The sequence below is a fragment of the Meriones unguiculatus genome, chromosome 20, assembly GCF_030254825.1.
Source record: "Meriones unguiculatus strain TT.TT164.6M chromosome 20, Bangor_MerUng_6.1, whole genome shotgun sequence".
NCBI lineage: Eukaryota > Metazoa > Chordata > Mammalia > Rodentia > Muridae > Meriones > Meriones unguiculatus.
In genome coordinates this window covers 23,262,839-23,387,652 of record NC_083367.1, presented here as the reverse complement: position 1 = coordinate 23,387,652, position 124,814 = coordinate 23,262,839, and the positions used below count along the sequence as shown (strand labels likewise).

Below are 124,814 nucleotides of genomic sequence, written 5' to 3'. Positions count from 1 at the left end.
TGTAATTCTAGGTGCTGATATCTAGTCTTGTTTTTGTTGGATGGATGTTTTGTCCTTTGCTTTCTGTTGCCCTGTCTGGGTCTTTGGACCATGTGGTTGGTGGGTGTTGCCTAATAGGAAATTCTTCTGGGGTCCTGATAGGTGTGGCCTCTGGAAGGGTCCATTAAAATGTGCTTCTAGGATCACTGGAGGAAGGTAGGGTGTTGTTCCACCAGTATCTGCTCAGTCCTCTGGGAATGAGCACAGAGAGTGGTGAGAGGGACAGAAGAAGGTCTGCTGAAGAGCTGGGGATGAAACCGGGGGATCAGACTTGGAGAAGCAGAGGAAGAGGTAGAGATCTGAAGCTAGCCTGCTTGCTTCTCTGATTACAGTAAGTTCCCAGGGCTTGCCTGCTGGAGTAAGGGGCAGGGATAAAGCAGTGAGTTGGGAGACGGGGAGGAGGAGAGGCTCTGTATGATTGGTCAGCTGAAGAGGGGAGCAAGAGGGGAAGGGAGGCCTCAGCAGGGGGTCTACAGAGTTAGGCCTGAGGCTGGAAGGTTGGACTTGGGGGAGAGGAGCAGTAGGAGAAAATCTCCACTTAGTTTCCCTGGCCAGAGTGACTTCCTAAACTTTTCTTTTCCAGTTTTACTTCAGTTTGGATTTTCTTTAATGATTCTATTTTTATAACTTGAACTATTTTCATCGTTTCATTCCACTGTTCGATTTTGTTTTTACAGACTTCGTTAACAGATTCATTCCTATCATCTTTACAGTCCTTGAGCATATTCATAATAGCTATTTTGAAGTCCTTGTGATATAGTTCATCTATATTACATTTCTCAGAGCCTAGTGGTTTAGTGTTGCTGGTCTGTGGTGGAAACACACTGTTTTGGCAGTTTTGGATTACATTTTTACACTGTTGTCTAAGTATCGGGGTTTGGGAAGATTGTAATTCTAGGTGCTGATAACTGGTCTTATCTTTGTTGGGTGAATGTTCTATTCCTTGGTTTAGGGTTTTTGTTTGTTTTGTTTTGTTTTGTTTTGCCCTCTTTGGATCTCAGGGGGCTGGCGTGGCTGTGACTTGCCTGGTAGGAAGTGCTTCTGAGTGTGGCCACTGGGGGATCCCAAGTGGACAGTGTCTGGTTACTAGGGACTGACTGAAGGAAGGGGGATGGGCAGGAAGAGGGAGGCTGAGAGGATCCACGGGAAGAAGAAAGCTAGATCTGCCACCCCATTCAGGGAAGACCTGAGGGAGTAGAGGCAGAGAGGAAAGACAAGCCCCTGCAAGTGGTCTGCTATAGGGCTGGGCATGAGACAGGGGAGTTTGCAGTGGAGGAAAGGAAGGAGAGGGAAGATCGCCTATCTGACTCCCAAGCCAGCCATTTCCCAGGCAAAGTTTCTTGGTGTTGGAGTATTGGTGGCTGACACAAAGAGACAGGGTGAGGGAGGGAGAATGCGTCCCCTACGGATCTGCAGAGTTCCCAGGGAATGAAGGCAGAGAAGGAGGACAGGTCCCTACAGGTGTCTGCTACAGGACTTCCAGCCTCTTTGAATTATTTTCCTCATTGGTTCTCACTGTTTAGTATTTTAATACAGATTGTCTTCTTATTTTTATATAAAAAATATTATATAAAAACTGTTACAGTTTCCTTCCTATATTAACTTCCCCCCCTCCCCCAGTTTTGTTCTAAGATACTGATAGCCATTCTATGAGTTTTGTTTCTGGTACTTTCTTGATTTCTTCCAAGAGCATAAAGAAAATACTAATATAAATTAGTTATACCAGCCTTTCTTTAACCTGTCATTGTGACAGCAGCCCAAAGAATGTGAGCAATTTAAATACATGACAGCAACCCAGAGAGTGTGAACAACTTACATACATGACAGTGACCCAGAGAGTGTGACCTAGCAAAGAGGTGCACAGGTCGATGAAAAAGAACATAGACCCCAAAGTAAACTCACAGGAATATCAGTTACTAGTTTCTATCCGTACATAAAATCTCAAATACAATCTAGCGAAGGAGGAAACATGGTTTTGTCTTCTTTCTTTCTTTCATTGGAGAGTGCTTTTATACAAAAATAAGTTCAACATGAATGATGGACTTACCTACAAGATGTAAGACTTTTTAGAAGACAAAACATAGGAAAAAGCCTGTGAGCCCTCATTTTGCACAAAGAATTCTTAGACTTGATATTTTCTATATGCCAAATATTTCTGGCCCTCGAAAGCTGGATGTTGGAACCAATCCCCACTGTGGCAGTGTTTGCAGGTATAGATTGGGGGAAACAAGGAGGTCACAGGGCTGAGTCCCCCTTGGGTGGGATTAGTGTCCACTCTAGTTTGCTTCCTGTTGCTTTGATAAACATGACCAAACACAACTTGGGAAGTAAAGGGTTTATTTCAGCCTCTGATTGAGGGGAGCCAGGGCAGGAGCTCAAGGTCAGACCTGGAGGCGAGAACTGAAGCAGAAACTGTGAAGGAATGCCGATTTCCCCCAGGCTTATGCTCATCTGCTGTTCCAGTCCACCTGCCCAGGAATGGCATCACGCAGAGCGGACTAGACCCTCAGGTTAGCTCTGGGTGGTCAAGATGACAACTAAAGTTAACTGAGGCACTTTCAGAGAGCAGACTGCCATCTGCAAACCAGAAAGTGTCCCCTCACCAGATGCCAGCCCTGCCAGTGTCTTGATGGCTGGTGGAATCTAGATCTGTGAGAAATAGATTTCTGTTTTACACACACACACACACACCACATGAACAAATACACGTGTGTACACATGTGTGCACACAGCTAGACAGTAAATAATGTAATGAACGTGCATGAGGAGACATTTAACCAAAGAAATGGCAAATAATCACACAGAGGGAAGTTAAACATTGCTAGCCACTTGGATTATGCATAGTATTAACCACAATGACCTATCACTACATATTTCTCAGAAGAACTAAAGCAAAATGAATGACTGAATATCAAATTCTGTTAGCATACAGACAGGTGGGATCATTTATACTTTCTGAAAGAAATGTAAAATGGTCCAGCTACTCTGAGAAACAGCTTGATCATTATTTAAGACTAAAACATACAACTACTACATATTTTCAGGCTTTTGAGGGGGAAAAAGCCCTTGTATTTATACACAAACACATACTTGCACACTGTAGACACACCATGTGCAGACACACACCACACACAGAGGGACACACACATACCACACCTGAATGTCTGCAGCAACTTATCCACTCTAACCTCAAAGTAGAAACAACTTGCACATCTTTTAACTAATGAGTAATGGTGGAGCAGGCTCTGCCAGGTCCATATATTTTACAGTGTTACTTAGTGGCAAAAATGGAGATTGGATTACTAACACATGTAACGACTGTGAAGAGTCTGTGATGAAGTAGGTTATGTGTAAAAGAACAAAGAATGCAGAGTGCACCATTCCAATTTCCGATTACATAGCATTAACAGGCAAGGTGGGGAGGGGTCCTTGTGTTAGCAGAAGGGCTTTGTCCAGATTCCCAAAGAAAACTGGATTGCTATCAAGCATGAACGCAAAGAGAGAGATGCTCCATGGTATGGCTAGTGCAGCCCGTTCTTTTGTGATTATGTTCTCTAATGGAGCTGCGAAGACTGCATTTGCAAATATTGAACCAATGCTTCTAAGTGGAACTGTATAATACCTCAGCAAAAAATACATCCGAAATAAATTTCAATTTTAAATCTGGAAAACAAGTCATCCCAATAAGCTACTTTCTTTGGTTTATAAAAGTGAAAGTGAGCCAGGCAGCAATGGCACACACTAAAGATCCCAGCACTCAGGAGGCAGAGGCAGGCGGATCTCTGATGGGAGTCCAGCCTGGTCTACAGAGTGAGTTCTAGGACAGCCAGAGCTACACAGAGAAACCCTGTCTCAAACAAGCAAACAACAGTAATGATGTTGACGTGCTCGTTAATCCCAGAACCGTAGAGGTGAACATAGCAAGAGGAGGAGTGCAGAGTCATCCTCAGCTACCTAACAAGTTCAGAGTTCGAGGCCTACATGAGACCCTCTCAAGAAAAGAAGGGAGGAAAGAAGGGGAAGGAAGAAAGAAAGGAAGAGATGGAGACAAAAAAAAAGAGTGTTACATGTCTTACCTGATGACCCATCCACTGCCAGAACTGGGGTTCAGACCCTATTCCTGGGCTCCACAGTTGGAGCGCTAGCTTGCCCTTTAGTGCCCTGCCCGCTACTGCCTCCATCCTCCAGCCATGCCTGTGTGAGGACCAGGCTGAGAGAACCAGGTGCAGGCAACCTCAGTTGCAAATCTACCCAATGGCAACTCACATTGTCCTCCTCCCTGTGTCTGTCCTCAGGTGGCCATGGGAGCTGACAATGCTTCATGTTCTTCTCACACTTCCTGACAGCCATGTCAGCCACTTTTCCAGAACAAATCTCTCCATGCATGTCTCCTATTGGTTTTGCATCTCTGGTTGACCCTGGAGTAATATATGCAATGAAAGAGAATTAAGCCTACTCATCAGCTATAACTAACTTTAAAATATCCAGGTGAAACCAATGAAGTAGTAAAGGTCCTTCCTTGCAGAAGAGGGCAGATAGGAGCCTTTCAAAATGACTATGAAAATGACTCACACAACCAGCCACTGAAAGGTACAAAAGAAGTTCCATGGAGGAATACAGACAGAACACTCAGACCGATGCTGGCAGCCTTCAGCTTCAGAAGATGAAATAAGCCCTTCCCTAGAGCTGCCAGAAGGAGGGTTGCCCCTGAGACGATTAGTACAGCCTCTGGAACTGCAGAGAACAGGCTTATATCCATCTAAGCAGCTAAGTTTGTTTTAGTAGCAGTAGGAAATCAATATAGCAAATCTCTGATGAAGGCTGTTTTAACATCTTAGAATTGGCCAGGTATTGTGGTGTGTGCCTTTACTCTGAACACACAGGAGGCAAAGGCAGGTGGATCTCCGAAATCCAAGCCAACCTGGTCTACAGAGTGAGTTCTAGGACAGCTAAGGCTACATAGAGAAACTCCATCTCAAAAAACAAAACAAAACAAAAATTTTAGAATAAAAACACACATAGTTCATAACTTTATGTAGTTCAAAGTATGTAAACATATAACCTTACACAATCTGTACATTTACACATGTAAGTTTAATTAAGCGTCTATAGCATTGACTTCTTTGTGCTTTATCAAAGAATTCTGTAAGTTTATCACTGAAAGTTGTCTTTGTGTTGGAGAATGTTCTCACTGAGGTTTCTGCTGGGACAGTGATGACAGATGCCAGACTCAAAGCAGAGCCCCTTAAGAACTATTACAAAGAAGACATCCACAAACTGGTTGAACCCTTTCAGACCTCTCAAATCCAGAATATAAAAAGATAGGGAAGTGTGGGCGATGTGAGGTGTCTGCCACCTTGGAGGTAGATGGCATGTCACCACTGTGGACTCATTCGAAGGACTAAAGTGGCCTCCCAATGGGACGGCTGAATCTGTCTGGGACATAACAGTACTTCACTGAGATAAAATGCCTCTGGGTGTCTCCAGATCCATCGATCACACTCTTGCTCCACAGGTCTGGGTCCCTCCCTTCCGAGTTAAACTGGTAAGCATAAAAGGAAGAGGAAAATGGGAGAGAAAGACAAGGAAGCCAGTTACGGTCCACTTCCAGGAGGTCTGGGCTGGGAGCGGAGGTTTAGCACACAGGGTGGTACCCAGTCTTATCCACCACTACCGAGGCTTTCTCAGGACCAAGTTACTACTCCATGGCTCAGAGAGCTACCTGCTGTCTCAGGCTTAGCATGAAACTCAGAGGTCCTGCAAGCACTCACTTAGGGGATTAAGGATAGACTCCCCCTCTGAACCCTTCTGAAGCAGGCAACAGGAAGTAAAGACTGCTTGGATTACATTCGTAGTCACTGTAAATTATTCTCTATTTTAGATCCTTCCCCACTTACCTTTTCATCCCAAGGTGTCTGTGTATGTGTGTACCCACACAGCTTTCAGAATCTGTCCTCTCCTCCCATCGTATGGTTCTGGGGTCAAACACAGGTCATCGGGCTTGTTGGCAAGCACCTTTACCTGCCGAGCCATCTTGCCAGTCCAGAACTTTGTATTCTTCGTAGTACATTCCACCCAGACTGGACAGTCAACACTCTACTTTCGCCCATGGCCTCCACACGTAAGTGGCATACTCCGCTCTATCAGGACCCCCTCTCATAGCTGCCCATTTGGGATCTAACCCAATCTTTCTTTAAGTTGTTTTTATGTACCTATCTTCTCTTTCCACTTCCCCTTCCCGTGTTTCAGTTGCAGGTTTAGATTTCCTCCAATGCTGGCTACTGTAATAACTTTCTTACAAGTGACTTTGCTTAGGTCACAATTTATTCAACACTAAAGCCAAAATGTCATAAAATCATGCCTCCCCCATGCTTATATGCCTGGCATTCAAACCCTTCTGTGCTATAACTCTGTCTCCTTTTAAACACATTCCTGCTTTTTCTTCATCCAAGGCATTTGTTCCAGACAAACGGGGGGTATCTTTTCTTCTGCCTGGATGTTTGTCTGGATGTTCCAGACAAACGTCTGTATCTTTTCTTCTGCCTGGATGTTTCCCGTGATTGTTGTTATACTACAGTTCTGCAAAGTTCCATTCTTCTTTTCAGGATCCAACTGAAGTGCTGTTTCCTCCAAGAAGTCTTTCCCTCTCAGCTGGAAGTGGAGGTTCTAGTGAGTGAGCTAAACCCTCATGAGTACAAACCAGCCCAGTTAATCAACTAATAGCAGGCAATAGCGATTCCACTGTTCAGTGGAACATTTACACTTAGCCCAGCAATGGGTTGGTAGCAAGGATGTGATTCATATAAAGGAGCAAGCATCTTCAGTAAGCACTCAGAACATCTCAGGATAATGCAGGGAGCGGAGGAAATATAGTCATGGGAAGAATTCTTCAGGAGAATAGAATGGGTTTTCATGGTCTCATGTCCCACTAGAGAACAGTGTGAACAAGAAAATTGCATTTAAAAAAGCTTAACTAACAGTCGAGGGAGAACTGAAAAGAGAGCATTGTAGGGCTGGGAGGCTGGTAGGTCTGGCGGGAGCAACCCTGGAAGGGAGTCTGTCTCCGCAAAGCCTCGGGTCCAGCTTCTCCGGAGCTCATTTGGACAGAGAGGAAGGTCCGTGTATGGTGAGAGTTGACCCAGGTAGAAAATGGTACCCTAGGGATTTCAGCCAGAATTGGTACACAGGAAAAGCCTCTCCTGGTGTGAGCAGAAGCCGGCAAACTAGGAAAGCCAGGTGCTGCAAAGTATGAAAAGCCACTTGCACGGCGGCGCTTCTTGGGGAGGTGGCTGGCTGCCGTGTTCTAGCTGCTAACTGCTACTATGACCAGCCCCATCTTCTGCAGTGGTTGGCAAGCAAGCAAGCGAACATGCACACTGGTTACTAAGCAGCTCCCTCCTGCAGTGTCTCTCTGGCGCCCTCTACTGACAAAGTGCAGCACGGAGCTGCGGGACCCTACTGTGCCCTTAGGGCATTTGCAGCTGAGCAGTCAAGAAAGGTTTGGAGTTGAGAAGTATCAAACTGAACCACTGCCACACCTATTTCAGAAGACTAAGTGGCCTCATAAATCCACTATCAGCGTCCTAAATCTCAGGATTTCTCTGAACATTTTCATTGCCATCACCACCATCTTCAAAGGATTTCAAGAGAACAGACAGTATCGCTTGATGTTTTCTCTAACATAGGTATTTATGTATATCACATCCTCGGTATCATTATTGATGTGACATATTTGTAAGCAGTGTATGAGAAGTAGCTATTATTCTTGTGTAGGGAAACTGAGGTTCAAAGACATCCCGCTTGGGAAGTGATGCGTCTGAGAGCGACTCTTGAATCCACGTGACCAGAAAACCGGCGGGCACACTATTGGCTGGGTTTCTCATCCTGGGGGTTAGGTTTTGCGGAGTTCTAAGTCCCAGATGCCTGCACTAAGAAACTGTCTTTAGGGTGCGAGTATGTGTTAGATAGCGAATCTCCTGAAAATGCCTCTAAAATGCAGGGGAGCTCTTTTTTCATCGTGAATTTGATAGTGGGCACACCAAGGCTAGGTGTAAACACGTCTCTACTGCTCCTGGGTGACTCTGTCAGCCTAATAATTAAGGATCTCTGAGCAAGAGCTAGGCAAGTGCTGACTACCGTGTGTGTCCTTTGATAAAACCCTTGCCACTACCTAGGAATTGCAATTTCATGTTCAGGGTTAGAAACTGAATGCTGGAGCCGTTAAATAACACGACCAAGGTGATTATGTAAGTGGTAGCAATAGGTTATGAATCCAAATAGGTCAGAGGCCAAGCGCTTATGTAATTTCTTGGTCGTGCCAGAAAGCCAGTGATCCACCAGTTACCCTTTCTTCCTTATTTGTGGTATCAATTTTCTAATTTTTAACTATTCTACATTTTGTATTTTAAACCTAAAATGAGGAGCATCTATTTTCTAGCTGCGATTTGTTGTTGTTGTTGTTCTTTACCGAGGTGATTGGGATCCTATGAGAACACTAAACTGTGTAACAGGGAAGCTTACCTGTAACCTTTCACTTACCAGAGAGCGGCCACTGGTATGACGACCCCTACCCATCCTCACAAATTCCCATAGAGGTAGACAGGTGTGTGTGTGTGTGTGTGTGTGTGTGTGTGTGTTTATTACCCTGAGTCAATTTGCTAGACCCATTACATGTTCAGGACGGATCCTCATGAAATTGACTTTTTCTTGCCTCCACTTTGTGCTTAACTAAAAAATAAGCCCAACATGACAATGCACATTTGTAATTCTGGTTCTCAGGAGGCCTAGGCAGCTCCTAAGTCTATGACCAACCCGAGCCACATAGTGGGACTATGTCTCAAAACATAAAGGCAAACAAAAGTAGACATCAGCGCACAGTTCTGCTAACTGAAACTCCAGCAGAACCCACACAGCTACTGAAAGCAAGGTCTGTGTGGGGACCTAATACTTTCATATTGCTTCACTCGGCAGTGACTGTATACTATGCTATTTTTGAAAAAGAAACAAAAACACGAATTTCAAGAATTATACATCCTGTAACATTGTTTTACATAGCAAAACAAAACTATGTGTGTCTATGCCTGTGTTTAGGTAAGACCACGTGGGGAAGGGGTTTCTGTAAAACACCTGTCCATGATAATCTCTTCCTGGGACGTAAGGCTACCTACCCCATGGTTACACCTCATAGGTGTGGCCTGAGTTCCTGGTGTCAAATGGATAGAATTTTTGTTTTGCGTTTTTTGAGAATTATTATGGCCTGGTACCAATTACAAATAACCTCAAAGTTACCATTATAGTTAATGGAAGCTCACCTTTTACAATTTTCCTATTTCTCACACTTCTCTTTGTAAATCCCTCCTCTGTTCATATCTCACACCACACGGGGGCAGCCTTGTTCCTTGAGTCCAGCTCGTCTGCTGTGTGTGTGTGGGGGGGGGGGGGGTCTAGGGTTACTCTGCTTGGGGCTTAGAAGAAAAAGGCCAACATTCTAATTTTCAGTTACGAAACTGAGATAACACTGAACGGAGCCTCCGGATGCCCCAACTCACCCAGCACACTCCAGAGTAATGAGATAGGACAGGGAGAGGTGGGCCTGAGAGAGGGAGGCTGTTCCCAGTAAGTTCAGCAAACATCTATGATAGGACGAGGGTCTCCAAGACAAAAAAACTCAGAAGTTAAAAATGAACCAGAACACACTAGAATTCAGTGTCCACACCCTGAGAGATGGCTCAAAATTCCTATGAATTTAACTTAACCACCAGCTGAGAAGAACAGAGACAGAAGCAGTACCTAACAGCTTCTTGGAAGTGGTGTGAAAGAAAATGGACCAGATAAACTTACAGGGAGTGGCACTAGTAGGAGGTGTGGCCTTCCTGGATGGGTGTGGCCTTGCTAGAAGTGTGTCTTGTTGGGGCAGGCTCTGAGGTCTTCTGCCTTCAAGCTAGGCCTATAGAGGCACACAGTCTCCCGCTGTCTGTGGATCAAGATGTAGAACTCTCAGCTACTCTCCGGCACCACGCGGCCTGCACACGGCCGAGCAGTTGTGGAAAACAGACAGAACCTCTGTACTGTAAGGCAGCCCCAATTAAATGTTTTCCTTTATAAGAGCTGCTGTGGTCATGCTGTCTCTTCACGGCAATAGAACCCTAACTAAAGACAATACCCATCTAATCAAGGCAGAGTTTCAATTATTAATTACAATTATACTGTAACTGAATAATATTGACAGGAAGATCTAAATGTATTTAAAAAGAAAGATGCATTTTTAAAGCTAGTAAAAAAAAAAAAAAAGATTTACTTTTGTGTGCATGGGGTTTCCGCCTGCTGAGTGCAGCGCCCGTGGAGGTGAGAAGGTGCTGGGTCCCCCAAAACTGGAGTTAGAGTTGTGAGCAGCAGTCGGCGTGCTTCACCACCGGGCCACTTCCCCAGCCCCAGAGATGCCTGCCTTTTGTCTTCTGAAGACGTGTGCAATGCAGACTCCGATTGACGGTGCTAGGACAAATTTGATCCATCTGAAGTACCTGTAAGTATAAGGCAGGTGATGGATGCCCACCGAAGGAAGCCGCTGTTTTCCCTGGACAACTTCCCAGGTCACTGATTAGCTTTGTTTTGGAGAAAATGTAAGTCAGTGTTTGTCTGGAGACATGGTAACAGTGTTTATGGGCATGAGCTGTGAGTCAGACAAAACGAGTTGCAACCCTGGTCCTGCCGGTTTAGAGTGATCCTTGGCATGAGGCACAGAGTTCTAGGGCTTAACGGAGATTTAAAGTGCTGGGCAGAGTTTCCGGCACAAAGCCGATAACAAGTGGAAGACAGTACTACCAAGAATTCATTCTTTCACTCGTGTTTTTATCGGTTTTGCGGGTTTTTAAAAATTGGTATTGTTTGTGGGGGTGCTTGGCCAGCACGGTTTTGTTCTATGTTCAAGTAGTCGCTGCAGGAGCCGGAAGAGGGCAACAGGTCCCCTGGAACCGGACTTGGAGGTGGGACTAGAACCCCGGTCCTGCATAAAGAGCAGCCAGGGGCCCTCAGCCCGGGGTAGTCTCTCCAGCCCTTTCATGGGTATTTTTAATTTTAAAGTTTTTTGAAATTGTAAATATTTTCTAAAAAATTTTATTGGGTTTTCCAGATAATACCCTCATGTGCAAATCAAAACAAAACAAAAGAAAATAAAACAAAAGAAAAAACAAAACAAAACAAAAAAAAACCTTGCTTCAGTCTGGCTTTATGTTTTTTTTTTTTCCTTGTCGCTCTGTATCCGCTGAAACTTCTAAAGCAACGTGAGAGAATAGTGGACTCTTCAGGTAAGAGTCCACATACATGCCACACATAGCATACTTTTCTCTAAATGTTAGGGACTGAAGCCAAAGTCAGGTGTCTTTATGGATCACTCTCCTCCATTTTTTTCTTTCTTTCTATCTTTTTTTTAAGATTTTTAAAATTTTTTTATTAATTACAGTTTATTCACTTTATATCCCAGCTAAAGCCCCCTCCTTCAACCCCTCCCAACCCCACCCTCCCTCTCTCAACTCCTCCCATGCCCCTCCCCAAGTCCACTGATGGGGTGGTCCTCCTCCCCCCCTTCCATCTGACCCTAGCCTATCAGGTCTCATCAGGACTGGCTACATTGTCTTCCTCTGGGGTCTGGTAAGGCTGCTCCCCCCTCAGGGGGAAGTGATCAAAGAGCCAGCCACTGAGTTAATGTCAGAGTCAATCCCTGTTCTCCTTACTAGGGCACCCACTTGGACACTGATCTGCCATGGCCTACATGGCCTAAATCTGTGCAGAGGTTCTAGGTTATCCCTATGCATAGTCCTTGGTTGGAGAATCAGTCTCAGAAAAGACCTCTGGGCCCAGATTTTTTTTTTTTTTTTTTTTTTGTTTCTGTTGCTCTCCTTTTGGAGCTCCAATCCCCTCCAGGTCTTTCTATCTCCCCCATCTTTCATAAGATTCCCTGCACTCTGCCCAAAGTTTGGCTATGAGCCTCAGCATATGCTCTGATACACTGCTGGGTAGAGTCTTTCAGAGGCCCTCTGTGTAGGCTCCTGTCCTGTTCCCTGTTTTCTCCCTCTTCCGATGTCCGTCCCGTTTACCTTTCGGGATGAGGATTGATCATGTTACCCAGAGTCCCCCTTCTTGCTTAGCTTCTTTAGGTGTTCAGAGTTTTAGTATGTTTATTCTATACTATGTGTCTAATAGCCACTTGTAACTGAGCATAAACCATGTGTGTCTTTCTGCTTCTGGGATACCTCACTCAGGATGATCTTTTCTAGTTCCCACCATTTGCCTGTAAATTTCATGATTTCCTTGTTTTTAATTGCTGAGTAATATTCCATTGTGTAAATGTACCACAATTTCTGTATCCATTCCTCAACTGAGGGACATCTGAGTTGTTTCCAGATTCTGGCTATTACAAATAAAGCTGCTACAAACATGGTTGAGTAAATGTCCTTGTTGTATACTTGAGCACCTTTTGAATATATGCCTAGGAGTGGTATAGACGGATCTTGAGGTAGGACTATTCCTAATTTTCTGAGAAAGCACCAAATTCATTTCCAAAGTGGTTGTACAAGTTTACATTCCCACCAGCAGTGGAGGAGGGTTCCCCTTTCTCCATGTCCTCCCCAGCGTGTGTTGTCACTTGAGTTTTTTATTTTAGCCATTCTGATGGGTATAAGGTGAAATCTCAGGGTCATTTTGATTTGCGTTTCCCTGATGACTAAGGACGTTGATCATTTCCTTGTTTCTCTGCTATTCGATATTCCTCTATTGAGAATTCTGTTTATCTCATTTTAAAATTGGATTACTTGATTTATTGTTTTTTAACTTCTTGAGTTCTTTATATATTCTGGATATTAGCCCTCTGTCAGATATAGGGTTGGTGAGGATCCTTTCCCAATTTGTAGGCTGTTGTTTTCTTCTGATGACAGTGTCCTTTGCTTTACAGAAGCTTTTCTCTTTCATGAGGTCCCATTTATTCATTGTTTGATCTTAGAGCCTGTGCTTTTGGTGTTCTGTTCAGGAAGTTGTCTCCTGTGCCAATAAGTTCTAGGCTCTTCCCCACTTTCTTCTAATAGGTTTAGTGTATGTGGTTTTATGTTGAGGTCTTTGATTCACTTGGATTTTAGTTTTGTGCAGGGTGATAAATATGGATCTATTTGCATTTTTCTACATGTAGCCATCCAGTTAGACCAGCACCATTTGTTGAAGATGCTGTCTTTTTTCCATTATATGGTTTTGGCTTCTTTGTCAAAAATCAAGTATTCATAGGTGTATGGTTTTATTTCTGGGTCTTCTATTTGATTCCATTGATCCACCATTCTGTTTCTATGTGAGTACCATGCAGTTCTTGTTACTATTGCTCTGTCATACAGCTTGAGATCAGGGATGGAGATACCTCGAAACAATCTGTTGTTGTACAGGATCATCTTGGCAATCCTGGGTTTTTTGTTTTTCCATATGAAGTTGAGAATTGTTCTCTTAAGGTCTATAAAGAATTATGTTGGTATTTTGATGGGTATTTCATTGAATCTGTAGATTGCTTTTGGCAAGATGGCAATTTTCACTGTGTTAATTCTACCAATCTATGAGCTTGGAGAAATCTTTCCATCTTCTGATATCTTCTTCAATTTCTTTCTTCAGAGACATGAATTTTTTTTCAAACAGGTTTTTCACTTGCTTGGTTTGAGTCACACCAAGGTACTTTATGTTTTTAGTGGCTATTGTGAATGGTATTGTTTCCCTAATTTCTTTCTTAGCTCTTTTGTCTTTAGTATACAGAAGGGCTTCTGATTTTTTTTTTCAAGTTAATTTTGTGTTCAGCCACCTTGCTGAAGGTATTTATCTGCTGAAGGAGTTCTCTGGTTGAATTTTTGAGTTCACTCATGCATACTATCATATCATCTGAAAATAGTGATGCTTTGACTTCTTCCTTTCTGATTTGTATCCCCTTGATCTCTAATTGTATTATTGCTCTAGCTAGGACTTCAAATACTACATTAAAGAGATACAGAGAGAGTGGGCAGCCTTGCCTTGTCCCTGATTTCAGTGGAATTGACTGAAGTTTTTCTCTGTTTAGTTTGATGTTAGCTATAAGCTTGCTGTATATAGCTTTTACTATGTTTAAGTATGTGCCTTGTATCTCTGAGCTCTCCAAGACTTTAAACATGAATGAGTGTTGGATTTTGTCAAATGCTTTTTAGCACCTAAGGAGATGATCATGTGGTTTTTCTCCTTCACTTTGTTTATATGTCGGATTACATTGATGGATTTCTGTATATTGAACCACCCCTGCATGCCTGGGATGAAGCCTGCTTTGTCAAGGTGGATGATATCTTTTATGTGTTCTTGGATTTGGTTCATAAGTATGTTATTGAGTATTTTTGCAGCAATGTTCCTAAGAGAGATAGGTCTGAAGTTCTCTCTTTTTGTTGGGTCTTTGTGTGGTTTAGGTATCAGGTTGACTGTGGCTTCATAGAATGAGTTTGGAAATGTTCCTTCTGTTTCTATTTTGTGGAATAGGTTGAAGGGAATTAGAGTTAACTAATTATACCAGAAGGTCTGGTATAATTCTATGCTGAAACCATCTGGCCTTGGGCTTTTTTTGGAAGGGAGACTTTTGATGACTGTTTCTATTTCATTGGGGGATATAGGACTATTCAATCTATTTACCTGATCTTGATTTAATTTTGGTAAATTAAATCTATCAAGAAAATTGTGCATTTCATTTAGATTTTCAAATTTTGTGGCTTCTGTAGTAAGACCTAATGATTGTTTGGATTTCCTCAATGTCTGTCATTATGCCCCCTTTTTCATTACTGATTTTGCTGATTTGGATAGTTTCTCTTTGCCTTTTAGTTAGTTTGGTTAAGGGTTGTCTATCTAGTTGTCTTTCTCAAAGAACCAGCTCTTGGTCTCATTGATTCTTTGAATTGTTTTTTTCTAATTAATTGATTTTAGCTCTGAGTTTGATTATTTCCAATCATCTACTCATTTTGGATGCCTCTGCTTTTTTTTTTTTTTTAGGGCTTTTAGGTATACCATTAAGTTGCTTGTAGAGATGTCTCAAACTTCTTTCTGGAGGCACTTAGTGCTATGAACATTTTCCTCTCAGCACTGCTTTCATTGTGTCCCATAAGTTTCGATAAATTGTGCTTTCATTTTCATTGAATTTTAGGAAGTCTCTAATTTCTTTTTTCATTTCTTCCCTGACCAAGCTGTCATTGAGTAGAGAGTTGTTTAGTTTTCATGTGTATGTGGGCTTTCTGTTCTTTCTGTTATTATTGAGGTCTAGTTTTAGGCCATGGTGGTCTGATAGGTTAAAAGGGATTATTTCGATCTTCTTGTATCTGTTGAGGCTTGCTTTGTGACCAAGAATATGGTCAATTTTTGAGAAGACCCCATGACATGCTGAAAAGAAAGTAAACTCTTTTGAGTTTCAGTGAAAAGTTCTCTAGACATCTATTAGGACCATTTGATTTAGGACCTCTTTAAGTGTCATTATTTCCTATTTTAGCTTCAGTCGAGATGATCTGTCCCTTAGTGAGAGTGGAGGGTTGACGTCTCCCACTTTTAAGGTGTTGGGATCGATGTGTGATTTCAGCTTTAATAATGATTTATTTACAAGTGCAGGCGCTCTTGTATTCGGGGCATCGATGTTCAGGATTATCATGTGCTCCTGGTGGATTTTTCCTTTGATGAGAATGAAGTGCCCCTCCTCATCTTTTTTGATTAATTTTGGTTGAAAGTCTATTAGGATAGCTACCTCAGCTTGTTTTCTGGGTCTGTTTGATTGAAAAACATTTTTCCAGCCCTTACTCTGAGGCAGTGTTATCTTTGTTGCAGAGGTGTGTTTCTTGGCTGCGGCAGAATGTTGGATCCTGCTTCCTCAACCATTCTGCTAATTTGTGTCTTTTTTTTTGGAGAGTTGAGTCCGTTGAGGTTGATAGATAATAGTGACCAATAAATGTTAGTTCCTTTTATTGTGAAATTAGTGGTGTTACTGTGTTTTGTTTTGTTTTGTTTTTTTTAATTTTTTTTGTTGTGAAGTTATCTATATGCTGTGTTTTCTTGGGTGTTGTTGTTTTCATTGGATTGCAGTTTTCCTTCTAGTATCTTCTTTAGGGTTAGGTTGCTGTGTAGATATTGTTTAAAGTTTAGTTTTGTCTTGAAAATTTTTCTTTTCTCTATCTATGTTGATTGAAAGCTTTGCTGGGTGTAGTAATATGGGGTTGGCATTTGTGGTCCCTTAGCATTTGCATAAAATAACATCTGCCCAGGCCCTTCTGGCTTCCACAGTTTCTGTTGAGAAGTTTGGTATGATTCTGATAGGTCTACCTTTATATTACTTGGCCTTTTCCCTTGCTGCTTTTAATATTTCTTTGTTCTGTAGATTTAGTGTTTTGACTATTATATGACATGTGGAGTTTCTTTTCTGGTCTAATCTATTTGGTGTTCTATAGGCCTCTTGTATGTTAATGAACATCTCTTTCTTTAAGTTGGAAAAATTTTCTTGAAATATTTTCTGGCTCCTGGAATCTTCTTTTTTGTCTATTCCTATTATTCTTAGACTTTGTCTTTTCATGGCGTCCTTGATTTCTTGGATGTTTTGTTTTTTTTTCTTTGAGAGATGTATCAATTTCTGCAATTGTATCTTCAGTGCCTGAGATTCTCTCTTCCATCTCTTGTATTCTGTTGGTGATACTTACCTTTCTGGTTCCTGACCTTTTCTCTAAGTTCTCCAGCTCCAGGGTTTTCTCTGTTTGTGTTTTCTTTATTGATTCTAAATCTGTTCTCATGTCTTGCACCATTTCCTTCATCAGTTTGAATGTGGATTCCTGTCTTTCCATGATGGTGTCTATTTTTTTGTTCATTTCTTCTCTATATGCCACTAATTGTGCCTCTACTTGTGCTTCTATTTGTTTGGCTGTGTTTGCCTGTATTTCTTTGAGAGCTTTGTTTGTTTCCTCTTTATGTGCCTCTAATAATTGCATAAGCATAGATATGAGATAATTTTCCTGTGTTTCTGATGAATTAGAATATCTATTGATTTTGGGGGTGGCTGGTGAAGCCATGATATCCTGATTTTTATTGGATGTGTTCTTTCACTGACCACTAGCCATCTGTTTATCTGTAACCTTCGCTGTTTGTTCCTGGAGTCTGTACTTCAGAGTGGGTCCGCCTGTGTCTGGTGCCTGGAGTATTCTTCAGGAAGATGAGAGAGGTCTACCGGTTTGAGAGTGGATGTTGGTGTTTCAGCTGTGGCTAAGGAAGGAAGGTCGCAGGTGCATGTGTGCAGGTGTCTGTGGGCAAGCACAGGCGTATGCATGGAAGTGTACTTTGAAGGACAGGGTGCTAGTGCATGTAGATGCCTGGAAAGATGGAGCTTAAGCACAAGAGGGGGTGCTGGCACTGTTTGTGGGCACAATGCACATGTGCAGGTGCCCTGAATACCTCAGTGGCTTACAGGCCTATCGTACTGTCCCCCTGGTATTCTGATGTCTGGGCTCCAGGAATTGTTTGCCTGGACTCCACTGTTAGACCCACAGAATAGGGGCTTCAATATTGAAAATGCTGTCCCAAGGAAACCTATGTTTCCCACAGTGGGGATGTGGGTGGGAGGGATCTGATGTCTGGCTGCTAGCACAGAGGTATCCTGGAGATGGGGCTCTGCAAGCACTCACTTGAAGGTCACTCACTCACTTGCAGGCCTTAATCAGAAAGCATGGGGGTTCCCCTGTTCTCTACTCTCAGATTTGGGCCTGCAGGGGCAAATATGACTGTAGAAGATCCATCAGCTCTGTGGTGTCCACTGTTTGTCCGCCAGGCAGGGAAACCTGCACTTGGGGCAGCCATCTCTTTGTCTCAGCCACCGAGCACAGAGGCTCATGCTTGGAGCAACCACTGCCTCTTCCACCGAGCAGGGATATCCATGCTTGGGGCAAGGGAAAGTGCAGGGGAGTCTAATATTCTCCACTCTCAAGCTCAGGAGATGTCCACAGGTGACCTGGATCCAAACTGTCCCATCTCACAGGTTGTCCCCCTCTTGCCCAGGAAACCTCACTGTCAATGTTCTGGCTTCAGCTGCCCCTCCATTCACCAATTTCGGAGTTTCGGATCCTGTGCCCCTCAGATATGGTGTGCTTTGGTGGCCGCCATCTTGGACTCCTTCCGCCATTCTTGTTCAATTACATTCTAGCTAGTTATTTGTGTGCAGCTGAGCGTGTGGTACAGCATGGCATGGCAGTCACAGGACCACTGGCTGGAATCGGCTCTCTCCTTCTCCCATATGGGTGGGCCCTAAGGGGCTCCTGACATTCAATAATAAACTCAAAATTAACCCATGTGTTTCTGTTTAAACTTTGGTTTATTTGGTTTTCACTATTGTATAACATCTTTTTATTAACACTATATTTTTCCTTATACTTTGAAGAAACTTTGGGGTTGTTGTTTTTGCTATTAACAATGTAGCTATGAGCATTTTTTTGCATATTACATCTCTATGCAAGAGTTACTCCATAGTTCCTAAAGAGATTTAAGATGTTTTCACTTATTTTAGTCATATTATCACGCTGCTACTCCTTGAGCCATTTCTCTCTACTCCTGCCTCTCCCTCCTTTTTCTCTCCCTCCATTTCCTCCTCCTTTCTTTTCCTTTCTGAAATAGGGCCCCTTGTAGCCCAGGCTAGCATGAATGTCTTAGCCGAGGCTGTCCTTGAACCTCTAATGCCTCTGTGTCTCTTTCTGCCTCCTTGTGGCACCATACTCAGCTCTATCATGTTTCTTCAGTATAATGCTTCCAAATCTCTTTTTCCTTTTTTTTTTTTCCTGCTAGGTCTGTTTGGTTGGGTGTTTTTTTGTTTTGTTGCCTTTTTTGTTGATTTGTACAAGTTTATACAAACTAGGAAACTAGATAAACCCTTTGACATTAATGTAATTCAATACTCTGAATTTTACAAATGGGCCTATCCTGTAGATCCAGTCAAGTGTGCGGTTGGTTTACCCACAGTTTGTGTCCCACACTCCCTACTGTCACTGCCTGCATTGCCATGCCCTTTCCCCATCATTTCTCGCAGCAGCTGCAAGGCTGAATTCCGAATCTTGTACATTCCCCTGAAGCAGCTTTAGTTTTGAAAACTGTTTCTACCGCATAATGTGGAAAGCAGGGTTGTAGCAAGGCAAGGTTGTGAGGTATGAAATGTATTTGCCCCGTGTTTGAGAACCTGGCTGTATTTCACAGACTGCAGGAAGCAGTTAAAGATGCGTGCCTGCTTTCGAGTCCCAAACTACAACTTTGCTGAAAACTGTGACATGCATGTTCCTTTGTGCTCCTCAGACCCAACCACTACCACCCAGGGACATACTGAAATCTAACCACCAGGTGATGCTGGTAGGAGGCAGCATTTTGGGGAAAGGAGTTGGTCAGGTCACAAGGTTAGAACCCTCATGTGACAGTACCATAGTGCCAGCCCTGGGGGTTCGGAGACAAGCTCATTCTGAGAGCTTGCCCAGCTGGCTGGCCAGCCCAGCCAAGTGACAATCTCTAGGTTCCAAGAGAAACTGTCAAAAAATGTCCATAAATTCAAAGGCACACTACTTCATTAGATAGGTAAGTTCAGTTGCCTAAGAGAGGTCATTTTTACCCACTGCCTAGACTGATATATAGATTTAATGATTAGATCCCAATGAGACTTTAAGAGAAACTCAAGCACTCCTGCAGAGCTAGGCTGGGCACTGAGCAGGGCTTCTTACAAAGCTGCATGATCAGACACATGGGCTAGAAAACTGAGTCAGGAGCCAATGTCAGAGCAACAGAGGGAGATGCCCACTCAAAGCTGACCTCTGACCTCCACATGTACACATATGGATGAGCGTGCACACACGCACATTAAGAGAGAGCTGCCTTGTTCCTTTCCATAAATAGCAAAATGGGGGAGAGGGCTGTGTGAACTGGCTAGTAGGCCCTTCCCAGGCACCAACTCTGCCAGAGCCTGAATTTTGGACTTCCCAGACATTAAAACTCTGAGAAACACGTTTTTATGGTTACAAGAAGGATGTTGCATTTTGTTACAGCAACGCTGATGGGCTGAAAAGGATATTTTTATATTGACTCATTTCCTTGCTTATCGAGGTAGGCCTGGCTATTCTGCTCAGGCTACCCCTGACCTCTCGATTCTCAGTGTTTGGAATGCTAAGATTATATGTGTGTACACACCACACTGCACAAATAACACTCGATATTCTTGAATGAAAATGACAGGTTCCTGTTTCTCCAGCTTCTTCTGTGAGGGTTTCTGGAGTCACTGTTTTTCTCAAGAATTTCACACTAAGAAACCCAACTCATCCGATGATTTGATGAGCACTGAGCCTCCTCTATTAAATGTCCCTCTTTAAAAGAGCTAATGTGGTTTTTCTCTCCTTGAAATTAGTTAATATGTGTAAAGGTAACTTATTTTGAATGTTCTATATATATGACCATGTCTTCTGTCATTATTTTTAAGTCCTTCTATCTTTGATCAGTTTTCATTCCATCCCTGGGCATGAATACTCTCATAAAGACCTGGTTGGAAGAAAATCCAAATTTAACTGCAAGTCTCCTTTCTTAATGAATTTCAATGTTTGTATATACCAATGACCCTTCACTAAAATTAAGATAATCAGTTGCCGGGTGTTGGTGAAGCACACAATTGATCCCAGCACTTGGGAGGCAGAGGCAGGTGGATCTCTTGAGTTTGAGGCCAGTCTGGTCTACATAGTGAGTTCCAGGACAGCCAGAGCTAGACAGACCCTGTCCCCAAGGAATTCCTAGTCTATTTTCTGTCACTATAAATTATTTTAATTTCTTGAAACTCTATGTACATGCTATCTTGTACTGGGTTCTGAGTTTTGCCTGATATTTTTCTCTTGCAGTAATCACAATTGTCTTGAGATTTGCCACTGTTGTTTTTATCAACAGCCTAGTCCTTTTAGCTCCTGAAGAGTTCATTTATGGGGACAGCCATTTTCGAATACCCACTCACCTGGTGGTAACCATTTTGACTGTTTCTTAAATTTGAGCTGTTACAAACTAAAGCTGCACACATCCGAGGTACAATGCTCTCCTGTGTAAGAATAGAACAACACAGTCACATTTGTTCAACTACACGGACAGCCACTTTCTAGCCCTTTACATTCCCTCCACACATTGTAAGAGACTCAGCCTTTCCCATCAATGTTGACGCTTGATATGATGCATTTTCAACACATTGGAAGGATACAGTAGTTCTCCTTCAGTCGTATTTGCATTTCCTTACTCACTAATGACTGATTACCTTTTCCGGTGACACTTTTCCTTTATGTGTCTTTAGTAAAGTGTCCATCACAACTTTCCTTAATTTTTTATTGAGGTACCTCCTTATAGTTCTTAGAAGTCCCCATTAGATATAGGAATTGCAAATATTTTCTACAAATCTGTGCCTTATCTCATTGTTTATTCAAACAGCAGACATGCCTAACTTTTATGACATGTCATGCTTTAGTCTAGAAAATTAATATTTTGATATAAGAATTGGCCTATTTGATAATAAAAGTCTTCTAGAAGTTTCTAGAATCAATCCTGATTTAATTTTATGTATAACTTAAGGCATAGATTAAAATTCTGTGTGTTTTGTTGTTGTTTGAGTTTTGGTGGGTTTTTTTGTTTTGGCTTTGGCTACGAATTGATTCGAGAGCCTGTTCATAAAACAATTACAACTTCACTATTTACTTCAAGAATCATATTAATGACAACTGACTGGTAATTTTCATGTCTCTCACTCCCTTTGGTGTATGTTGGCAGTAAATAGTTCTAGATTTATAAAAAGAATCTGTATTATTTTTCTACTCTTTAGAACATAAAATAGAGGTTGCAAATATTTTTCTTTGAGTAACTGATAAAACTGCTCACAAGTGCCATCTGAACCTGGAATTTTCTTTGTAGAAAAAGTTTTGAGCAGTGAACTTATCTTAATTATGAGGAGACATTTCCTAGGAATTTGTCCTTATCTGCTATATTTTCAAGAGGTTGGTATATAGGAATGTTTATGACATTTTTATTTGTAATGACTGCATTATTGTGATAGTAATCATTTGTGTATTCTTAAGTCTTTTGGTCAATTAATCTCAGTTGATTTATAAGTATAATAGTTATATTAAAAATGTTTAAACTGAAACATAACTATATACCTCTCCCTCTTCCCTTTTCTCCCTCCAGGCCCTCCATGTCCTCTCCACTCCCTCTCAAATTATGGCCTCTTTTGCACTTATTTCTATTATATATATTGTATATGCATAAATATATAAACCCAAGCTTCTAAGTATGTTTAGCTTGAGTATGTATTACTTCAGGGCTGAACGCTTTGCATTAGATAACCAAATTAGGGGGTTTGTCCTTGGGAGAGACTTGTCATCAGTTGCAGTGGTTCTCTCTAGGAGTGGGTCCTGTGAGATTCCCCCTTCTGTGTTAGCATGTCTGTTGGTACCTCTGTTCAGGTCATGCTTACCCACCTGTGCTGTTGAGGTATCATTTTCAGGACACTTGGCCTTACAGCAGACTTCCCAGATCTCTGGCTCTTGCAGTCTTTCTGCCCTCTCTTCCACGACATTCCCCAAACTCTGAGATTGTGTGGTTGATATATCTTTGCATTATGATAGTTGTGGTTTTCTTCAATGATCTGTGCTTATAAATTTAATAGTTATTTTATTAAAGCAACTTTGGGCCCTATTAATTTCTCTGTGGTGAACTGGCAAACTGCTAATTCACTGTTCTGAAGCGACTTTCATGATTCTGGTATCACTCTTTGCCCTAGGAACTGTCTCACTTAACTATGCTAATTTGGTAATTCTGAGTGCCCTAGTATTTCATGCTTCTACTTTCCATGTTTGTGTCTTTATGCTTTATATATGTCTTGTAATCTGCAGATAGTTGGACTTTCTTGTTTTGATTTTCTTAATCTTAATTTAATCCACTTCACTTTTAACCACAGCATTACATTCATAAACTTTTCTTGCTTTGGGGTATGCTTTTACCTGTCCATTAAACACTTCTGTTGTCTGTTGGTGTGTTTGTGCATGTGTGTGTGTGCCCACCCATGCACATGCATACGAGTGAGGTGTTCTGTGCCTGTGTGTATGTACAAGTGTACTCGTCTTTGCAAGTATATGTGGAGGCCGGAGTTTGATGTCAGATGTTTCCTTTATCACTCTCCAGCTTCTTTGAGACAAAGTCTCTCACGGAAACCAGACCTTGCTGTCTCTACTAGACTCTATGGGCAGCAAGTCTCAGGGACCCATCTATCTTGAGCCTGTAAGAGCTGCAATTGTGTCATTGCTCTCAGTCTTTCAAGGTAAATGCTGCAGACCCAAACACAGGTCTTCATTCTTATGTGGCAAGCACTTTGCTCACAAAGCCATCTTCCTGGCCCTTATTTGGCATTTCTACTGGTTTTGCCTCAAATCGCTGTGTATCCTCAACTATCTGTTGAAAATCTGATTATACATCAACAGTAAAGCTTGAAAATGCCTTCATAGGAGACATCTGAAGCCTAATAGAAACTTACCTTCCTTTAGAGATCTGAGACCTCCTTACTCTAAGTTGAAAGAGATTCCCTGCCCTCTAGAGTTCTAGAAGCAAGCACCAGGAGTGTGCTCACTTCCAGTTATCTTAGCTCAGGACACAGCCCTTTTATGTCGCAGCTCATCAGGAAGCCCTTCAGTTCAGCTTCCTGCTTTGTGCAATCTCTGGACAATTGCATTTAAGGTTTAAGGAGGAAATAAAAATGATGGTTTGAAATCTCCAGGCTAGCCGATACTGGCAGAGTATGAATGCTTTCCAGTCCTCATTCCTTTTCATGGTTCTTTTCTCTTCTTAGTTTACCTTATAATTCCCTATTCTCTCTTCAGTATTTGTTTTTACAAAAAGATTCTATCTCCTGCCCTCAGCATTTTAGAAGTTGTCAATAGTGCACTTAGTGGTCAGCTATAAGAATCCAGAGTTCTGTTCCTTCCTTTCACAGCCACATTTGCTATCTTATTCTTTATTATTTCCTCAAAATGTTCACATTTATTGGCATGAAGTTGTTCACAGTGTTCCTTTTTATCTGTTTAGTCCTTGTCATATCTGAAGTTAGCAGGGCCTCCTTTTTCATCCTTAATTGGCCTTACTTGGGTTTTATCTCGTTTTTCTTGGTCAGCCTCTCTCAGGCATTGACTGTTTTATTGCTTTTTATAAAAAAAAATCAACAAAATCTTCATTCTGTTTTACTATTTCATGAATTTATATTTGGTTCATATTTTTCTTCTTTTTAAGGTTTTTTTCTTTCTTTCCTAGTGGGATTAATTCAGAAAATCTCAGACTTTGCTTTTGCTTTTTTTAAATAAATAAATTAACTTTTTCACTAGATTTTTTTCAGAGAAGACTACTGGTCTATCTACTCTGATATTCATTTTTCAATTTCTCATTTTTAATATTAATCTTTTTATGATTTTGTCTGAAGTTAATAGAGGTAGGGCTAATAATTAATATTTTAATTTATTTGTAAAAATATTCAACTGCATTTTTTGGCTTAGCAACAAGTATTTACCCCCTTCTCCTTCTGAAATCCAATCAAATTAACATAATCAATGAAAACAAAGATTAAAAGTCAGGTATGACCCCAGCACTAGGAGGCAGAGGTAGGAGGGTTTGGAATTCTAGGTTATTCTGATTTACATAGTAAGTGTGAGGTCAGCCTGGGCTACATAAGACTGTGTCCCAGAAAACATAAAAAAGCTAATTGTAGCAATGTTTACATTCATTTCTGAACAAACCCACACCCAACCATGATTAAGTCAAATATGAATGATGCCTCAATAAACAAATAAAACTTTTAAACAAATACATTGACATCTTAACCCAGAGAACCTTATTTAGAAACAGGAACTCTGAGACTGGAATGAAATCTTGAGGTGAGATGACCCTGGAGTAATAGGCTGGTCCTTGAGCGAATGACTGCTATCTTTTTAAGAAAGCATTCTGGGGGGAGGGGAATGAGGAAAAAAAAGGCAGAGATGGGGGGAGGATGAGTTAAGAATGGTATATCACAAACCAAGAAATGCCAAGGATTGCCAGGTGGCCCACAGAATATAGAAGAAAGGCATGTAACATATTCTCTCCAGAGCCTTCTGAAAGGAGCCAACTCTGCTGGCACCTTGATTTCAGATTCTGGCTTCCAGAATTAGGAGAGAGAACATTTTTTTTTCTAAGCCACTGACTGTGTGGCACATTATTATTGCAACTTTAGCAAAATTAGTACAATGAGCAACTTGAACATAGAGGTGAAATAATGCAGACAGACACAGAGAAAACCAATAGCAGATTAACATAGACACCGAGGCCTTTGTTTCTACAGCTATTATCGTGGGAGGCAATTGATATTCATGCTTTTTCTTCTAATCAGTCTGTATTTCCCTGCCCTCCACCAGAACTTCAGCTGCTGAGCATCCTTTTGATGCTCAGCACATTCTGGTGATGTGGCCCAAATCAGTTGTGAAAGGGCGAGGTCCTCAGATTTTCACCTTACGGTTGTTGCCATTTTTCACTGACTAACACTGGTGGCAGTAATGTGACGTCCTGGATACAGACTGTCTTTTAAATCCTCTATGCCTTCATCACAAAGAACCGAGAAAACTTCCTCTTTGAAATTGGGATAAACCACATCATCTGGTACGTTAGTTCCTGATTTTTCTTTTACGTTCATTGTGTAAAGAACCTAAAATAGCCAGGTGGCAGTCTTGCTGCCTTCACGTAATCAGTGTTGCATCACCTGATAGAAGCCTTCTCCCCTGGGCTTGTTTTCTGAACCCACAGCAGTCAAGGTTCCCAAGCAAAGAAGAAAATTAAGAGCTTATTAGATGACACTATAAGAAAAGCCAGTCACTGCCACATCTTGACTCAAACATTCATTGCTTTTTTTTTTTTTTTTTTTTTTTTATGAGATAGTGTGATATGTCTTGAAACCAGAAACCCATTTTTCCAAGGTCTCCAGCTGGGACCATGCTAAGTTTCTCATAAGTCATTTCACCATCCATTTAAGCCAGCTGCTTCCCAGTGGTGTGTGTAGCCAACCCAATTAATTCCCTTGCTATGAAATGAGTTCTCTGATCAGAGGTGATGTTGACTAGAACATGCTGATGGTAGATAAGTCATTTTGTGAGTTCACAGTTAGTGGAGCTGGCAGAGACCTCATGAGCAGTAAAAGCTAAACCGTTTCCAGAATATGTGATCATTGCAATCGCGGTGAATCTTTGTTCCTTCCATGATGGAAGAGATCCAGTATAATCAACCTGCCACCAGATGGCTAGCTTGTCGCCCCTGGGAATGGTGCCATGGTAGAGACTCAATGCTGTTCTCTGCTCTTGACAGATTAAGCCCTTGGCAGTGCTGTTGCCAAGGTGACCCCTGCTAAGGGAAAGTCCACGTTGCTGAGCACATGTATAGCCTCCTTCCTGACTCCCATGGCTGTTTGGCTTAAAGGTCCATTGATTCAGCAGGGAGATGCTGGACAAAGACACCGAGCATCATCTGTCCAGTGTGCTTTGGTGTGTGTCTGCCTAATAATTAACAGTCCCCTCTGCAGTGGGTATTGTGTGTATTCAGCTAGAAAACATTTTTGCAGTGTGTACCCATTCAGAAAACTCCCATATACCTCTTTCACAGGCTTCCTCATCACGTTTTCCAACCCTGCCTCATTCCTTCCAAAGTGTTGGCCCTTTAGACAAACCATTAGCAACCGGTTTTAGCTCATTCCAGTTATATGTCAAGTCATATTTTTTGTTTGTTCGCTTTTCTAGACAAGGTCTTGCTATGTTACCCAGTGTAGCCCTGACTTCTGGATTCAGGTGATTCTCCTATTTTGGATGATGACAGATGCATGTCCTCATGTCAGCTTTATCTCCACTTCTTGCATGCTGCACCAAACAAATAGTGTTTCAGTTTGGTTAACTTGGAGACTTCACTACTGTGCACCAGACTCCTGCAGTGGGCTGGAAAAGCCACCTGTGCTACAGAAGGTGGTAATTCTAACAAGGCCTTCTTGTTTATGGGGGAACATACTGTAAGAAGAACACTTTATTTCAGCATATTCGATGTTCTGAACTAACAGAAATCTAACCTTGTGATAATTGTCTATATCCATCTTCAACAAGCATATTAAAATAAATTTAGAATTGAGAGGGTGGGCAGTGATAGTACACACCTTTAATCCCACCGCTCCAGAGGTAGAGGCAGGTAGATCTCTGAGTTTGAGGCCAGCATGGTCTACAGTGTTAAGTTCCAGGACAGCCAGGTCTACATAGTGAGTTTCAGGACAGTCGGGACTACACAGCTTCTATCTAATTGAGCAGCTCAAGTCAAAACCCCACTTCTCTGTCAGTTAGAGGAGTTCTTGTTTGATTGTTTGTTAGATTGGGGACCAGAAGTGAGAAAGGAGTTCCTCAAAAGTGAGAAGAGCTCTCTCCCAGTACAAGAGTTCTATAAAACAAAAAATAAAGTTCTAATAAAAACATCTTCCTGTGCTAGTTGGATGCTCTTGTGGGCAAAGGCACTTATTGCCAAACCTAACAACCTAAATTCAATCCCGAGGACCCACATGGTAGAAGGAAAGACCTGACGCAAGATGTCCTCGCACTGTATGCTGTGACAAGAAGTGTGTGTGTGTGAGCATACTCGGTTGTGTGTGCATGTGTGAGGGTGTGCACTCACTCACCAGTGTAGTACTTCTTAATGTCAACATGCTATCTCACTTGCCACCACAAACATATAATCCATTGTCAGCAGTAGAAAAATCATTCACTTACTAAACTTAACCTCAAATTCAGCAATCTTTGAATAGGTCCATTTTGATCAGCTACGGTTGTAGCCAAATGATGACTGACAATGCTCAGTCTCTAACAGTATGATAAAGAACAGAAAACAAGGGCAGCAGCAGAAGATGGTGGTGAGCACCCACCACGTTGGGTCAACAAGAGGAAGAGAGTAAAGGCTGCATTTCCTCAGCAAGAAGCAAGATCTCTGGACATTCAAGTTTTCCCTTGGACCAGATTCTTCCTCAAAAGTACAGTAAGAAAGTAATCTAACTCATCTTTGTTTCAGGATTGAAACTTTCCTTGGCTGTCAGACACGGATTTTGAGTATGAACCCTTCCCCTTTCAGTTTCAATCACTTGGAAACCAGCCTAGCTATTCGTGTCAGTCCCGAGGTCTCAGTTCAGTGGCTCTTGTCATGGACTCTGGAATAAGGGAGGGGACAGGCTGGTATGGTGAAGCTGGGATACAGCATCCTAAGCTGGGGTTGTGGGAAGACTGTCTTTATAATAAGGGGACATATTAGAACACTTCGAGGAGGACTCCTGAGGAGTGAGGCAGCTCTGATCCCAGGGGCTCCCTGATCTCTATGTGCATACTGCTTCCAGTAACTTGGTGTGAGACGAAAGCCTGATTGCTCTACATGACACAGTAGATCCTCACCAGTACAAGATAACTAGCCACTGGCATTAGGAACTATACCTAATGACGCAATGTAATGATACTCTTGCCTGTCTCTTGCAAGACTACAGGGGGCTAGAGGAGCCAGCACATTCCAGTAGCCTCATTTTATGATCTGATGTCTTAAAGTCAGACTGACTGAACATGACAGCCAACTGTTGTCTTGAATAGTCTGTGTAGTAAAGGATACTTTTTTTCTAGTTTTAGTTACTAAAACACTGTCGATAAGTGCTTTTATACATAAAATTGTGACATTAAATTATTAAACACTTCAACATGTCCCTTTATACTTCGGTCCTTATTTCATTGCTCACTGGAACAGCTTGTAGTGATTTCCCCATGTACTAATTACTCTTAAGGCTGCAACAAAATACCTGAGGCAGCCAGTCACATTAAATCCATAGTCGGGAACAGAGAAAGATGGACACTGGAACCCAGCCAGTTTTCTCCCTTTTGTTCAGCTTGGGTTCCCAGCGTGTAGACTGGAGTCAACCCACATTTACTTCCCCACCTCAGCTAACCCAGTCTAGACACTCTCTCACAGGCATGCAGACGTCTCACTCCTAGGTGACTCTGAACCTTACCAAGCTGACAGGCAATACTACTAGCAATGGCTGTATGGGACATTCGCAGTTGCAGTGATCTTACCAGTAGAGCTCCGTAGTTTCTCTGCTCTGGGATGAGAATGGTGTCACTGTCTGTCAGTCCTTAACTTTACAGCAGCAGTGTTCTCAACCTGAAGGCTATGCCCCCTTTGGAAAACCTGTCTCCAAAAATATTTACACTAGGATTCATAACAGTAGCAAAATTAGTTATGAGGTAGCAATGGAAATAATTCTATGGTTGGAGGTCAGCACATCATGAGGAACTATGTTAAAGGAATTAGGGAGATTGAGAATCACTGCTTTTAACTTAAACCAACTGTAACTCCGCCTTCTTTGGTGTCAGTACCAGTGTTAATAAGATGCTTAGTTTACAGCCGACTGCAGATTGCAGTGTCACAAGTCTTCTGGGCACATCAGGTAATGGCACATTGTAAGTGCAGCGATTGTACTGTCTTACTTCTGTCACCAGATGAGAAGGACAAAATCTGTGGGGTAGTATGATACCACAGGAGTATTCTGGTTACTAATGGGAAGTGGCCAAATCAGTCACTTTTGTCTGGGAGTAAAACCAAAGGGGAAGAAAGGTGGTTTCATAGGTGTCAGTCAGTCATGACCAGAAGTGTACTGTGAAAGAGTTCCCAACAACCTTCCAGGAAGAAAAGGGATGGGGGGGGGGGGGGGAGGCAGGGCAAGAGCTATCACCTGAAGGCACCCCCATGGGCAGCTTGCTCCCAGCAGGCCTCACCTCCCTTTCATGACCATCGAATAATGCAGTCAATCCTGTAATGAATCTATGGAGAGAGCAATCCATTTGTTTCGGGAGGCACCACCACGGACACACTCAGAAGTGTGCTTTACCAATCATGCAGGGTGAAGAATAGTCTAATAGGGCCAGCAATCAAAATCAGCACCACAGCTAAGGGAACCTGCAGGGAGCCGATGTACAGTTCTACAAAGAGGAGTCCCTTCGGCTATAACAAAAGGCACTCCAAAGTAACAGGTATCCTGCTGGGCTCCTTGAAGGAAGGTATCTCATAAAGACCTTACAATCAGTCACCATTGTTGTGAAATTGCCTCCTAAGCAGGGACAGTAGCCCTTGGAAATAGAGCAATTTTCTGGTACCACTTTCCTGGTAAATCATACCCTATTGCTCGCCAGCACTAAACCTCACTTTCCCTAACATTTGGAAGAAAATGCAAAATCCTGTCTGCAAGGCACAGACCGTTTTCAATTCCCCTCCAACTTTCTCTCGTCACTTTTTCCTAGCTGTGTTCACAGTGCCCTATTCCTGTTAACCGCCCGCCCGCGTTGCCAGACCTGAGCAACCCCTTTCTCTTTCCTGTCAGGGCCATCCCTTTCAGATCTGTCGGAATCGTTCAGCACAGGCATGGCTTTCTCACCCAGTGGTCGTTCTATCCCACAGAAGGTACACCTCATGTCGCTCAAAAACAGACTCGAGAACTGACGCAAATCTGTCCTACAGAGCTTTAAAACGTTCAAGGGCTGTGTGTGTGTGTTTTCACACTTAAGGGGTAGGCAAAAGAGATAAACACACATCCTTGGCTACTTCTCAAATAGGTAAATTCCCAAGTGGTTATGTACCTCCCAGACCTTCAGAAGTCGGCCCTGGTCACTATCAAAAGGCCAAGTGACCCCAGTCAGCGGCCAGACCACCTGAGGAAGCCGGTTCAGGCTGCCCGGGGAGACCTCCTCCGCCGTCAGAGGCTCGCCGGCGGGGGAGAGGGCCGGGCCGCGCGGGGGCGGCGCCGCTGCGGGGCCGTTACGAGGCTCCTCCGCGCGGAGCTCGCCTCACGCCGCCCCGAGGGGCCCCGAGGTAGCACTCGGCCCGGCGCGGCCGTTCAAACCGGCGAGGGTGCGTCGCTAGCGTCCTGCCAGCCCCGCTGCTCCCGCCCGCCGGGCCCTCGCTGAGTAAGGCCGGGGATGCCCGCCCCTCCCCCCGGGTCGGGACTGGGGCCCAGTGACTGTTAGCCAGGAGCGGACGGGTCCCAGGCGAAGTTCCGGCTTAAAACACCACATTAAAGCCCATTTGTGCTACGCTGTTGTCCAGCAATCAGCTGTAAACTAGCAAAGGGTTTCAAGACTAGCAAAGGGTTTCAAGGCGACGCCAGGCGCAGCCCCGGCTCCCTGCACCCTCCGGCTACTTCCGCCTCCCCCTACCCACCAGCGGGGGGGCCTTCCCAACAACTTCAGGAAACAGGAAACAGAGCCGGAGCTTGGGGCGGGGGCTGCGACAGCGGGAGCAGCGAGAGCCGGAAGTGGGTGGCTAGCGCGGCTCCTTGGAGCGTCGGGGTTCGGCGGCGCTCTGGCCGCCGAGTGCCGTCTCTATGCTCCCCCGCGCCTAGTCTATTTATTGTCGCGGGGGAAGCGGCGGCCGCCCTGTACCCGGAACAACAAAGCGAGAAACGGAGCCCGAGCCTCGGGGGCTCCTAGCAACGGGCCGGGGCGGGAGTTCCATGGAGACTGGGGAGCGGACCCGCCTCATCTTCATCCTTGTCCTCCAGCTCTTCCTCCGTGTCCGACGCAACCGGCAGCAGCGCTGCCGCCGCGTCCTCTGCGACCGCCCCGTCTTCCCACGGTAACCCCGTCGGGCGGTCCCGGGAGGGGGAGGCGGGCCCGGGGCGAGCGGCGGCGGGGCATCTGCTCACCGGCCCCGGGCTGCGGTGTGCGTTGCGGGGCGGGGACCCGATTGGAGAGTGGGGGAGTGCCGCGGGCCACTGGCTGGTGCCGGGGACGGACGGACGACTTGGGCATCCCGATAGGGATAACGGGGTGGGGGTGGGGCGCTCCTGCCTCCCTCGCCGCGGGAGACCGGCAGGGTTGGTCCTAGCCAGAGAGCAAAGAGGGACGGTGCCACTAAGCGAGGGGTCCGCGGCTTGTCGGAAAACTTGCGGCGACCCCTCCCCCCCTTTCCCAGTGCATCTGTGGGAAGGCTCACCCTATATAGCGCGCCTCTTGCTTCTGGCACTTGTCGGGAGCCCCGCTTTATAATAATAGTAGTAGCCGAATTAGGCTTCGGGGAAGAAGGATCTGGAACGCGGGAAGAGATGAATAGGGCTGAGCAAGGGATGAGAGTGGAGGGGGCCTGGATAATCGCTTCGCAGTGGCCCGGAGGACGGGTCCTAGAAGTAAATGAAATAGGAAGCGACTGAAATAGAGAACGCTCCTTTTTCTTTCTTTTTCTTTTTCTTTTTTTTTTTCTTGCGGAGCTGTGCATCTTCAGGCTTTGCCAGTGTGCACATTGCACGGAAGAGTCAAGCTGCAGCCAGTCCACATCTGTGAGATCTGTGACTGCATCTGTCACCTGCAGAGCAACACTGACAGTGACTAGTATGAACTTGTGTGTTTTAACCTTAGAATTGTGACTTGTGCAAAGCGTTAACAGATTACCTGAGGTACTTGAAAAAGGAGAGGGTAAGGAGGAAATTCAGTCTTCTGGCCATAATTTGCAGTCTCTTTCCAATTTTGAGAAAATAGCAGCCCATTCAGATGAAAAAGTGATTTTTAGCACTGTCTGGTGGAAAGAGTTATTTAGGGTTTGGATATGCCCAATTAAATATTCATCAGTTTGTATTCTTCAGCCTTGCATCACAAACTGCTTGTTTTATACTTTACTCAACCATATTAGGTTGTATGCTGTGATCCCAACATTTGGAAGGCTGAGGCAAGAGGATCTGAGTCTAAGGCTCACTTGGAGTACATGATAATAAGTTCCAGGTCTTCCTGAGATATATATGTGTATGTGTGTATCAGAAAACAAAACTGAATTTCCCATCAATAAATGGTGTTTCTGTGTGGTTCAGGAAAAGTGAGAGTCTACAGTAATAACATTTCTATGGTCAGTAGAAACAAGGCTCTTTATACAACGTTGAAGATTAATGATGAAAATAGCATTGATAATTATCAAGGCAACTTGTGAACCACAGATTCAGTTGCTAAGCCTGGCTGCCCCTAAGCAAAAGGATGCCATCATTACTCCCAACCCTCTTGGATGCTCTGTGCTCCCAAAAATGAGTACCAGAACCTGTAATGATCTTCTGTGTGCTCTCTGGAACAGGAGCCAGGCAGGGTATACTTTTTTCAGTTGTAGGCTTCATTTTAAGGGACTTTTGGCTACAGTGCTATTAGTTGAAGAATTTCCAGATTTACAAGGAGATGAGCAGCTTCCCTTAAAAAGGACTGGAAATCTGAACAGTGGAAAACAGATTAGGCTCTAAAACCTTGGGATGAAAAAGTCAGTGTTTTAGAGGCCGGGGTGAGACGCTGCTGCCTGTGTTCATGTGGCTGTTGTTTGGAGGCCGTTTGGGGATCATCCCACTGGAGGTTGTGGGGCTGAGTGCTGGATTTCTCCAGTCCATCACAAGGAACTCCCTGCACCTCAGAGCTGCTCTCTGCCCTCTATTTACCTGGACTGTTTGCTGAGACCTCCATCTCCTGTGGTCCCTGAACACAAGTCAAGTCTAGCTTTTAATCCAGTTTCAGCTTTCCACCAGTGTTGGCCCCAGCATTCCATGGTCTTCCTCTCTCTACTTGTATCCTGATCAAAGGTGCTTTTTTATACTTTCTGTATTTTTTTCTGCTTCACGGGGAGTTTTTGGCACATGCCCTGGGCTTGTGTATGTTTTTCATTAATGGCACTTTGTTGCATTTTCATAAGAATCCTTTTATTTGGAGAATTGGAGTGGGCATTTCAGATGTTCTGTATTCTTTCAGAATAACTGCTATGCAAATGCATTCTGACTCAAAAGATTGTATTGAAATAAAGTGTGTGAAAATATTTGAGCTCCTCATCATAAAGGTGCTTGAGAACAAGAAGCCCATGTGGTGCTGCTGTTCCAAGACAGTCACTTTTTCTCAGGATAAAAAGGTATTACACACCCTTGTGCGTTATAAATTGAACCTAAGACTTTTGAAGTTCCTAATCTAAACTATTTTCAGCACCTATCTTTCCATTTTGCATCTGAATATTTGACCAAAATTACATTTTGCAATTTTGAGGGAAGCACAGAAGTTGTTTCCACGCATTGTTTTTTCTTCAGGTGGACTATTTCCCAACTGAAGATTTTCATGGTTAATCTATGAGTAGAATGTGCAGAATTTGCTATAATGTACAACAGATCGTGGAACATAGCTGAACATTTGGAACTGTGTCATTTCTCATCAGAAATGTGACATTATTTAAGAGCCAGCAAATTCTCTATGATGTAGTTGAGTGGGCATGAGGACATCTTAAACAAAGGAGGCCACTTAGTAACTAGGTAATTGATTTCTTTCTGTTGCGTCATCAGCCATGTGATGAAATTATTACTATGAAAAATAAAGTTTAAATTGATTTGGAAGAGTTTAGAGTAGAACGATTTCATCATGTTTCCAAATGAAAACCTTTAGTGTCTTGAGATTTTTAGTTGACGTTTGAACTATAAAATTTTCCTGAAATTTCTGTTCATTTTATTTCACCTCTTTTGTGATTGCTGCTTGCAGTGTGCTTCTGTAGTGTGTTCATGTAGATGCCAGAGAAGTAACAAACATGGGTACCATGACACGACTGATGTGAACTTGAATTTTAGATGTTGTACTGCTTACTGACACTGTGATTGTCAGTGTGTGGACAATCCTGCCTGATACTCCTGAAGCTTCTAGGGAGGTCAGCACTCTGAGGCGTTGTCACAGTGTGTGTTTATACCCTTTATGTGTATTTTGAAGATTAATTTGTTTACTAGATGGAGCTAACATGTTTATTTTTATTGCACTTTGGGGCTTCTGTAGTGCACGAAGGGGAGCCTATTTTTGTTTGGTTGGTTTTTGGTTTTTGTTTGTTTGGTATAGTGCTGGGGCCAGGAACCCAGAAAACTTCTTGAAAAGTTAGTTTTTTCCTGTGTGACATTCCTACTTCTTATTCTCTATGCAAGTTATAAGCACCCAAAATCCCAGACACGACTGGGGCTTTGTTTTAATGACTCTCAGCAGTATAGTGGACAGCCTACTGCCTCGGCTGGATTGTGTCGTAGGGGTATCGCTGTGGGAGAGGCCTAGAAGTTGAGACAGACCTGGGATCTTTCAGGACATCTAGGCAGGTGTCATTTTTGTATTATGATGTAGTCCGTCTTCAGAAGGGATGTGGAGTGTGTGTTGTGTTATTTTTATGGTTGTGAAAAAGCAAGATTCCAGAAGTGTGTCATTAGTGGTAAACAGTAAGGTCGCTGTGGAAATTTTGCTCACCTGGCCTTACTTGTGACTAAATGTGACACGGAAGATGATTTGTCTTGAGTGACTGGGTTTGTGCAGGGAGACACATTACTAGAAATCTTACTAATGTTTAAACCTATATCATAGTGTGTTCCTGGGCAATGTAGACACATGGGGTCACCAAAACTTTAAAATTTCACCCCCCATGCACAACAAAAGTTTGGTTGTAGCTTATTTTAACCAGATAGTTCACTCACTGGACAGAATGCTGAGGCCTAGGGAGATGGCTCAGTGGGTACAGCTCCTGGCATGCAAGTGTGAGGGCCTGGCTTCAGATCCCCAGAACCCACAAAGTCAGTTGGTGTAGTGTGGCTGGAATCCTTGTGATCTTGTGGCTAGAAGGGCTGCAGAGACTGAAGACTTCCCCCAAAGGCTGGGCTAGCTAGCCTGGCATAAGCAGCAGTGGACCAGAAGAGATTCTGTCTTCAGTAAGGTCAAAGGTGTCCTGATGTCTGTGCTGTAGCACACACACAGAAGCATGAACCTGTTTGTGTACACACATAAGATTAGAAAAAGAGAACTAGAAATGAGTGTGCGAAGGACAGCATTTTGTCATGACTTGTTAGTACTAACAGTGCCTAGGAAGAAAGACAGCTTTGTGTGTAGATGGACATGGGTGGGGGTTTAGTTTACTCATTAAGTGAACCATTGCTTCCAGTGGTGTCAACCTGCCTTCTACTCCTAAGTTTGAAGCTCTTAAGGCAGTAGCTGGATCAGGATTGGCTACACTTTCTTGGTGTTAGAGTTGGTATATTAAAAGCATCGTCTGTGCCAGCCCAGCAGCCGCCTGTGTTCAGCATCATGGCTCTGCTTTTGGTTAATGGTGTGACATCACTGTCTACAGTATGGAGTGCATATCTGTACTACTCAAAGAGTTGCTGTGAAGAGGAAGAGAGCTAAGAATGCCTGGAGCGTGCTGTGAGCAGCAGTGCCACAAGTGTGCTGAAGGAGCCATCAGATCACTGATTCCTTTCTTTTGTTCCCAGACTTTCTGTTACATTGTTGACGCTCCTTTTGATCCCAGGCTATTGAGCTCATCTCTGCTGTTAGGTTTTAGTGCTGGGGAGTACTTTTTTAGATTTTCTAATTGTCACAGGAGCATCTGGTTATCACTTACAGCAGATGGGCTAAGTAAAGCCAGACATCTATGTTTCTTAGAAAAGGAAAACCAACAAAGCCTGCTCGGGCTCCCAGTTACAGCTATTGAAAGGCTGTTTCCCTGTGGACTCCACTGCTTGGCTGTGTATACTTGTGAATAAATAGGCCCCGATGATCCCTCTGGCAGAGCTGGTCTGTCTGAGGAGTCAGTCTTTGTTACTTGTTACTTTAACTGATGATAAACTTGAAATTTGTTAATGCCCATATCAGTCATTTGATTTGAGTTTTCCATGTCACTGTGGTTGTTGTAAAACACATAGTAGCTTTCTTAGAATTTTAGAAGTAGCTAAAGCTGTTGCCCTGTGCCACTGATTACAAAAGGACTTTAGGGCTGAAAAAAACAAAAAAACTTTTTTATTGTGGTAAGGCTCAATACAAATATTGAGACTACCTAATTAGGGAAATAACTTGATAATTATAGTTAATGATCAAGCTAGCTAACTTAAATTTAAATCTAAATCTTTTAATTGAATGTTTGAAATACTTGAAAAAAAAGTTTGCTATAATCTCAGTACCCAGAAAGCTTGAGACAGGAGGATCCCTGTGATTGCTAGACCAGCCAGAGATCAGTCAGAGTAAGACCCTGTATCAAAAAGAAAGTTTTTGCTTAAACAAGAGGGATTTCAAACTATTTTCGTCTATTTTGTCTAATATCTAAGTCCTGTTTTCATGTTTGAATAATATTTTTATAAAATATGCACTATGTCATCTTTTAAAGTGTATTAGCTGAGGATTCGACTCAGACAAGTAACAAAAAGCAAGGTGTATGATGTAGAGATAAAGTTCTGTAATTTCTTTTTCCAAGTTTCTTTTGCATTTCACACATGAGATTAGCAAGTATGTTTGTATTCAGAGGTAAGACTTTCTTTTCCTGATTAAAGAAATTGACGTCTGGTTGATCCTTATTGATTTAGTTGAACAGCTAGATCAGTCCTAATCTGGCCTGTATTGATTAAATTGCATTAACCCTTTTTCATAGCCCCATGGATCCCAGATCTTAAAAAACAACGAAAGAGAAAGATGGGAGAAGAATTGGTTGTAGCTTTTCTGCTCTCTTCTCAAACCATGTATGTTTATAGGTCCTTTAAGTTGAGATACTCTTACGGTATTGGAATAGTTTCAGGAAAGCAGGGCCTGAGCCTGTCGTGGAGGCTCACGGCTTTAATCTCAGTGTGGTAGAGATAGAGGCCAGCCTCTTCTGCATATTAAGTTCCAGGCTGTCTAGGGCTACATATCGAGACCTTGTGTCAAAAAGAAAGGAGTGCTGAGTGGAGTGAGAGACCAGCTCTGAGTGACCCACCCCAATATGTCAGTACTGCTCTTTTCAGTAGAGTTCCTGTGTGGAGACACGTCTCCTGCATGGTCAGGTGTCTCCCTGCTGTGTTTCCACCGTGCTGTTTACGGGCATATGTTGCCGTACAGATACAAAGATCTGAAGCTAATCTATAGCCCAGGGTGGAGATAGGAAGATGGCTTGTGGTGTTCTCAACCTCAGATAGCTCACGGTGGACCTGAAGCTTTTGTGGCACAAGACTCACTCCATTCTGTTTGACTTGCCAGACACTTCTGTGCAGCCACAGCGGTTTCCCTCATTGCTTATGACTGTTGTATCTCCTCACCTGTCTGTTCAGACAGCTAAGTGAAGGAGTCGTAAGCAGCCTTGAATTGATCACGGCTTGGCCACATCCCAGGATCCTTGCTGGTCATGCTTAGGGAGGTCATGGAAGCTTAGCCATGTTGAAAGTGGACACTAGCTTATAGTTATTCAACAGATGTGCTGTGCTGCTCTGAAAGGTATCGTCTGTTCTGTGGTCTTATGGTGGTTCAAGGAAAATTATCTGACATGGCATAGCAGATTAGAAAATATTGGATGAGCCAGGCATGACCATTCATACCTGCCTGTAATCATGGCACTTGGGAGGTGGAGGCAGGAGGATTAGGAGTATAAGGTCATCTTTAGCAGCATAGTGAGTTAGAGGGCCATGGTGAGTTACATCAGAACATATGTTCAAAACAAACACAGAAAATCCGTATGAGTAATTCTCTCACCTTCTTAAGCACATATTCTAGCATGAGTTATGACAGATTAAATAAAGCTTGACAGTAATTTCAAATCCACTGCAGTGCAGACCTACTTGGGCAGTCTTCTATGTTATCTATGGAGGTTTGGTCACTGGACCACATTGGTGATGGTGATATTAGTATGATGGAACTGAAGACTTCCTGTCGCCTGCGTTTTTACTGTACCTTTTCTAGGTTTAGGTACGTGTAGACGTACAGACAGCCACTATTGTGTTGCCATTCCTCTAAAATGCAAGGCGGGAATCACACTGCCCACATTTGTAGGCCTAGGAGCGGCAGGCTGTACCACACAGCCGGGGTGTGTCTCAGAACATAAGAAGCAGCCAGTGAGGAGAAGCAGCAGGTGAGTGCTTAGTTGTTTTTGTTTCGAAAATGCGCATCCCTACTTTGGATTTTGGAGGTTTTGCTTGTTAATGTAGAAGAGTTTCAGATTGTGAAACCGATGTTTGTTTGTCTGCCTGCCTGCCCTGAGGTGAGGTGAGGTGGGATCTTGCTTTGTATTCCTGTCTTTGAACTGGTGATCCTCTGGCTCCCCAGTTCCTGAGATCATACCCAAGTGCTACCTTGCCTACCTGTGCAGCTGTATTCTTTGTCTTGTGTTGGTTTTTTGCCTTCCTTTGTGAAGAGAGGAATAAGAACATTCTGCGAACTGAAGAGTACACTGAAGTAGACTGGAAGGTTAGCCATTCAGTGCTGACCGTTATCATGGAATTGTTTGAAGAGTTGCTTGACTTAGGATCCTCGGGTGACATAAAGACAGGGTAATTTGGGGGGAAAGGAAAGTGATGTAAACAGTGCTACATATAGATTAGGATACATGCCTTATGGTTTGCTATTTGTTTTAAATAAGTCTAAATCTCCATTTCTATGGTACTTATTGCCACCTTGAATAAAATCCATTCTTTCCGCTTGCCTCAGTCCTGCAGTTTCTTGATTTGTTCCAAAAGTATTCATTTAACTCAGCAACTAAGTTGCTGATGCAGGATCTGAAAACATTTAAGTGGAACTGTTTCTCCAGAGATCTTGGTGTGTGCCATCTAGTAAACAGAACACAGACAGATCCCTTCCTTTGCTGAGTACTCTGCTAGGCTGTCCTGTTCCGAGGATGCACTCCTCACACGATCTCTTTTTAAGACTGGCATCTCATTTCTAAAGGTAGTTGAAATTACGTCCCTGGATCATCCTCCTAAAATGTCTCAGCATCTGCTTTATTTCCTAGGTCACAGTCTCTTAGCATTTCATCGCTGGCCTATTTGTCTTCTGCTTTTACCATTAGACTGTAACTGCCGAGAGGTTCCTTCCCTGTCGACCCACAGGGCTGGGCTGACCCCAGTTTCATACTGAGGGGCAGCTGCAGCTAGAGGAAGAGCTTGTTAGTTGAAGGACTGGGCACAGGCAAAAGGGGATCGGCCATTGCAAGCAGCATGCTCAGTAGAGGGTGTGAGGGTGTGTTTTAAGTAGATTCAGCTATAAAAGGAAAATTGGAGGTGGGAAGCACAGAGGATTCTAAGACTAGCACATTAGATCCTATTTTGTTTGCCTGAGAGAGTCAAGAGGTTGGGCTTTTGTTTGTTTGAAGTAGGGATGCGGTACAATTAGGAAGATTATTCTAGTAGTTGTATGGTAGATGGCTAAACGTTAGAAACTACAGACAGAAAAGTTCTAGTAGGAGTCTCTTGCCATAATGATGTGCAAGAAAGACTAAAATAAAATTGTTGCTTCGAATGCAGATTTGAAGTTAACTGGGCATAAGAGAAAAATGATAGACCGAGGAGGGTTCTGAAGTTTTGTCGTCGGGGTTTTGGGTTTCAGCCAGCATCTCTCTTGAGTCCAGGCTAACCTGGACCCTGTATGTAGCTCAGGCTAGCCTTAAACCAATGCCAGTTCCTCTGCCTCAGCCTCCAGAATGCTAGGATAATACATGTGAGTGAACGTGTCTGTCTAAGACTTAGACATTTTTAGCTAAGATGGGTGGATGGTGATTCCACTCCTACACTAACACTCGAGTGTTCCTGGGAGATTGATGAGTTCTGCTTGGCTGAGTTGGATTCGTTCAGTAGATAATACCTAGTAGGTAGTTGGGAATGTGAGAGTAGGTCTCTCACATGTCAAGGAGCCAGCCATAACATTCACAGATCGCACCTGAAGCCCAGAGAGCTCCAGGAGGACTAAGGTTTTGACATGTTTTCTTAAAGTATGAAGAAAACAGCAGCCTCCTTAAGCACAGAGAGGTTTGTCACTGCAGTTTTCCGACATCTGTAACTGCTGAAACTATTAACTTCTCACTGATGCCTTAGACTTCATTCAGTAAGGATGTCTGATTTAAGGAGGAGACAGGCCTATGAAAAGACGGGGTCTCGCTCTAACCCAGGATGACTTGGAACTCACCTTGTAGCCCAGGCTAGCTTCAACTCCAAGCAACCCTCCGGTTTCAGCCTCCTGGTTACTGGATGAGCCACATGTCCCTTCTCAGGGTTTCAAACAGTAGCCTTTTGAAATATGGACAGTAGTCAGTGAGGACAGGGACACAGGAAGACCTGCCTAAGACAGTCGGTACCTTAAAATAGAGGGAGCATTTTCAGCTTAATTTTCAAATTGAATGTCTAAACCTGTAGTTTATATAGTTTTGTGGCTTCTGTAGGGACCTAAATACAATTCAGCAAAATAATTCTTTTGTGATACGTGGTACCTGGTCAGTCTTTGACGGTCCTACCCAGCTTCCCCACACCTGCTCCTCAACCAACCATTTGATATTCAGTCCAGACCCAGACCTGTCCCAAAGTCAGTGGCCACCATGTGTTTTTGATTTGAAATAGTTCTATTTAAGGCTGGAGTTATTTTTAAATTCGTGGCTAAATCTAGATTCCTGCCATACTAATTTTATCGATCAGATACGTCAGATTGTATGCTTTATTTTTCTTCTTGCTTTTAAAGTTGAAGACACATGAAGTATTCTTATTCCAAAGCTTGAGGGCTATAATGAATCACCAGAAACCCTTTCCATTTTTGAACATTTCTCCGCTCATAGAAGAGGAAGAAAGGAGATAATAATAGTAGCAGTAAGAATAGCTGAATTTGAATGCTTACCGTGTGCAAGTGCGGTGCCAGGCGGTTCACGTGGAAGTTCATGCCGTGTCCTAGCACCCCAGTAGGCTGTGTACTGTGTTTACACATGAGGGCACTTCGGCACTGTTCGGTCCCTTCCTTGTCCTACGGCTCAGAGGAGATTGCTTTAGCTGAGCGGTCCGCTGAGCCCTTAGGCGGCTGTGTGTGCCTGAGAGAATCATGTGTATAGTGCCCTGGGAACTGTGCCAAGGCCAGGGTACAGAAAAAAGATGGTGTTTCTGAGCAGCCTCCTGTCTACCAAGAAGACTCAGACAGGACAGCCTTGACAGCATGGCAGTGTCTGTGATTGAGGTATGCCCAGGGACACTGTAACGGAACACACAATAAAGACACTGTACTTTTGGCTTGTGTGGCCGACTTCTTAGTTCCAGTTTTTGTTTTCAATTAGCATTTCCAGATTTTCATTTTTAACCCAGACCAAGACCTGCCAGAAAGATAGGCACTTTGCTGATTATGTATTCTGTATCTCCTCTTGTATGCCTCACATTTTGGAGTTAGCCATTTCCCTGTCCTGCGCAAAGTGGCCTTCTTTCAGGGTCAGCAGGGCCAGCTTAGCCATAGACCGACAGTCTCCCTCCATTTCCCCCATTTCTCACCCTGTATGTGGCACAAAGGCCTCTTTATCCTTCTCTCAAGCTTTTCCTTTTCACCCAGTGCTGCTCTGGTCCACACCTACCTGGACTAATGGCTTCTTTACCAAGCTCAGCTTCTGGTCCTCCCGTTGCTGAGTGGATGACTTATATCCTAAGTGTAAGTGATGTCTTCCCCACCCCCACTCTTCTAGCCCACCACTGCAACTGTCGCAAATACGAAAACCCTTGATATGGCAAGGATGACACAATTTGACACACCCTGTCTTTCCCAGTTTTCTCCCTGTAATTCTTCCACTGTACATGCTGGCCTGCCTTTCAGAATTAAAAACACTCTGTGTCCCCTTCTACCAAGTCACTGCTGAATTTCTGGATCCTACTTAGCATGGAGCTCAGGCTTAGGTTTCTAGCTTTTTGTTACAGAATTGGTTGAATAAAAGTGATGCTGAGCTATAGAACAAGGAGGCATAAGCCACATATTTCAAGTGCAGTGAACTCATTTCAGCGGAAGGAATGGATTAAGCTGGGTAATATACATATGTGTGTGTGTGTGTGTGTGTGTGTGTGTGTGTATGAGGTTTATGAGTAGTATTCCATCGTGTAAATGTACCACAATTTCTGTATCTATTCCTCTGTTGACGGACATCTGGGTTGTTTCCAGATTCTGCCTATTATGAATAAAGCTGCTACGAACATGGTTGAGCAAATGTCCTTGTTGTGTACTTGAGCATATTTTGGATATATGCCTAGGAGTGTATGTATAGCTGGATCATGAGGGAGCACTATTCCTAATTGTCTGAGAGAGCGCCAGATTGATTTCCAAAGTGGTTGTACAAGTTTACATTCCTACCAGCAATGGACAAGGGGATCCCCTTTCTCCACAACCTCTCCAACTTGAATTATCACTTGAGTCTTTGATCTTAGCCATTCTGATGGGTGTAAGGTGAAATCTCAGGGTTGTTTTGATTTGCATTTCCCTGATGACTAAGGATGTTGAGCATTTCTTTAAGTATTTCTCTGCCATTTGATATTCCTCTATTGAGAATTCTCTGTTTAGCTCTGTACCCCATTTTTTAATTGGATTACTTTATTTGTTGCTTGGAATACTACTCATCAATTAAAAACAGGGAAATCATGAAAATTTCAGGCTCATAGTAGGAACTAGAAAAGATTATCCTGAGTGAGGTATCCCAGCAGAAAGACACACATGGTATATACTTACTTATAAGTGGATATTAGACATATGATATAGGATAAACGCACTAAAATCTGTATACCTGAAGAAGTGAAGCAAGAAGGAGGACCCTGGGTAAGATGCTCAATCCTCATTCAGAAAGGCAAACAGGATAGATATTGGAAGAGAGAGAAAACAAGGAACAGGACAGGAACCTACCACAGAGAGCCTCTGAAAACTCTACACAGCAGGGCATCAAGCAGATGTTGAGACTCATAGCCAAACTTTGGGCAGAGTGCAGGAACACTTATAAAAGAAGGGAGAGATAGAAAGACCTGGAGAGGACAGGAGTTCCACAAAGAGAACAACGTAGCCAAAAATATCTAAGCATAGGGGTCTTTTCTGAGACTCCAAACAAGGACGATTCATGCAGATAATCTAGAACCTCTGCACTCATGTAGCCCATGGCAGCTTAGTCTCCAAGAGGGTACCCTAGTAAGGGGAACAGAGACTGTCTCTGACATGAACTCAATGGCTGTCTCTTAGATCACCTCCTCCTGAGCAGGGAGCAGTCTTACTAGGGCCACAAAGGAAGACAATGCAGACAGTCCTTATGAGACCTGATAGGCTAGGGTCAGATGGAAGGGGACGAGGACCTCGCCTATCAGTGGACTCGGGGAGGGTCATGGATGGAGAAGAGGGAGGGAGGTGAAGGTGGGACTGGGAGGGGACGAGGGAGGGGGTACAGCTGAGATACAAAGTGAATAAATTGTAATTAAAAAATATAAAAAAGAGCTTTATGAATCAGGAAAATGAACTAGTATTATAAAACAGTTAACTTCAAAGAAGTGTAACTGGTTAGCATTTATTAAAGTGTTGACCATCATGGCTACTCTGGAAAATCAAGTAGTTTGGAGTTGCTGTTTTTGTATCTCAAGTGGTCAGAAGTTTATCATTTTCATTACTTTATTTTATATGGATGGATATCTTGCCTGCATGTATGTCTGTGCATCATACATGTTGCCTGTAGCGCATGGAGGTCAGAAGATGGCGTCAGATCTCCTGGAACTATAGTTAAAGACAGCTGTGATGCCATAGTAGTTAGTGCACACCTGTAATCCCAGCACTCAGGGGACGGGTGGATTTCTGTGAGTTCAAGGCCAGCCTGGTCTACAAATCAAGTCCAGGACAGCCAGGGCTACACAGAGAAATCCTGTCTCAGAGAGAGAGAAAGAGAGAGAGAGAGAGAGAGAGAGCAAGTGAGCACTGTGACCCACCATGTGAGTGTGGGAGTTGAGTGTGGTTCCTCTGTGCTCTTAACCACAGAGCTGTCCCTCCTAAGATATCACTTGTTTATCATCAGTGTTTAATATGCTCAGATAAATGTATGAGTTGAACAGCCTCGGAAAGCTTAACAGTGATTATGAATAGTTCCTATGCAACCAGAAATGTCATGCTTTTTTAAAAATCACATACTGCAGTGTGTAGTGGCACTGGCTTTTAATCCCAGCACTTGGGAGCCAGGTGAAGGTGGATCTCTATGAGTTTGAGGCCAGCCTGGGCTACAAAGTGAGTACCAGGCCAGCCAGGGCTACATAGTGAGGTTCAGTCTCAAAAGGAAGTTAAATACATATCTGCATAGAGTGACATTTAGGGCCAGACACACAGTGTCTCAGTTTCCTGTGGCTGTGACAGAATACCCTGAAAGCAACTTATTTTGGTTCACAATTGATGATTATAGTCCATCTGTCAGATGACAGTCCGTCTGTCATGGAGAAGACACAGGTGCGGGAGCTTAGGCAGCTGGTCACATCCCAGCCATTGTCAAAAAACAGGGAATGATGAAGCTCATACTCAGCTTCCTTTCCTGTGCAAGGAGTCCCAAGTCCAGCCCAGGAATGTTGCCTCCCATAGTGGTGGCTGTTCTTCCCACCTTGGTTAACCTGATCAAGGTAACCCTCACAAGCATTGCCTAGAAGATGACAGTTGAGAGTAACTATGGCAGAGCTTACCTGAAATAGTAAGAAATGTATCTCAAATAAATGTCATCTGTGCAAAATAAGGAGCTGGTATATCTTTAGGATTGAAACCCCAAATTTAAATTTGTATTTAGTGAAATGTGTGTGGCTCCTGGTCTACTGTGGTTCACCTGATGAAAGTATAAAAACTGTATTCTGTAGAAAACATACTCAAAGTTTGAATTTCTTTCCCTGTCTAGCAATGGTTATAGCACTCCTGAGGTGCTAGGCAGAAGCCACCACACCAGTCAGTCATGCAACCCAAAGGGGAGTCTACTGGTAGGGATCACATTCAGAAAGTGAACAGCATTTAAATTAGGTATCATTTCCTAAAGATATCATTGACTGAAGCATTAAGTACACTTATTTCTATGTTGTTTTGTGTGTATCTTCAATATAGTTGCCAAAATCCAGAGAATTATTTACTTATTTATTACAATTTTTCACTTTGTATCCTGGCTGTGTCCCCCTTTCCCGTCTCCTCCCAGTTCCACCCTCCTCCCTCTTTTCCTCCTATGCCCCTTCCCTAGTCCACTGCTAGGGGAGGTTCTCCTCCCCTTCCATCTGACCCTAGCCTATCAGGTCTCAACAGGGCTGGCTGCATCATCTTCCTCTGTGGCCTGGCAAGGCTGCACCCTTCCCCCCCAAAAGTGGGAAGTGATCAAAGAGCCAGCCACTGAGTTCATGTCAAAGACAGCCCCTGTTCCCCTTACGAGGGAGCCCATTTGGAAAATGTGCTGCCATGGGCTACATCTGAGCAGGGGTTCTAGGTTATCTCCTTGCATGGTCCTTGGTGGGATTATCAGTCTCAGAAAAGACCCCTGGGCCCAGATTTTTTTGGTTCTGTTGGTCTCTTTTTTTTTGGAACTCCTGGCCCCTCCAGGTCTTTCTATCACACCTTCTTTGTAAAATTCCCTGTACTCCAACCAGTGTCCCTCCTGAAGCTGCACACCAGGATGACTTTCCCTGAACGGAGGGAGACTGGTCTTAGGCCAAGGGTGTGCGAATAGCTGCACTCCTGCTAGAACCTCCAAACAAGCTCAAGGTCCAGAGAATTATTTTTTTTAAGGAATGGTCTTTGTAGCTCTCTATAGAGCTTTTACTACATTTTATTTGTTTTCATTTAAATTTCTCTCTCTGTGCATGTTCACATGGCTACATCACGTGTGTGGACGTCAAAGAGAAGACAATCTGTTGGAGTTCTTTTCTTCCACCCATGTGAGTCCCAGGAATGGAACTCAGGTTGTCAGGCTTGATGGAAGCAAAAACCTTTACCCACTGACTCCTCTCTGGCCTTCTATGTAGAGTAGATTTAAAAATACATATATCAGGATAGTCTTGTATGTTTGTTTTTCTGAGACAGGGTTTCTCTGTGTAGCCATGGCAGTCCGGGAATCACTTTGTAGATCAGTCTGATCTCACAGAGATCTACCTGCCTCTACCTCCCTGAGTGCTGGAATTACACATGATAGTAATTTTAATGCAAGTCTTCGGGCTGTTTTGTTTTCATTATGAAGAAGATCTTACTTTGTGTAGCCCAGGTTGGCCTTGAACCTGCCAAGAGATCATTATCGGTTTCTTGCCTCAGCCCTCTAGTTGCTAGGTTTACAGGTAGAGGGGTTTATCTTTAGAATAAGTTGTAGAGTTAGTAGGTAGAGGTGTGTGTGGTGAACATTAATTTTAATATGGCAAATTTGCTTCAGCATTTATCCATTGTTTTCTGTAATGTGGTGGCATCTCCTTCCCTTCGCCTCTTTGTGAGTCCAGGCATACTAGAAATTCTTTGCTTGTGTACTTGGAAAAAAAGGAAATGTAATCCTGAAGATTGCAGCCTGTGGGATAAGCTCTTGAGACAAGGGCATCTTCCTGATTGGTGTCGCCTGCCAGACAAGCTGGTTTCCAGCCCATCCTCTGCCAAGGCCCATAGTGCTCTGCCTTTATCCCTCGGCTACCCCTGAACAAGAAGTAGGACAAAGGGGGTATAGGAAGTTTAGCTTTGAGAGAATGTGTCTAGGCTGACAGTGGCTCTAGAATTAAAGTAGAAGTTTAGTGGATCATCCCCAAATTTGTACATATTATGTGTCTTCATCTTTTCCCATGAGGCACTCTTATCTTTGACTAGATTGTACAGATTTGTGTGGCAAGATTTCAGACCTTGGGAACCATCTGGACCCCAATGAAGCTGTTACTGGGTTCTGATAGGAAAGGATTCCTATATTTTAAAGTTAATCAAATAATGGCATTTTCTCCTGAATACTTATGTAAATCTCTAAAAGCTAAGGTGGGTGTCAGAATGACCACTCTGTTGTCTCTCCTAACAATTCCCAGTAACTCTCTCATGTCCTCAGGTCCAGTTACATCTGCAAAGATCACTGGTGCTGCCCTTAAATATCTTATACCAGTTTGTTCAACTGGAGTCTGGTCTTTGTCCAGTCAAAGAACTTATTGCAGGACACTTTTTATTAATTTTAGTTTTAAAAGTGGGATTGGTGTGTTTCAGTGTTAAATATTTTGTTTCTGTAGCTTTTGTATTGGTCAAGGAATCAAACATTTTTAGAGGCACATAGATGAGGCCTGCAAGTCTTGTCAGCACTGGCCACTATGAAAACATGAGCATGGCTGAGTTCCAGAATAACTGTTATTACTCAGGTCCTGGACCAGTAAGTGTTGCGCAATAACCCCTGCCTAACCTGTTAGGATCTGGTTCTTTCCATCTGTTGCTGAAATGACTCAAGTTTTCTATCAACTCATTCAGAGGTGTTCAGTTACCAAATTTAACTGTAAATCCACCTACAACTTTGATGCATGCTACTTGCTATGGTCTTGATGACAATGTCTGACCGTGCCTTGCCCATGCATATGATACCACCAGTTTACAGAAAAGAACATGCAGACTCGGAGGAGGTTAGGCATTCGGTGAGTGCCGCAAAGCTAGGACAAGCACCGTGGCAAAGCTCTTCTGTGGTTTACGATACCTGTCAGAGGCGTGTTGACTGTTGGGTAGTGTGACAGGATCAGGATGCAAAGTGGCTGTTTCCGTCTACTGTTTGGAAGCTTTGGAGAGAATACAGTGTTAGTTTGGAACTGTGTCGATCTGTCCGACATTTAGAAAAGAGAGCTCTTCGGGACTTCATGAGTGGGCCTGTGTGCATTGTGAATCGTCCGTTACCAGGCTTGCCCTGCTTTGGCCACTTCTCCAATTATGGATATACTTTGTGGTCAAGCCTTTGAGGCCCTTCCAACATCCAGAGCTGCAACGCCAATCTCTTAGAGTAGCAAAACTCTTCCGTTGTGTGGAAGCAGATTGATTTAGTTAGCTTTTTTGGCCCTCCATTGGATGTTAAGGTTATTTTTGCTTTGTTTTTATGATTGCGTTTATTGTGGCCTCTCAATTTAAACCTTATGTAGAAAATGTAGTGTGGTTGCTTTTGATGAAGTTTGTCAGCAGAGCCGGGAGGTGGCAGTATTTTCAAGGCAAAAGGTTGCAGTTGCTGAAGTAATGGCTTTGCAGTGAATACCAACCACTAGGCTAGAAAGCCAAAGACCTAAATATAGATGCTGTATTGTCCACACACTCACTGTGCAAGGGGTAGGCACTGTCAGCTTCAGGAAAACAAGACAGCTGTGATTTTAATGATTTTATTTGGAGATATTTGACCAATTAAACTGAGACCAGGCATTCACTTAAATGAGACAAAACACCTGATCAAGCCAATTTTTAATATAAGTCCTGGACAGAGACTATGCAAGTTGGTAAAACCTATTATGTGTTTGTTGATTTAAGAATTCAGATTCAGGACTGGAATATAGCTCATTTGGTAAATGACAAGTTCATGCTCATCCTCAGGTATATAGAGTTTGAGGACAGCCTAGGCTACATGAAAGGCTGGCTCAAAAAACAAAAACAAAATTAAATAACAAAAACAAAATCCAGATTCTACCAAAAATGGGGGAAGAAAACATCACTATAATGTGCTAATTGTCTGAATAGAGGAATTAACATTTTGACAGATACATGCATATATATTTAAATGTATATTTAGATATGCAAACGAAACTAAACTCATATCAGGCCTCCATACTAGTTATAGTGTATGAGCATGCAGATGCTCCCTGAAGCTGGAGTTAGGGGTGTTTGTGAGCCTCCTGATGTGGGTACTGGGAGTGGAACTGATGCCCTCTGGAAGAGCAGCAAGTATGTGTAACCGTTAAACCATCTCTACATAACTTTGTATTAAGCTTTTGTATTTTATACTATTCACAAAAGTCTTATCTTGGGCCTGCAGATATTGCTCAGTGATTAAGTGCCCTTACTGCTCTTGCAGAGGACCTGAGTTAGATCCCAGTACCCACATGGTTGCTCACAAGCATCTGTAATTCCAGGTCCAAGGCATCTGATGCCTTGTCTGACCTTAGAGAGGTCCTGCACACATGTGGCACACATACATATAAAATATATATATACACATATGTATGCATACATATATATATACACACATATGTATACATATATACATATTATATGTACATATATTGTGTGTATATAAACAATAAAAGTATATTTCATAGTACATGTGATACTGTTTTAAAACAGTCCCCTTTAGATGGAGATAGCATGTCTCTGTTATTACCAGTTATGTATAATCTTATTTATTTTTTGCTTAGCTCAGTCATTATAATTCCATGAGTGTACATATTTTAGATTTTGATAACCCACTACCACAGGATCTTTTGTAAAATGCTACTGTATCAAATTATAAGAGAACATTGGTTTATTTATACAAAACCTACAACCGTTAGATCTTTGCCAGGATACGTGTTAGCACGTTCTTTTAAGTTAGCTCTTCCTAGGTTACTAACTAGTAAGGTTTAAAAGCAGCATGTCTATTTAATTATAAACTTGAAATAACTCATCTGAGTAAAACTAGCAGGATTTAAACGTTACTAGAATTGACAGGCAGAGAAAGCATAGACCCAAGTAGAGTAACATGACAGCACTGGCTTATAATGGCCTACCATATTTACTCAGAAAGGGACAGGGGGAAGGAATTTTAGCTTAAGTATTTTTTAGTGTAAGAAATTAGAAAATGAAGTGAACAAGCTAGAAGAGATGAAATAAGCATAGGCCAAAAATAATCCAAAGAGAGGATCAACTTAACCAAAGCAGAAAGACCTTTCAGCAAGATGTGAGGACAAAGGCACAGGTGAGTGAGGTCGGAATGAAAAATGGGTGAACTGTGCTGTGCTGAGGATTGTAAGATCAGTAGAAGCCAGGAAAACTTGTGTGCCCTGTAAATGAAAAAGTAGAAGATACAGAAATTGTAATTGCTACACAACACTTCAGTTCTAAAACATTTACTAACAATACTGAGTTACTTTTCCAAAAATCGTAAGCAAATAACAGGTTCAAATATTTTGAAAGTAAGCTCTTTTATATGTTTTCCAGAGAATTTTAAAACAAAGGAACGAACTACTTTTTCTGAGTCTGGCATAACCTTGATAATCAAGTCAGATAGGACAGTACAAAAAAGAACTGCTGTAATGTAACAATTAAAATTCTACTTACAAATGTGGATACATTAGCCCTAAGTAAAGGATTAAAGGGAGCTCAAGTGTACACATGGAGCAGAAAATGAAAGATAGGGAGATTAAAGTCCAAAAATTAACAAAAAAATACAGTGAGGTTAGGGTATGGTTAGTACATGGACTCGAATACTGTATGGTTGTATAGGTGTTAGAAATTTTTATTTCTTAATTTTCCAAGACAGGGTCATACTGTGTAGCCCAGGCTGACCCTAACCTTGGGGCAGACCTTCTGCCTTAGCCTTCATAGTGCGGGAGTCATGCTGGCAGTTGAATCCTTATGTAAGAATCAAGCCTGTGGTATTGTGCCTGCAGGGACTCAGATGACTAGACATTGGGGCCACAGAGTTCAGCCCTTGAGTGTGATGTGTGTGGTTTCTTACTGTTAACTGTAGCTCCTGGAACTTAGGAGCTGATTCCTGCTTGCAAAAGTCACTGATTTTTACGAATTGAAAATTATATAAAGAAAATTTTGTTGGATTTATTGTGACATTTTTAGTGGTGAAGAGGGAAAACTATATTTCTTATATTTTGATATATTTGTGAAAACAAGTTAGCAGAACATATAAGTTCAATGACTTTATTTTGTTTTATTTCCCAGGATGTGATCTTCGTGGTGGGAAACTAAGTTTTGAAACTACCCCAATGGATGCAGACAGTGATGTTGCATTGGACATTTTAATTACAAATGTAGTCTGTGTTTTTAGAACAAGATGTCATTTGAACTTAAGGAAGATTGCTTTAGAGGGAGCAAATGTCATTTATAAGCGTGATGTTGGAGTAAGTATGCGTCCTGTCTAACCCGATCTGGCCGTGCTGTGAGTGGTACTCCGTGTGTTGTACCCAGTAGCTGTAACTGATGTAAGGAGGCCCTGTCAGATGCGGCCCTCTCATGGAAGTGGCTGTAACTGATGTAAGGAGGCCCTGTCAGATGCGGCCCTCTCATGGAAGTGGCTGTAACTGATGTAAGGAGGCCCTGTCAGATGCGGCCCTCTCATGGAAGTGGCAGCAGCAGCGGCAACTGTCTCTCGAGTCATGGAGGCCGATATGCTCCACTACAAGCCCTAATTTAGTTCTGTTGTATCTAAAGTTTTCTTTGCCTTTTTAGTTAGCTAAGATATATTTAATAATAAATTGCTAAAAAAGTGATTCATATTTTAATCTAGATTTAGTATTTTATGTTTTGTCAAACCTATTACATTTAAAAGCATTAGTTTTATTAATAAATAATAAAATCTGAGTGATTTGATATCAGCTTTATAATGACAGTGGGTGTGCATTTGGCTTTGATAAGATACAACTTGAAAAATGCAGCCAGTAAGCATTAGAAATGTGGGAATGCAAAATGTTATGGCACCAAAATTCCATCTCACCTAATCAGAGCAGTCCTCAAAGAAAAGAGAACAGATACTGTGCTTTAGTCACTTGTCCATGGCTACGATGAGACAGCATGAACAAGGCAATGTGTGGAAGGAGGAGTTTAGTGTGGGATTATAGTTTCAGGTGTTTTGGAGGGAAGCATGCCAGCAGGTAGGCGTGGGGCTGGAACAGTAGCCAAGAGAGCTCACATCTTGATCCATGAGCCAGGAGGAAGTTAGGGGTCATGGAGAGACTGAACTGAAAATGCATGGACTTCTGAAATTTCCCCAGAGACATACCTCCTCCGCTAAAGCCACATCTAATCCTTCCCCAACAGTTCCACCTGCTGAGGACCAGGTGTTAAAACATATGAGCCTATGGAGACCATTCTGAGTCAAAGCACTACAGGTGGCAGGGAGAATAGATGCAGTGAAGGTCACCCTATTAAGTGAAATGAGCCAGTCTCAGCAAAGCAGATACCACATACTTTCTATAACTTGTGGAGCCTAGATTTTCTAATAGGCAAACCATACAAACATTACATACATGTATTACATATATAGCCCAGCAAAAGGAAGACTGGGAAAAGAAAGGCTGTGTGAAGTGGGAGCAGACAGAAAGGAAAGAGCATGGATGATGAAATGGTGAGACTACGATACACTTAGAAGCATTGCCTTATGAAACCCAGCACTGCTCACAAGTTTTAAACGGAAGGCTCGGGAGGCAGCTCAGTGGGAAGTCACTTGCTGTACAAACTCAGTGTGCAGCATTCATGTTGGAATGTCCGGAACCCACATGAGGCCAGCTGCAGTGTGCTTGCTCTCCTCTTGGGAGACGGGAGGCAGAGATGGAACCCTCAGAGCGCACAGGCCAGCCAGTGAGCAACAGGAGAGGCTGTCAAAGTAGAAAGCAGAAACCAGCACACACCATGGTGTGCACCTGTTCACATACACATGAACATACACGAGTCTTAGACACATAGCACACAAAAGTTGTTTTTTTGTTGTTTTTAAGTTAGAACTATATCTGAAGACTCAATTTAAGTTCTAAACACTGAATGCCAGTGTACCCTAGGTAAATTATCTCTAGTTTTTAGAACTAGAAACTAAGAATGAATTAAATTCAACCAAAAAATCTCATTGACCAGCTAAGACTTTTGAATGTGTTAGTAACATCATCTTCCCTTAAGAAAATAACACACAGGAAGTGACGTGCAGGGAGAGACGTGTAGACCTTGTTCAAGGTCTGTGTGCACAGCTGTAACTCACTTTTCGCACTTTCCTGGTGGTCAGTTGAACTCAAGATGGTGACTCGCTGAGTGGTTATCCCAACCCTGCATGAGCGTGGCGTCACATGTGGGCACTGCTGTGGGCACATACGGTAGAACTGTCTGTGAAGATTAATGCTCATTAGATAACTGAATTTTTCTTCCAGAAAGTATTAATGAAGCTTAGAAAACCTAGAATTACAGCTACAATTTGGTCCTCAGGAAAGATTATTTGCACTGGAGCGACAAGGTGAGTGCTGCTGGGCTGAGCTCCCTTTACCCTGTGCCTCGCTGCTAGCGTAAAGTCATAAGTCATAGACACAGCTTACCATGCTTTCAGGACAGAATGCACTTTCTGTGCCACTAATGAGCTTTTTTTTTTTTCTACCTCAATTACAGTGAAGAAGAAGCTAAATTTGGTGCCAGACGTTTAGCCCGTAGTCTGCAGAAACTAGGTTTTCAGGTAACATTTTCTAAAAATATGCATACAGCACATGTTCAAGGATTTAGCTTTATAAAGTTAAAAAACCTTAATAGAGGAAACAAGTCACAAGAATACTTCTATGCCAAACTTTTTCTGCATTCTTTATTCTGCCCTTGAGTGTGAAGTTTGGTAACTAAGTATGGCTTTGTGGAGATTTGGAAAAGATCCTGTTTTTTACCTAAATTGTTTTCCCGTGGAGACTTGTTTCCTTACAGGTTAATGCTCCTTGAACTCGAGTTTTTCCACCTCCCTCTACCACACCCACCCATCAGAAAATGCCTTTTGATTGTTCACTGCAGCTGGTCAGAATGGTTCGAGAGTTTAGAGCCCTGCGGACACAGGCACAGGGAGTGGCACCCTCTCACCTGCAATGTCACCACTCACTGACTTGTGAACTTTCAAATCTTTTGTTACAGTCAGCGTGTGAATAATTACTCTTACAGTGGTAGGTCATGTTCAGTGAGTGAGTAAAAGAGAGGTGTCCTTGAAGAGGCTCTTGTATAGGGCCGCAGGAAGCAGACAGAAGTGGGTTGCCATTGGGGATCGGGGACCACAGTGCATGAGGGTGTGGCAGAGGAAGTGGTGACATGTTGGCGGTGGCATTTCTGTCCCTACTGCCTTTGCAGGCCCCAGGTTGGAGGGCAGTTACACCTACAGCTGTGGATGGGAAGAATGGTTAACTAGTTGTATGTGTTCATATGTAGCACAGCGGGAAAGACTGGCCTGTAGTGTATAAGGCTCGGAGTTTAATCCCCAGTGCCACCGACAGACACACACACATACGTACATACACATATATCCACAGGTGGAGGGGGGATGAAAAGAAAAGGGGAAGAAAAAGAAAGATGTTAGTAGGAAGAGCTGTTAATGTTAAGAACATGCTGCTTGTAGCCTGGAGGCTTTATTCCGTTGCACAAGCTTACCAGTGTTGAGGACCACAGAAATAAATGCCTTCACTCGAATTTAAGAGCCCAGCCTTCACTCTGCATTGACAGCTTTTTCATTCTGACTCTCTTGAATTCCTTAACTCCTTTCTTTTTCTTGCTCTTTTCTCAGTTTTAAAAAATCCCATTTTCAATATTAAGATGAAATTGTACAGAATATTTTAAAAAAGACGAAATACAGAAAATAACAGTTTCCATTATACAGATACCATTTTACAATGATGTTATGTAGGGTTTCAATTAGTACAGGTCGCCATAAAGAACATTTTTTTGGTATTTGCTTCAAAATGATTTATGAAGGTTTACTTCTCTCCCACAGGTAATTTTTACAGATTTTAAGGTTGTGAATGTTTTGGCAGTTTGTAACATGCCCTTTGAAATCCGTTTGCCAGAATTCACAAAGAACAATAGACCTCATGCCAGGTAGGTCTGCAGAGAATGATGACATACAACGTTTGAAGCTGCCACTTGATATAAATAATGAAACATAATTGTTTTTACACAGCTATGAACCTGAACTGCATCCTGCTGTGTGCTATCGGATAAAGTCTCTAAGAGCTACGTTACAGATATTTTCAACAGGAAGTATCACGGTGACAGGTAACCTACAACACAGAACCCCAGTTGTCCTGGATCGACCAATGAGAGACACCCATCCTGTGACTCACTGACAGGAACAGCGCCTGAGCTGTCCCCTTAGTTCCTTTACCCTCACGAGAAGTCCGTTGGACGACTTTGGGCCCTGCGGGCTAGTGTTTCCCACTGTAGCGCTGCCACAGCTGACCTGCCTTCATTATCTTCTTAATGAGGCTCATTGGTGTCCCATGTGGTTATATCTACCTCATTTACTCTCTAGGTGATTGTACCGAGTGCATGACTGTACGCTGCACACATTTGGATCAAAATATTCCACTATAATCCTCATAGTGTATTTTAATGTATGGTATATTACATTTGAATTACTTAGGAGAAACCATTTTGTGAGCTCTGGAGATAAATATTCAAATATAGTTGACTGCTGTCTGTTATGTTCCCCATATGTCTCATCCTCTTCTGAGTCTGTAAGTAGTTGGAAAGGGTGGCTTCACTGGGCACGCATGTCCAGGGAGGCATCAGCTTCAGGCTGATTATTAAGTGGACTGTTAAAATAAATAATGTTTGGACATTGCTTTAGGAGTCTGGCCCCAAGGACAAAAATGAGCTAGCATTGTTTTTTAGTTCTTAAGAAAATGAAGACTCAACAAATCAGCTGCAGCTTAACTCATGCATGTGTTTTCTAATCTTCCTGGGGCCTCTCAATGCTGATTGCCAGGCTCCTACCTAAATCTAAAAAAAAAAAAAAAGTGGGGCAATGAAGAATAATCTAATTGTTCTTGGATTTTAGATACTTCTAAACCTCTGAGCCTTGATTTCTGTCTGGCCCCAGAGTATAGTTAAGTCTCTAAGTATAGAGTAAGACAGTGCAAAGAAATGTCCAAATGTGTCATAGCTCATACCTTTAATCCCAGCACTCAGGCAGACATCATGATGAGGCCAGCCTGGTCTATATTGTGATGCTTTGCCTTCACATCCCTCCTGCCCCTGAGTGTATTTACTGAGTTAATAAACAAGACACCATAGCAAACTTATGAAAATGGACCTGGCTAATTACTATACCTTGTGTGTGATTATTTAAAAAAAAAAAAAAGGTAGAATTTTTGACTTGCTTAGACAACTGGTTAAACACTGTAACCAACTGAAGACAGTGACCTGATTAGTTACTATGCCATGAATACATACATGTGGAATGTTCTGTGAGATGTATAGTTCCTGAGAGTGCTATAACAAACAGTTGGTGGGGTGAGGCAGAAAGGAATGGATCAAATTAGAATGTGTGCATTCCTAGTGAAGCTGACAGTCAGTGGATACCTGAGTTTTTATGACTTTTCAAGAGGTAATTATTAGTGAAATAGTTTTGTCCAGAAATTGAAGAAACTGTTTCTCCCTTTTAACATGTCCTTTGGTCTTTTAACTGATGCGGAGTTCTGTGGACTGTTTACTACCTAGCTTCGCCTCATCACCTCACACTTCATAACCCTGCTGAATTAAATAAGCGGTGAGGGTCAGCAGCCATCTCAGTAGCACTGTGAGGCTGGACTCTACTTTAGACACCACAGTGTAAGAGCCAGGGCTTAGGTAGCAGCAATGTGTCCCTTGCCTGGGTTCCTCCGTGGCCTGTGAGTCTGAGCCGATGACAGTGGCCAAAAGGATGGTGAGTATGCAGTCTGTTTGTCCTTCTTCCTGTACGGATTGCAGTGCCATTTGTCCATTGTGGCAGAACAGTTTGGGGTTTCTTTTGTTTTTGTTTTTTTAATGCCAGTGATGAAAAACTAAAGCACGGAAGTTTGTGTCTTGTTTGTCTAGGAAAGAAAAGTGTTCCCTGGGTTCTTGGTATGACTGTGTAGCGCAGTGGTATTCTGAAGAGGCCTGAGCTTCCCAGCCAGGTGAGACTATTGAACCCCGGGAAGTCTCCTCTCTCAACCCTTCCTCGTCTGCTTGTTACAGGGCCCAATGTAAAGGCTGTGGCCACGGCTGTGGAGCAAATTTACCCATTTGTGTTTGAAAGCAGGAAGGAAATTTTATAACTCACGCGTTGTTGGTTGGAGTCTCTGACTGAGCACCTTTTGAAACCTGCTGCACATTGGACTCAAAACACAAGGAAAACTGGACCAACGGGGACTGAGGAGAGAGACTTGGACTCACGGCTGCAGTGTAAGCTCCAGTCCCTTTGGATTTTACTCCACACTTTGCTGTACTAGAAAAGGAAGTTTACAAGACATGACGTTGCTGCTTTTACAGAAGGACATTCTATTTATTTCCGCAGTGATTTTCATGTCCCCACAGGCAGAGCTGTCAGTGTGCACTACCTTAAAATTGTTTTATTGTTGTCATTATTTTTCCAGTTTGAGCTAATGTGTTTTATTTGTGAATAGTCTTTTACATTTTTGTATGCTGAATATGGGCACCAAAGAACCTGTAAAAGTTATCTTTTTAAATTGAATGTGCACAAATAAAAGTTTGGAAAAGATCTCTCTTCATATCCATTCTGTAACTTTTATTCAACATTTTCTCTTTTAAACAACTGTATTGATAATTTTTTAAAATCTTTGCAGGCTTAGACTTTGGCTAAAGTGTGGCTTCTTTTTGAAGTGAGTTTGTATACATGTGTGTATGCTATGTATATATAGTACCTTTTCGTGCTGTTACCACAAACATCGATTAGAATTTTTTTCTTGCAGATTGGAAATAAAAACCATGTATATAAGCTCTAGGTAACTAGGGTAGAACTCCAGATAAATGATGTTTGTGTAACTAATTTAATATGATAGAAAATGTTAAATGACTTTTAAGCTAAGAAACTGTAGTTTTAAAGAGAGGCCTTTTCCTGTCTAGGTGGATACGGAAGGAAGCTTCGGTAGCCGTATTACCTGTTACTCTGGAAAGACGCACTTGTAGACTAGGATGCAGTTCAGGTTCTTACTGAGCTTAGGTTGGTGCTCAAGGCTATACTACAAGTCCTGGCAGAAACTGATAATGATGAAAGTGCCACAAGCTGTGCCTCTGCCACTGTGCAGTTAGGTCTCTGCTTGAACCATAAAGCCAGTCTCTGTCCTCGCCTTGATGTATTAAGTGGAGGTGAAGAGTGATGAGCATGTAAAAGTGCTGCTCTTACAACACTTGTACGAAACAGGGCCCTCACCATGCATGGGCTCTGGATAGAAAGGCGGGGTCGGATAGGTGTTTAGTATAGATAGCAGTGGTTTTTAGCTACAAATAAGCGAGGTGGAGTCAAAAGTTAGATTGTCTGCTAAACTAAACTATTTCCTGTGAAGCTCTGACTTACTGGTATATTTTGGAATGTTTGCAAAGTCTGTTTGCAAATGTTTGTAACATCTGAACCTCCATGTTAATACATTTTCTATGTATTATAAACTCTTACAAGGCTAACACAAGCTCTGACTGAGCAGCGCATAGGACCCTGTGCTCCTTTTAAACCCTCTTGTACCTGCTTTTCAGTCCTTTAGAGAGTAGGAGCAAAGGCTAGCCTTGATACTTGCTTTTCCCATAGTTAATTGTGACCTTTTTTAAGCCTTCTAATTTTTAAAGTGGTTTTTACATTGTTTTTTATTTGCTTTGCTTTAAGATCATTATCCAAAAGTTTAAATACCAGGAAACATTGAGTCAGAGGTAGACTACTTTAAAACCTTGAGGTTTCCCCACTTGTTCCAAAACAGGGAACTCCTGTTTTGCAGTGTTCACAAACACATTAACACACACGTGAGGCAGGAACATGTGTGGGGAATGTGCAGCTCCAAACGCTGCAATGTTTTCAGTGTTCAGTGACTTGAAAGCCAGGCAGAGGTGCCGTAAGGAAAGGGCATGACTGAGTCCGGATTCACCCGTGTGGGCACTCTCTGACAGCTTCCTGGGCAGTCCGCCGAACAAAGCTGGCAAGGAGTGAGGGAGTCTCGCGTCACCTGGTTTTCTACAAGTACTGTAAAATTTTTATATAAATAAAAACTGTGAATATATACATACAAAATTTAAGTATTCCCCCTTTTATTTTTGAAAACCAAAAGCTCCATGCGCTGGGGACGGGGTGGGGCTAATACTGGTTAAAAACTTACTATGAAAACAAAAGAACAAAAGTGTTTAGTTCCACGCTTGGGATGCTAAGAGAACAAAAGGTTTAGAATACTTGCATTGAAGTCATTAGTGAGAAGCTAGCTCCCTTTGCGTGTTTTTTGCCCATTCACAAGGAATACGCAAACAAAATACCCAAGTGTGTGTGTCCCTATGTGTTTAAAATTGAAATCATTTAACAGTCTTTAAAATATCATACTCTGCTACTTGGAGGGAAGAGGCCTATATTGATAACCTGCCTTGAGTTTTTTAAAAAACTGTGGCTTATGATTCCAGAGTCTCGTAATAAATGTACGTGATCCCCCAGAAAACATGCCTTGCCCCCTTCCCTCAGCACACAGAAAGCAACCCACATGTGTACCTGATGAGAAATATACTATGTCATAATCAAGACTTCCGTCTCCCTTCCTTGGGGCTTCTTTTACCGCCTTTAATTTGGATGCTGCACTTCAGAACCAGGCCCTGCTGTCAGCTCCTGAGGCTCAGGCGCTGCTGCTCTTACTACTGCTGCTTACCATTGTCTCCGCACTTCCTACGAGGGAATGTGGTGAGCCGTGCACCTCTCTGTCACACGGGGACCTTTCCATAGTGAAAGGAAGAGAATCCCAAATTAAGGGGCTTGGGTTCTTTTGTTTTTCCAGGTTAATAATACTTCTTTGAATTATTTGTTAGGTTGTTTGTACCTTAAGGGTTGTTTTTTTATTTTATTTTTGTTGCATACCTTTCATAGTTTATTAAATGGTTCAAGGGTCTTTATTATGGATTTTTCTATCATATGTTGGTGAAATGGTTTGTCAGATCTTAAAATTCACCTGGAAAAATAAAGGCCAGAGAAATGCATCACGTGGGTAAAGCCCACCTTGCTGGTATGGCTCACCATCACTGCTCATCACAGAAGATAGGTACCTGTCCTGATGCCTGCGTCATTCATTCTGTCTGCATTCATCTGAGAGTGAGCAATGAGAGCCTGTCTGCTGTAGCCTGAGGTAGAGAGATTCCTGAGGAGTGGGAGGAATTGCAGAAAGCTGTGGGTTGCTACGGGTTACCACCGAAGTCTTCCCAGGAGACAATTTTTATAGATCTGACTTTATAACTTAAACCTAACTGCTTAGAGATCTGGATAAATAATAACCTTATGTCGGACTCCTAATATTTATTAACAGCTATTTCTAAATAAATATGGTCCCAGGATTTTTAAATTGATCTTTCTAATCATTTTTTTTAAAAATGGAAAATGGCTTATCTTAGCATTTTAAAAACTGACATAAAACTTAGAAAAGATTATTGTGATTAACTAGTATCTCATTATGTGTGATATACTAGCTGCATAATCTTTGTACTGGTGGACATGAGTTGTCACTGAAGTCTTATCCAGGACATCATAATGTACAACATTGGTGCTCCACACAGTGGAGCAAGGGGTGTCTTCAGAGGCACAAATGGTAAATGCCTGTCCAGAATGCAACTGTGCTGAGCATTAAGCTGTGGGTGGCATCCTGCACAGACAGCTTAAGGCAGAGGCTGGCCTCATCACTAGAACTTGGTCTTCAAAGGCTGCATTTGCAGACGCTCTTGAACCTGCCAGTATTCTGTTTCGCTTTAGCTACTACATGAGGGCATTGGTGCCTCATCTACCTTTTGGCAAAGGTTTGTTTGGGGGAAGAGGAGTTAATGGTTGTTTTTCTAATTTCAGGATGTCCATGAAAAATTTCTCCACGACAGTGAGGAGAAGCCATGGCAGAGACTCCTGTAGGTCCTACCACGGTGCCACATGTAAGGACTGGAGCCCCTCAAGTCTCTGGTGAAGGCTGCCGTGACTGTCCCCTTCCACACAGCTTTTTGCACTCTGGGAGCTGCTCTCGGGGCTTTCTTTTTTGAAGCTGTGTTGGCACTAATTCTTCTTGGTGATGACTCATAAAACAAATGTTGTTTTTCACATAGTTCCTGAAAGAGAGAGAGGCGCTAATGAAAATGTCATTCTTCATTTAAATAGTACGTGAAGGAAATCTGCAGCATATTATTTTTAAAATTACCCTGGCGTTGTCATGGTTTAGTTCATGGAAAAACGTTTTCATTGTGAAGCCTTAGTGTGTTGAGAACTCTTGATATGTACCTTTGGTCAGTCTCATGCCGAGAGTAAACTGGGCCAGCTGTCCTCTCAGAACATGGCCACGGCATCCCTCTTTACAGGCCAAGACTTGAAGAGTAATTTAATACTACCAACAGAAAAGTAACAGTGATTTCACCCCAAATCCTGGCTTGTTTTCCTGCAGTTCTCCAGCTCCCCATCATGCCTATATTCTGCCTTCTCTTTCCTTTTTTCTACACCATAAATTATTTCTGTCCGTTCAAAGTATGCTTTCCCCTTTTATTTAACAGAAGGGGGAGTGCCTTTGAACCTTTCTCTCTTCCACAGGGAACAAAATGGGTCACAGCAGGCAGTGTGGGTGGAGTTGGTTAAGACTCCGGCCTCCAAGGGACTTGTGCTCTCGTAGATATAAATGCAAGAGCATATCACTCGAGGGTGCAGAAATGTTGATGAGAAAATTAAAAGGGAGACGGTGATAGTTGAGGCAGGGATTATACATTGTTCAGCAATATATAATTGCTGGAGTTCAAGTTGGGGATCCTTGTGAAGAATCCCAGAACACACGGGGACAGTACTTCTAGGGGAGACTGAAAGCATCATCTTCACAGATGGCCTCTATCCAGAGTCGCCATGGAAAAGCGGAAGGTGGTGTTGAAGGATCTCAGAAACAAACATCAGCTCCCTCAGGGAACTGACAGGTGGCAGGGTTTTGCATCCCCAATTCCTGCATTAGGGTTCTGTCCCTAACCTTAAAGGAGACAAATTCCTTTCGCTCTTCAGATTTAGGGCTAAAATAGACTGAGAGGTCTTAATCAGAGTTAGCTTTTCCTGGATGAGGGAATGTAAGCCAAGAGGGCAAATGAAGATGTGGGTGACAGGCAGGCAGGGAAGGGCCTTAAAGTCATGGGGGAAGGACTGAAGATCTGTTAAACTAGAGAAGGGAAGAGCGGTCCCTGAGCGATGTGCAGTGATGGTGAGTGGGTCAGCCTGTACGTTTGTCCTCCACAGCAAAACCAGATGTCTACTCTTTGTTTCCCCTTCAGCCAGCTTGAGTCCCTACCCCCACACCCACCCCCTGGCACCTGGAGGTGCCTGGCACCTCAACCTCCTCCATCCCTGTCTTCTCCAACTCACACTATCCTGGAACGCTTCTTGGCTTCAGTAATATTTTGCTCCCTTGGCTTTCCTCCATCCTCACCATTGGCTCCTTGGTCCTTAGCGGTCTCTTTCCTCTGATCTCTAAATATTGGCATATACCAGGGCTTGGTCCAATATTGGACCTCATTCTCCTGCTTCTGATGCATGATCTCATCTGGTTTCATGAGGCCAATGGCCTCCCACATTCAACTCCATAAAGACAGACAGACAGACTTATTCAAATGCCTACTTCTAATGTGTCTCTAGTGCCTCGTGGGCATCTCCAAACTAATACATCTGAAACTATTCTAGCTACCCCTGTATCCTAAAACCTAGGCCCCTCCAGGCTGCCCCATTTCAGTTCCTCAAAAGCTTAGATACTATCCTGACCATGCCTCCCTCCTACATCCAGTTTGTTTGCTCATTTAATGCATTCATCACTGAGCATCCATTACAAACCTAGGTGTTGTTCTAGGTGATGAGAAACAACAGCAAGCAATACAAATCCCTGCCTCTTGGGGTTCACCAATTACCTGTAGCTCTTGCAGGGAACCTAGGCATGGTTCCCAGTACATACCAGGCCGTTCACAACTGTCCCCAACTCCAGTTCAGGGGGATCTGATGCCCTCTTCTAACCCTGCAGGCACTAAACATATTTGTGGTACATATACATCCATAGTATGGGCACAACACCCTTATTTTAGATTCCCACTCTTGAGGAACCAAATCCAATGAGAGAGCTAATAAGCCAACTGAATGTTTCAGCTCTTGTTAAGGACTAAAAGTAGATGCAGAGTCAGTGATTTAAAGCAGGTTGGCAGGAAAAGAGGGATGTGGCAGTATGAGGCAGATACCTACCATGGCAAAGGACATGAAAAACAGTCGCTGCCTTGGGTATGCCTGCTGACCTCTAAGGAGGTCAGGGCGGCTGGGTAAAGGGAGAGTAATAGGAAGCATTAACTATTGGCTGTTCCTCTACATAATGAACCCCTAGGGGACTGGGACAAAGGAATGCCACGGTCACCCTTTAAAAGGAAGGGTGGGGGTGGGGGTCATGTAAGGAAATAGGGACCAGGTAGGTGGCCACAACAGTAATGAAGCAATGGATACCTATGGAAGTAGGAGCCAGGCTGAAGGTTGGGTGTGAGGGGGAGAGCTTCAGGAACAACTGGGGTCTGTGGCTGCAGCAAAGAAGACATTGGCATCAAGTGAGGAAACAAGGTCTGAAGCCAATGGGATGGGTTTATCAGCACACTTAGCTTATTTTTTCACAAGAAGAGAAGTGTAAGCAAGGCATGAGTAGACAGACACACCTCAAGTTGAGGAGACATCAGAAAAGATTAACGCCAGCTGCTGGTGGCCATGGTTCAGACACTGACTCAGATGAAGCCAGGAATGTGATAGAACAGAGGAAGAGGAAGTCCAGGCTCACCATGGAGATGACATGGAGCCGGGTGAGGACAGGTGTCTGCTGAGAGGGGAGACAGCAGAAGGTAGGTCCCCACATGTGTTGAAGCGATTGCTTCAGAAAGCGTTGCATACTCCACTAAGGCACTGAGAACTGACCCCCGCGTTGGGACGATTTTTGGAAAGTGGCAGCCATAAGTCTCATTGGAACAGGTTTACAAGGGAAAAATGCGCAAAATTAGTAATGAACTCTGCTATAAAGAAATGGCAAGTTTGGAAGAAAATGGCACCAAAATTCCCTACTTAGAAGACAGGGAGAAACAGTATGTAGCTCAGTTGGCAGATTATTTGCCTAGCATATAGGAAGCCCTGAGTTGAAGTCCCCCGCATGGCATAAACCCGATGTGATAAACACTGGTAATCACTGCATTTGGGGGAGTCAAGGTTATTCTCAACTACGTAATGAGTTCAAGACCAGCCAGGGATTCACAGAACCCTGTCTTTATAAAAGGAGGGTTGGGGGTTGGGTTTCCATTCATGTTTTAAAAAGTACAAAGATAAAATAACGGAGAATGAAGGCATAAACAGGAAGTCTTGGAAAGGGGAGAAGAGAAGGGATACGATGGGCTTGGTGTCACAGGAATACAGCATTGATACTTGGCTAGTGGAGGGACTACAAAGCCAGGCAACTGCTCGGACAGCAGACTTGAATGGACTAGTATCTGCCGCTGCCACAAGGCATGACCATCTGAGACCAGTGCTGTGCTTGTGGGCCTCCCCAGCCCCAGGCTGCTAGGTGCTTGCCAATGCTCATGATCCTCCTGGCTTGAGATGTCAATCATGTCACATCACTGTCCGTGCTAAAACCTTTGGTCCTTTCCCACTGCAGTTAGAACTGACCAACTCCTCACTCAACCAGCTTTGTCAGTCCCAGTGGCTATGGCCTCTGAAGAGTTCTTGCCCAAGAAACAGGCTTGACCTGTTTCTGCGTTAGCCTCTGGAATAGCAGTTCTCTGCCTATGTTCTGGGTTCACCCTTCCTGGGTTGGCTCCTTATCACCCAGATGGTATCAGAAAGGTTATCTTAGTATTCTGAAGCCTGCTCCACCCCAACCACTAATAAGCACGTTTTCATTGTCCTATTTTTGTTTGCTTTTCTCATGGATAATTTGGTTTTAGCACCTATGCCAGTGTCTGATGCTCAATAAGTATATATTTCTTACTGTGCTTGTTTTGTGTGCTCTGTGGAGGCAGAGGTCAGCATTGGGTGTCACACACACACACACACACATACACACACAGGGCCTCTCACTGAAGCTGAACTCAGACTCACAGCAGGCTTCAGGGATCCTATCTTCCTGTTCTTGCTTTCCCAGTACTGGGATTACAGGTGCTCACTGCCGCCACCCCACTTTTAAAGTATGTGGGGGATCAAATATGTTTGTATTCCAGGCACTTTTTACTGATCCATCTCCCAGTATTTAGAAGCAGCTCATTTGCATATAGGAAAAATAAAAAAGACCTCAGAACTAACTAACTATAAATCAGCTGGTTTGCTTTCACCTAAGTTAGGGAAAAGGGTGAGGAAAATCACAGTTGGAAACAGTGAATATCAGCACGCAGCCCACGGCGGTGGGAGGGATATTCAAAACAAAACCCTTTCAAGTTACAAGGCGGCAGCTATGTTTCCTGACTCTCAGCTGAGCCACTATTTACTTTATAAGGAACTTAGCATCCTTGGAAGAATACTTGTTTTTTCAGCTTTGTAAAACCTGGGGCTGGGGTGGGAACCAACTCTGAATAGGAGAGAGGAAATATTAAGCAACGTGTAGTATCGAATTTAAAATTAATTTGATATTTTAAATAGTTTCCGTTCTTACTCTTTAGGAAAACTCTATTGGGATTTACACATTGGGACTGGTTTCCCTGGTGACAAAAGTTGATTCATTTGTTTTATTAACTTCTAAATTCCAAAAGACTCCCTCAGCTCAGCAGTAGCCTTCCTCGGTCAAGTTTACTTCAGTTTCTATGTGCTAAGTTCCATGGGCTCTCCACGGCCCTGCATTTCCTTAGATAATTTGATCATATGCTCAGACAGCAAAATTTTTGTCTGTGGCATTTCTCTGCAGGGAACCTTGGGCGACACATGTTTCAAACGCTACTTGTCAGTTTACGTAATTCAGGCTACTTACACGTTCTCATTTTAAAAGCAGTTCTCAACCTACTGCATGAAGCAGAGAAAAGCTTTCGGCTTTTTAGCATTGTCTAGTCCGGAGTTAAAAGATTTCCTTTCCTTGCACATCTCAGTCATTCCCCAGCAGCACACATGTGGCAGGTGTCACCGCCATTGCTAGTACTGAGTTCAAGGCACGGGCCTGTCGTGCCCTGGTCTTCCTACTTCTCTGGCCCACTATCCTCATCTGCTTGCGCTCACAGTACCGGTGTGGGGTGGGTCACAATCACTTTGGCTCTGAGCCTCTCCTGATCGTCCACGCATGACTATCTCAGACAGTGCCTGGATTAAGGTTTTGGGTAACTGCATGACTCAAAAGTACCAAATGTGGTTCTCATAGGCAGTCAGAAGTGTATTCACTTAATATTCTCCCCCAATCCAGAATGCTGAATAAGCTCTGGGCTTTAGAAACCCAAATCCTATGCTCTTAAGGAAAATGCTAGAATCCCACTGAACAGAAGGATTGGGTATTTCTTAATTCTGTCTTCAAGTTGTTGTGGTTTGCAGTTTGCTTTACCTGACACCCCTGCCTGAAAACTGCTTACTAGGAAAAGTTTTAAAAGTTGGGCTTTTTGAAGGATACATGGTGTGTTAATGAGCCCTCAGTTTTGTGCAGTTTGCTAAGTGAAAGCAACACTTCACTCGGCAGCTCGGCCTGCTCCCCCTCCAACAGTCTTGCTGTTGCTCACAAGAATTTTTAACGAACCTTTGAAAGTCTATAAAACATATTTTGTACATTGTGTTAGGAGGTGGGTAATTTAGTGTGTGCATGCACAACCCGAATCTATCGTGAACACAACGAAATGTAAGCCTGATTCTCTGACCTGCTCGAGCTTGGGCTCTGCAAACTCTTTCTCAGCCTCCACTGTCCACACACCAAATACTTGCATCCCTACACTGACTACCAGATCTGTATCTTGAGAGATGTCTCTCCTCAGTCCCAGATCCCTGTGCACGCTTGCATTTCTTCCCTTCCACCTGTGTGTCTCAAGCACCTCAGAGGGCCAACCCCAACCCCACCAGACCCACTCCCAAACCTGCCCTTCTTCCCCGACATCTTGCTGCCCTGAATATCACTATTGCGTACAGGATTGATTCTGGAATAAAACTCTTTCCCCTCAGCCATCCTTCTTGTCTAGGTCCCAGTTTCACAGGCTCTGTTGCTCCTCCATGTGCAGCTTCCTCCCCTCCCATCTGCCACCCCAAATACCTCCTCCGTTCAGTGCCTTTTTCCAGTCTTCCTGTTTTCCATAGTGTTCCTTCTACACTTCATCTCCTTTTATTTTGAACATTTCTGCTGGGGGAGTGGATGGAGTGGCTCAGTGGATAGAAGCATTTTCTATACAAATATGGGGACTTGAATGTAAACCATCAGCACTTCTGTACAAGCTGGGCCTGGCTAAGCATGCCTACAACCCTAGCATTAAGAGGTGGAGTAGGGAGGATCCAGGCCAGCCAGCTTAGCCAAAACAGTGAACCTCAAGTTCAATGAGAGATCCTAGCTCAAAGGAATACAGTGGAGAGCAATAGAGGAAGGTGCCAAAGTCCACCTCTGGCCTCCACATATGTACTCATGGGCACAAATACTCGAACACGTGCATAGAAGAAGTCAAACAATAACCGCCACTGCCTTTAAGGGAAAGTCTAAATTCTTTACTGAGACAAAGACCCCTCCTGACCCTCTTTGTTCTGGGTTCATCTCCCTGCCTCATAAAAGCATGCTAACCTTCGTAGCACAGCTCTGAATGCACTATCCATGTGCATGACTCTACCCTGTCCCCAATATCTCCTTTACCCAAATGACTCAAGTTCAGCCCTGGTACTCTCTCCTTTGAAAAAAAAAAAAAAACTTTTATACAATAAAATTCCATAACAAAAAGAGTAATTTATCTTTGTGCTAACCAACACGGTATTCTGCAATGACCTGATTTCTTTCTTGTTTGCTGCCTAAAGTAGAAACAGTTTCTTGTTATTTGCTAAATTTTCAGTATTTTATTTGGGGGTGGGAAATGGGAGTCGGCAACACGGAGCTCAGAGAACTGACTGGATCTGCTTCCAAAGTGCTGGGGTTGAAAGTGTACACCACCATGCCAGGCTCTGACTTTTGCTTGTCTATGGCCTAGGGAAGAAGAGTTGACTCACAGCTGAAGTAGTAAGCCCGGCAGTAGTGATGGTGGCCAACGTATGTCTCATTTATCTGAATCCTTCCTGCTCCCTATCCCACTGTGTAGACTGTGTTAGACTATAGACAAAGCTGAACCTTGTGATCCTCAGTGAAAACCTGCTCTGTGTTGAGAGTTAGAGGCCAGAGGACTGAGAGCTCAAGACCAGTTTGTTATTCTGAGAACCTCTCTTAAAAAGCAAATCTGTTGAATTCTGTCCAGCCACTACATCCTTCTACCTAGTCTCCGAATGCCAGTGACCTAATCGGTCAGCCTTCCTGACAGCTGCATTTGTTTCATTATAAGTTAATCATTTTCATTTTTCTCAAAATGGCCTCATCTGCAGAGAAACACAACCTCAAACTTGATAGTCAACTCACGATTTGAATTGAGAGAAGTTTTTTTGCTTGGCAGAGTCAACTTTTATGATTTCAACCACATCAAGGTTAATAAACACAAAGTGAATGTTGTCCATGAGTCTGCCTGTGGGAGGCCCCACTAACACAGGACCAGACGACTGACCTTTATAAACATCTGCAAGCATATTCCCACCATCAGCTCACCTATCACCCTGGAGCTTCTGACAGCTGGGAGCCAGGGTGTCACTACCATGGTTCCTGCTACCATGTATGTCTCCCCAGTGCTTGAGCATTCTTTTTTCAAAAGAAAAATCACAACCTATTAAATATATATAATGTTTATTATATATATATTATATATGTTTTCTCCTCTGTAGGGAAGCCTAGAAGCAAGCATGGCCCCCATTTCCAATATAATCCTCAGAACAAGATGTTTCTCTTCATTCCTAGGCCGTGGCCACCACTTCCCTCAGGCCATCAGTATGATCAGTTAGAACTTGGTGCCCTGCCCCTGAAAGTTGTTCCTGGCCCACTTGTCAGTTGAACTATTTATCTCATCTCTCCATGTACGACTCACTCAAATTCCTAGAATTCTAGATGCCTAGTCATGTAAGACACACCTCACCTTTACTAACATTAACTTGAATGCCACATTGTAAGGACCTGTAGACTGCACCAAGAGTTTTTCTACCATGTGTATTCTTAAGTGTTTGGGCTCCAAAGGCCCATGAGCCTGTTTTAGATGAAGGGCTGAAGAGCTGCCCATGGTCCTAGCCCAAGATGGGCACATATCCCAGACTAACCTAGACCCCCGAGCAAACGTGGCCTCCTGAGTAAGGAGCTGCAATGAGGATGTTCTTCCTTAGGGGAGAGGAAGGTTGACGTGTGGTCTCAGGAAGCTGGTCTAGAGATTACTGTGCAGCTAAGGGTCACCTTGAACTCAGTCTCTGACGTGCTAGGTTTGTAAGGCAGCGTTACAGCAAAGGAAACGCCCTAAAATAACTTCAGGTGTTGTTAGTTAATCACATATAAAAACTGCACTTTAACCAAAGACCAATGATACAAATACTTACGCTTTTGCTAGCTCCACTGATATTTGTTCCAAAGAGCATCCCTTTGTCTCAGGTATAAAGAGAACAACAAAAACCAGGGATGCCAGGCTCATGATTGTATATGTGAAGCATACCCATGACAAGCCAATCAAATCTATAAGGGACAAAAGAAAGCAGTTAGAAATGTATTCTATGCTGCATTGATCCCATTTGTGAACATCAGTTCTCAGAGCTTTTGTATCTTTGTACATGTTGGCAGTCTCCACAGAACCAAGATTCACAAATTCAGAAGATGGCCCAGGTTCATTTTGTTCTGCCTTACAACACCACCCCAGCTTTTTTAGGTAAAACACAAAGCTGTGCTATAACCATCACAATTTAAATGTGATAATGTGACCAATGAAAGAAATCTTCTGGGTAAGACATCATGAGCAAGAAGAGAGATCCTCAAGACCCTGATGGATTTCATTTGCCAGCTCTCTTGACCACTTCTAAACAAAGACCGAATTGCTTTCTAATCACTAGCCAAGTTCAATGTACGTTACACTAGTCATGGCCCTATTCAGATGCATAAGTGTACATGGTACTGGCCCCTGGACCAGCAGCAAAAGTTCACTATGTCAAGGAACAATGGAGAAGTATCTGGCTCTTTTTAAACACATGCTCAGACCAATTGCAGGCAAGATTTGCAAATGGCTCTAAACAGCTACAGTGACTAATCACAGTTGGTCAGGAGGAAAACTGACTTGGGGGGTTATATATTGAAGCCATTTTCATAACTGCAGGAAAGATCTAGGTGCAGTAACCACTATGGATGACTGTGCTGAGGTAGGAAGGGACAGGAAGAAGGAAGACAAAGGCATTTTATAATGGGGGGTGTGTGTGTGTGTGAACACGGAGGTCTGAAAACATCAAGTCTCATCCTCTGTTACTCTGCATATTCCTTTGAGGCAGAGTCTCTCCCAGAACTGAGGTCCATGTTTTCTCAAGTAGGATAGAAGAAAGCAAGGCCCAGTGATCCTCCCGTTTCTGCCTCAGCTCAGAGTTTGGGTTACAGTGTGTGCCAGGTGCCCAGCTTGGTAGGTGGGTGCTGGAATGAAAACTCTGATTATTGTAATTGAACAGCAAGTAGTCCTAATTGCTGAGCCATCTCTTGAGCTCCAAGGCAATTCTTCTGATGGTTTTAACCAGTCTTGTCTTTGTGCTTTTCTTACTGCCAGTGCCAGGGTTTGCCAAGTGTATTGCTTAATCAAATACTTGTAGAATTAGTTGGAATTAGAATAAACCTGAAAGGTTATCTTGTTAAACATGTTCCGTGTTTTGTTAAAATACTTTCAGTAACAGAGAGATCATGACTTCAAAAAGTGCCGCCCTGCCACAACTGTCTACCTTACTTAGACCCCAAATCTGTCTTTCAGGATGCTCTGCTTACCTATGGGCACAGTACACAGGGGGTCAGGACGCACCCCCACCCCCGCTCCTTGTGATAGATACTCTACATATTTGTTTGCATCTTCACTCTCTTTTTGGAAGTCCGTGGATCCAGATCAAACACCCAGAACTCTCCCAGCTGTTGTCCACAGAGCATAGGTGCCACGCTCTTGTCATCTGGGCCATTCTCTCTTGTTGGATTCATTGCCATTTTTGCTTTTGTTTGGGGGCTTTGGGGTTTTCATTTGTTTGGTTTTCTTTTGAAATTGGGTCATTTATATTTTCCAGGATGGTCTTGAACTCATCTTTCATCCTTCTACCCCCACTCTCCAGGTTGGGTTTACAGGTAGCATTACCACAGTCTATCATGTACTGCAATTTCCAACCAGTTTTTTTCAAAATAGTGTACTCAGAAAGGAGCTCAATGTCCACTAAAATGCTTGTTTATCAAGAACAGTATGCTTATATTCATACAGATGACATTTCACTAAAACATTGGCATGCAAAGGCTCATTGCCAAGTAAAAAGCCTCATATATTTTAAATCATTCTAATCCGTGATGGAAATCTTGATTTTTGAAAATACAAAAAGCGCCAGATACTTCTCCACTGCTCCTTGACATAGTGACATAGCTGGAGAGTGGTGGCATACACCTTTAACTCAGGAGACAGAGGCATAGGCAGGCAAATTTCTGTGAGTTCAAGGCCAGCCTGGTCTACAGAGTGAGCTCCAGGACTGTTAGGGCTGTACTGAGAAACCCTGTCTCAAAAAAAACAAACAAACAAACAAAAACCATAGAGATATTTAGACATCTCAAGTAGAAGTCAAGTAAAGGTTTTAGACCATTCCAGGCTTTAAAAACTAATTAGATCTGGTTATATATAGTAGTTCCTGCCTAAAATCCTAGCCAAGGGAGGAAGCTTTCACAAGAGCATTGTCTTAAGTTCAAGACCAGACTGTACTCGTCATAGTTGTTTCTCAAAAAGACAACCCTCACTGGAAAAAAAAATCTATTTTCCCAGGGTCCATGCTAAAACCCCATTCAAGGGTCTACCTCTTCCTTAGCTCATCCAGTATATCAGCCAGCCTGCCTTCTCAGGTCATTTGTTGTCATTTTTAGTCTTTCATCTATATAAATAATATGTTTTAGTAAGTAACAGATGATGGGTGTGTGCGCGCACACACGTGATAATTTCAAATAGCTCAGTGGTCAGTTTTGAAGAGTGCTGGTGAACCATGTCACTATTTCATTATTTTGAGAATTAATAAAGTTCTAAGCACTCATCTTGCCTTATATAAGATCCACATTCAGACTAGCCAAATAATAGTGAGAAAAAAAATTCTCTCTTTAAGGAAGCATTACAGAAAAAAAATAAAAAACAAAACAACAAAAACCATGGGCAGGCTGAAAGAATAAAAGCAAGCACCATGGGAGTTCAGAGTGGCCTGGGGTGGGCGTTGGGCGGCGGCCAGATTGGGAGGGTGACAGGACATCTAGTCACTTGCCAAGGGGTGTGCTAATTGGCTAGAAATTCCACCCCCTCTGAGCCTCCACACTAACTTAGAGGGACTACCAATGACAAGAGGACACATGACATGGAAGCTGTCCAGGTCCAGACCCTGCAAAAGTCTGAGCAACGAACCAGTCAGTGTCTTCCCTAAAACTACAAGGGGCGGAAGTCTAGCAGAAGAGCAGAGATCAAGCCTACAAGTATTGGGACATACCATTCAGCTATAAATTACATATCTGCATATAAAACAAAGGATAAAAAAAATAACTATAATGTGGAATATATACAGAGTGATACTAGGGGAGATTATTAATATTTCAAGAGTGATAATTATATTGCGGTCTAAACTTTCAGAGATCCATGCTGCAATTCTATGGACAAATACATATATATATATATGACATGATTCAAAATAATTTGCTAAGTGGGAACACAAGGAGTTAGAAAGGAATTAAGGCCGAAAGCTGCTTAGGTTGGTTGGTGGACATAGCTGATTCACTAGCAGTCTCTCTACTTTGGGGCATATTTGAATTTTTTCTACAATAAACACTTTATGAAGATAATGAAGACATTAATGGGAAAGAGTTCTTACCGGTCACGGTCAGAAATGTCAGAGAGATGAGGAGGTTGATGCCCCAGTTCATGCTGGAAGTCAGGGCCATGGCTCGGCCTCTAATTCCACCAGGAAAGATCTCACTGAGCAGCAGCCAGGGCACTAGGAGAGAGAGAGGATGAGACAGGAAAACTAACAGAAGACACTTTGACACCAACAGTCCCTAAACTGATCTCTCTCTCCAAGTCAAGCCAGGATTTGTGGTTGGATGTTAAGGCTGTCTCTCACTTCAGCAGGACAGCCCTGATGATGACACACTCCCTTCTCACAAAGGGAGGAAGGCTCCAGGATGAACACTGGATAAGCTTGACAATGGGTCATAAAGAAAAGGTGGCACAAACAAGCTTTGGCTATCCATCTGATTAGGAACCTCAGCTCTAAATTCCCAGCGTTCGTGGATCCTGAGTGGTGAACTTTCCCTCACTTTGCTGTCTTTTACCTTGGAGAATTCTGAACTCATAGCCAATGACTAAGTAGGAAATAGAGCTGGAAAGGTGAAAGGTCACATCTCTCCCTTTTCCTACTGGGCACCATGGCCTGAGGAAAGTTGGGCAAAGAGAAGTCCCAAATTAACTCCCAGATTTGATTGTAGTACCAGACTAGACATCTAAGTGTTTGGAAGGTGACTCTTCCTGCTATCAAAATTGATCAGAGGACTTTTTATTATCTGAGAGTGACAGGGAACATTATGGATTCTGTTTGGTTAGATTGGGAAGGGCAGAAGATGGCAGATTAACTTGCCTTTTGCTCACAAGTTTGATTTGCTCAAACAGGGATGGGTTTTAACTGTGGGGTGACTTGACATCACTGCATTTTCTCATTTCACCCTAGACAACCCTCGCCAAGGGGACCACTACTGTTCTTAATTTATAGAGGAAGAGAGTGTAGCTTTTAGGAGTTAATGACTTGCCAAGGTCACAAAGCTCCTGAGGGATGGGTTGTCACTGAACCCTGACTAGTCTTTGGAACTCACTCTTTAAGTCAATATGCTTTCCTGGTAATGGCGCAACAAATGTGTGTTGAATAGTGAAGAAGTATGAATACAAGAGGATCTGACAAGACATAAAGGAGGATTGAGGAGAAAGTGCCCAGCCCTGGCTCTTGCAAAAGCACAGGAAAGATGCTGTTTCTGTAGCTACCAACCACATGATCCCAGCTTGGAAGAAGCTAAATGACAGGAGTGACCCTGGACTGAGCAGTCAGCAGGGACTCCAAATGAGCAATTTGCCTCTCCTGTCACAATTGTGCCCTGTGAGGGAAAAAAATGTCTGCTCGTCTTAAAAAATGATATGAAAGAACTGGTAAGACAAGACTCCAAGAGAATTTATGCCAGGTAATCCTGAAGACCTGAAAGATATTTGTAATAAAAGCAGCAGGAGGAAAACCTTTGTCATGAATACTAGCCCTTGGGTAAATACATTTATCTAGAATCATTTTGTTTGATTGTTCTTTGGTAAAGCATCCTGAGTGCCTGGGTTATAGCTATGTGTCACCATGCTAGGCTTAACTTCAGTTCTTAAAGCCAAATAATCTCCCTCTATACCACTGTTTACTGTGGGTATTACATAGGGCTATCGGTTGAGCTGAGGGGCCCCAGAGGCCTTGTGCTTCAGAAGGAAGGAGGAGGAGGTGGAAGGCACACCCCTTCATTTCACTTTAGAGGAACTGGCTCAGATATTCATGCTTCATCCTCCAGCCCTATCTCAACACTTGTCCAACCCACTTCCAACTCCACTCCTCATGTCGGCTTCATGGAGTTATTCTGTGCAGAAGTGTTGCCGAGTTCCTCAGAACCACACTGGCCTCAGAGGATGAGCTGATTTGGCGTTAGAGAAAGCAGTGAGTACCACCAAGACAGAACGGAGACATGATATAGCTTGGCTGGCAGAGTACTTGCCTGGCACGCATGGTACCCTAGCTTCGATCCACACTACCACATAAACCAAGCATGGAGGCACGTCTCTGTAATTCTGGGTGGAGGCAAGAGAATCCGAAGTTTGAGGTGATCCTCAGCTACAAATGAGTTCAAGGCCATCCTAGAATGCAAGTACCTCTGTCTCAAAAGAAAAACAAAGGGGTGGAGGTGTTTGGACACTGGTCGTAGGTGGCAGGTGCCAAGTCTGAAGTGCCAGGGTCTTGTCTCAAAAACCTAAAGACCGCTCAGAAAGTCTACCCCAGGCAAACAGGGAAGCAGCTGAACCAAGTCCTGGGGCAGTTTAACCAGCCCAAGTAATGAACATGAACAAAATAGACTTCCCTCAGATGGAACTTGTCAGTCAAGCCCGGCACCTGACATTTCCAAAAATAAAATGTATCATGGTTGAAGCTTCCCTTTCACTTCAAATCTAATGGGAAGAACTCAAGAGCTGGTGTCTTGGCTGATACAATATTCACAAAGTTGGATGCTGTAGCAATTGTCAAATGAATAACCATCCCAATAGAGAGCCTGTCAAGTTAAAGTAAGAAGAGTATTATTTTAATAGTGATGTCGGAACTGTAAAATCACAAGCTTTCAGATCCTCGGAGAGCAAAATAAAACTCCGAACATGTGGCAAGAATGGCTTCCTGTGACAGACTGGGGAGCAAGATAGAATCAGAATCCTGTGGGGCTTGGTGTTCTCTGGTCGCTGTGCACGATCTGAGCAGGAGGGACAGAAGAGCTCGGCCTCGGTACATAGGGAAAGAGCACACGCAGCACATAAACACGGGACTTCACCCAGCCATGTCTAAAATATCAAGTACAATGTTTTCTTTTTAGCCTCAATAGGATGGGTCATTGTTTTTTTCCAACAAAAATCAATCTACTGCTACATGGAAAGGTTCTCTTTCACTGCCACAAGGAAGAAATGGGGCTCTCTTTGAGCATCCTCTTTTCCTATCCCAGTGATAGGCCAGCAGAAGATACACTGTCCCTATTTGCACATACAGTGCATCAGGACTGTGTACATTGCCACTGCCACTCAGCAGGAATAAGACATCTCCCCTTGATCTGTCTTACTATTACAGGACCACCCCAGTAATTTGTGCCCCTATAAATGCCAGAGTCTACAATGCCCCTGCGGCCAGCTCTGTGATGTAATGACTGTGGAAATCTGAACCTGTGGGACACTGGCCTCAGTAATCGCTCACAGCTCTGGAACTCCTGCATCACATAGTATCAGATCATCAGGGCCCCACAAGAACTTGCCAGATCCAGAAGCAGTCCACACACACAGTGTCACAAAAGGACCACGAAGGAGGAATATGTTGATGTCGCTGTGAGGACATAGCCTTGGATTAGGAGGGACTATAGAAATAACAGTTCTAGCCGTATAAGCCACCCTGATTATTTCCTGCCTCCTACTTATTCTGACTGCTCCAGTTTTTCCTACAGAACCTGTCATTTAACCCCCTGCACTTTCTGACTGAAACTCTGTAGCTCTCTGGGCATACTTCCCATTTGGCACGAGTTTTTCCTAAACCACCTGGCGTGTGAACCCGGAGTCTGAGAGACTTGCTGAGGTCTTGAAACTCCTGCCAGAGAAGTCTCAGCAACTTTGGAGGGAGTTCCACACTTGGGCTGCCGAGAGCTCAACAGTTGGACTTGCCGAGGGAGTCACGCCCTGCACGTGGCAGACTGAGGTCCAAATCCCATGGTTTTACTGCCTTTCCAAGTAGTACGCACCACGCCAAGCTCTCCTGCAAAGAGGAGCTTAAGCTGCGAATAGGAGCTGACATGAACTACCCTTCCAACCAGATGCTGAGATCCTGAGACTTACGTTCTTTTAACAACAGGCAGAGCTCTATCTGCACTTCCAGAGGTCCTTAGTTCAATTCCCAGCAACCACATGGTGGCTCACGACCGAACTATAATGTAATCACAAGATAATGTAACCTGATGCCCTCTGCTGGCATGCAGGTCTACATGCAAAAAAGAGCACCCAGACATTAAAAAACAACAAGTCAACAGACTCCGCAGGCCACCAGCTCCAACAGGAACAGGAACATGCAGACTTCATTTCTTTGTTGGTTTTCTAGTCTCTCTGAGTTGTGCCACTCATGGCCTTTTGTAAAAAATAAATACTTCATTCATAAATCCTATCTTGGGCTGCTGAGATTAAAAGACAAGGTGGGCAATGAAATAAAGCATCAGTGTATCCCAATTAACGATTCCTAGTCAAAATCAACCAGGACGGGTGTTCACAAAAGCGTGTGAGCGGAAACCAGATTAAAGGAGTGACTCTTCACTTAAAATTAAATTAAAGTTGAATCCCTCTTTGTTTACAGACAGGGTCTCACCCTGTAAGTCTTCTCACGACACAGACCACACTGGCCTCACACTGTCCCCCAAGTGCCGGAACTAAAGGTGTGCTCCACCACTCGCCACCGAAACTAGACCTCAGAGCCAAAGCAGAAGAGGAAACAACTGTGTCACTGGGTTCAACCTTTCTCACTCATGTAGCCTGAAAAGTAATTTGAAGTGTTAACTAGATTTGTTACTTATAACTTACATTAACATTTTAATCATAAATGTACATAACGGCAGAGGCGGTAGCGTCCTTCATGTTCAGCTTCTAACAGTCATTCTTGTACATGTTTCCAGAACGCAATGCCATCCCTGTTTGGGACCCTCTTTTTCACTTGAGGGTAGGATTTAGCCTACTGCCTGCCACGCACGCCGGAAAGCCTTTCACTGACAGCCTTAAACACCTCAGTGGAAAAATTACAAACTTAAACTGAAGCTTAGTTTTATATGTTCTGTGATCGTTTAAGATCTTTTCCTGGATGCATTACCACCACAATTAGTACAAAAGAGGACAAAATGAGGGGAGCATCTCAATGTTCAAAAATTACGGCAAGTACCTTCATGAGACAGATGAAAGATTTTTTGTTTATCATGTTTCTGTGGGCAAATGTCACTTATTTATAGAATAATGTGTTATTTTTCTACTTTTGAAATAGATGAAATTTGCCATTCTCAATAAAATAGGTGGTGAGTGAAGGAATTCAGTACTAGCAATGTCATTCAGTCCTTCGAGTTAACAACAAACATTATTTGTGATGGTCTGTCAGCTGGTGACTTGATTAGGTCATCCTTCATCTTCTTGCTGAAAGCAGATCACTGGAAATGAGAGGACTATTATGTAGTCATCTGAGTCATTTCTCAACACCTACGTTAATATTTTCAAGTGTCTTTTTGTAATTACTGTTCTTCAGTATTTATTATTTGCCATGGATACTGTTTTTGACGGGGTAATAAAGGAGCTATCTTTTAAATAGAAGGATATATGTAACTGAAGAGATAGGAAGAGGCCATTTAAATTTATGGTGTTGTATGGGGGGGTATGTATGTGAGTGGGCACACACACACACACACACACACACACGTATGTGCATGTGGAGGCCAGAGCACAGAGTGGGCTGTTTCCATCTACCCTTCCCTGCTTAATTGCCTTGACACAGGGTCTCTCCCTGGCTGGCCAGTCAGCTCTCAGGATCTAACTCTCTGCTCACAATGCCAAGGTTACAGATGCTGGTACAGTCGTACTTGGCTTTTTACACGGAGGCTGTGAACTCAAACGCAGGGCCTTGTGTTGGCAGGGCAAGCTTTCTTACCCATGGAGCCATCTCCCAGGCCCTATTTTCTGCTTTTTATTTTTGAGACAGAGTCTCAGGTAATATGTAGCCAAAGATGACCTTGAACTCCTGATCCTTCTGCCTCCACTTCCCAAGTGTTGGGATTATGAACATATGTCACCATATCTGGCTTAGAAAGGAAAAAAATTTAAGAAATGTGTTGTTGTTTTCAAAGGCGAATCTTTGGAAAGTGATTTTCCTTTATCTTGGAGGACCCTCATAGAGTATAATGTGTATACTGCCCCCTCCCCAAAAAAAGCAACACAAACAAACAGACAAACATAAAAAAATGACTGGCAAGAAATTCTCTTTTCTAGATCGAGCTTGAGTGACATGGCATTTGAAGTATTGTTCTATATCAATGTAATATTCCGTACTCTGCTACTTTCATTATTGATGCTAGGATTAGGAAACTATTTTTTGCTCCAAATGCTCCTTGGAACAATTCTCACTGTGTTCTGGAAAACAGCTACATAACAAATGACTGTCTGTGCCTGTTGAGATAATGTTAAAGCCACAACCTGTGTCATCCAGGACTTACAGTGTTCCAGTACGAAGCATCATAATGGAAGCACCGTCTGGAAGTTAAACTTGTCTTGTGTGAGCAGCTGCTAATGGTCACAGAATGGATGGTGCCATCCCTCTGTGTGCCCAGTTCTGCTCCTAGGCAGAGGTGCAGTAGAGAGAGAGAGCTCTTTGGTTTCATTAGTACCACAACTGCAACTTCTAACTCTAAAGAGGAAGGAGGATTTCACTGGCCAGAGGCCTACGTTTCTGTAAGCTTGGCCTCTGTGTCTGAACACGAAGTCAGTGTAGAACCACGCAGGTGTAATTCGTATACGCTTTGATGACTAGCTCTAGAGGGTCAAATAACTCCCTGCCATAGGTCAGATTAACCGAGCTAACTGGGGAGAAAAGAGCTGTGACAAGTGCACAGATGTGGATCATATCTGAAAGGGAAAACAGAAACTATTTTAAAGCTATTAATGGGAGTAACAGTTAACACACCCACTATGTGAATGTTGTTGTAGAACACCTACATTTGATGTTAGAATTCGGTTTTAAAATACTATCTGTAATGTGTTCTATCCAACAAACAAAGTGCAGGAGGGAGACGAACACTTGAAAAGCCCTTGACGGTGACGGTTCTGAGCAAGAGGGGCCTGGGGCCCAGGAGGAAATGCAAAGCTGATCAAGATTTCTTATGACACACAGGATGCACCTCTGGAATGTCAGCCTCTGTCTTGGACCCAGCGTGGGTTTAGCACGAAGCAGCCAAGTAAACTTCCAAATTAGAACCTGCTGTTCACATGCCTATCTTAAGCTGTAGCTGTGTCAGCAGCGCATGAACGGTGGTTTTTGGAGAGTTATCTGGATACACCCTCTAAGTTCAAACCTTATGGCAGATGACTCCCCTACTTCCCACTGACACCCATCCTCCACAGGGCTGGGTCAGCTCTAGAAGGTGAAACAGAGCAGCAGCCAAGGCTGGAGTTCCCTGATGCTCTCAGTTGCTCATTCTTTGTCTAATGAGAAACAGAAAAGAGGGAATCTGAGTTCTCCAGGCTTGTAAGAATGGACTCGCACAGATCTTAGCTACAGGCCCACTAAGGCTGCTTATGACACCACAGCTACATTATCTGCCTATGAAGAAAGGGGCAGCTTTGGTTATCGTTGAGTAAATGCATTTCCTCTGTGGAAGAAAACAGGTTGGCTTATCATTTACACTATTAATGATTTGGGCTCCCCAAGCTCTGGTCTCCTCTCTCAGATGGCCTCTCTCACCTGCGCAGATGTTTTATATATAATCGTGTTGACCTGTGGTGCTTGGGCTTCTACCATAAGTGCTGATGTCCTCAGTGTTCTATGAATAATAAATGGCCCTGTGTTCCGACCAAGGAGTCTTAAATCTTTTATGAACATCCGAGCTAACCTGTTAGCCAACAAGTGGGTAAAACCACAGCTCCTTTCCAGTTACTGATAACTTAATTACTTGTGGCTAGGGTTTGCTCTCCCTCTGAAGGCCTTTCATTACACTTCTTAACTGTACTTGCCTATTCACATCAGAGGAACTGAATGCAATTTTTTAAGGCTAAGGTAATTCACTAAAATATGTCTACAAGTTCTAAATTTAATCAGATAAGCAAGAAAGGAAAAACTATCTTTCCAAGTCCCAGGGTTAGACTGCCACATAATTCTCTTTAAAAAAAAAAACAAAACAAAACAAAAAACAAAACAAAACAAAAAACAAAGGAATTGCCTCATATTTGATTTAACTGGGCACGGTGGCCCATGCCTTTAATCTCAGCACTTGGGACAGCCGAGGCAGGAAGATATGAATTTGAGGCTAGCCTAAGCTACACAGTAAGAGCCAGTCTCAAAATATAAAAAGGAGAGAATTAGATGTATAAATGTACACATTGAATCATCTATGTACAGGCATAATAGAAGTAAAAGTAAGGATAGCTCAAGGGTGCTTGCCAGCAAGCCTGATGGCCTGAGTTCAATCCCCAGGACCCACAGATGGAAGGAATACGCCCAAAAGTTGTCCTCTGACCTCACAATGGCACACATGTACCATCACTCCCTACACACACACACACACACACACACACACACACACACACAGATACACAGACAAATGTAATTTAAATAAATAAAAGGGGAAATAAAGTAAATAATCAATAAATTAAATTAAGAATAATTAGTCCATAACACTGCTAAACTCAAATTTCCTTTTAGAAGGGAAACCAGGTTTTATACTTGGAGAACAAAATGGAAAGCCTTGGAAATCGGCATTTTGTCTAGCACCCTAAATGCAGCCTTAATTTTAAATATAAGCTTTTACTCTCAACTAAGTAATTCACTGAAGTAGAATTTTGGGACTGATGCCTGTGGGGCTTCATGCTAGCCACGGTCCTCCCACTGCCCTCTCTAGATGCCAGGGCTGATTCACAAGCTCGGGAAACCCGGTGGGTCAGTCCCACAGCCCAGGGCTCACCCAGGGCCACAGAAACTGAGAGTCTGAATTAGCACAGTCTTACACAGGTGAACACTGCATTTGCACCTTCTATTACCACCAGCATGGCACAGTTTTCAGTAAAAACCTGTCTGGATTCGTAGGGAACCTTGACTACCCAGGACTGAACCACACTTCCCAAAGCTACAGGTCTGTTTCTATCACGGCAATCCAACTGAAATACAGAGGTCAGTGAAGCTGACAACGACATCGTAAGTCAATAGCAAGCCGCGAAACACTGCCTGTGTGTGAGTCCCTGAGTGGTAAGGGCTTGGGGACATCAGTGATGGCAGTTATCTGATCTTCTCATGTCTAGACCAGTTGCCCCTGAGTCTACCTTGTAACGCCAGCGACCAAGGGAAGGGTGCACTGTGCATTTGGCTTCTTTCCGCTGTATTATATTACACAGTGAGGTGGATACTCCCAGCCCAGCGCCCAGGTTAGCAAACTGAAAACTTAAAGAGAGCAAACTTTACTTGTCCAAGCTTCTGTACTATGGAGCTGGGATTGAGGGCAGCCAGTAATCCCACCCGGATTCTAGCACTGTGTCATACTGTGAATGGCCCTTTTTTTGACATTCTCCTAATCTTTCATTCTTACGTCCTTCCTCAGGGCCACTTGACCTGCCACCATTTCTCCCTGCTTAAAGTCACCCTCTTCCAGATAATCACACTACGTTCATTGTACGAAACCTGCCCCAGTATCACAGTCTCAGAAACACCCTCTGTACCTCCCTACCTGAAGCAGCCCACCCCAAGGATGCCTTTCCTCTTAGCCTTCTTCACTGTCTTTGCTACCCTTGCCTCCCCTTCAGCGGAAAACCAGTCTCCCCTGAGACTGTATTACATACGTCTGTGGTCGTTGCCATCCACACTGGAATGGCCAGTCCCCGGCCCATGCCATGAATGTCATGCGCCTGCAGGATGAATGAATGAAGAATTTCTACCATGTTCTACCTCAGTCTTTTCTTCTTGGCTTTTCAATCTGCTTATTCCTGGCAACACTGGGCTCCAGGGTTGGTAGACAATGTAAGAAGAGATGGTCTAATGTCTCCTGTCATTCAGTGTCCCGGGTCACTCAGTTTTCAGTGTGCTCTTCCACTTGAATGTGCGAAGCAAACATAGTTAGCTGAAGGGCGATAGTCACAGCCTCGTTACCTAACTTACTACGTGAGCTGGAGAAAAGTTCCTTACGTCTGCTCCTGGTGAAAAGAAAGCTACGGATGAGAGAAGGGATAATTGATTGATGGACAGATGAATTTGGGGGTGAGAGATCCTGTGAAAAGAATAATCATACGTGGCTCCCAGGACATGAAGGTGCTCTGCAGTGAACAGACTGAGTGCGTCAGAAACCTAGACCTCTGAGTTCACTAGTGGAAAGCCAGGGAAAACAGGTTTGTTAAGGAAAAGAAGTAGCCAGGCCCAGTGATGCACACCTGTAATCCCTTTACTCGGGAGGCAGAGGCAGGCGGATCTCTGTGAGTTCAAGGCCAGCCTGGTCTACAAAGTGAGCCCAGGGCTGCCAAGGCTACCCAGAGAAACCCTGTCTCGTAAAACCAAAAACCAAAAAGAAAAAAAGTATGATGGGGTATGAATTAAATGTATAAGAGAGATACAGTTATAGGAGAGCCAAACAATATAGGGTCAGGAGCCAACCATGGGGACACAGAATGAGGTGTGGTACCATAAAGGTGTAGACTGAAAATAATGAATTATTACACATGTTACATTGTGTGCTGGCTGTATATCATCATGTAGTGATATTTGTTGGTAAACACAGATGTACAAAGATTGTCCTAAAAAAAATGAATAAAAAAATAGCCACACACATTCGTTTCTAAGTTACATTGGATATTGTAGGGAGGTCTGAGTTTCTACACAAATATTACCTCAAATGAACTCACGACATAATGACAATAGGCTCTGAGTTTGGGCTGATCTTTACTTGCAGAGCATAAGTAGACATTCTCATCAGGAATCTGTGCCTCTATGTTAAAAATTCTCAGTCATTATATGGAGCTAAAATGGAAAAGGCCACCTTGAACCTGCGCTGGAGAGTCATGTTAAGATTTTGAACCTCTGTTGAAGGACAAGGCATAAATAATTGACTATTTAGTAAATGTCATGAATAATGGCAATGAGGTTTATGTGCTGATTTAATTTCATACAAGAAATACTATTAGTTATACAGAAATAGACAAGGGTTCTTTTCTCTTATGTCCTGTGAACCATCTCAGCAGCTGGATGGAGCCAGTGGACTCACTCTTAGAACGCTATTTTAAGTGCACAGGAAGTATATAACGTTACTTGATGCCACATTTAGGACCCTTCTTCCTAACTCCGAGATCCTAAGGCAACCTTGTTATTTTGCAGTTAGAAAACTAGAGGACTCAAGAGTGAAATGACTTGGGGCAGACACTTTAACCTAAGAATAGAAAGACTTTCCTGGCAGAAGGAAGCCATGTGATGATCTAATATAATTAAAGAATGTTGCTCTAAGCCAACTCATACTTAAGAAGATTTAATAAGGATAGTTTAATCTTCCTTTCAATGTTGCTTTAGAACAACAAGTACTTTCCTCTTTACACCTCTACTTATACAAAGGATTTGTTTGTTTTGCAGGCAATAAACTCTCTAAACTCCATATTTGAGCAATAGTCACACCGGGCTAATAAGTTTTATAATGCGTTCAAAATCTGGTATGAAAGGCTTGCTCCTAATAACATCTTTAAAGCTCTAACTGGTTCTTGCAGTTTATGCCAAAGCCCTACAATACGATTTTGAATACCGAAATGCAATCCCCTATGGCATGTTTTCTTTAGGAGAGAAAAAGAAACCACAGCACGATTAGAGTCATGAGTGACTAGCTCTTGGCAAAATAAACAAAGGCTAACTCTTTAGACCCTCCTGAAGACACTACACACCTCTCTCTCCGAGCCATGCTGAGATGTGGCTCTTCCCCGGGGGGAGGGGGGGTTGATTCAGATGCTGCCCTCTCTGACAGCATGACTTAGTGTCACCTGTGACTCCCTAACCCTTCTGAGTGGAACACTGTGGGATGAAAGTTAATTCCTTTCCCGTATGCTCAGTGCCTTCCTCCTCAGCTTTCCCTACCCGGCGGCACTACTTTGGACCTAGAAATTCTGAAAGAGACTTACTCCTCCATGCTGTAGAAAAAATAAAAAGCGTTCAAGAAAATCCAGGCCAACTTTCAGAACTCAGTGTCCAGCTATTTAGGATTTAACCAAGGCATGCCCTCACTGTCTCCAGCTGGTTCTGAGCATGACTGTCTCCCAGGTTCTTTTCTTATACACAAAAACAGATTTTTGAAAGCTGTTTCCAAGTGAGGTACTGTTCTGCAGAAAACCTCATGATGGTGTCTGGCAGCAAAGGGCTTGCTTTGGCCATATAGCATTCCTAAGTTAATGGGTCCTTTGCCTGCCCACTTGAGCTGACTCTGAGCTCTTTCCTGCATCTTAGCTTAAAAAACTCTTCCCATCTCCCTTCACAATCTAAATGTAGCCTGGCCATGGTTTAGAAGCAGAACTATAAGGTGATCACAGATTTAAAAAATGGACGGGAAGAAAAAACACGACGTGGTCTCCTTTTCTCCTTTTTCCTAGAATGTATGATCTAGTGACTGCGCTTCAATTATTAAAGCAAAAGGAATGCACAGAAGCAAGGCAAGCTGTCACTGGAGGACAGTTACGCTGTTGCACCGTCACGCACAGTGGTACTGGGCTCTGTAGCATCCAACGCACTAGTGGTTCATCTGGCATAAACCTCTTCTCTCCAACAGATGCCACAACCATTACTATGCCCTTCTCATAGACCAGAAACAACCAGGACTGGAGACATGGCTTGTAGGTCACATAGCCAGTAAACTAAAGAGCTGGCATTAGGACCTAGCGTTTCTGGTTTTTAACTCAAGACTCTGAATCCCAGACTGAGTTACTTTACATTTGGCATACATCACTAGCTCATACGAAACAGAAGCCTTTTAAGAATTTAAGTGGCTTCAGAGAGGTTTTCACGAAGCCTCAAAGATAAGAAGGTTGTGGTTAAGAGGTTACATGTGCTCTGTGTTTATTGCCTGGGAGTCAGGGGAGAGTGGGAAGAGTAAAGAAGCTAAGAGCTGGCGTAGTCCCTCATGACGGCACTATCATTTACCGTGCCCACTATGTGGAGTTTCAGTGTTCCTCTATGTGAATGACGGCTCCGGAGCACAGTGCTGTGGTCTCCAGTGTAACTAACCACGCAGAGGCACTGACACAGCTCAGGCGGATGATGGACAGCCTAGAGAAACTGAGTTTTCAGGGTTGGGCTGTAATGTAGAGACTGTGGAATCAGCTAAAGGAATCTGGGCCCATAAGAGCTCAACCTATGTGACCAAAGAATCTTTGGCAGCTTATTTTGTTTCCATCAAGGACGAAAGAAAAATCTTGTAGATCCTCTTTTTATCTTGGAAAGCAGTTGATTTCTCTAATACAGGATAAAGTGGACATGCAGGGAATAATGGCTGGGTGTGAGGAAGGCCTGGAGCTATTGGGAGACTCTCTTGGTAATCTATGAATAAGAACACAGGGCTAAACTAGAATGGCAGAAATAGAAAAGAAACAATAAATACAGGATCCATTTTTTGAGGGAAAGCCCAAGTGTTTGGTCACTGACAGAACTAACCAGGGGTTTGGGGAGGGGGAGCAAACAACCCTGAGGGGCTGCAGGTGTGGAAACCTCGTGGGAAAATGGGGAGGTGAAGGTGGACCCCGATGTAAGAGGAAAAAGAATTCAGCCTTGGTCTTAAATCCTGTTGCCTGCTCTAGTGGAGCACCGACGTAGAAAAGCCTCATACTCGTATGAGTGAGCAGAGCCAGAGATACTCGAGAGCCATCCGCTAAAGGCAGGTAGCTAACATCCCCGAGAAAATAAACACTGAAGCCTTTTACAGTGCTTAAGCTGAGAACATCTTACGGATTCCTAGCTGAAGAAACGAAAGCCGTGAGATATCAATGAGATGAGCTCACCTTCTTTCATTGGAACGGGTGGAGTTCAAGCCAGTCATACAGATTGACAGTTAACATCTTGATTGCTTTTAAAAATGTCTGCCACACCATCTAAAGGTCAAATTCAAAATCCTTAAACTTTTTGAAACGCACTTTTCTGTATCCATACCTATTCTCTTCTGCTCCATAGATTAAACTGGGATGGATGTGTGCTGTATCGTTCTAGCTCAGATGAGGCTGGGTCTCACAGAGTCCCCTTCTTATGCGGTCCTGGGTGATACTTTTGAGTTTGGAAACCCAAAGTAAAATGCCAACCCAGGCTTGCTGGTTCATGCAAGACCGTCAGCATGGTAACCTAGACCTCATGCTGTTTAATGCTGGGTCCCTTATCGGTAGTGGGGAATAGAAAGTTTGGCCAGATCTGCCTTTAGAACCACACAGGAAAAACAGCCATTTCTCCTCAGATGGACACTGTCTTCAGGCCTGATGTGGGGAGACATGGGGAGAGCTGTAGTTTCTTCCTACACACTCCTGGTTTGCTATGTCAAGTTGATTCTGCTTTCACCTACTCAGCTTCTCTTCTGCCCTGCAGAGACTCCAGGCCCTGGTTCAATAAAGAGGCCACAGCCTACCACATGTTTCCAGCAGATTCTTTCCATAGCCCTGGTTATGTCCTTTCCTTTTCCTCTCCCTAGCCTTCCCTCCTTCAGCTTCCCCCAGTTGTGTGATGTCTGACCACTCTAAGAAGGTCACTGCAGGCTGTGGAGATGGCTCAGTGGGGAGAAATCCACAAGCCCAGTGTTTGCATGGTGACATGCCAGGTGGAGGCAGGAGGAGGAAATCCCCAGATGTTCACGGGTCAGAGGCACTTAATAATGGAGAGTCTGTCGCCAAGTAGGCAAAGACTGCGCCAAAGGCTGTCCTCTGACCTGTATGTGAATGCTGTGGCACACGTGGTCCAGCACTCACACACACGAATGCAGGCGCACACACACAGTAGTGGCATGTAAAAAAAAAAAAGAAAGAAAGAAAGAAAGAAAGAAAGAAAGAAAGAAAGAAAGAAAGAAAGAAAGAAAGAAAGAAAAAGAATTTCCATCTGCCCGTGGTCCAGAGCAAACCTGTTCTAGTACAATCACCCTCATGGCCATGGGAGATTGGGGCCCTTCTTCACCTGACATTCCCCATGCCTGGCTGCCCTGTGCACGCCGCTTACTCTGTAAAGGGTGATGCTTCTGCAAAATGCATCTTGGTATTTAAGCAGTCATATGACAAGGGAAGAGCCTGATATAAGCACTAAGCATCGCCTGGAGAAGCTGTGGGCTCCTGGGGCCTGACCCCGGCCGCCGGCAAGCACCTAGAACTACACAGACCCAGCTGGGAAGTGACAAAAGAAACTTCTAGCTTGTTTAATCTTTTGTTATTTTTGGCTTTTGTTATATTAGCTGAGCTTGAATTCTAACTGATGTACATGTTCAATAATTTCTTGGGTTAAGTTATACAAGTAAATGTACATCAAAGACTCCTAACCCTCTCTCTCTCTCTCTCTCTCTCTCTCTCTCTCTCTCTCTCTCTCTTTCTCTCTCTCTCTCTCAGCAGCGTAGTCTTAGAAAAAGCACACACTTATTAACCTATAGCAGAACTTCAGGAGAGAAAAGACTGTGCCTAAAAAGAGGGATAGTGGCTAGAGACACCCGAAGACCAGGTTCTCAGCACAAAGGAGATTTACCTGCCCCAGAGGAACAAAGGGCAGGGAATAAAAGACAAAGACAGGAGATAGAGGAAGAAAGGAATAAGCAAGAGGGAGAAGGGAAGGTGTACTTGTCCCAGAGAGGCAGGGCTGACAAAGGACTGCTTCTGGATAGAGAGGAGATAGACATGGCTCATAAGAAAATGGTGGTTTATAAAGGTAAAAGCGGAAACCTCCATGTTAAGATGAGGTGTTTAATGTTGATTGGACATGTTAATTAGATGAGGCAAAGGGGGCTTTTGATTATTGGACTTTAATACTTTGATAGCTGGACCTCGGTGGTCAGCTTCAGGAGGGGGAAGGGCCAAATAAGGGAATGGACCTTGGGGGCTAGCTTTAGGAATGTAATCTAACATTTTCAGGAAGGTGGAGGGAATTGGGGCGGGGGGAGGACAATGACTGTCGGAGCCATGTTTGCCATCCTGGGGCTGGTTAGAGCCCCTCAATGTTTCTGTTTTAGAGAGGGGAGGAGGGAGAGGGAGAAGAGGGAGAGGAAAGGAGGGAGAGGGAGAGAGAGATACAGTGGTTGCATTAACTATTTTTATTTACTTTTGCTTCTAATGCCTCTTCAAGTTGAGGACTGAGCTAAAAATAATGAACTGCTGTGTCCGAAGGCCCACATGTTAAGAAATTGCTCTAACCTATGGTGCTATTAAGACGTGGTGGACCCTTTCAGGAGGTAGGACCTACTGGAAATCCATTAGACCTTAGGGATATGCCCTTGAAGGGGGTATAAGCAGCTTTACTTCCTTTCCCTCTTTGTATCAATGAAGAATATTTTCCTTCGTTGTGCACTGTCTGTCCTGAGGTCCCGCATCACCACCGGCTCAAAGGCAAAAGGAACATGTGATCATAGACCGAAAGCTCTGGCACCATGAGGCAAAAGAATCTTTCTCAGTTTGTCACAGCTACAGAAATCTGTCTAATTCATCGACATTTAATATCAAGACCAACAGGAAACTGGATCTAGCAGCTGAGGCTCAAACCCTTCAACACGTGAGCTTCTGATTGGATTGGTCCTTTATATCCAATACCCAGCGCTAAGTTAAAGATACATGTTAAAAGGAAAAAGAGCAGAAATCCCTCGAAGGGAGCATAAACAATGAACCTCCTAATTGTTTCCAAAATCAAACTGGGTTTCACCACAGAGGGAAAGTCTGTCCTCCTGCAACAAAAATGGCAAGTGTCCTGGGTAAAGAATGTGAGGCATTCAAGATAACCCAAAATCTAAAGAGAGAAGGGTGACATGATGTTAAAAGATTCAACAGTGAGTAGATTTGTCCATGTCCTGGGCAGCTTGGGTTCCTGCACTCTGGCTAGGGGTAGCAGGGAAATGAAGAGAAGACAGACACAAAATAAATATGTACAATGAAGCTGGTACCAGAGCGGGGAAGGGGTTCTCTAACCATTGGCAACCTGGAACCTCAATGTTTACTATGTTTAGGGCAGGGGGTAGTGTTAGCTAGTCTCTTAGGGGTCCCTTTAGTGAGCAGTTAAGACTGCAGATGTCTGGGAGGAAGAAGCTGTGGTTGCACACACAAGTCAGTGGTTCGCAAACACTCATACCTGAACTTCTGAAGAAAGTGTTGCCTGGCCCATATGGGCAATGGCATTGCCAATTTACCATGGGCTATTGGTGTCTGAGCCCTGGGGAGGAGGCCTTGCTCATGTCAAAATCCACATTCACTCAGGATTTTGCTCACTCGGGCCTTCCTCTGCTCCCTACATAGATTGATTCTACAAGTTCAAGGTCAATGGCTCTCTTACCATATGATGTACCACAACATCAACTCTTTAAATGGAAGAGGGTCTCAACTTTAAAACCAAGAGGGCATACTTCTTTTATGTTTCTTTTTTTCTCCTCGGATTCTAATGTAACTGTTGATATTTCAGAGAATTTTATCAAAAAATAGCTGTATAAAAGAAACATTTTTAGTTTCATGATGAACAAAGACAAAAAAAGATTCTGGCAAAGAAAGCCAGGAGATTGATAACTACCATGTAAAATCTATCAGATGAACAAATCTCGCTGTACTTGCTTTCGCAGAACAGCTTAGCAAATGGTGTCAAGTTGTCCCTAGGTATACAACACCCACACCTTATTCTCCTGTAGAATATGAAACCTTTCTTGAAATAAAAACGTAAGAATGATGCTTCACCAAATGTCATTGGCTTAAAGAACCAGAGCAGGCACGTAAGTCTATCATGGGTGAACATTCTATGTTACATCTTAATAACAGGATCAAGGTTGAGACAGACCAATCAGAGGCTAGGGCATAGTCATATTTACTCTAGCTGCCCCTTTTCAGCTTATATGGGGAAATCTACCCACCCATGGTGCCGGAAGATTGCCTCCTCCTAGCTGCCCCACCTATTTACAGCTGCTCAGTCCTGAGTGCCCTCAGCTGACAGAGCATAGCACAGAGTCCACCAGACACCTGCCTTCTGACCTATCTGGATTTGAAAAAAAAAATCACTATCTAGAAACTGATATTTTAGAAGTAAGTGTAAAATTTAAATAATGAGGTAATAGAATTAGGGCAGGGGAGGCTAAAGCACCATGTTCAAGAGTATTGGTTAACTGAGAGTGAAAGGGTTAACTCTGCTGATTGATAAGGAAACAACTTATTTTTATGTATATGAGTGCTCTATCTGCATGTATATCTGCATGCTGGAAGAAAGCATAAGATCCCAACATAGATGGTTGAGAGCCACCATGTGGTTGCTGGGAATTGAATTCAAGACCTGTGGAAGAGCAGACAATGTTCTTAATCACTGAGCCATCTCTATAGCCCCAACTTGGTTTTTTTTTGTTTGTTTGTTGTTTTTTTTTTTTTTAATAGAAAATCCATCACATTGGTTCTTGTAGATAACTCTACTAAGTGAAGGGATTGAAGAAGAAGGGCAGAAAGGAAGAGGGGAAAGAGAAGGAGGCAAGGAGAGAGATGGGGACAGGATGATCTGAGATGGGAATGTTAGAAAAATACTGCCCTTGATTTTAGGCATTTTTTTCCCTAGTGACATATACAAAGATCTTCCAGAACTTCCCTACAAAAAGGTCAAGACTACTTGTGAGGCAAGGACTACAGAACTGAGACAGCCCATCTTAGCAAGTGTATCTCTGAGTTTGAACAGACCGAATCTAGAAAATTAAAGAGCCTTGCAGGTAGGTCCCTGTTGTCACCTTGCCTTGTGTTGGATGGGACTAGCCACATACTCATTCTCGCATTTGATGAAAGAGCATGAAACTACTCCAGGAAATTGCTCTAGTAAATGAAGGAGCTCTGGTAAATAAAGTAAATGAAATGTACTCAAAGAAATAAGAAATTCTTCTTCCCACCTCTTATTCCATTCTCATTATCACTGGAATGCATCAGTCATTGTATCTTTAAGAGAATCTAAACACTTGATTGTTTTTGCTTCCACCCGTGAAGAGATTCAAGGAATGCAACGTAATCTCAATCAAGTTACATTCGTAAAACAATATAATACCATTGAGCAATGACTCTCCAGATCTGATTCATACCTGGTCAACTGTGCTAACGTATGCTCCTATGATGGGAACAGTGATGTGTAACTGATCCTTTGGACCAATCCTTTGTGCTTTTCAGAAGCAAATGTACAACCGACACACTTTCTGCCATTGCAGAAGTTCAGGTGACCACTAGCGTGCTGGTTTTGCTTCTTGTACTTACACGTGACAAGGTTCTACCTGACTTTTGATTGCCTGAGCTGACTGAAAGCAGTGCAAAACAACCATCAACTCATAGAGCAAAGGAATAAGAAAAGAAGTACTTACTGGGTCCTAGACCAATTGAAAAAGCAGCAACATAAACAAGCAAGCTGGCCAAGGACAGCCATTTGTAAGCAGCTGGGACTACGGCGGGGTCTGTGACCATCTGGTGTTCATTTTGGCTCAGTTTGGCATTTGGTAAAGGGGTGAAGGTCATCTCCCCTTTGGGTTCTATGCCATTTCCCGTGGGCCTAAATGAGCCCCTGCTGTGGGGAGTGATTCCTTTCAAGTGCTCCCTGGGGCTGCTGTTGGTAATCGACATGTTTCCTGTCGCGTAGAGCACGGGCTCAGGCAGGGACTGGTTAAGAGGGCTATAGCTTCTGCAGATATTGGTGAAATTCATGTTGATGTTGAGATTCACAATGCCCATGGTCAACAGTGAAGCAGCCATAACGGACGAGCCAACACACAGGAAGGTTTTGCTGCCAACCCGGTCCACGAGGAGGGTGGCTGGGATGGTGCTAACCACCTTGACCACTCCAACCCCGGTGGAGGCGAGGCTAGCTGCCTCGTTGCTCTGGAAGCCAACAGACTTCAAGACAGTTGATGCATAGAACAGTATGTTTGGCTGGCCAGTGGTCTGTACAAAAAACACCAGAGTCAGACCTATCATGATTCGGGTCCTCATGTTGTCCTTGGAGCGAAACAGATCCCAGAAACTATATTGATACTCATCTTTCAGGGAAGATTTGATCACAGTCAGTTCTTCCGTGGTGTCAGCGATCACTCTTAACTTCCTGAGAACTTTGTCAGCAGCCTCCTCTTGCCCTTTCATCACCAGAAACCGAGGACTTGGAGGAAGAAAGTACATTGCAATTGCTTGCAAAACCCCCAGGGGAATCACGAGACCAAACATATATTTCCAACCACTGGAGACGTTGGCAAATGCATAATTGGAAATGTAGGCAAAAAGGATACCAATAACAATCATCAGCTCATTCAGGGACACGAGAAGGCCTCTTCGGTGTTGCGGTGCAATCTCGGCAATGTACACACAAGTGGCGATGGAAGACAGGGAAATGGAAACCCCGATAGCAATGCGTCCCATGATAAGAACCGTGTAGGACAAACTCATTATCAACACCAAGCTTCCGAGTCCTAGGAGGCAGGACGACAGGATGATGGTGATCCTTCTCCCGTACCTGTCTATCAGCACGCCTCCAGTGAGCGAGGCGACGAGAGCCCCAATGAGGAGGGAGCTCACAACCATTTCCTGCTTGTGGCAGGTCAGGGCTAATAGGGTTCTGATCTGAAGAAGAGCTCCAGAGATGATTCCAAGTTCATAACCCACCAGGAGGCCACTGACGGCTGCGGTGACAGACGTCAGGAAAGTAAACATGCTGCAACCTGCAAGCAGAAGGCAGAAACAGTGAAATCACATCCAAGTGCAGAATTCTCCTTGAGTAAGACTTTCATAATGTTGGCTTAAGACACACACGCACACAACCATGTAAAAACATCATATATTTACATATATATATATATATATAATTATAACACACGCACTGTGGTAGAATAAGACTCTAGCCAAAAAAATAGTTAACATCAAGAAAAATCAGTTTTTCTTTGTTGTTTAGGAGACAAGTCGTGGAGCATTTATGAAGTCTGGCTTCCTTCTGGCTAGGATGTTGGTGGTGGTTTTAGTGAAGAGTAAGTAGCTATGCAAGAAAAGCATCTGGCAGATGATAAAGACTGAAAAAATAAAGTGACTAGTTAGTGCTTGCCTCCAGCATTGGAATAGATGTCCAGATAGCCTGGCTGTCCCAGCCCAACCCAGTTCTTTAAAGGCAAACCTCTGAAGGCAGGTAAGAGGGAGGGGCCTTCTAAGAGAAGGTGTGGGTTCCTGGTTGCCTGGAGCCCCACAGAAACGAGCCTCCCAGTCTCTTGCCGTCATTCCTCGTTGATTACCATCAGGCTGTACTTGGCTTTTGTAACTGCTCATAGGAGTCTTTGAACAAGGAGTAGAGGTGAGAAAAAGGTGTTCTAAATGACTGAACAAAGTCAAGGCTATGTTAAAAATAAGGTTGGGAGAAATAAATGCTGGGCAAGCAACCCACAGCATCAGTTGCTCATGAGAAGAAGGCAGAATGCAACAGAGGGGAACAAAGGGGAACTGAAGTTTTTCTTTTTAATGTAAAACCTTAGGAAAAAGAGGAAAAGTAAACAGTTATTATTTTTCAGTAATGAATATGAAGATATATGGATATATGTGTCACATTACAAGTTACATATATACAATATGTACATGTCTGTGTATATATGTATACATATATAGGTGTTTTGTGGCTTGTAATGTGACATTGTTGGCCGGGGGAAGGAATATAATATAATTAATATAAATAGCATATTTACATTATAATTAATAGTTAATATGTCAGTGGATTAATTTATTAATAATATAGTATAGATAGTATGTTTATCTTAATTTTATGTTATATATTATATATGCTATTATATATGCTATATATAATATATGTTATATATCATGTGATAGTGGCAGCCATTTCTAGGACAGGACAGGGAAGTTCTTGCCGTGTCTCAGGAACAGCACACAGTGTACAACATGCGCCTCCCAGCGGGGAAGGGTGGAGCGAGAGCTTGGATAGGAACAGAGGAGGTCACAGTGACGCCTTTCTTTGCGTTCCACGTACAATGGCTACCCATCACTCAGTGAGTCAGAGAGCAGGGCACCATGGCTTTCCTCTTTGGGGGTTACAATTGCTTTGGTAGAGAGACTAGGTCTTCAAGGGTCAAGACGGGATCCTTGAGTGCTCAGGTGGAGCTGGAGACAAGTAAAGGAGGTCTTCCTGTCAAGCCAACAAAGTGCCCATGACTGTCTCATGAGCTGGAGGTAAAGCAAGCAAGGGGGTTGGTACCCCAACCGGCACTTGGGTTGAGCATTTGAGCGGGCGCTTCCACAACACTCGGTACACGCAGGCACGTTCATCTAGACTGCCTGGTGCAACATGCCCTTCCAGGAGCGGTCAGGATCAGAACTCCTGTGTGTGGTGACAAGAGACAAGCCCATCAGAAGCCTCGTCTGGGATTCACTGAAATGTTTTCCTTGTTTCCCCTGTAGGATAAAAATGTCCAGGAGGGAAACTGAGTATCTGTAGATCTGAAGCGCCTGGGACAGGTCAAGACTGGAGAGATATAGAAAACTCGGTGTTTAAAACCAGGGGAATGCGTGAGATCACTTAGGAAGACAGAATGGAGGAAGAGAAGCAGGGCTAAGACTGGAACCATGGGACCTCCCGTATGAAGGCCTGGAACAAATGTGGAAAAGCAGAAAACTGAGCTACACGGACTGGAAACAAGCACATTGGCACAGCCATCACGGGCTGAGGTAAGGCCTTTTAACTGGTTCGTTTTGATTGTGAGCACAATGCCATTTTAAAATCTGATGCAGAAGCCAGGCAAGGGCTCACTCGCCTTTAATCCCAGCACTTGAGAGGCAGAGGCAGGCGGATCTCTGTGAGTTCAATGCCAGCCTGGTCTATGTAGCCAGGGCTCCGTAGAGAAACCCTGTCTCAAAACCAAACCAAAACAAAAAGCCTATTCTTCTCTCCTGAAATTAAGGTAATCTAGTCAGTTCACATCCCCACTAGCCAAGGTTTTCTCTGTTACCAGGAATTTAGTGGCATATGTGAAGTGGACGATTTAAAAACAAATAAACTGAGGCAGCTGTTGTAAGTCAATTGATAGCACTCCCAAAGCCCTTGGTTCAGTCCCTTAATGCATAAAAACAGAGCTTGGTTCACATGCCTGTGACCCTGGCACTCTGGAGATGTAAGCAAGGTGATCAAGGCCAACCTTGACTACACAGAGAATTCAAAGCCCTCCTGGGCTACAAGACAATATGTCTGTAAATAAATAAGTAAAGCCACAAACAGGAAGATAGATGAGTGAATAACAATAAAATAATCATGCTGGGTGTGGTGGCAAACGCCTTGATCCCAGCACTCAGGTTGGTAGAGGCAGGCCGATCAATGTGAGTTCGAGGCCAGCCTGGTCTACAAAGCAAGTCCAGGACAGCCAAGGCTACACAGAGAAACCCTGTCTTGAAAAATCTAAAAACAAAATAATAATAATAATAATAATAATAATAATAATAAAATAGAGTAATCCCCATCAAATAAAACAAAGTTAACTTATAAGGATTAAACCATTAGATTAAAGTGAAATCAGCAATTCATCTAATCAGAAAATAACTATTAAGCACCATTAGCACTTTTCTAGGTACCAAAACACACACAAATTCACACACACACTCACAGAGAATGAAATAAAATATATTTTTTGCCTTCAATAAGTTTAACCACCTGGTGACATTTCTATTGTTTAGTATGCTTGTCTTGTGTTAGTATCTACAAAAGGACTTTATCTCTTAAAGAACCATGTCCTCAGTTTCCACACAAACCTTCTTTTTTCCAGATGGTCTTAAACAGTCCCATCAGCAAAGAAAATCAGGTGAAACCATCATAATTGGATAAGAATAGTGTTCTCTCTGTGTACACACACACACACACACACACACACACACACACACACACACACACACACACGTACCATGGACGTACACGCAGGCTTTTGTCCATGTTGAGAACAGAGGACAACCTTTGGGAGTCAGTTCTCTCCTGCCGCCGTGAGAACTGAGGAGCAAGCTCAGGTGTTTAGGTTCAGCCCTTTCACCTGCTGAGCTACCCTGCAGGCCCAAGAACACTGCAGTCGCCACACTTCCCTTTGCCACTACTCGCTCTGTCTATGCTTGCTATGTGGACTTGTGTGTGCATGTGTTTGTCCATTGGTAACTGGAACCTGTTATGGTGACTGATGCAACTGGCAGTTCTTGAGAGTTGAGGCCTTGGAGGCCGACCGAGGGAGGCAGCCACACAGTGGCAGGGGCAGCCAGGGAGTTAAGGATGGAGTGAAACTGACAGCTGAGCAGCTTCGGAAGCAGATGAATGCCCCCGCCACCTCCCGCCTCCTCGCCTGCCCTTTGAGCAGATGGGAGACAGTGCTTTCCTACAAAGCGGACCTTAGTGCTGGGACTTACGACAACTGAAGTCCAGTCAACCCTGGGGCTGTCCCATTGGGTTTTAAATTCTAGTTCAGTGTATGGCGCTTCCCAATGGCCACCTGTACTCCTCAAGAACTGCTTTTTTATACAAAAGTCATAAAGAAAGATGTAGAGTGGCCCTTTCTTGGGTCTACTTTTTGCTTAGTGATGATGATAGAAGCAAAACGTTATCCTATAGATGCCAGGAAGTTGGCATAACTTTTGCAAGAAATCTGGCAGTGCACAAAACACAATAGGATGTAGTCTGGGGCCATAACAGGAGGCAACAATGTGCGTGTGTTGAAACACAGATGGAAGAGTTTGGGGCAGCAGGATAGTCTGAAGAGCAGTAGCCTAGAGCAGAGAAGAAGAGCACCCAAGATTAATGGAAAAACAAAACCTCAACAACAACAAAAAACCATTCCCTGATGTCAAGTCAAAAGCTTGCTTCCAGCATCTCAACAGCATTTGGTCATGACCTGGATTCCAGCTTCCATCCCTTCACATTGCTGTTACCCACAAGAGTGCCACCGGGAATTCTCCACTTTCTAAGCCGCAACAAGCAGAAATGGAAGCTGTTGGCTACCCACAGGCTGTTGGGTGATGCTTGTGCCTGTGTCTGCAGGCTACCTTGCTGGGAGGCTCACACCTGCTTCAGAAAAATCCTGGTGCCTTTTGATATAGCGAGGACTCCTTGCCAAGGAGATATGAAGATGTAACCCCAGGCAAGAGGTGGTACCAAAGGAGCCCCAAGACCCACAGAGGCCAGGAGACAGCAGCGCTGGCTGTCACAGCAGTAACCGCACTGTCCATACTCACGGCGAGTCACCTGAAGCCAGGCCTGTACCCCACACTCAATACAAGATAGCCATTTTCCACCATATTTGAGTTTCTGACTGCTTTCTTCCTCCTTTTCTTCCCCAGATGCCAATCCTGGCGTATGTACATAATGGGCACACAATAGATACTTGCCGCCTCACTAGATCCCACAGTGGGCTGAAAAGCATGCACGCACAGGTTTCCTTGGCGGACAGCCAGGTAATTATACAGCCTGACCAACTATGAAAGCTTCTCAGATTTAAAGAACCCTCCTCCGTGTATTGTTCGAGAAAAACCCGCAGTTGGCCCCTCAAGAGGCCTGACCACTGTGTTCACCCGGGTGCCTTTGATCCCAGCTCATCTTTCAACGGCCACCTCAAGTGCCTCCACCCCAGGGAAGACCCGCTTCAGCGCTGTCGTTACCCTGCTTGGCTGCATCCTGCTGGCTCGGTTCAGACTCTGAGCAAAGGGTGATTTCAGAGGGCCTGCCCCTCTGGAGGCACTGGTCCCTGGACCTGCTCATCTTCACTTTTATGTTGAAAGTTATCTTGGAGGCCAAGCCTGGTTCTCCACCCTTCTCTGCTCTCATGGCTAATCTGTTGCACCTGGCAAGAGAATCAGTGTTTGTTGAGACTGGGACTAGAAACAGCGCTGCAGAGTGCTCTTCCTCTGGCCTCTCCTTCCCACAGCTGTGTTACACACTGCTGGGGAGCAGAACTCTGTAATTACATACATGCTTGCTGTTCGATTGGCATACTGTCTGCATTTCCAAAACGTCTTCAGAACAACCCTGTTGCTATCACCCTGCTGCAGGGACAATAAGGCCTTGCGCATACCTGTGTTTCGATAAAATGCACTTTGTGTAGAGTCTGCTCTGTGTGGCTGCCCACCTGCTCACACTCAGGGTTTCCGGTTCCCTTCCAGGATCCGGGCTTGCAAGCTCTACATCACTCTCCAAGCACCAAATTCTCCAGCCCCAGTTCTCCATCATGTACTGTTTTCAGAAACTCCAGAAACGTCTACGTTCTTTCCCAGACTGTACGGCTCTTCATGCTACGCCACGCCCCACCAACCATCAGTGTTTTTCATCTTCTCTCTCAGCTCCAAGAAATCTTGTTCATCCTGAGGGCATAGCTCAGACACCTCCACCTCTTCAGAACCTACCAGACTTCCCTTCTTTGGTTGAATTAACCTTGTATCTGCAGCTTATAGCTTATCGTCATGTATGTGTGGCCTTAGGCCAGGAGCACCAGGACATCAAGAGGGCACACAGCATGGGCATACTCAATAGAGGCTCCAGGATCCCTTATAACAGAGGGAGTCTGGCTGAGCCAGAAGACTGAAGTACACGAATTCCCAGAGACGGAGTGTACACAAACATTTAGAGGCTACATCCCATGGAGAGCTGTAGCATGGAGTTCCCAGCTTCTAAGATGCTGCTTTTTGGCCCTGTGATATGTGTGGTGGCCCTGTGGTGGTAAATATTGGGCTCCTAACTCCTATAGGCCTACTCCTGACCTGCACCTCTAATTGTCCCTTGAGCACACAGGGAAACTCACAGCAATTGAAGCCTGACCTCCCTCAACACCTGCCAATGTTTGACTTTTCCAGGAAGAAGGGTAGGAACATTGCTAATTTTCTCATTCTTCCAGTCCCATGTTTGACCTAGTGGAACCTTCACCAGCATACTTTCCTGAAACTATTCTATTGGCAAAAGAGGTACAAACTGGGGATTGTATCTCATCACTTGCCTACATTTGGCTTTGCTGTGTTACTGTTTCTTTTTGTGTGCCTGCAAAGATAACTTCCTTTCTTTTTCCTTCCTTCTTCTCTTCCCCCTCCCCCTCTTCTTTCTTTACCTTCCTTTTTTGATTCCTCCTACAGCTTTCATTAGAATAAGCCCAGATGTTTGCTTATAAAATTTCTAAGCAGTAGCCTGGGCATGGTGTCACATGTCTGTAAATCCCAGTACTCAGGGAAGCTGAGGCAGGCTGATCTCTGTGAGTTCAAGGCCAGCCTGTCTACAAAGTGAGTCCAGGACAGCCAAGGTTACACAGAGAAATCCTGTCCCAAAAAACAAAACAAAACAAAAACTTCCAGGTATTTTGCTCAGAAAAATATTTTTCTACTTTGTCATATTTAGTCATATTACTTATATGCTAATTATATTTGTTCTTATTCTTTTCCATATCTATTTTTATGTCCCTTTTACTTATTCTCTTTAATAGTTTCTCCTGGTCACCCACCACACCACAGATTCAAAAAACTCAAACTCTTGTGAGGTTCCATGGTCTCTGCTGTCTACAGGTCTTATGATGGCTGACTTTCACCTTTGTTCTCGCTGACGCTGATGGCAATGAGAGAGAATGCTGATATTTTAGAGTGAGGGTTTTTTTCTCTCTTTCTGTTTCTCTTTTTCATTTTTTAAAGATAAGGTCTCACACAGCCGAGGCTGGCTTCAGATTTAGTACGTAGCTAAGGATACTGAACTACTGGACTCTCTTGCTTCCATGCATCGACTGTTGGTGTTACAGGCACGCACCACCACACTCAGCTCTGGGGTGAGCTTTGGTGTGAGAAAGTTCTTACACAAGCCTGATCCAGACCTTGTGTTTCTTCCTGGCTTTCCGTTTCGAGAGACTGACCCCTCAATCTCTTCCTGGGTTTCTGGTTTGGGAAGAGATTTTTTTTTCCCCCTCTCACATGCACTCCCAACATTGTGACCTTTTAATCCTCACAACTGGCCAGACTAAGGGAGGGCCTCAACCTTGGGCCTCCAGCCTCTACCATAAGTAAATAAATACAGCAAGTAAGCAAGCCTGCCTTAGGTGTTTAGGTATAGATAAACGACAGCAGCTTAATACAGATGTTGTGTTATTTCTTTCACGATCCATTGTTTAAAAGTTACTTTGAGAACAAAAGTAGCTTTCTGAAATTTATGTTTCTGGTAAAAAATGAAAAATAAAAAAAAGAGTAACTTATTCTTTTGTATTTGGAATGTGCTGGACAATAACTATATTTTTCTGAGTTCTTTCTTTATTCATGAGCCAGTTATGATGTTTTTTACTACAAGAACCCCAAGACCTGAAAACCTGGAGCTTAACACATGAAAGGGTTTACTTCAGTTTCAAATGTAATCAATGAAGAGGCCTCTGTTGGGTTTGGTGTCCAGAAACTCCCTTTTCTCTTCCGCCGCCTTCCCCTCTCTGACTATCTTAATGACTATCTTAACACTCTTCATCCGGGGCCAGACTTGTGAAGTCCTGGAAATCATAGCCCTGAAGTGCAGAAAGAGAAGTAATGACAGAGCCCTGTAGGAGCTGTGAAGCAGATGCTTGACCTTTGGAGAAGGCAGCTCTGTGGAGCTACTCTCTTCTTCCTCTTCTACATCTACCAAATGGAGAAACATAGTGGGACCACATGGGAGCTACATCCTCCAAACAGAGATACACAGTGTGGCCACATGGGAGCTACCCTCCTCCAAACGGAGATACCCAGTAGGGCCACATGGAAGCTACCCTCCTCCAAAAGGAGACACACAGTGGGGCCACATAGGAGCAACCCTTCCCCAAATGGAGACACACGTCGGGACCTCTCGGGAGTTTAACATGCTACTCCCTGATCTTGGTATTAGTGCGGCATCTTCATGCATTCAGAGCTGCATCTAACTCACTAACAACTGTTTCTGGTTTTCAATGCTACTGCCATTTTGCATGTGTTTATATGTCTACATAGAGGTTTTCAATAGAAGGCTAGGAGGAACTTAGTCAAAAGAAACACCACAGCCATCCTGCCCAGCCACCTCTGGTGTTTCTAGAGAGAACTTTTCAGCACGTGTGAGCTGCGATAAGCCATGGATGTCCATACTGTCTCATAACAAACTACCGTAAGTGACTATTTAACAGATTTTTAAAAAAAAATTTTAGAAGTGTAACATACATTTTGTTTTACAAATTTTCAAATGTATAAGCCTAGGGTGGAATTTGTTTAACTTACGTACATAGTAGTTACCTTCTGTCTCTGTATTTTCTAATTAATAAACATAAAACCACAAAAAAAGTTGTGAGGATTTTAAGTTGTATCTTTACTTAAAAATGGCTGAAAAATCACCCTCTTGCGGGCTTTGCTGCTGTTGTCTTGTTTTTGTTTTTTGAGAAGGGGTTCTCAGGTAGCCTGGACTAACCTTGAATTTGCTCTGCAGGCAAGGATAACCTTGAACTCCTGGTATTCTTGCCTTCACGTCCCACTTGTTTCTGGGATTATGAAAGCACACCCCATCTGACTCCCTTTGTATTCTGTAAATCCTTAAACAGGGCAACGAGGAGAGAGGGAGAACTTAAATAATACTGTAGATCCTATCATGGGGGTGATTTTAGAGAGAGCTCTCTAGTAACATGTAGGCCTGGATGGTCACGTGGGCATTAAGAGAGCTGCCCACAGGGAATTCTGCCAATGGACAGATGGACAGAGGCACCAGGGGGACAAAGGGACAAAAGACCCTTACTTCATATGATAACGAAAAATTTGGACAGAGAAGTAGGGAAGCATTCCTAAGGAAGGACTAAAAGTACACGACAGAGGATCAATGGAAGAAACACTAGGGTTTGTTGTAAACTTGCAGGGACAAGGTTGGGAAGAGAAGCCAAGGGAGCATTTTGGTGAGGGATCTGAAGACTTTAGAAAAGTGAGGTACAATGAATTCCCTGCGGAAGTCAGGACAAGAGGCTTTAGAATATGCCTACAGAACGGCCTCCCGAGCCCATCAGTAAATGTGAAGGAGCCTTCGTGGTGTGGGTGGTGTGGCCAGGACTCAAGAACTGGGAGGAGGGGGCTACAGGAGTCCTGCTGCAGTGGGGGGTAAGAACCCAGGGACAACAGAAAATCGGGCATTGACAGTCAGAACCTTCACGGGCTCTGCAGAGACGCAGAGACTGTGAGCCTGGGAGCAGGAGCGAGGTAGGGGCCAGGAGGGGTGAGCATCTAGCAGTGGGTTGCTGAGCCTAGTTTCCTTCCCACTGAAGGCTGGGGAATTTGGAGTCTGGAGGGAGGCTTCCCAGGAGCTGCTCTCACACTGCCTGCGCAGCCACCTCCCCTGCAGGCTCTGCACACAGCTTCACCGTCCCCTGTGGTCCCCTTCCCCACTCCACACCCGCTGCTCCCATCAAACTGAAATCCTTGCCATTCCCCAGGAGTGCCGTCCTCCTCTCCAGTTTTCTGTGTCACTTATTGCCTCCAGAGAAATGTCAGTTGGCCTCAGTGCTCGGTTATACTTTTTAAATGTATGCATGGATATATGTGCATGTGTGTATGTTAGTGTGTGTATGTGTGTGTGCATGTGTGTGTGCATGTGAATATATGAGTGTCTGTGTGTGACCGTGTGTGTGTGTGTGTGTGTGTGTGTGTGTGTGTACATGTAGGCCAGAGGTTGACATCAAGAGTCTTCATCATTGTTTTGTAAGACATGACTCTCATTCTTTCAAGGCTCTGGACCAGGACCTTGGACCTAGTCATTTTTTAAATAATTATTTAACAGAGCAACTAATAGACCCATGTGACAACATACAATACACAGTCCCTCTTACTTAAGAAAAAATTAAGAAAACAGAAAGACAGCTGGGGGGTGGGGGTGGTTCATGCCTTTAATCCCAGCACTCAGGAGGTAGAGCCAGGTGGATCTCTGTGAGTTCGAGGCCAGCCTGGTGGAAATGGAGTTTCAGGTAAAGAAAAGCTTAAAGTCCAGGTGTGGTGGTGCGTACCTTTAGCCCCAAACAATGAAGGTAAAATTAGTTTGTAGAAAGAAGCACCACATTTGAAAGTGATGTTTAATTGAGTGGCAGAAACAGTAATGAATCAGAGAAAGACTTGACAGAATAGGATACGCCCAACTCTCACTAGACCAGAGAGGGAAGGGAAGCTACTTAAGGGAGCAGCACAGAGAATGAGAGAGAGGAAGCCGTTTTACCTGGAGAGTTTTACAGAGAGAGGTTGAATGAGAGAACAAGCTAGACACAGGTGAAGACGGAAGGAGCCAGAAGATTAGGAAAGATGGCTGGAGTTAGTTTGAGGCCAAGCAGAGGAATTCAGGGGCCGAGAGAGAAGCCGAATTGAGCAAGTCAGCTGAGAGAGGAGTTTGAGCCAAAACAGCTGGATTGAACCAGCCAGCCCAGAGCTCAGTAGGAACAAGAAAGGGTGAGCTTTTTCAGCAGTAAGTCTCAGAGGCTGAAAACAGTCTAGGCCTAAATTAAATGTGTAAGGAGGTTAGAAGCTTCCAGGACTAGGCCTAGGTTAGCAGGAGGAGGCAGTAAGCCTACCAGACAACAATTACCTCAGGAGAATAAAAGTTCCTTTTACACACAGGTGATCAGCGACACTAGGCAGTGCATGACTGTAGCTAGGTCGATTTTTATCTTTCGGATGAGCTGGTAAAGATCTATAGGCAGGCGTACTTTGTCGGATTCTTTCTCAGCTGAAGCATCCTACACTGTCTCGTACAGTATCTGCTCAGAACATTTCTGAATGCAGATCCTCTTTTGTTGACCCAACAGACCCTTCTCTATTCACCTGGTGCCCTGAACCATCACATGTGTACCATGAGGAACCCTGTCTTGGTCACAGAGGGCAGACAAGGCTCAGTACCTTGGTGACTCCGTGAGCTCCGAGTTCCCTAGGACCCCCCTGGTGGTGAGCCTGGTGCTGTATACACAGCATCTCTGATACAGATGCGAGTGTACATAGAGAGAGGCATAGTTCCTACCTCTCAGGAGCTATACGGAACTTTAGTGCTGCCAATCAGCTTGGAGCTCTGATGAGAAAAACATATGGCATTTATATATTTATAATATCATTTATGGCTAACCCTAACCTCATGCTTGGGGCAGAGGGAGGGTGGTAAGAGCAGGTGCTTATAGACACCACCAGAAGACAACTCCAGGTGGCCTCCTCAGGAGCGCCCTTTGAGACGGGACCTCATTGGCCTAGACTGGCTGGCTAACAAACCCCAGAGACCTTCCACCTCCCCAGTGCTGGGATTGCAAATGCATGCCACAGTGCCTGGCATTTCTACATGGATGCCGGGAATTTAGCCTGAGGCCTCATTTCCTCAGCCTGTGAACTTATAATTTCACAGAAAAAAAAAAAAAAGTTACCATGAACCTAAGGGAGTTCGATAAAATAGAATGCAACCAAGCCCTTAAATGGGTTTAATCCTAAACTCTGGATTTGGCAAGACAGGAAGCTGAAAGAGTGCTGGCCTTATGATTGGTCAAGACTGGGGATTCCATGGTTGGAGTTTCCATGCTCCACCTACTCTGCCTTTGATGTGGAGCAGGACGCTTTGCCTCTCTGTGCCAGGTACTGGGGCTGAGGAGCAAAGGTACCGTCTGGAATCAAGATGCCTGATTAGTCAGTCAGTGGCTAGATTTTGGCAAAATCAGCAAGACTTACACTTCCTGTTTCTCTGTGACCTCGGCTATAGTATTAAAGAATATAACTCAGTTCATAGTGCTGGGACCGAGGATGGGTCGAGGGTGGCTGTTCAGTGGTTGAATGTACATGCTGAGTGTCAGCTGTCCATTGCTGTTTCTGATCCTGTGTAAGGGGAGGTTAGCCTTACTCCAGGGGGTCATTATGAAGCTTTGGCCCATGATACTCATTTCACAGGGGCCTTTTTAATCTTAATTGATAAGGAAAGTACACCTGCTGGAGCCTCAAGATTTAGCTAGTAATTTACGGTAAATGCAGCCTCATTGACTCACCAAGATGCAGCCAGCCAAACCTACACTATAGGAAACTACAAGCGCAAACCGTTTGATATTCGATTTACTCAACAACTAACAAGGCGAGCATGACAGAAAGACAGAGACAGAGAGACACACACACATACACAGAGAGAGACAGAGACAGAGACAGAGGAAGAGAGAGAAACACCACACAAGAGACAGTGGGCACAAAATCCAGTCACAAAGTATGGGCATTATATAGGCCGTCATTGAAATAAAGCATACTTATTAAACTATCAAAAAAAAGTAAAATCTTGAAATAGTTTCTTATGTGATATTCCAGAAAATAAAATTATTTCATAAATTTGTGAATTCCCTTCTTTTTAAAACCCACATCCCTGGATAATGGAGTTGCATCATTAAAAACAAAACATTCTTTCTATGTTTTTTGCCTTGTGGGTTTCTACAGTTTAGTTCCCACTGGAAATCAAATATTTTATTAGCGCGGGAATGCTCTCTCTCCATATAAATTGATCCTAATTACACCCCCCCCCCATTCTTAAAAAGTCTTGTGAAGCTAAGATGCTATTTCAAGCAGGCTTCCAAATTAGCTTGCCTTTTAGCTTCTAACTCCAAGGTCCATAAAAGTGAGGAAGCACTGTATATGAAATTAGAGGGACATTACCTACAGCCTGGAGCAGTGTTAATAGATGACACGCAAGCTTCTCAAGAAACTTCTACTTCCAAGGGTGTCACAGTTGAAGTTTGATGTTAAATTGCATTTCTTTATTAACTGAAGGAAATTCCTTACACTGGGCTCAGTGGTGCATGCCTGTAATCCCAGCATTCAGGGAGGCAGAGGCAGGTGGATCTCTGAGTTTAAGGCCAGCCTGGTCTACTAAGTGAGTCCAGGACAGCCAAGACTACCCAGAGAAACCCTGTCTAGAAAACAAAACAAAACAAAAAAACAAAACAAACAAAAAATTTCTATAAGTCCAATAAAGTTTCTCCCTTACACTTTGATAGAATTTTATAAAATAAGTCATTGTTCAAATATAATGGAACCTGCTGGCATTAGAATGATGTGATAAGTTATTTCAGTTCTATTGCTTTTGTACAAAGTTCACAAATAATTAGTATGTCACTGAGACATAGCCATTTAGCAAATGTACAAATGAATGTGCTATAATGTAGAAAGGAAAGCCAGTGAACAGAACAAACCTGAAGAAATGGGAACAGCTCATAGAAATTTATGATTTGTGGCGCTGGTCATTTGATTCCACTTCAGCTGAGAAGTATTTTGAGAGCATTCAGTGTCTGGGACTGAAACTGCAATTGGATTTTTTTTTTTGAAGGACTTCAAGATGAGAAATTGTCCTCATTTGGAATTTTTGCAGAGTCCTCAGGGAAGAGCGAAGGAGCTATGCAGCTCTCCCCTTCCTCACGCCCAAATCTTGGTGCTCTTTAAGTCATTTGGTAGTTCATGGTTCTGGGAAAGACTGTTCACAAGGGAAAACTGACATAGTGCGTTCCAAATGCTCACCTTCAGAATCTCATAAACCCAGTTCTTGTTCATACAATTCCAGGTAAAGAGCTGCTTCATTCAGCCCAGCTGTGGAGGCCCATTGCTTACTGATGGAGGGCTGCATGGTGCTCACAAGTTTTTAACGAGGATGCTAAATACTTAGGTAGTACTTGGGTTCCTCTTACTGAGCAAATTCTCCCTATGAACCCCTCTTTCCCAGGCTATTTTTTTTTAAAGAAAATTAAAACCTCAAAGATCTAAAGCTGATTGTCTGGATCAGCTGATTCCCAAGGAGCAGGCCAGTCACAGTGTTTGCTCAGGCTGCTCCGTGATATTCTGAATGCTACTTCCACCAGCTAGAGGAAAGAGCAAGACCACTGAGAAGGGTCCTCTGGAAAAAAATCATGAAGAGTATTTTCTCAAGCTCACCTTAGAGTCCTGTCAGTTACCACCAAGCACGCTCCTGGAACCTGCTGCTTCAGCTACTGTGGCAAGTCTGGCAGAGAGGAGGGCAGTGTTGGAAATATTTAACACCTGGGATGGGGCCCGGGCCTACCGGAAGGGACCCTGGTTATAAAAGCCAGTTCCAGCATACAGGTGTAGGTTGGCAAAGTCTCAGGCCGGCAGAGGTGGGCCCCAGGGCTTGGCTGGCTGTTCTAGCCCTAGCTATGGCCGTGTCTGCCAACCCCCTGCCACAGCCTGAGAGCCTGATGTGTCTGTTCCTGTGGCTGCTCCTGTGGCTGTAGTTGGTCCAGGATCTGTGGCTAAGGGTGACAGTGTGTTCTTAACTCTCCCTAAGTGTTGTTCCCTTTGTGGCAGAACAAATCCAGTAATGCCTTTCTAGGAGTTCCCCTAGGAACCATTTTTCTCAAGCTTTACATCTAAGCAAAGTCCCAAGTTAGAACTCTGGCATGATTTCTAACTGATGTTAAATGTCCAGAACCAAAGAGGTGCTGGCTGGGCCCACAGGGAGATGTTTACCTTTAAAGCCGGTCTTATTATCATACAGGGAGCTTCTGTTTTAGAAATCAGTGTCTCCAAATCCTGTCATTTCCTTGCTGTCAGCCATCCATTTGTTAAATGCGTGGTTTTAAGATTCAGTAATTTTGTCACTTCAAAAAGATTACCACATTTACTTATGTGTAGTGTGTGTGCTTGTGGGCATTCCGTAATTTTTGCCTGAGATAACAGACCTGTTATTAAAATCTTCTCGAAATCAAATCTCTATCATTGGGCCTTAGTGCCTGTCCTGACTTCCCCTCCCTGGGAGTGCATTTGTTCCCCACAAGTTTTCTCCATGAAGTCTCACCAAGAAAGCCAGACCGGCTGTCTTCAGAGGTTCCAGATTAGACCAAGCCTGAAGGGACATCCAGGACAGTCTTATTTACCTGCATACACTATCTCAGCACTCACAGCTTTACAACCTCAAAGAACAAGTCCTCAGGGTACTCCGATTAGTGGAAGTATTTTGAAGTCCCTGGCTTTGATGTCTTCAGAGGGATGACCAGCGGGCCTTCCAGGAGGGTCTGTGAGGCCAGTTCTGAGTAATCTCTTCAGCGCTAAGAACCTGGACTCAGGCAACAAATACTGCTCTTAACTTCTGACCTTTTTAGGCAGAAGAGAGATGAAGACCAGCGATGGTGGGGCAAAGGAGGATTCCAGAACTCTCTCTGGCCAGGAGTTTGTATGTCAAAATGGGGAAAGCATGCGAGCTGAGGACGAAGGAACAGTTATCAAAGCTCCCAGCCGGGAAATCTCCACATAGTCCCATACCAGGGCCTGGCAACTACCAGCCTCCTGGCTCCAAGTCCCCCTTTCACCCTGAGAGAGGTGTTCTGGCTGCCTAGATTCTCCCTTCACCTCTCTCCGCCAGCAGCTCTAGGTATCAGGATTTGAAACTGAACTTGATCCTACTTCAGAAGGTCAACTAGAATGTGTCCGTGAACACTGTAAATTTTACTATCAGCACAGTCACTTTGAGTCCTAGCTTCTTGGGAAAATAATGATGTTCATTACCTTCCATTCACGGAGACAAAGCTCCCTTTCTAATTAAAGAGTCAAGCAAGGAAGACCTGCCAAAATGCTTTGCGCCTGTGCAGGAGTCTGGGTGTGCGGGTGGGAGGAGCTGACAGTTTGTGGTCAGCCTTCTGGTTGTTTGCCTTTTCGGTATCTCACATGGTTTAATCGATCACCTTAGCTTGAGATATATAGCTTATTCCCCTTTTCTCCTGATTTTTTTTCCACCTAGAAATATAGAAAGACTTTAAATGCAGAAACATGCATATTTTAAATATTCTGAATTTCCTGGATAAAAGAAATTATGTAAGTTTGAAATACAAAGAGGCCCAAAGGAATGCTTGGCAAATGCTGTTTCAATGAGCATCAACATCTTGATTAAAAAGAACTAAAATATAATCCCAGTATTAGAGGAGAAGATATTAAATGACCTCCTAAAACCATATAGCACGACTCTATAACACACTTATACATATATGTGCAGGATTGCTTTGAGGGGTCAAGAGATACTTGAGTCAATTCAGGGACATCTAAAAGGTTTGTATTCATCTAAACATTAACTGTGACAAAGCTGTAGCCATCTGAGATGCTAATGAAAACTTCAGGGTTTTTTTTTTTTCTTCTATATAATTGAGGTTCATTTGGAATTAAATTTGATAGATTGTATGAGGTACTCAATGCTCTGTTACAATCATATAAGCAGTGGTACTTTACATTGAATTCTGTATGTATGTTCAAGCTTTATGAGTATCTCTATATACTACCTTCCATGGGGATAATTGTGAACGAGTACAATATAAGGTATCAAGGTATACTGTGCTTTCAAATCTACCTTAAAGTTCTGTGTGTGTGTGTGTGTGTGTGTGTGTGTGTGTGTGTGTGAAGACAGGGCCTCCCTATATCATCCAGGTTGGCCTGAATCCTGCTTCCTTCTGTATTCTGACATTACAGGTAGGTGGTAAACATTAGTTAGTTTCTAATGGTTGTTGCAGAAGCCATGCTGGACAGTTACTTTTTCTCTTCTTTGTGACACTGTGACACAAAGACGCCATTTAATTGACTTTAGCTTGTCAGCACCACCTCAGCCCTCTGCTCTCTCCTGTGGCTCATTTTCTCAGGAATCTATAGATAAGACCTCTCTAACTCCAATCTGATTCCCCTTGCCTGCTCTTAATAGCGTTTCCAGTCAGCCCTCAAGGCCTTGGGGAAAGAGAGAGGCCAAAGATGGCCCCAGGTGTCCATTCCTGACAAGACCTGGGAAAGAAAGAGCAGGCTAAGCCTGGAGCAAGGCAGGAAAGGAGCCGGTGTCTACATTCCTGAGGTGGGACCACTTCACCTCCAGGTGAGGCTTTGTCGATCCTGCTCCCAGATCAGGCAAACCCAGATTCAACATCCTGTGTGGCCCCATTCCCCAACGAAAGGCAATGAATGACTTCGGTGTGGCTGAGCACTGGTTGACCATTTGTGACATTCCAGTAGGCAGCTTGGGAAAGGAATGTATGACGAAATGAAGGTATGATGAAAGTAGTAACCGCAGAAGGGAGAGGGCCGTTTGTGTTTGGTACGTCATAACTCAATTAGCATATAGTCCCTGGCAAACTGGATGAGTAGAAAGAGGCACCAAGAAACAAATATCAAACAAGCAAATAAACAAACAAAGGAAGGACTAGGGGTGTGTGTCTGGGGACTGTAAGTGTGGAAGCAAAGACAGGCATCTAGGTTAGCACAGATAGTGCGATGAAAACTACCGAAGTTCTCTTCGGGAAGGAAAAAGTATTCAATGACTCGCTTTTTGAAAGGCCTCCAGGAAAGCAGGGACAAGCAGAGGAGGAGTTTTGTGGGGGCACGGAATAATTCATAACGTCCACTTGCCGCACACCACCCATTTGCGACAAAAACAGAAAAAGTGTGTGCTCGCAAAGGAGGCTCTGACCCACCTTTCCAAGAAGGAAGAACGGGTGCATTGCGTTACGACGTAAAGCAGACGGATGGAGCCCGTCCATCTCAGCAGCAAGAAGGTAACTCACGTTTCAACACGTGAAGTCCCAAGGAGACTTCAGTTGTGACATGGACAGCTCTGGGTCACCCCGCGTCGCACCGAACCCCGTGTTCTCCACGCACCCGGCCGGCGCGCCCCCGGGTTGCGCGCGCACCCGCACTCCCCCACACACGCACGGTCCCCAGGGGCTGGCGGGGACGGCTGTCCCCCTCGAGCGGACACCCGAGCCGGCCCCGCGGTCTCACTTTACCTCCCGCGCAGGCAGGATGCCGGCCGCCGCTGGCTCCACAGCTGCCGTCTGTCTCCGCCTCTCTCCCGTTCAGTTTCAACAGACTGGGGCCCTCTGTGTTTTCAACAGGTACCATGGTCACGTAGGGCTCACAGCTTCTCCCCCGCCAGCAGACCACCCCGACCTACCGCGCTGACAGCAGTGGTCACCGTCCCCATGGGCAGCATGCTAAAGAAGGGTGGGAGGGGCTGGGGCGGGGAGGGGGGGGACCCTTCGGGCAGAGCCAGTGTGATTTGTAACCAACTTTGTTTCTATTTCCGAAGGCTTTGCCCTTTTCGGTGACACAGGCTGTTGCTATTCCAAGCAGCCTATCACAGGCAGGGGGAGGGCCGTTGTCTCCAGGATTGTTTTGCCTTTAGATGCGAGTTTGGAAGCAAAAGGTTAAAAGACTTGGGGACTCAAAGGCAGTTGTTTGGCCACCGGCTAGGGCTAGCTCTTGTGTTCCCGCAATTTGAAAAGCAGCTTAGAAAAAAGCAGCACACAGATTTAAATGCAAGTCTGCAAGCCGAGAGTGGGGAGCAAGTGCCCACAGATGGTATCAGTTAATTCGCAGAAGAGGAACACTTTATGCAAAGACATAGCTGAAGGGAGAGTGTATTAATTTTTCTTTTGCTAGCAAGCCTGTTACCCTAAAAGCCATGACACTCACCAGCTTAAACAAAGCGTGGGAAGTGTTTGTTTCAACAGGATTTGGGTCTAGGTAAACGCCTTGCATAGCTTTCTCTCTAGGGCCGTGGGAAGAAAGAAGGCCTGTTCCCAACTCCAAACGCATCGGTTCTTTAGACACCTCCTAGCCTGAGTTTAGAGCAAAGTCATCCTTTGAAACAGAGGTTGTTCTGTCGGGTTGCATGTTGGCTTGGCTGGCAGGAGGATACTAGCTATTCAGAGCAGGCTTGAGCTGTTGTAACATGAAACAAATCAGGGCACCAAAGGGAGGGGTGCTTTACTGGTTCGTAAATGTGTGCTTACATAAACAGTCAAACAGACCCACGATATTTTACCATCCTTTCTGTACTTAGCAAATCAGAGCCACTGAGAAACCCCTGGCATCATAATTGTAAGACAAATTATGCTAGATACAGCAAAAAATAGAGCTTGTGAGAGAAAATGGGGACCAAAGAAACTTGTTTAAGTTCTTCAGAACAGGGTGTGGGTCAGTGGTTAGAGCGCCTGCCTACCTACACACAAGGTTCTGGGTTCGGAGCCTGGGATCTGCAACAAACAAACAAACAAACAAACAAACACACCCAGTGCACTCAAACTCTTCAAAGCTAGTCAGGAGCCAAGAAGCCCAACACTGATTCTCCTGCAGCCTGACATTCCAGCCCTGTCTAACACTAGTTCCTCTTGACCATAAGAGAGGCCATGAAACAGATTCTCGTCTTAGCTGTTCCTCCGAGAGGGGAAGCAGGCCTGTACTTGTCTAGGCAATGACCTGTTTTCGCTCGTTTCCCACACTTTGGGTCATAACCAGGGTTTTCGTTAGTATCGTTTGTGCATATCTTTCCTCATCGATAGGCATTTTTTTGCATTATTGTTTAGGAAAGACAGGGACAAATGGGAAGAGATTCAACTAGCATTCATTATAGCTAAATTACTTTTCAACCAGTGTTGATTATACACCTGCTGTATATGTGCTGGTCGTACTGAGAAGGTGCCCTGCACAACACCCACAACTCACCATGGGTGGAAGCTCAGGGAAAATGAATGTTATCAAGACCGAAGAACTCGTAATGCCAAATGGCAGAAGAAACTGCCATTGTTTGTTCCTAGGTGCGTTACGGGCATGCCAATGTGTATCTGTGAGGCACACGTATTCATCCTTTCATCATACTCTCTTGCCCGGAACCTGTGATGAACTTCGTGTGGGGTGGGTGTACAAATGCTTTCTTTTATGACACCTCCACACGTACACACACACACCTATGTTAGCAGGAAGTATTGGATTGTTTGCTGGGGCAGCTGAGTAGACAAACCCAGTTCTAGGACACCTTATTGTGCTTGTAAGTGGTTGAGTGATCCTTGTTCAGTTCTCTGTAGCTCCACTGTTCACAGACTCTGTAGGCATAGACCTGGAGTCAAGAAGAATAAGGAAACAGCGTGACTGACCACATTGCCTCCTGGCAGCTGACTCTGTTTCTTCTCTCCCTGCTGGCCTGACAAAGGCCACTGGCTATCTCAAGCTCTGACCTGTGCTCACTTGGTTCTTTTACATCAAAGTTGACTCCCAGGGTAGCGCCAGGGAAGCTGGTTCTTTAACCTTGTCCTGCCTTTCTGCCTTTTCACTTCTCCTCTTCCCCCAAAGCAGGTAATCGAGACCAGGATTCTGGTAAACCCAAGATTAATCATAGGAGCTAGAGACCTTCCTCAAAGCAGGCAATAAAGCCTGTGTCACCTTCCCGTTTTCCCTTGAAGCAGGGTCTCATTTGGTCCTCAGAAGGAATGCTGCTCAGACAGCCAGGAATCTGAACCCACTGGTCTTGCTGACTTCCTGTTTTAGTTGTTACCATTAGACTCCGCCCTTGACGGCTCATTTGCATTTCCACAAGGCTGTCCCGTCCAGTCTTCGCTGAACCCAAGAATGAGAACAGTTTTCCACCAATCTTGGGAGCTTTGTTTCTGGAGGTTCCTACACCCCACAGCAGTTTAGCTAGATGAATGTGCAGTATTTTCTTGGTTTAGCCTGTCTTTTGTCATGTTTGTTTCGGCAATGACAGGTGAGAAAAGTTAATCCATACTTCTTCCCCTACAGTTACCAGACTGATCCCTGTAAATCTAACAACCTTCTCGTCACTAGAATGTGAACCTCAAGAGGGCAGGAAGCTGTAGATTTCTGTACCTTCATCTCTCCCCATGTTTCTAGCTCCTGGGAAAACACCAGCCATGCTGTGCATGCTCAACACGTATCTGTCACCTCCATGAGTGATTACCATTAGAGCTCTCAGTGGGCCAAATGACTAAAACTTCAAAACCTATATTATGATTGCCTGTGACACTGTGTCCCCAGCTCAGCTTTCCCTTCAGGAGAAGAATCAATGTGGGATGCCCCAATGGCATCTGAACCATTGATGCCAACATTCAAAGCTATACTTCCACCCAGAGGCTATGTAATCAGCCACCAGGTCATTGCTACTATCACCAAGAAGTCTGCTGCACTCCACTTCAGACCTCTGTCCGTAGGCAGTGCTGCCAAACCTTCAAACACCGTGATCTATGAAATGACAACATGGTACACTGGATGCGTTACTTTGTGAAATGGCATGGCCTCCATTTTGCAGAAATCAAGACTCAAAACTGCCAGACCTGCCCAAGATCAAAAGACATTTTCCAACGTCTGATTACGAAAACTCTGAATCACACAGGAAATCCTGTAGTTTGCATTACTTTGTTACTGTTTGTCTGGTCACCTGTTTACCTAATGTTTATCCCCCATCTATTGAAATATGTTATTGTTCCAGTTACAATGAGGGTAAATGCCTTCTACGCAGTATAACTAACTAGAGGCCTTCACTCTTTAGGGTTCTCCTTTCAGTAAAGTCTCACATGCAGTGTTGAGCACAAGGCCTAAGAAAGCCATTATCCACATTCCAGAAAACACGCAGAGCGCGACCCTGGTTACATCACAGAATGCAACCAGGCCAGAGTCCCGGAACTCTCCCGTGTGTGTTCTGAGCAAATCCCAAGCCTGGCCTCCACGAGCTTCCAGTTGTTTGCTTGCTCTCACTGTTTGTCCAGTAAATCGCCTGCACCTGTTCTGAGTACTCTACAAGTGAAGCATGCCGGTGGACTCTGCGCAGAGCTTCTTTCACTGTGCTTAACTTGAGATTCACGGTGTTTGCCGTACACTATCCGATGTCTGCTCTCTTTATCGCTGTATGGCAAGAGCAGATACGCCGACTTATTCCTTTCCTAGTACGATTACGGACACCTGGGCTGTCCATACTGAGTGTTCCCATCGCTTTCCTGTCATAAATAAAGCTGTGATGAGAACAAGGAATTTTGCAGAACACAGCATCTCAGTCCACAGCAGTCCGAGCCTGTTTGACCTCAGACCCGCGCCTGCCTTTGTATCCTGCTGCTTCCCTGTAGTGCAGCGCTGTGTTTATGTGCGCATCTCTGGAGGTTCCAACCTAAACGGGATGATTGCAGTACAAACACGAACAGAGAAATACGATCTTTAGACCAACAAGAAGTCCAGATACAAATCCGATGCTTGCTTAGTCATAGGCCAATTAATACCCACCCTGATAGAATTGTTTGTAAAAATATTTATTTTCTTACTTGCTTAAGCTCTCTGATTAATTCTGCTTTCTAAATGATTTCCTGTTTGTTTGATTTTGAATTGGGCTCTTGCAATGTAGCTGGCTGGACCAAAAAAAAATATTATTTTGCAGAACAGGTAAAGGTGATTTATGTGGAAAAAAATGGTCACTTCTGGAGGTTAGGGTACTGCTTTCCCCAGAGGAGATGTGATGGAATGTTCTAGAATGGGCATGTTCTTTGGCGATCCTTATGTCTAGGCCTTCTAAATGCTGGCATTATAGGCATTTTCCTCCACACCTGGCTGCTGTGTGGTCAGTGTCTTTCATATGTTTAGAGTATTATTATGATTCATAGCATATTGTTTAAAGTTTCTTAAATTACAAAGTGAGCATAGTTGAATTCATTATATGATCACTATACTTAATATTATATATTAATCATTAAATATAAGACAAAGAAGCAGTGCAAGAAAATGTTGACACTGTTACTTTAAGTAGGAAAATCAGTAGAAGATTACCTACTCAATATTTTAACACAAGCCTTCAAAAATATACATGTATATAATGCCCAAAACTATAAGGAAACTTGGAAAAATTAAAATAAAATATAATTGATATGTTGGGCTGGCAAATAATATATAAAAAGTATTGTCTTAAAATTGTTTTAGGGATGTGACTACAGCTTAGTGATAGATACTTTTATTATTACAGGGGACTGGATTGAGACCCTCAGCACCACACACACACACACACACACACTATAAAGAAACATACAGGAAATGTGAGATACCATGAAAAGACCAAACTTTCAAATCACAGTAATAGATGAGGAAGAAGAATCTCAAAGTCAACAGCATAGACAAGATGTTCAACAAGACCATAGAAATAACTTTTCTAGACTTAGAAAAGGCATACCCATACAGATACAAGAAGACAAATACACAAGAACAGGAAAAAAATCCCCATGGCATATAATAATAGTTAAAACACTAAGTATACAGAACAAAGAAAGTGTATTGAAAGCTGCAAGAGAAAAACACAAGTCACATATACAAGAAAACCATCAGAATAACAGCTGATTTCTCATTGGAAACTGAAAGCAAGAAGAACCCGGAGTAACGCATTCCGAGTCCTAAAAGGCCATAAAGGCCAAATATATCCAGCAAAACTATCCACCATAGTTGAAAAGAAAAAGAAGAGCTTTCCTCCATATAAACAGTTTTAAAATTTGTATATATCCAACAAGAATAACCTAAAGAAAATGTGGGAAGCCATATTGCAAGCTACAAAGAGGAACAAAGACAGCCAAGAGACTGTAGAAAGAAATACAAAGCTATAATTACTAAAACACAAAGTTCCGTGGACAATACAAACAACATCGAAAATCAATAGCACAAGTACAACATATACACTTCAATAATAACTTTAAACATGAATAGCAATCATCACTATCTTAATAACTGGAGAAAATAGACTTCAAACTTAAGTTAAACAGAAGACATGAAGGACAGACATTTCATTCTCTTCAAAGGAATAGTTAGCTCAAAGTCAAAACTATCCTAAACAAACTCTTTTGCACCCAGTTACACAAATGTTGGTGTGTATATGAATACACGCACATACATAAACATACACTATTGAGGCTGGAGAGATGGTGCAGCAGTTAAGAGTACTGGGTTCCAGAAGAACTGGGTTCAATTCCCAGCACCCACATGGCAGCTCACAGCTGTCTGTAAATTCAATTCCAGGGGCCCTGGCACATCATACAGACATAAATGCAGGTTAAACACTTATGCACATTAAAAAAATGAATAGAATAGAAAATATTAAAAATGTGTGTACACACACATACTACTGAATTTAAAGACACAAGGTAACATCAACCCATTATAGTAACTGATTTCAATACCTTATTTCCTTCAATATACAGGTCATCTAGACAAAAATGAAACAGAAAAATACTAGAAATAAATGGCATCATACATCAACGGACCAAATGGGTATCTCCAGAATAACCCAAAGAACACACATCCTACTCAGAAGCACTGAGAAGCTTCTCTAAGATAGACTGCATCCTGGGACACAAAACTTAAAAAGATTGAAATAACTCCATGTATCCTATCTCATCACAATTAAATTGACAGCAGACAAATCTCTAGAAAATACACAAATTCATAGAGATTAAGCAACTCATAACTGCATGATGAACGTTTCAAAGAAGAAATCAAGAAGAAAATTTTAAAATCCTGGAATTACATGAAAATAAAAACACAACAAAAGAATCTGGGACACACTGAAAGCACCCCTACAGGGAAATTTATGGTCCTAATCACCCACCAAAGAGCACACATACAAGATTTAATGACTCAACAATTTGGAAGCAAGAAAAATACAAATCCAAACCAAGTTGATGGCAAGAAATAAAAAATCAGAGCAGAAATTGATGAACTAGAAACAAAGAAAGCAGTATGAGTCAACAAATTTAAGACCTAGTTCTTTAAGAAGAAAAACAAGATTGACAGACCCTTAGCCTAACTAACCAAAAGAAAGAGAGAAATCAAATTAATAGAATCAAAGAACAACAACAACAACAACAGGGAGATCTTATAAGAAACATCAAAGAAATTAAAAATACTATAAGGGAATACTTTCAAACCTGTCTACCATTAAGTTGGAAATATAAAATAAATGACTTAACGATACAACTCAAAAATTTGGAAAACCTAAAGGATATGAATGACTTTCTAGATTCATCCAAACTTCCAAAATTAGAACAAAAAGAAGCCAACCGTCTTAACAGACTCATAACAAATTAAAACAAAACAAAACAAAACAAACAAACAAAAAAAAAACATTCAACTAGTCCAGGGCTAGATGGATTCACAGCAGAATTCTACAGACTTTCAAAGAAGATATATAGCCAATTTTTCTTAAACTATGAAAGAAGGAAAGAAAGAGAAGAAACACTGCTAAACTTCTTTTATGAAGCCAGTTTCACTCTAATACCAATACCAGATAAAGACAACAATGAAGGAAAGAAACAAGCAAGCAAGCAGGCAAACAAACAAACAAATAACCAAGTTGACTTTATCCCTGAAGTGTAGGGATGGCTAAACATATGCAAGTAAATAAATGTAATAAATCATATAAATGTACTTAAAAACAAAGATCACATGGTCATCTCAATAGAGCAGAAAAAGCCTTTGACAAATACCCAACCACACTTCCATGATAAAAATCCTAGAGAATATAGGACAAGAGAGAACACCTCAACATGATAAAAAATATGTATGAGTAACCCACAGCCAACAACATGCTAAATGGAGAGAAACCTGAAGCTATTCCCACTGGTCAATATCCCCACTCCTTTTCAATATTAGATCCAATGCATAGCTTCGAAGGACATTAAAGGAAAACAAACAGGAAAAGAAGAAATCAAACTATTGCTATTTTCAGATGACATAGTATTGCTCATCAGAGATCCCAAAAATTCTACCAGAAACTTCTAGAAATGATAAATTCCACAGTGCGGCAGGATATGAATCAAGTTGCACAAATCAACAGCTTTTTTATACACCAACAACAAGCATACAGAGAAAGGGGCCATAGACACACTCCCATTCACAATAGCCTCAAAGAAAATAATCTGGAGATAACCCTAACCAAGGAAGTGAAGGACCTCTACAATGAAAACTTTAAACCTATGAAGATGGAGACAAAGAAAGATGATAGAAAATTGAAAGGCATCCCATGTTCATGGATTGGTAGAATTAACATTGTGAAAACAAACATTCTTCTGAAAGCTACTTACAGATTAAAACCCTCAATTCAAAACCCCCGTCTCATTCTTCACAGAAATAGAAAAAAGTATCCTAACACTCATATGTAACCATGAAAGAATCAGCCAAAATAGTTCTGAGGGGAAAAAAAAAAGAAACAATTCTAGAGAGGTTGTCAATCCAGATCTCAAGATGCAGTACAGGGCCAGAGTAATAAAAGACAATATGGCACTGGCACAAAGTCAGACATGTAGACTAAAGGCCCAAACATGAGTATATGTAACTTCAGCCATTTAATATATGACGATGATTCCTAAAATGCATGCTGGAGAAAAGAAAGCATGTTCAACAAACGAAAAAAAAACTGGATGTTTACATTCAGAGGAATGAAATTAGAATGTATCCATCCCCTTGCACAAAATCTAACTCCAAATGGATCAAAGGCCTAAACATAAAACACTGAAACTACTTAAAGAAAACATAGATAGTATCCTACTTGATACAGGTGTAGGAAAGGACTTCCTGAGCAGGACTCCATTTGCCTGGGAATCAAAGCCAACAACTGACAAGTGGGACTTCAGAAAACTAAACTGCTACACAGCTGAAAAACCAATCAGTGAAGAGGAAGTCATAGAATGGGAGGGAATCTTTGCCAGCTACTCATCTGACAGAGGATTAACATCCACAATATACGGAGAGCCCCCAAACCAGTCAAAATAGCAAATGACTCATTCAAAAAAAAAAAGTGGGCCTGGTTCCTCAGCAGAGCTTTCAAAAGAAGAAGAAGAAAAATGGGTAAGCTACATCTCAACAACAACAAAACAAGTATTCATAGTCCCTACAGAAATGCAAATCAAGGAAATTTTAGGATTTTATCTTACCTCAGTCAGACTAGCAGATATCAACAAAACAACTGACAACAAATGCTAGCCAAGATGCAAGTAAAGGGAACCCCCATGCGCTGTTGGTAAGATTGCAAAGTGGTACAGCCCTTCTGGAAATCAGTGTGTAGAATTATCAAAGAGCTAAAATTAAGTCTATCATACGGCCCAGCTATACAGCTCTTTGGTCTGTACCCAAAGGATTCCACACATTATTTGCTCAGCCATATTCATTGGTGCTCTATTCACAATCTTTGGGAAATGGAAATTATTTAAATGCCCTGAAGGTGTAAAGATTTAAATGATATCTGTACCCCCCAAATCTGGTTGCAATCCTTCATCTGAGAATCTCCTCTCTCAATGTGGTGTAAACATTGCTCCCCAATTGTTCCCTGAAATGTTGATAAAGCAGCTTAACAGCCAGTGACTGAGCAGGAGAGAGAATAGGGCTGGAGGAGAGAAAGAGAGGGAGTGGCCATTGAGACACAGGAGAGGTCCAGGAGACATCAGAGAGAGCAGCTGGAGCAGAGAAAGCCATAAAAGCAAGTATCTCAGGGATTTATGCTGAGAAGAAGCCAGATTATCTTAGATGGCTAAAATAGATTAATACTGCTCAATTCTTGAGCCATAAAGCTTGTTAAATAAATATAATAGCCCAGTCTCAATTATTTGGGTGCTAGCCAGGTTAAGAGAGAAATTGCACACATTTTTTTAAAACAACCACAACAATGCCCCCCAACTAATGAGCAGAAAATGGAAGTGTAGAATTCTATTCACCTTTAAAGAAACATGAAATCATAAACTTTGCAAATAAATTGGGGGGAGGAGGGACTAGAAAAGACCATATTGAGTGAGCTCACCAGACCCAAAAAGACAAACATCACATATTCTCACTCACCTGAGGCTCGTAGCTCCAAATCATCACAAGTGAGTAGGAAACCTAGAGTAACTGCAGAAACTATGAAGGTAAAGAGGGGCCATTGATGGGGTTGGGTGGTAGGGAAGCAGTTGAGAGGGGAAGAGCAGGGTTCCAGTGATCTGATGGAGGAAATGAGAAAAATGAGGGGCTCTATTTAGGGAGGGGGATAAATACAGAAGAAGGAGGGTAAATAACAGTAAGGATTTCTGAAAAAGTCATAAGAAGCCATACTGTTAACTACTACCCCAAATACCTGTAGTACAGGTAAATTGTTGCATAAATATGCACATAGTTTAAACATGATTTTGTCATCTGGGCAGTTAAACCATCTAGCAGAAACCCCAACACCAGGCATGAGAAGCTTTGGGGGGGTGCAGGGAGGAAAGGGAAGTATAGGGTTGTCCAAGAGATTCCTAAAACATACAGGCTACTGCTGTCACGAGTTGCCACACAGAGGTGGAAGATAAATCTCTATCACTGAAGACATCGTGCACTTCAGACACAGGGCACAGAGGCCCCTGGAACTGACCTGCTCCCCGAAGACAAGCTTTCATGGTACCAGAAGGTGTCATGCAAGCTTCCGAAGGAGAGAAGCAGCCAATAGTCTCGCCCAGCTATGATGCCTATGAACCACAACAACCAGCAAGGCACGATGACCCTAAGTGGCATGCACTCCTTGACGGTAACAAACAGCTTCCTAACTGGACTTGAGACCTGCTCGACAAGAAGGAAGTCATGCCTGGTCCTGGAAACCTAGACAGTTACACAGGGCTGGTGAAGTCATGGGTCTTGGAGGAAAACCTACAACCACCACTTTACTAAACAAAGCATCATCCCAAACTACGTTCTAAACACTTGCCTTCTGCCCACAGATAACTGTATCCTCAGCCCTCATCAGGAACACTTCTCTTTGCAACAGATGGAGACCATTCCAGAAAGCCACAACCAATCAAAATGCAGAGTTGTGGAGCCCGGTCCCAACAGATACATCTACTACACAATTCCTGCACCCTAGGCTCAGGGATCACTGTGGAAGAGGAGCCAGAAAGATTGTAAAAGCCTGAAGAACAGGGAGTTTGCTGTGAGATGGTGTCTCCTAGGAGTGTCAGAAGCTACAGCCGTCAAATCTCACCAACATGACCACCTAAACATGAGATGAACAAGGACAACTAGGCATGTTGATGTGGGTGAGAGAAGGCCCTGAAGGTCTCAACCCACAACGAACTACAGACGACTGGAAGGCTCAGGAGAGTCTTCCCCAGGAAACAGCACATCGATTGGTTATCCAACACCAACTAGTCTACCCTGCAAACATATATACAAGCAATTCTGCGGACCTAGCAGGTTCTATTCACAAATGTGTGTATGTGTGTGCATCATATATGTAGGTAACAACAATTAGTGGGGAAAGAGCCCATGAATTAGAAAGAGAACAAGGAGGGGTATATGGGAGAGTTTGGAGGGAGGAAAAAAGGAAGAGAGAAATTATGTAGTTAAACTATTCTTTCAAAAAAAATAAAAGAAATAATTTTTAAAATTAAAAATACATATACACACATACACACATTTAAAAGAAAATTGTGCATCATGGCATTTCCTTGTAATCCCAGTACTTCAGAGGTGTAGACAGGTGGATCCCTCATGCTTGCTGGCTGGGCAGCGGGGCCCAAACAGTGAGCCAGAGGCTTTGTCTTAAAAAATAAGTGCACAGCTCTTCAAGAGCCATACCTGCACCTGAAGTGGATCTGTGCACTCCCCATGTATGTGCATGCACACACGCACAGACACACACACTCACCTTACACACACATGCACACACACACTCACCATACACACACATGCACACACACACTCACCATACACACACACGCACACACACACTCACCATACACACACACGCACACACACACTCACCATACACACACACGCACACACACACTCACCATACACACACACACACGCACACACACACTCACCATACACACACACGCACACACACACTCACCATACACACACACACACGCACACACACACTCACCATACACACACACGCACACACACACTCACCACAAACACACACACACACACACACAAACATATACACTCAGCATACACACACACATATATACACACATATACACATGTATTTACACACACACTCCCACACACCTACAGACATACACACATACATACAAGCATAGACACACATCAGACACATAAAGATATACACACACTCATCACACACACCTATGCAGACATATACATACATACATAGATGCCCACACTCACACATACAGACATACAAACATACACACAAGCATACACACACACATCACACACAGAAACATACACATACCTGCACACTCTTCTGTCCTCATTGCTCCCTTCCTGTTTGCAGGAAGCTCGTGAGTTTGAGGTCAACTCGTGGGCCACAGAGACAGTCTGTCCCTTAAGAAATGAAGAGAG

General features: G+C 43.4%; 2 protein-coding genes across 3 annotated transcripts; one reads left to right on the top strand and one right to left on the bottom strand.

Moving 5' to 3' along the window:
- Positions 1-31,478: 31,478 nt before the first annotated feature.
- LOC110550423 (TATA box-binding protein-like 1) lies at positions 31,479-58,306 on the top strand. Of its 2 annotated transcripts, none has more exons than XM_060373425.1 (7): positions 31,479-31,776; positions 51,883-51,955; positions 53,969-54,051; positions 54,201-54,264; positions 55,549-55,652; positions 55,735-55,829; positions 57,774-58,306. In XM_060373425.1, exons 1-7 carry the CDS (start codon positions 31,655-31,657, stop codon positions 57,851-57,853), a joined length of 621 nt encoding a protein of 206 aa, XP_060229408.1. In that variant the 5' UTR covers positions 31,479-31,654; the 3' UTR covers positions 57,854-58,306. The 2 variants fall into 2 exon arrangements, with proteins under 2 accessions (XP_060229408.1, XP_021495986.1); XM_021640311.2 differs by having other exon boundaries at positions 31,490-31,776; positions 51,777-51,955.
- Positions 58,307-59,811: 1,505 nt separating this feature from the next.
- On the bottom strand, positions 59,812-112,707 carry Slc2a12 (solute carrier family 2 member 12). Its single transcript, XM_021640310.2, has 5 exons — positions 112,469-112,707; positions 93,089-94,429; positions 73,885-74,007; positions 70,372-70,504; positions 59,812-61,856 (listed from the first exon to the last, which is right to left on the bottom strand). The coding sequence occupies exons 1-5, from the start codon at positions 112,581-112,583 to the stop codon at positions 61,703-61,705; spliced, it is 1,866 nt and encodes a 621-aa protein (XP_021495985.1). The 5' UTR covers positions 112,584-112,707; the 3' UTR covers positions 59,812-61,702.
- Positions 112,708-124,814: the final 12,107 nt, after the last annotated feature.

Bases quoted from the DNA above. Each gene is read 5' to 3' on its own strand.
- LOC110550423 (XM_060373425.1), top strand. From the start codon at position 31,655: ATGGAGACTGGGGAGCGGACCCGCCTCATCTTCATCCTTGTCCTCCAG. The intron at 55,653-55,734 runs GTAGGTCTGCAG...GTTTTTACACAG, and splicing joins AACAATAGACCTCATGCCAG to CTATGAACCTGAACTGCATC. The intron at 55,830-57,773 runs GTAACCTACAAC...TGCTTGTTACAG, and splicing joins AGGAAGTATCACGGTGACAG to GGCCCAATGTAAAGGCTGTG.
- Slc2a12 (XM_021640310.2), bottom strand. From the start codon at position 112,583: ATGGTACCTGTTGAAAACACAGAGGGCCCCAGTCTGTTGAAACTGAAC. The intron at 74,008-93,088 runs GTAAGTACTTCT...TCTCTCTCCTAG, and splicing joins TTCAATTGGTCTAGGACCCA to TGCCCTGGCTGCTGCTCAGT. The intron at 61,857-70,371 runs GTAAGTATTTGT...TCTCTCTTTCAG, and splicing joins TCAGTGGAGCTAGCAAAAGC to GAACTATGTGAAAAACAACA.